Below are 144,179 nucleotides of genomic sequence, written 5' to 3' on the forward strand. Positions count from 1 at the left end.
ATGACGTAAGTTTTTTTTTCAAATGTGACCGTACACTTTGTGTGGGGAGGGGAAGTTTTGTCTGAGGTTTTTGTACTTTGTCTGGTTTTATGGTCGTCACCTACATGTAATATCCAATTTACTTCTACATTTTCAAGAACTGGATCTCATCATTCTCTTGCCACTCCTTACCCTTCCCCCATACCAATGAAATCAGGTTGAGTACAATGAGTCAGTGACGCACTAGGGCGGCGCAGTGGTTAGCACCGCAGCCTCACAGCTCCAGCGACCCGGGTTCAATTCCGGGTACTGCCTGTGTGGAGTTTGCAAGTTCTCCCTGTGTCTGCGTGGGTTTCCTCCGGGTGCTCCGGTTTCCTCCCACATGCCAAAGACTTGCAGGTTGATAGGTAAATTGGCCATTAGAAAGTGCCCCTAGTATAGGTAGGTGGTAGGGAAAATATAGGGACAGGTGGGGATGTGGTAGGAATATGGGATTAGTGTAGGATTAGTATAAATGGGTGGTTGATGGTCGGCACAGACTCGGTGGGCTGAAGGGCCTGTTTCAGTGCTGTATCACTAAACTAAACTATGCAAATTTATTCTTTAAGCCAGTAGGGCTGCTACCATCGATCATTTTTTTGGGTTGAAGTCACCATGCATAATCACAGCTGAGGTTCAGTAACTATATTTAAGGAGTTCCTAATAGGAGCTGTTTCAAAGCTGATGCCAAGGTGAATGGCCTTTAATCTAGATGTCCTGTAAAACATTTGATGCCTTACTGCTCCCTAACCTGTAGAGTCAACAAATTATTTGGATATGAAATTTGACCAATCTGAATGCTTTTACAAATTGATTTAAGATATTTATTTATTGATACAGCACTGAAACAGGCCCTTCGGCCCACCGAGTCTGTGCCGACTAAGAACCACCCATTTATACTAACCCTACAGTAATCCCATAGTCCCTACCACCTACCTACACCAGGGGCAATTTACAGCGGCCAATTTACCTATCACCTGCAAGTCTTTGGTGGTGGGAGGAAACCAGAGCACCTGGCGAAAACCCACACGGTCACAAGGAGAACTTGCAAACTCCGGACAGGCAGTACCCAGAATTGAACCCGGGTCCCTGGAGCCGTGAGGCTGCAGTGCTAACCACCGCACCACTGTACCACTGCCGCCCTAGAGTGAGATTGTGTCGGCCTGTGCCCATGGTACCAGTGGATGTTGAAGTTCCTATGGCGCTATTTGAAGAAGAGCGGGAACTCCCTCCCTCAGCACTGGGTGTACCTGGGTGTATCCTCTCAAGGATAATTGGGGATAGGCAATTGCCTGTAACACCCACAACCCATGAATGTTTTTATTATTTTCGTTCATGGGATGTGGGCGTCGCTGGCTAGGCCAGCATTTATTGCCCTTGAGAATGTGGTGGTGAGCTGCCTTCTTGAACTGCTGCAGTCCTTGGGGTGTAGGTACACCCACCGTGCTGTTAGGAAGGGAGTTCTAGGATTTTGATCCAATGAAAGCGGTTTGATACAACGGAGTGGTTTGCTAGGGCATTTAAGGGAGTGGCACAGTGGTTAGCACCACAGCCTCACAGCTCCAGGGACCCGGGTTTGATTCTGGGTACTGCCTGTGTGGAGTTTGCAAGTTCTCCCTGTGACTGCGTGGTTTTTCGCCGGGTGCTCCAGTTTCCTCCCACAGCCAAAGACTTGCAGGTTGATAGGTAAATTGGCCATTGTAAATTGCCCCTATTGTAGGTAGGTGGTAGGGAATATGGGATTATTGCAGGGTTAGTATAAACAGGTGGTTGTTGGTTGGCACAGACTCGGTGGGCTGAAGGGCCTGTTTCAGTGCTGTATCTCTTAAAAAAAAATAAAAACCACATTGCTTGTGGGTCTGGAGTCACATGGAGGCCAGACCAGATAAGGACAGCAGATTTCCTTTCCTAAAGGACATTAGTGAACCAGATGAGTTTTTACAACAATTGACAATGGTTTCATGGCCATCATTAGACTAGCTTTTAATTCAAGAGTTTTATTAATTGAATTCAAATTCCACCTTCTGTCATGGTGGGATTCGAACCCTAGTGACAATACCACTACGTTGTCTCGGCAAAAAGCACGGTTTCTCCTGGTCAACATTCCTTTCTCAACCAACACCAGAAGAAAACAAATTAACAGCATTCATTGCTACTTGCAAGTTGCTAACTTAGATTGGTTCCACATTTGCTTGCATAACTGTCACTGTACTTCAGCACGAAGTCATTGTGTAAAATGCAGTGTGTAAATTGACTGCATCCTACAAGCTTTCCTACATTACAACAGTGACAACACTTAAATATACTTCTTTGGCTTTAAAACACTTGGGATGTCCTCAGGATGTGATAGGTGCTTTATGAATGCACATCTTTCTTCATAGATGCAAGCTTATACTACCACACGATTTTCAAACATACTTTCCTTCGAAGACCTCTGGCCTATACTAAATGTCCATAGGTTATCTGCAACGAGCCTCATTATATTTGAGATACACTGGTATTCTTATAAATTGGCTTCTATTCCTTGACCATTCTTTCGCCTATTCCTAACTCTGTACACTCATCTTGTTATCGTTGCTCTGGGTCTCTTTCGCTTCCTCCTAGTGCTTGCTCTCTGTATACTGTCTCGGGTGAGCAGAGAGAAATAAAATGAAGTGGAAAGAGAAAGAAAAAATACAAAACATAGGAGGGATAGAACCCCAGAGGTGAGGGTGTGCTGCTGATTCAATGGTTTCAGTTGAATCATCATTGAGGTTTTATCAGGAATTGCAAACTCACCATTATGCTGGGTTTAAAGTGTGTGTTTAATTTTTCAACATTTAATTTCAAAAAGTATACTTAAAAACACTGCAGAATGTCCAGGCAAAAGCTGCAATTCAATCATTTGGAGTACCTTTTAAGTTTTAATATCGATCAGTTGATGGCCTGAAAGGAAAATCACTACCACCTTCTTGAAGTAGTTTCGACTGCTTGGAGCTGGCATGTTGCTGCTACAAGGAACCAATATCTAATGCAACTTTAATTTAATGTTGCACAAACAACACAGTATGAACCATATGACATTAATGGATATACAAGAAAATGCTGATAACTTTTAAAATGGAAACAATGCCTCTGCGTCCCTTCTGAAGCAGCGGTTTCTGTTTGACTGCATTCTCCAGTTATGCTCAAGTCCAAACTATGTCCCCCATCTGACGACTCAAGTCTCATCTAATGTTTGGTGAACGTTCTGACCACCTTCTATGGTGGCCCCTTACTGAATGTAAAACCACTGGCTGTAAAAAAAAAAAAATCAGCCATCTCTGTGCAGCAAAGGCTGATACATGAGATGTAAAAACCAAAGACAGGAACTGCGATTTTTTTATTTTTATTAATGGTCACAGGCGTTTCATGCTCCCTCTTTACTGCGCACAGAAAAATCTACTGATGTGCGAGCTCTCATTTGGCACTTTATGGACATAATTTTATTTGCCAATATTGTAAAATGCACATAAATCCAGAATGTAAATTAATAAGATACATTTCCCACATATAGTGAATGATTTGGAGGACTCTAATTCTTGTGACACATGAGAAACTTGGAGACAGAGTAAAATTACTTTGTGTTGTATTTATTTTAATATGTGGTAACATAATGAGTAAATCAAACTGGATGCCTTTATTGACCTTGTTTCCAAATAAATCCATGGTCTCCGTCCCTCCCTATCTCAGTTACCTCTTCCGAGCCGACAATCCTGTGCGATCTCTGCGCTCTTCCAGTCCTAGCCTCTTGAGAATCCCTGATTTTCATCACCCCACCATTGGCAGCAGTGCCTTCAGCTGCCTGGGCCTTTATGGCTGGAATTCCTTCCCTAAACCTCTCCACCTTTCTACCTCTATCTTCTTTAAAATTCTCCTTAAAACCTACCTCTATGACCAAGCTTTTGGCCACTTGTCCTAATATCTGCTTATGTGATCTGGTGTCAAATTCTATTTGATAATGCCTTGTAATGTAATGTTTCACTACATTAATGTCACTATCTAAATTCAAGTTGTTATTTATCATTTCTGTCTTCCTTTCTGTTAATTTACACTGTTCTGTTTAGCCCCTTGTTTTAGCATTCCAGAAGCAAATTACTGCAGAAATTAAACTGTATATTCAAAGATATAGAACAATGAAGCAAAGAACTAGGAAAATGGAAGTGAATGTCTTTACCGTCCGTACCTACTTAGATTTCTGTGCAATATTTACTCGGATTCAGTACTATGGGTATTGGACACAAGTGCGGACTTGTTCAGTTCTAATTGTCCCTTCCATTTCTCCTGTTTTTCTCATTAACTTCAATGGTGCAGTCATTCTGTCCCTACTTCACTGCGTCAACTCCTGACTGGACAATAACTGTTGTTCGTTCACAGCTGGCAGTGCCAGGCGTGGGGCCTGAACCTTTAACCAACCGTCCTGTGACAAACAGCAATTAAGAGCTTGAGCATCGACATCTTCTGGCAGCTGAAATTCTCTCCTGAATTCTTCATATTTGTAGCTGTAAGAGCCACTCCCATCGTCACTTTTCTTCTCGTATTTTCCTGTCACCAGCACTTTTCTTCCCAGTACTTTCACCTTCAGTTCTTCTGGGGAGAATCGCTGGACATTCAGGGACAGGGAAAAGCCATCTCCATCCTTGTCCTCTGATTGGATTTTCCTTCTTCATTATCATCTGGTCTGTTGTCCATATTTCCTGGTCTTTGCTCCAACAATTCTTTTAAGACCTGCTCATTCTCTTCCTTGTTTCTGCATCTATTTCTGCATGTTGTCCTAAAGCTTTTTAAGACTGTCTGTGGAAAAGGCCTCAGTGTGTACACAGACTGCTGGTGCAGACATCGAGTGTGGGAAATGTAAAAGCTCCACATTTGGCGGCACAGTGGCGCAGTGGTTAGCACCGCAGCCTCACAGCTCCAGCGACCCGGGTTCAATTCTGGGTACTGCCTGTGTGGAGTTTGCAAGTTCTCCCTGTGTTTGCGTGGGTTTCCTCTGGGTGCTCCGGTTTCCTCCCACATGCCAAAGACTTGCAGGTTGATAGGTAAATTGGCCATTAGCAATTGCCCCTAGTGTAGGTAGGTGGTAGGGAAATATAGGGACAGGTGGGGATGTGGTAGGAATATGGGATTAGTGTAGGATTAGTATAAATGGGTGGTTGATGGTCGGCACAGACTCGGTGGGCCGAAGGGCCTGTTTCAGTGCTGTATCTCCAAACTAAACTAAACATTTCCTTTGCCTCTCATTACTCATCAGTTCTCAGAAATTCTTGGCTGTTGGAAACTCCCTATCTTCAGTCTCTGAGCATTCAGAATGCATTCCTTATACATTCTACTCTGAGAAATCCATAACTTTGTAGAATTAACTGAAGTTTAGCATGTGTGACGTGTGAGTACTAATTTATTATAATACCTCAGTCTTGCCTGAAACAGGAATTACTGCAGCCAAAAACAAGCTGGCACAATTCTGGAATGTACTAACTTGATGACATCATAAATAGGAGGAGCTTGTCTGGAGCACTTTCTCTAATGATTCTTTTGCATTTTACAAATGTACCAGACGCTCAGATGACAAAAAAATTAGTTAATGTTAAAATGGCTCAGTTTCATTCCCACTGTCTGTGGCTTGCTGTGCAAAACTGGAGAGTGAGCCAAACAGGAAATGAGATCATTCATGGTTAATGGTTGCCTTCCACACCAGGATATTTCAGGGGTCCAGTGCAGTTTGAATATTTCTCTTTTCAAACATAAGCAGTTAAAATTCAGTTACTACTTTAGTACAGAAAATCAGGTGCCCAGCTTGGAAACCAGTCAAGACTTCCAGAAACTGAGGTCAGTTAAATCATTGATTTAAAAATGTAATTCTGTGCCCATGTTGTTTAAGAAAATGAGTGTTTGTGTCATTAACACTCTTGTGCAAAATTAAGACCTTTATATTGAAGAGGAAAGCTAAATATATTTGTAATTATTTTAAAGTTTTGGAGAAAAAGAGGGCATCAGGATTACAGATAAAACCAGGAACCCAACAAAGCATTACACTGAATAATGGTACTCCTTGCAAACAAAAACTTGGGTATTGGTAGGCCAATGACAATGCAGAATTAAAACTTTAAGCTATTCCAATAGATCAGAGGTTATTGTCATGAGTGGGACAGGAGTTGGAGCACCAGGAATGCTTACAAAACTCAAGGGTTAAGAAGGAAACGTCAGCAAGGTTTGTCCATCTTGATTACTATAGGGTACTCCCTGATGGAAGTGGACACTGGATGAGGATTCAATTGGTCTTCAATGCTACACAGTCTTCCAACACTCACTGTTTAGCTCTCATGTGAATAATGGTAACTTGAGCAGCATGAACTTGCTACCTCAGTGAGGAGATAGCTGGTATATATTGGCTGTATTTGAGGAGGTAGGGAATCTACAGGGTATGTACTTCCAAGACTATCCAGCTGTTATCAAAATCTGAACTTAATCATATACAGTAGGATGAACCTGTCTTTTAATTTTCTGTTAATAAAACAGTATTTAGTGTGAAACGTGAGATGAAGTTAAACATTTTCAAACTGTCTTATTGCTGCTAACACAATGGTGCAAAAAGTGCTATGGTAAGCCAACGAGCAGTGCTGTTCTGATGAAAGGTCGCTGACCCAAAACGTTAACTCTGCTTCTCTCTCCACAGATGCTGCCAGACCTGCTGAGTATTTTCAGCACTTTTTGGTTTTATTTCAAATTTCCAGCATCTGCAGTATTTTGCTTTTATTTATATGAGCAGTTCTCACTGTTACTTAGACATGGCCTGGTCTGTTTAATGTTGCTATTTTGCCCTGCAAGTTGCTGGAAGTGTGAGATGGAAATGGCATAATGCCCTCTACAAGGCATCTGGGACTACATTGAACAGGGCAAGAAACTGTGTATCTTCTTAACCAATCAGATTGAATAATTCTGAAATTATTAGCACATAAACTGACAAGGAAGTGCATTTTAGAGTGGATGAATTCAATGTCAGATCAGTTATAGGAGGAGAAATAAAGGGAAAGAAAGATTGGATTAAGAGAGAGAGCATTTTTTAAAAAACTGCTACCTCTAAAAAAATCTCCAACAACAATTAAATCCTGAAGGAATGAGACTTCAAATTTGTAAAAGTTAATTTTCAGTGCCCGAGCGATAGACTGGCAGTAATTAACACTTGACGAGTTGCTAAAAGGGTACTTATAACTGAAAAGGAATGACTTAACGTCTTGTGGCGAGTTTACTTCATATCTACTGTGCAAGTAGAGGAGCATCACACTGCTCAGTGCATTTGAATGGGGAGCCAGACAATGAGATGCTGTTTTCTTAAAGTTCATGGCGAAGCCGTGCATCTCAGGCAGTGACTTTTCATTTTCCCCATTTAATTGTGGATCTGCCCTCATCTGAAGTTAGAACATAGAACATTACAGCACAGTACAGGCCCTTCGGCCCATGATGTTGTGCCGACCCTTTAACCTACTCTAAGATCAAACTACCTACATACCCTTCATTCTACTATCATCCATGTACCTATCCAAGAGTCGCTTAAATGCCCCTAATGTATCTGCTTCTACTACCACTGCTGGCAGTGCATTCCACGCACCCACCACTCTCTGTGTAAAGAACCTACCTCTGACATCTCCCCTAAACCTTCCTCCAATCACCTTAAAATTATGCCCCCTGGTGATAGCCCTTTCCGCCCTGGGAAAAAGTCTCTGGCTATCCACTCTATCTATGCCTCTCATCATCTTGTACCCCTCTATCAAGTCACCTCTCATCCTTCTTCGCTCCAATGAGAAAAGCCTTAGCTCCCTCAACCTTTCTTCTTAAGACATGCCCTCCAGTCCAGGCAGCATCCTGGTAAATCTCCTCTGCACCCTCTCTAAAGCTTCCACATCCTTCCTATAATGAGGCGACCAGAACTGAACACAATATTCCAAGTGTGGTCTAACCAGGGCTTTATAGAGCTGCAGCATAACCTCGCGGCTCTTAAACTCAGTCCCCCTGTTAATGAAAGCCAACACACCATACGCCTTCTTAACAACCGTATCAACTTGGGTGGCAACTTTGAGGGATCTATGGACGTGGACCCCAAGATCCCTCTGTTCCTCCACACTGCCAAGAATCCTGTCTTTAAGCCTGTATTCTGCATTCAAATTCGACCTTCCAAAATGAATCACTTCACACTTTTCCAGGTTGAACTCCATCTGTCACTTCTCAGCCCAGCTCTGCATCCTGTCAATGTCCCGTTGCAACCTACAACAGCCCTCCACACTATGCACAACTCCAGCAACCTTTGTGTCATCGGCAAACTTACTAACCCAGCCTTCCACTTCCTCATCCAAGTCATTTATAAAAATCACAAAGAGCAGAGGTCCCAGAACAGATCCCTGTGGAACACCACTGGTCACCGAGCTCCAAGCTGAATACTTTCCATCTACTACCACCCTCTGACTTCTATGGGCCAGCCAATTCTGTATCCAGACAGCCAACTTTCCCTGTATCCCATGCCTCCTTACTTTCTGAATGAGCCTACCATGGGGAACCTTATCAAACGCCTTGCTAAAATCCATATACACCACATCCACTGCTCTTCCGTCATCAATGTGTTTTGTCACATCCTCAAATAATTCAATAAGGCTTGTGAGGCATGACCTGCCCCTCACAAAGCCATGCTGACTATCTCTAATCAAACTATGCTTTTCCAAATAATCATAAATCCTGTCTCTCAGAATCCTCTCCAATAATTTGCCCACCACTGACGTAAGACTGACTGGTCTGTAATTCCCAGGGTTATCCCTATTCCCTTTCTTGAACAAGGGAATAACATTTGCCACCCTCCAATCATCTGGTACTACTCCAGTGGACAGTGAGGACGCAAAGATCATCGCCAAAGGTGCGGCAATCTCTTCCCTCGCTTCCCGTAATAACCTTGGGTATATCCCGTCTGGCCCCGGGGACTTAACTATCCTCATGTGTTTCAAAATTTCCAGCACATCCTCCTTCTTAACATCAACCTGTTCGAGCAAATCAGCCTGTTTCACGCTGTCCTCACAAACGACACGGTCTCTCTCACTAGTGAATACTGAAGCAAAGTATTCATTAAGGACCTCCCCTACCTCCTCCGACTCCAGGCACAAGTTCCCTCCACTATCCCTGATCGGCCCTACCCTCACTCTGGCCATCCTCTTGTTCCTCACATAAGTGTAGAACGCCTTGGGATTTTCCTTAATCCTACCCGCCAAGACTTTTTCATGTCCCTTCTAGCTCTCCTAAGTCCATTCTTCAGTTCCTTCCTGGCTACCTTATAACCCTCCAGAGCCCTGTCTGATCCTTGCTTCCTCAACCTTAAGTAAGCTTCCTTCTTCCTATTGACTAGCTGTTCCACATCTTTTGTCATCCAAGGTTCCTTCACCCTATCATCCCTTCTTTGCCTCATCGGGACAAACCTATCCAGCAGTCGCAGCAAGTGCTCCCTAAACAACCTCCACATTTCTGTCGTGCATTTCCCTGAGAACATCTGTTCCCAATTTAAGCTCCCCAGTTCCTGCCTAATGGCATTGTAATTCCCCCTCCCCCAATTAAATATTTTCCCATCCCGTCTGCTGCTATCCCTCTCCATGACTATAGTAAAGGTCAGGGAGTTGTGATCACTATCACCGAAATGCTCTTCCACCGAGAGATCTGCCACCTGGCCTGGTTCGTTGCCAAGCACCAAATCCAACATAACCTCCCCTCTAGTCGGCCTATCTACATATTGAGTCAGGAAACCTTCCTGGACACACCTGACAAAATCTGCTCCATCCAAACTATTTGCACTAAGGAGGTTCCAATCAATATTAGGGAAGTTGAAGTCACCCATGACAACAACCCTGTTACTTCTGAACCTTTCCAAAATCTGCCTCCCAATCTGTTCGTCCGTGTCTCTGTTGCTACTGGGGGGGTCTATAGAAAACTCCCAATGAAGTGACTGCTCCTTTCCTGTTTCTGACTTCCACCCATACTGACTCAGTAGACAAACCCTCCTCGACGACCTCCCTTTCTGCAGCCGTGATACTATCCCTGATTAGCAATGCCACTCCCCCACCTCTTTTACCTCCCTCCCTATTCCTTTTGAAACATCTGAACCCCGGAACATCCAACTTCCATTCCTGCCCCTGTGATATCCAAGTCTCCGTAATGGCCACAACATCGTAGCTCCAAGTACTGATCCATGCTCTAAGTTCATCACCCTTATTCCTGACACTTCTTGCGTTAAAATAGACACACTTCAACCCATCATACTGGCTGCAACTTTGCCCTGTCAACTGTTTAACCTTCCTCACAGACTCTCAGCACTCTGTATCTGCCTGTTCAACAGCTATCTCATTCACTGATCCGTGGCTCCGGTTCCCACCCCCCTGCCAAACTAGTTTAAACCCTCCCGAAGAGCTCTAGCAAATCTCCCGCCCAGGATCTTGGTGCCCCTCCAGTTCAGATGTAACCCGCCCTTCTTGTACAGGTCCCACCTTCCCCAGAAAGTATCCCAATGATCCACATATCTGAATCCCTCCCTCCTACACCAGCTCTGTAGCCACGTGTTCAGCTGCACTCGCTCCCTGTTTCTATCCTCACTAGCACGTGGCACCGATATCAATCCTGAGATTACTACTCTGCTCGTCCTGCCTTTTAGCTTCCAACCTAACTCCCTATATTCGCTTTTCAGGTCCTCATCCCTTTTCCTAGCTATGTCATTGGTACCGATGTGTACCACGACTTCTGGCTGCTCCCCCTTCCCCTTAAGAATCCTGTAGACTCGATCCGAGACATCCCTGACCCTGGCACCCGGGAGGCAACATACCATCCGGGAGTCTCGTTCGCGACCACAGAATCTCCTGTCTGTTCCTCTAACCATTGAATCTCCTATCACTATCGCTCTCCTATTCTCCCTCCTTCCCTTCTGAGCCACAGAGCCAGGCTCAGTGCCAGAGACCTGGCCGCCGTGGCTTTCCCCTGGTAGGTCGTTCCCCCCCCCCAACAGTATCCAAAACAGTATACTTATTATTGAGGGGAACGGCCACAGGGGATCCCTGCACTGTGCGCCTATTCCCTTTCCCTCCCCTGACGGTCACCCAGCTACCTTTATCCTGTAACTTAGGTGTCATTACTTCCCTATAACTGCTCTCTATCATCCCCTCAGCCTCCCGAATGATCTGAAGTTCATCCAGCTCCTGCTCCAGTTCCCTAACGCGGTCTGTGAGGAGCTGGAGTTGGGTGCACTTCTTGCAGGTGAAGTCAGCAGGGACACAAGTGGTGACCCTTAAATCCCACATCCTGCAAGAGGAGCATGCAACTGCCCTAGCTTCCATCCCCTCTGCTCTAAATTGACAAAAGAGATTTTTAAAAAAAGTTGTTGTGGCATTTGAAAATAAATAATGGTGAGCGCTATTATCCTCACAGTTACTTAGACAGCAATATTTGATCCATTAGCACAGGAATGAATGCTTACTTTTTTACCAGGTGTCTGCTGCTCTTTCCACTAGGTGGCAATGTTCCACACATCAATGATTAATCAGCAAGTTAGCTTGAGTTGGTGATTTTTTAAGCTTGTAATGATACAATACTCTGATTCTGCACAGCAGAACTGTCCACATCCACCTGATTAATTCCCTGTATTTTAAATGCATTCATTTTTTACAGCTGAGGGATCTGAATGCTACAATTGTCTTTGTTGTTCTTTGCCAATACCTTTCCACAGTCTCTGCATCTCTAATGTATTTGAAAGTCTTGTGTACAGGGCAAAGTTCCTGTCGGTGCCAGTCTTCCGACAATCCCCGCCCCAAGACACTTAGCTGATAAATACAGTCTATCTGCCAACTCGGTGAGCAATGCCATGGGCGAGCTGCTGGTCTTTTCCTGCATGTAGTGACAACAAGTGAACATTAAGCTACTTGCATTGTACGAAACACCCTTTAAAGTTTTGTAAATTATATAAAAGTCACAGTTCAATGACTATGTGCACAGGGTAGGGAATTGAAGCAGGAAAGAAACCAAAGTTTTGATAGATGATTGCAGAACCAGAAAATAATGGGTCATGGGCGGCGCAGTGGTTAGCACCGCAGCCTCACAGCTCCAGTGACCCGGGTTCAATTCTGGGTACTGCCTGTGTGGAGTTTGCAAGTTCTCCCTGTGTCTGCGTGGGTTTCCTCCGGGTACTCTGGTTTCCTCCCACAGCCAAACGACTTGCAGGTTGATAGGTAAATTGGCCATTATAAATTGCCCCTAGTGTAGGTAAGTGGTAGGGGAATATAGGGACAGGTGAAGATGTGGTAGGAAAATGGGATTAGTGTAGGATTAGTATAAATGGGTGGTTAATGGTCGGCACAGACTCGGTGGGCCGAAGGGCCTGTTTCAGTGCTGTATCCCTAAATCTAAAATTTATAGCAACAGACTTCAGTGAACTACATAAATAAAACAAGGAACTAATGGCTCTGTATGCAATAGAATTATAAATTTATATGTTCACATTAAACTCGCCAGAACTTTACTTTTACATCAATGTCGTCTTCTGCTGCCCAATATTATATAAATCTCTTGAAAACTACTGCACAAAAAACATTTAGAAAATGACTGGCTGTTCTTAACCTGAAGAATATATATTTGAGATTGGTTCAGTTAAACACTTTAGCTTCTTTAAGAACAACCCACATTATCACACAATCGTCCCTTCCTGCGAGGCTGTCAATCATTAACATTGCCCCTCCCATCTGTGCTGTCACTGACTGAGTACATTCCAGAAGCCTCTGGAATTAGTCCAGTGGGTGTCACTGAACCGAGTCATTCTTGTTTAAGGCAAGGCTGAGATGAGACTTCAGTTATTTTCTGCTCACGTGTAATAAACCCAGCAATGTTTAGCTAATTCTGGAAGTGTCTGGATTTCTGGCAGTAGAATATATAAGGCATGGGCTCTGAGCGCTGCAGCAGATCAGAGACTGAAGACTGGGAGTTCACATCAGTCGGGTATGAGAGAAGTGAGAGAAGAGGCAGAGACAATGCTGAGTTGTCGGGTTTTCCACCCTTCACGTCTGTGCCAGCAGCCTGTGTGCACATTGTGGCCTGTTCCACACACAGTCTTTGAGCCGCTTGAATGCAACATGTGGAAACAGGTGGGAGAAGCGAGAAAGAGCATGAACTTCATCAGTCGAGTTTTTGAGGAGCTGGCAAAAGAATTTTGGGAGGAAAAACCAAGAAATCCGGACAACAGACCTGATGACAATGAAGAAGGTAAAAGGCAATCAGAGGACAAGGATGGAGATGGCTTTTCCCTGTCCCTGAATGTCCAGCGATTCTCCCCAGAAGAACTGAGGGTGAAAGTACTTGGAAGAAAAGTGCTGGTGACAGGAAAACACGAGACGAAAAGTGACGATGGGAGCGGCTCTTACAGCTACAAATATGAAGAATTCAGGAGAGAATTTCAGCTACCAGAAGATGTCGATTCTCAAGCGCTTAACTGCTGTTTGTCACAGGATGGTCAGTTAAAGGTTCAGGCCCCACGCCTGGCACTGCCAGCTGTGAATGAACAAACTATCCCCATCAACATCACCTCTGAGGCAATCACCACTCCCCAGCTAAATCCTGGCAAAGAGGCCCAGAAACAGGACAGTGGAAAGGATGAGGGGAACCGAAAGCAGAGGAAGGAAATATGGACATTTAAGACTCATTTACAATGACCTTTTGTAAGATGTAAGAATAGTTTATGTGCAGAAATGAGTTTCTGAGATAATGATATAAAGTCATAATACTGAAAATTAATTGTTTTTATCTTGTATGTCTGTATTGTGCTATTATTTCAATTCATGTGAATTATTTATTTATAAGTATTAATTAAACATTTTGGAAAAGTAATGACGAAGATTCAGCTTCTTAAATTGATTGAAAGAAACTGATATTACACAGTTGAAAAACTAGGCACTTGCTTCCTTCACTCTGAGTAAAGGCACTCATTTTAATTTAACTTAAAACCCTGAGAAAGGATTCTATATGTCAAGACCTGTCACAAACTGAACTCAGTCCAGTTCAAAAACAAACTATTGTACAGACCCAGTGCACCAATAGACAAGTACATCTCTGTACCCGGAGGTATTCCCTGAAGCCTCACAATGACCAGCAACAAGAGCTTCTCTTCCAACATAGGCACCAGACTGTAAAGCATTCTGTTACTAGATGGTGGGATCCTGTTTCATTGGGGTCATCAGTTCAATATAAATAACTGGGAGTAAATGCCAAATTACTTGCAACATAAGCAAGGTTTACAATGATTTAGCTAAATAATATCACGAATTCTATACCCTTGAAGCCTGTATCTTTCAGTTTCAGTAAGATGTATAATATTTCTCACAGTGTCAGTTAGCAGTTCCAATCCTTCAATAAATTAACTGTATAATAGTGATGGACAAACTGCTTGTGTGTTTAGGCTAATATAGGACAGTGGGAATCATCACCAGCTGTATCACAGGTCTCAGATTAAAGATGAGCAATGCCACAGGTGATCTAGTAGTGGCTACATAATGGAAACTCAGTATGAACTTCGAGTTAACCTGGAATGTAGTTAATTGCTAAAATGCATACTCCTTAGGAGTATTGACAGGCAGAGAGATCTGGGCGTACAGGTCCACAGGTCACTGAAAGTGGCAACACAGGTGGATAAGGTAGTCAAGAAGGCATACGGCATGCTTGCCTTCATCGGTCGGGGCACAGAGTATAAAAATTGGCAAGTCATGTTGCAGCTGTACAGAACCTTAGTTAGGCCACACTTAGAATATTGCGTGCAATTCTGGTCGCCACACTACCAGAAGGACGTGGAGGCTTCGGAGAGAGTACAGGGGAGGTTTACCAGGATGTTGCCTGGTCTGGAGGGCATTAGCTATGAGGAGAGGTTGGAAAAACTCGGATTGTTTTCACTGGAACGACGGAGGTGGAGGGGCGACATGATAGAGGTTTACAAAGTTATGAGCGGCATGGACAGAGTGGATAGTCAGAAGCTTTTTCCCAGGGTGGAAGAGTCAGTTACTAGGGGACATAGGTTTAAGGTGAGAGGGGCAAAGTTTAGAGGGGATGTGCGAGGCAAGTTCTTTGCACAGAGGGTGGTGAGTGCCTGGAACTTGCTGCCAGGGGAGGTGGTGGAAGCAGATACGATAGCGACGTTTAAGAGACATCTTGACAAATATATGAATAGGAAGGGAATAGAGGGATATGGGCCCCGGAAGTGCAGAAGATGTTAGTTTCGGCAGGCATCAAGATCGGCGCAGGCCTGGAGGGCCGAATGGCCTGTTCCTGTGCTGTACTGTTCTTTGTTCTTTGTTCTTTGAAACAAAGATGTTGCAGTTCACAGGAGAATCTTGTGTGTTATGGAAACTTTCATTTAGCCATTTAAGAAGATATGATGTTGGGAGCTTTACGTCAACATTAATTGTTAATCCATCATTGTTACTAGCCTACTATCATAATGGTGAAATCAGTAACCTAAAATATTGACAAGAGTTTATTGGTTGATAAATTAAAACTCTACATTCCTGCCATGTCCTGTCGTGAATGGTGGTGGACAATTAAACAACTAACTGGAGGATGAGGCTTCAAAAACATCCCCATCCTCAAGAATGTGGGAGGCCAGCACGTTAGGGTAAAAGACAAGGCTGAAGCATTTGCAACCATCTTCAGACAGAAATGCCAAGTGGATGATCCATCTCGGCCTCCTCCTGAGATCCCCACCATCATAGATGCCAGTCTTCAGACAATTTGATTTACTCCAGGTGATATCAAGAAACAGCTGAAGGCACTGGATACAGAAAAGGCTATGGGCCCTGACAACATCCCGGCTTTAGTACTGAAGACAGTGCTGCAGATCTAGCTAAGCTGTTCCAGTACAGCTGCAACACAGAAGGCATCTATCTGACAATGTGGAAAATTATCCAGGTATCTCCTGTCCACAAATAGCAGAACAAATCCAATGTGACAAATTACTGCACCCTTTACTCTCAATCATTAGCAAAGTGATGGAAGGTGACAGTGCTATGAAGAGGCACTTACCCAGCAATTACATGCTCACTGCTGTTCAGTTTGGGTTCTGCCAGGCCCACTCGGCTCCAGACCTCATTACTGCATTTGTCCATGCATAGACAAAAGTGCTGAATTCCAGAGGTGAGGTGAGAGTGATTGCCCTTGACATTAAGACAGCATTTGACATAGTCTGGCATCAAGAAGCTCTAGCAAAACTAAAGTTAATGGGAATCAGGAGGAAAACTCTCCACTGGTTGGAATCATACCTCGCACAAAGGAAGATGGTTGTGGTTGTTGGAGGCCAATCATATCAGCCCCAGGGCATCAATGCAGGAGATCCTCAGGGTAGTGTCCGAGGCCCAACCATCTTCAGCTCCTTCATCAATGACCTTCCTTCCATCCTAAGGTCAGGAGTGGGGATGTTCACTGATGATTGATAACAAAAAGTGTACATTCACCACTTCTCAGATACTGAAGCAGACTGTAACCACAACCATCTTCCTTTGTGCAGCAAAACCTGGACAAGATTAAGGCTTGGGCTGAAAAGTGGCAAATAACATTTGTGGCACACAAGTGTAAGGCAGTGACCATCTACAAGAGATAATCTACCATCTCTCCTTGGCATTCTACAACATTACTAATGCTGAATCCCCCACCATCAACACCAGAATCTTAACTGGACCAGTCATATAAATACTGTGGCAACAAGCGAAGGTCAGAGGCTGGGAATTCTAGAGTGAGTAACTCACCTCCTGACTCTGCAAAGCCAGTCCACCATATACAGGTCAGGAGTGTGATGGAATACTCTCCACTTGCCTGAATGAGGGCAGCTCCAACAACACTCAAAGCTTGATATCATCCAGGACACAGCAGCCTGCTTCATCAGTACCCCATCCACCACAACATTCACTCCCTCCAGTGTACAGTGGCAGCAATGTGTACTATCTCCAAGTTGCAGTGCAGCAACTCACCAAGGCTCCATCAACAGCACCTTCCATACCCATGGCATCTACCACTTAGAACGACAAGGGCAACAAACGCATGAGAACACCACCACCTGTAAGTTCCCCTCCAAGTCACACACCATCCTGAGTTGCAAATACATCATTGTTCCTTCACTGTTGCTGGGTCAAAAACTTGGAACTCCCTCTCTAACTACAATGTGAATGTGCCGACACCTCACGGACTGCAGAAGTTCAAGAAGCTGATTCACCATCACCTTCTCAAAGGCACAAAAATCTTGAAAATGAATTTTAAAAACTGAGAGGGACGAGGAGATTTTGTTTTTAAGCAGCTGTTAACTGGAATGGAACGTCTGAAAGAGTGGTGGAAGCAGATTCAATGGCAGCTTTCAAAAGTGAAATGTATATATATACCAACAAAGAAATAATTTGCAAAGCCTTGAGCAAAGAGCAGGGGAGTGGGAATAATTGGATAGGATTTTCAAAGAGGTGAGACCAGGGATGAGTTGCTCACCGCAGATTTCCCAGCCTCTGACCTGCTCTTATAGCCACAGTATTTATATGGCTGGTCCAGTTAAGTTTCTGGTCCAATGGTAACCCCCAGGATGTTGTTAGTGGAGGATTCAGCGATGGTGATGCTGTTGAATGTCAAGAGGTGATGGTAAGATTCTCTCTTATTGGAGATGGTCATGGCCTGGCTTTTGTGTGGCACAGATATTACTTGCCACAAATCAGTCCAAGCCTGAATGTTGTGCAGGTCTTGCTGCATGGAGACACGGACTGCTTCAGCATCTAAGGAGTTGTGAATGGTGCTGAACATCGTACAATCATCAGTTCAGAAGCACAAGTCATCAGTACTAAAGTTGTGATATTGTCAGGGCCCTTAGCCTTTGCTATTTCCAGTGCCTTCAGAGTTTCAATTGTCTGAAGATGGTTGAAAATGCTTCAGCCGTGTCTTTTGCACTGATGTACCAGACTCCGCCATCGTTGAGGATGGGAATGTTTTGCAGCTGCCTCCTCCAGTTAGTTGTTTAATTGTCAACCACGATTCATGATTGGATATGGCAGGACTGCAGAGCTTTGATGTATTAATATATTGACTGAGAACATCAACATTGACAACAGTTTATTGATGTCATGTAGCAATGTTTTACTTTACTTTTGTATTATGAGATTAAATCAGTAATCGTGATGGCCCTACAATTAATGTTGGTTAAAGCTCCCAATATTATAACTTCCCTGAAAGGTTAAATGACAATTTCTATAACACACAAGATTCTCCTACGAACTGCAACATGAATCTTTACTCCCTGCTGTGTTTTTGTGAGCGTAGCAATTAAATATATTCCAGGTTTATTAGAAGTTTATTTTGAGTTTATGTTTATACATCATTTAATACTTCACTACTGGATCACTTGTGGCATTTTTTGTGTGTAGTCTGGGACCTGTGGTACGATTCTTCATGTTTCCCGCTGTCCTGCATCAGAATGAACTCGGGCAGTTTGTCCGTCACTGTAATACCTTAAACTTACTGATGGAATAGAACTATTGAATGACACTGCGAAAAATATGACACATCTTACTGATACTGAAAGGTACAGACCTCAAGGGTAGAGGATTAGTCATACTGTTGAACAAAAACTTTATAAAACACCCTTATGATGCAAGTAACTTTGCTTTTTCCCCCAGTAATTTATATTGAACAGATATCCCAATGAAAGAGGCTTCCACCATCCAGTAAATGAATGGTGTACTGTCTGGCGCCTGTGTTGGAAGACAAGCTGTTCTTGCTTCTCATTGTGAGGCTGCAGGGAATACCTCTGGATAGAGAGATGTCCTCGTCTATTGGTGCACTGGGTCTGCACAATAAATCTTTTTTAATGGACCGAGTTCAGTTTAAAGCAGATCATGACATATAGAATCCTTTCTCTGGCTTTTGAGTTAAATTAAACTGACTGTCTTTACAGAGAGTGAAGGGAAGTAAGTGCCTCGGTTTTGAATTCAATCATATTATTTTCTGTTTTTCAAGTTAACAAGCGGACTCATTGTCATTACTTTTCCAAAACGTTTATTGTTTCAATAGATATGTATAAATAATTCACATGAAGGTAGATAACAGCACAGTAGACATACAAGATGAAAAAAATTAACTTTCAGTATTATGACTTTACATTAATATCTCAGAAACTCATTTCTGGTTCTTACATCTTACAAAAGATCATCGTAAATGAGTCTTAAATGTCCATTTTTCCTTCCTCTGCTTTTGCGTTCCCTTCATCCTTTCCACTGTCCTGTTTCTGGTCCTCTTTGCCAGGATTTAGCCGGGGAGTGGTTGTTATATCAGAGGTGATGTTGATGGGGATGGTTTGTTCGTTCACAGCTGGCAGTGCCAGGCGTGGGGCCTGAACCTTTAACCGACCGTCCTGTGACAAACAGCAGTTAAGAGCTTGAGAATCGACATCTTCTGGCAGCTGAAATTCTCTCCTGAATTCTTCATATTTGTAGCTGTAAGAGCCGCTACCATCGTCACTTTTCTTCTCGTGTTTTCCTGTCACCAGCACTTTTCTTCCAAGTACTTTCACCCTCAGTTCTTCTGGGGAGAATCGCTGGACATTCAGGGACAGGGAAAAGCCATCTCCATCCTTGTCCTCTGATTGACTTTTACCTTCTTCATTGTCATCAGGTCTGTTGTCCTGATTTCTTGGTCTTTCCTCCCAAAATTCTTTTGCCAGCTCCTCAAAAACTCGATTGATGAAGTTCTTGCTCTTTCTCGCTTCTTCCATCTGTTTCCACATGTTGCATTCAAGCGGCTCAAAGACTGTGTGTGGAACAGGCCACAATGTGCACACAGGCTGTTGGCACAGACGTGAAGGGTGGAAAGCCCGACAGCTCAGCATTGTCTCTGCCTCTTCTCTCACTTCTCTCAAAGCCGACTGATGTGAACTCCCAATCTTCAGTCTCTGATCTGCTGCAGCACTCAGAGCACACGCCTTATATATTCTACTGCCAGAAATCCAGACACTTCCAGAATGAAGGTTGCTGAGTTCATATCACGTGAGCAGAAAAGAATGTCTCCACATCAACCTTGTATTAAACAAGACTCACTTCACCAAATGACAGAGGGACAGTTCCAGAACTGTCTAGCATGTACTGAAAGAGTGACAACACAGGTGGGAGGAGCCTACATGGAGCACTGCTTCAGATGATTTTGTTTTGAATATAATAACTGGAATAGAGGATCTTAAATCTCCCTAAATTCTCCATTTGTTCCAATAACTCCCTTGAATTCTCAGTAATCTTTACTTCCCAATGAAAAATCAGAGTGTGACATAAACTGGACAGGATAGAGAATGGAGTTCTCTACTGCCTTTGTCACCAGATCGTTTCCTAAATTGTGTACGAAAATCGGTATTTATGTTCTTAAAGCATTGTAGGGAGCTGCGTAATGATATAGAATGAAGATATATTTTCATTTATGTAAGAAAAGCTAATTTCAAGAAGTTGTGTGAGGGAGGAGGCATGAAGAGAGATGTAACATCAACTTAAAAAATCAGCCACAACACAAAGAATATAAAGAAAATTACACTTGGAAAAAGATGATTTGAGAATTAGGTCGACTCAAAACTGTCTGAGACAAGGAACTCAGCCGGCTGGGGACACTCACTGAGTGGTACAGTCCCTAGAAAGTGAATACCATAATGGGCACAGCTGGTAAAAAAAAACATTCGTCAGTCTTGGAGTCAGTGTTTAGCTGATTTTTCTGTGATTATGAGGATGAGAGGCTTTTAAACAGGATCAGCCTGTATAATTGCTGATAACAAAATACTGTCTATGAAATATCTCCTCCAGACTGTAGGAATTTGAAGACCATCACTCCATCATCTCGGAATACTGGACAGCAACATATTACCATAGCAATGCATGGTGGCAGATTAAACAAAAGACAAGAGAACTGATGGCTCTCTGTGGGGTAGACTCAGAACTTCACTTCATTTAAACCAGACTGATTTGAATTTCACTCTATTTCACTCTGTTCTTCTGTTGCTAAATATCACTTTAACATCTTGACAGTGAATGAAAAGAGCAAAGCTCGAAAGCCATGGACCGACTTCATCATAATGTTACTTTATACTTCATTAAGGAGAACACTTCCAGTTCTTAGCAAACATCACTTTACTACAGGCTCTGCCTCCTGCGAGGCTGTCAATCATTAACATTGCCCCTCCCATCTGTGCTGTCACTGACTGAGTACATTCCAGAAGTCTCTGGAATTAGTCCAGTGGGTGTCACTGAGCCGAGTCATTCTTGTTTAAGGCAAGGCTGAGATGAAACGTCAGTTATTTTCTGCTCACGTGTAATAAACCCAGCAATGTTTAGCTAATTCTGGAAGTGTCTGGATTTCTGGCAGTAGAATATATAAGGCATGTGCTCTGAGTGCTGCAGCAGATCAGAGACTGAAGACTGGGAGTTCACATCAGTCGGGTTTGAGAGAAGTGAGAGAAGAGGCAGAGACAATGCTGAGCTGTCGGGCTCTCCACCCTTCACGTCTGTGCCAGCAGCCTGTGTGCACATTGTGGCCTGTTCCACACACAGTCTTTGAGCCGCTTGAATGCAACATGTGGAAACAGGTGGAAGAAGCGAGAAAGAGCAAGAACTTCATCAATCGAGCCTTTGAGGAGCTGGCAAAAGAATTTTGGGAGGAAAGACCAAGAAATCAAGACAACACACCTGATGACAATGAAGAAGGTAAAAGGCAATCAGAGGACAAGGATGGAGATGGCTTTTCCCTGTCCCTGAATGTCCAGCGATTCTCCCCAGAAGAACTGAAGGTGAAAGTACTTGGAAGAAAAGTGCTGGTGACAGGAAAACACGAGAAGAAAAGTGACGATGGTAGCGGCTCTTACAGCTACAAATATGAAGAATTCAGGAGAGAATTTCAGCTGCCAGAAGATGTCGATGCTCAAGCTCTTAACTGCTGTTTGTCACAGGACGGTCGGTTAAAGGTTCAGGCCCCACGCCTGGCACTGCCAGCTGTGAACGAACAAACCATCCCCATCAACATCACCTCTGATACAACAAGCACTCCCCGGCTAAATCCTGGCAAAGAGGACCAGAAACAGGACAGTGGAAAGGATGAGGGGAACAAGAAAGCGGAGGATTGAAAAATGGACATTTAAGACTCATTTACAATGATCTTTTGTAAGATGTAAGAACTGTTTATATGCAGAAATGAGTTCCTGAGATGATATGAAGTTAAAATACTGAAAATTAATTCTTTTCCTCTTGTATGTCTGCTCTGATGTTATTTGAATTCATGTGAATTATTTATATTCATGTGAACTATATATATATATATGTATTGAAAGAATAAATATTTTGGAAAAGTAATAGTGATGATTCAGTTGCTAATTTTAGAAAATGATAGTGACTTTATCCAATTCAAAGGTTAGGCACTTAATTCCCTTCACTCTCAGTAAAGGCACTTATTTTAATTTAAATTAAAATCCAGAGAACGGATTCTATACGTCAAAATCTGTCTCAAATGGAACTCAATCCAGCACAAAATATCAAAACATTGCACAGACCCAGTGCACCAATAGGTGAGTACATCTGTGTACGCAGAGGTATTCTCTGCAGCCTCACAATGATCAGTAACAACAGCTTGTCTTCCAACACAGGCACCAGACGGTACGCCAAATCCACTCGGGCAAATTACCACCCCATCAGTCTACTCTCAATCATCAGCAAAGTGAAGGAAGGTGTCATCGACAGAGCTATTAAACGACACTTACTCAGTGACAACCTGCTCACTGATGCTCAATTTGGTTTCGCCAGAGCCACTCAGCTCCAGACCTCATTTCAGCATTGGTCCAAACATGGACCAAAGAGCTGCATTCCAGAGGTGAAGTGAGAGTCATTGGCCCTCGATATCAAGGCAGCATTTGACTTACTGTAGCAATAAAGATCTCTAACAAAACTAAAGATAATGGGAATCAGGGGGAAATCTCTCCACTGGTTGGAGTCATACCTAGCACCGAGGAAGATAGTTGTGGTTTTTGGAGGTCAGTCATATCACCCCAAGGCATTGCTGCAGGAGTTCCTCAGGGATGTGTCCTAGGCCCAACCATCTTCAGCTGCTTCATCAATGATCTTCCCTGTAACATAAGGTCAGAAGTGGGGATGTTTGCTGATGATTCTACGGTTTTTATTATAATTCACCGCTCCTCAGATACTGAAACAGATTGTGCTCGTAGGCAGCAAAACCTGGACAAGATTAAGGCTGGGGCTGATAAGTGGCAAATAACATTCGCGGCACACAAGTGCAATGCAGTGACCATCTCCAAGAGATGGTCTAACCATCTTTCCATATCATTCTACAGCATTACTATCGCTGAATCCCCCACCATCAACATCCTCGGGGGTGTTAGCATTAACCAGAATCTTAACTGGACCAGCCATATAAATACTGTGGCTACAAGAGCAGGTCAGAGGCTGGGAATTCTGCAGCGCGTAACTCACCTCCTGACTCTGCAAAGCCTGTCCACCATGCACAAGTCAGGAGTGTGATGGAATACTCTCCACTTGCCTGAATGGGGGCAGCTCCGAAAACACTCGAAGTGACACCATCCAGGACATAGCAGCCTGCTTCATCAGTACCCCATCCACAACAATGTTCACTTCCTCCACCACCAGTGCACAGTGGCAGCAATGTGTATTATCTACAAGATGCAGTGCAGCAACTCACCAAGGCTCCGTCGACAGCACCTTCCATACCCATGGCGTCTACCACCTAGCTGGACAAGGGCAGCAAACACATGGGAACACCACCACCTGTAAGTTCCCCTCCAAGTCACACACCATCCTGAGTTGCAAATACATCATTGTTCCTTCACTGTCGCTGGGTCAAAAACTTGGAACTCCCTCTCTAACTACAATGTGAATGTGCCGACACCTCACAGACTGCAGAAGTTCAAGAAGCTGATTCACCATCACCTTCTCAAAGGCACATAATCTTGAAAATGAATTTTAAAAACTGAGAAGGACGAGGAGATTTTGTTTTTAAGCAGCTGTTAACTGGAATGGAATGTCTGAAAGAGTGGTGGAAGCAGATTCAATGGCAGCTTTCAAAAGTGAAATGTATATATATACCAACAAATAAATAATTTGCAAAGCTTTGAGCAAAGAGCAGGGGAGTGGGAATAATTGGATAGGATTTTCAAAGAGGTGAGACCAGGGATGAGTTGCTCACCGCAGATTTCCCAGCCTCTGACCTCCTCTTATAGCCACAGTATTTATATGGCTGGTCCAGTTAAGTTTCTGGTCCAATGGTAACCCCCAGGATGTTGTTAGTGGAGGATTCAGCGATGGTGATGCTGTTGAATGTCAAGAGGTGATGGTAAGATTCTCTCTTATTGGAGATGGTCATGGCCTGGCTTTTGTGTGGCACAGATATTACTTGCCACAAATCAGTCCAAGCCTGAACGTTGTGCAGGTCTTGCTGCATGGAGACACGGACTGCTTCAGCATCTAAGGAGTTGTGAATGGTGCTGCACATCGTACAATCATCAGTTCAGAAGCACAAGTCATCAGTACTAAAGTTGTGATATTGTCAGGGCCCTTAGCCTTTGCTATTTCCAGTGCCTTCAGAGTTTCAATTGTCTGAAGATGGTTGAAAATGCTTCAGCCGTGTCTTTTGCACTGATGTACCAGACTCCGCCATCGTTGAGGATGGGAATGTTTTGCAGCTGCCTCCTCCAGTTAGTTGTTTAATTGTCAACCACGATTCATGACTGGATATGGCAGGACTGCAGAGCTTTGATGTATTAATATATTGACTGAGAACATCAACATTGACAACAGTTTATTGATGTCATGTAGCAATGTTTTACTTTACTTTTGTATTATGAGATTAAATCAGTAATCGTGATGGCCCTACAATTAATGTTGGTTAAAGCTCCCAATATTATAACTTCCCTGAAAGGTTAAATGACAATTTCTATAACACACAAGATTCTCCTACGAACTGCAACATGAATCTTTACTCCCTGCTGTGTTTTTGTGAGGGTAGCAATTAAATATATTCCAGGTTTATTAGAAGTTCATTTTGAGTTTATGTTTATACATCATTTAATACTTCACTACTGGATCACTTGTGGCATTTCTTGTGTGTAGTCTGGGACCTGTGGTACGATTCTTCATGTTTCCCGCTGTCCTGCATCATAATGAACTCGGGCAGTTTGTCCGTCACTGTAATACCTTAAACTTACTGATGGAATAGAACTATTGAATGACACTGCGAAAAATATGACACATCTTACTGATACTGAAAGGTACAGACCTCAAGGGTAGAGGATTAGTCATACTGTTGAACAAAAACTTTATAAAACACCCTTATGATGCAAGTAACTTTGCTTTTTCCCCCAGTAATTTATATTGAACAGATATCCCAATGAAAGAGGCTTCCACCATCCAGTAAATGAATGGTGTACTGTCTGGCGCCTGTGTTGAAAGACAAGCTGTTCTTGCTTCTCATTGTGAGGCTGCAGGGAATACCTCTGGATAGAGAGATGTCCTCGTCTATTGGTGCACTGGGTCTGCACAATAAATCTTTTTTAATGGATCGAGTTCAGTTTAAAGCAGATCATGACATATAGAATCCTTTCTCTGGCTTTTGAGTTAAATTAAACTGACTGTCTTTACAGAGAGTGAAGGGAAGTAAGTGCCTCGGTTTTGAATTCAATCATATTATTTTCTGTTTTTCAAGTTAACAAGCGGACTCATTGTCATTACTTTTCCAAAAGGTTTATTGTTTCAATAGATATGTATAAATAATTCACATGAAGGTAGATAACAGCACAGTAGACATACAAGATGAAAAAAATTAACTTTCAGTATTATGACTTTATATTAATATCTCAGAAACTCATTTCTGGTTCTTACATCTTACAAAAGATCATCGTAAATGAGTCTTAAATGTCAATTTTTCCTTCCTCTGCTTTTGTGTTCCCTTCATCCTTTCCACTGTCCTGTTTCTGGTCCTCTTTGCCAGGATTTAGCCGGGGAGTGCTTGTTGTATCACTGGTGATGTTGATGGGGATGGTTTGTTCGTTCACAGCTGGCAGTGCCAGGCGTGGGGCCTGAACCTTTAACCGACCGTCCTGTGACAAACAGCAGTTAAGAGCTTGAGCATCGACATCTTCTGGCAGCTGAAATTCTCTCCTGAATTCTTCATATTTGTAGCTGTAAGAGCCGCTACCATCGTCACTTTTCTTCTCGTGTTTTCCTGTCACCAGCACTTTTCTTCCAAGTACTTTCACCCTCAGTTCTTCTGGGGAGAATCGCTGGACATTCAGGGACAGGGCAAAGCCATCTCCATCCTTGTCCTCTGATTGACTTTTACATTCTTCATTGTCATCAGGTCTGTTGTCCTGATTTCTTGGTCTTTCCTCCCAAAATTCTTTTGCCAACTCCTCAAAAACTCGATTGATGAAGTTCATGCTCTTTCTCGCTTCTTCCATCTGTTTCCACATGTTGCATTCAAGCGGCTCAAAGACCGTGTGTGGAACAGGCCACAATGTGCACACAGGCTGCTGGCACAGACGTGAAGGGTGGAGAGCCCGACAGCTCAGCATTGTCTCTGCCTCTTCTCTCACTTCTCTCAAACCCAACTGATGTGAACTCCCAGTCTTCAGTCTCTGATCTGCTGCAGCACTCAGAGCACACGCCTTATATATTCTACTGCCAGAAATCCAGACACTTCCAGAATTAGCTAAACATTGCTGGGTTTATTACACGTGAGCAGAAAATAACTGACGTTTCATCTCAGCCTTGCCTTAAACAAGAATGACTCGGCTCAGTGACACCCACTGGACTAATTCCAGAGACTTCTGGAATGTACTCAGTCAGTGACAGCACAGATGGGAGCTGCAGTGTTAATGATTGACAGCCTGGCAGGAGGCAGAGCCTGTAGTAAAGTGATGTTTGCTAAGAACTGGAAGTGTTCTCCTTAATGAAGTATAAAGTAACATTATGATGAAGTCGGTCAGTGGCTTCGAGCTTTGCTCTTTTCACTCACTTTCAAGATGTTAAAGTGATATTTAGCAACAGAAGAACAGAGTGAAATAGAGTGAAATTCAAATCAGTCTGGTTTAAATGAAGTGCAGTTCTGAGTCTACCCCACAGAGAGCCATCAGTTCTCTTGTCTTTTGTTTAATCTGCCACCATGCATTGCTATGGTAATATGTTGCTGTCCAGTATTCCGAGATGATGGAGTGATGGTCTTTAAATTCCTACAGTCTGGAGGAGATATTTCATTGACAGTATTTTGTTATCAGCAATTATACAGGCTGATCCTGTTTAAAAGCCTCTCATCCTCATAGTCACAGAAAAATCAGCTAAACACTGACTCCAAGACTGACCAATATGTTTTTTTTTACCTGCTGTGCCCATTATGGTATTCACTTTCTAGAGTCTGTACCACTCAGTGAGTGTCCCCAGCCGGCTGAGTTCCTTGTCTCAGACAGTTTTGAGTCGACCTAATTCTCAAATCATCTTTTTCCAAGTGTAATTTTCTTTATATTCTTTGTGTTGTGGCTGATTTTTTAAGTTGATGTTACATCTCTCTTCATGCCTCCTCCCTCACACAACTTCTTGAAATTAGCTTTTCTTACATAAATGAAAATATATCTTCATTCTATATCATTACGCAGCTCCCTACAATGCTTTAAGAACATAAATACCGATTTTCGTACACAATTTAGGAAACGATCTGGTGACAAAGGCAGTAGAGAACTCCATTCTCTATCCTGTCCAGTTTATGTCACACTCTGATTTTTCATTGGGAAGTAAAGATTACTGAGAATTCAAGGGAGTTATTGGAACAAATGGAGAATTTAGGGAGATTTAAGATCCTCTATTCCAATTATTATATTCAAAACAAAATCATCTGAAGCAGTGCTCCATGTAGGCTCCTCCCACCTGTGTTGTCACTCTTTCAGTACATGCTAGACAGTTCTGGAACTGTCCCTCTGTCATTTGTTGAAGTCATTCTTGTTTAATACAATGTTGATGGGGAGACATTCTTTTCTGCTCACGTGATATGAAGTCAGCAATCTTCATTCTGGAAGTGTCTGGATTTCTGGCAGTAGAATATATAAGGCGTGTGCTCTGAGTGCTTCAGCAGATCAGAGTCTGAAGACTGGGAGTTCACATCAGTCAGGTTTAGAGAAGTGAGAGAAGAGGCAGAGACAATGCTGAGCTGTTGGGTTTTCCACCCTTCACGTCTGTGCCAGCAGCCTGTGTGCACATTGTGGCCTGTTCCACACACAGTCTTTGAGTCGCTTGAATGCAACATGTGGAAACAGGTGGAAGAAGTGAGAAAGAGCATGAACATCATCAATCGAGTCTTTGAGGAGCTGGCAAAAGAATTTTGGGAGGAAAGACCAAGAAATCAGGACAACAGACCTGATGACAATGAAGAAGGTAAAAGGCAATCAAAGGACAAGGATGGAGATAGCTTTTCCCTGTCCCTGAATGTCCAATGATTCTCCCCAGAAGAACTGAAGGTGAAAATACTTGGAAGAAAAGTGCTGGTGACAGGAAAACACGAGATGAAAACTGACGATGGGAGCAGCTCTTACAGCTACAAATATGAAGAATTCAGGACAGAATGTCAGCTGCCAGAAGATGTCGATGCTCAAGCTCTTAACTGCTGTTTGTCACAGGACGGTCGGTTAAAGGTTCAGGCCCCACGCCTGGCACTGCCAGCTGTGAATGGACAAACCGTCCCCCTCAATATCACCAGTGATACAACAACCACTCCCCGGCTAAATCCTAGCAAAGAGGCCCAGAAACAGGATAGTGGAAAGGATTAAGGGAATTGCCAAGAAGCTGAAAAGAAAGTGGATGTTTTGGGCTCGTTTACAATCAACTTGAGCTTAAATGACAGAGTAATTTAATGCTAGCAGAAATAGATTCATGTGAATCTGAAGAATGTGAATTATTTCTTTGCTGTATGTCTGAAACATTCCTTCTGTTCCACATATTTGTTTTTGATGAGTATTGTATTTAAAATGTTATATTTTGGCAATAAATTAAAAACTTCTCACTTTATGTTTGTTCATTTCAAAATAGACAATTGTGCAATTTTATCATTTATATCGAACTTCAAATTCTGTTGCAGGTTCATGTCTGAAGACAGTGTGATTTAAAGGAATTGTAGGTTTACATTAACATTCTGCAAAGCCGCTTTGAGTGGAAATGAATCTCGGTAAACTGTTGTTTTGGCAGTCCTCTGCATTAAGAAAAACCCTAATCCTCAAAAACCCACCCTGGACCTGTCTGTCTTCTCCTGCTACTGCTCGTCTTTAGCCTCTACTGACACTCTTGGGCCTTCAAATGTGTCATCACATCGCAGCGCTTTGCCCATCTCTGCCCATTAAAATCACTTCAGTCTGATTTCCACCCCTCTCACAGCATCAAGTCTGCCCTTACCAAAGACTCAAAGGATGTCCTCCGTGACTCTGATAAACTATCCTTCCTTGTCCTGAAATGATTGACTACGTATTTGTCCACCTTCACTTTTCAACCATTCTTCAACTCTGTGTGATGGTCTTCATTTAGCTGTACTCCTGTATGTTCAGATGGAGCCAGTGCACCTTCTGCAATTTATTCTCTTCCTGTTTCTGCAGTATAACTTTAGGAGACAGCACCCACCACCACCACACCCACCCCTCCAAGACTTCATCATGGTCTCCCTTTTCGTGTTGATCTACATGTTGGCCTTCAGTCCTGTAACTCAGAGATACAGGGTCAGCTTCCGTATCTATGCTGACGGCACCCTTAACCCCACATCTTTCTCTATGCTGTTGCATTGCTTGTATGACCATCGTAAATGAGTTAAAGCTTTCTCCAAATGAACATTGGGAAGGCTGAAGCCATTGTTTTCAGCCTCCGCCATAACCTGTATTCTTTGTCAAAGACTCCATTCACCAGCTGTTCGCAGGGTGAACTGAACCACGTGAATGAAACCTTGGCATTTTGTACAAGAGTTAGAATCATTGAATCAAAGGGCTCGATTTTTCAGCTCCATCCTGCTTCTGGGCCATTTATGCGGAGGCGGGATTGGGGCCGGCAGGGCCACCCGCCTGCATGTGGTGGGTAGCCGATCAGGCTCATTAAGGGCCTAATTGAGGCCAATTAAAGGAGGCCAACTGAAATTTTCCAGTCAGCCTCCAGATTCCTGCAGGTGAAGGCGGACAGTTTAGGTGCCTGGAGGCGGACATCTGGCAGCAAGCTGTGGGGGAGACCAGCACTCCAGGCAGGCCTAGAGGCCCTTCCTGCAGAAGTAGCCACAGGCCGCCAATTAGAGAAATTCCACACCACCCCACCCCCACCCAATCATTCTTTAAGGTAGGGAATTACACATTTTTTCTAATTTTTCATGTACCATGAGTCCTTGTTTCCAGCTTTATCTTTAATTAATATTTTAGGTGTGCTAGAGTCAGAGTCGTACAGCATAGAAACAGGCCCTTCAGCTCACCGGGTCCATGCCGACCATAATGCCTATCTATACTAATCCCACCTGCCTGCATTAATTCCATATCCTTCTATGCCTTGCTCATTCAAGTACCTGTCCAGATGCCTCTTAAATGTCGCTAGTGTTCCTGCCTCCCCCACCTCCTCTGGCAGCTCATTCCAGATACCCACTATTCTTTGGGAAACAGACTCTGGCTATCTACCCTAGCTATGCCTCTCATAATTTTATATACCTCTATCATGTCCCCTCTCAGCTGCCTTCGCTCCAGGGAAAACAGGCCCAGCCTATCCAATCTCTCTTTATAACTCAAGCCCTCCAAACCAGGCAACATCCTTGTGAATCTTTTCTGCGCCTCTCTAGCTTAATCACATCTTTCCTGTAGTGCGGCGACCAGAACTGCACACAGTACTCCAAATGCGGCCTAACCAACGTTATGTACAACTGTAACAAGACGTCCCAACTCTTGTACTCAATGCCTCGGCCGCTGAAGGCAAGCATGCCATACGCCTTCTTCACAACCCTGTCTACCTGTGTTGCCACTTTCAGGGAACTATGCACTTGCACCCCAAGGTCTCTGCTCAACAACAGTCCCCAACTATCTACATAGTCTAATATTTTATATTTAATTGATTAATGTTGATAGAGTTTTCGTTTTGACAATTTAACGTGGTCACCTTGCAGATTCCTGACCCGAGTTGTTTCAACTCTAGATTAAACGTATAACCCAAGCCAGAAAGATCACAATCATTTACAGCAGGAAGGAATTTTATAAACAAGTTCCAGTTGCTGGCCATTGTGAGATGGGCTGAATGGTCTCCTTGTGTTGTAAAATTCAATGAAATACCTGTAGCCTGAGGTATGTACAGTAATTTTATTGCAAGTTGACAAATTTAATCAAATACCAATACATTTCTCCTGTTTCACTGTTTTAACGTACAGAAAAAGTTATCCAGAGTGACAGGATATTGAACAATATCAGATTTTCAACATTAAAACCAATTTCTCAGGTGCTCACTTCTGGCAGTATTTTTATTGTTCATTATAACCACAAGAATTTGTTGTAAATAAGTTGACTTCCATTTTGTTTCAGCCTTTCTTGTTCCCCTCATCCCTTCCACTGGTCTCGTGGACAGGAGTTAGCCGGGGAGTGGTTGTTGTATCACTGGTGATGTTGATGGGGATGGTTCGTTCATTCACAGCTGGCAGTGCCAGGCGTGGGGCCTGAACCTTTAACCAACCGTCCTGTGACAAACAGCAGTTAAGAGCTTGAGCATCCACATCTTCTGGCAGCTGAAATTCTCTCCTGAATTCTTCGTATTTGTAGCTGTAAGAACCACTCCCATCATCACTTTTCTTCTCGTGCGTTCCTGTCACCAGCACTTTCCTTCCAAGTACTTTCACCTTCAGTTCCTCTGGGGAGAATCGCTGGACATTCAGGGACAGAGAAAAGCCATCTCCATCCTTGTCCTCTGATTGTCTTTTACCTTCTTTGTTATCACCAGGTCTTTTGTCCTGATTTCTTGGTCTTTCCTGCCAAAATTCTTTTGCCAGCTCCTCAAAAACCCAATTCATGAAGTTCATGCTCTTTCTTGCTGCTTCCACCCGCTGCTTCCACATGTTGCATTCAAGCGGCTCAGAGACTGTGTGTGGAACAGACCACACTGTGCACACAGGCTGCTGCCACAGACGTGAAGGGTGGAAATCCCGACAGCTCAGCATTGTCTCTGCCTCTTCTCTCACTTCTCTAAACCTGACTGATGTGATCTCCCACTCTTCAGTCTCTGATCTGCTGCAGCACTCAGAGCATATGCCTTATATATTCTACTCCCAGAAATCCAGACACTTCCAGAATTAGCTAAATATTGCTGGGTTTATTACACTTGAGCAGAAAATAACTGATGTCTCAGCCTTGTTTTAAACAAGAATGACTCAACTCAGTGACACCAATGTATTTTAGAAACTTCTGGAATTATCCTGTCCTCGTGGCATGTCTTGGATGAGAGCCAACAATTCCGTGCCAATATTGTATTACATGTTATGAAACAGTAAATAGTCTTAATTTCTAGTGGTTTGTTGGAGGGTAAATCATAGAAATAAAGTACTAAAACAGTGATCTGGAAATGTGCCTAGTGAAGTTGAAGTATTTAACAAGCAGGTGACAGATATGTGAAGGTCTGAAGGAGTGACCATGGTCTCTCTAGAGTTCTGAGACAGCTAAGACAAACATCTCTTACACTCTCCCACCTCATATCCAGATACTTGGCAATTTTTCTAACTGCATCAACATGCCACACATGGACAATTATTCGCCTCAGTACTCAACAGTCAATTCTAGTCACTTACAAATTTACCCTAACATTTTTGTTCTACTTAGTGCCTGACTATTTATTCCGCTGTAGAGGAACAGCAGTAAGTCAGAAATAGGCCAGCATTAGTCACATCAAAATAAATGTAGACAATGACACCCTATCTCACCTTGTCGAGGGCAGCAGAACCAGTGATGTGGCCTGCGCTTGGTGGGGCGGGGGGCAGTAAATCTAAAACTAATCTGCAGAAATAATATTTCAGTGAGTGTTCAATCTGTTGAATAGACTCCCTGGGGAAATGGTGGAAGTAGTTAGTATTGATTTATTCAAATGCAAATGAGTATACGAGTAATTCGACATATCACAATGTGGTCAAGGGGGATAACGGTGACTTTGAATGTATGGTTCCCAATGCTCTCCACCACTGGGGTTTTCCTTGTGTCTTGTTGTAAACTAATTGATAGACACAGATTGCTGTGATTAGTCAACAACTCCATTATCATTGTACATGTGATTATCAGGGTGGTAACAGGCAAACTAAAATCGACTCTGGCCTTTTATGTCCAGCAATTCCCATATTCTAATAGATTTGAGTACAATCCTGAGCCTGTGCTGATATTTGTAAACTTTTGTCATTTTGCTTTGACCTGATCAGAATAATTTGATTAAGTTCCAGGTGCATTGCCAGCTATTGTTAGTACAAAAGGAACAAAGCTGAATAACTTTAATTCCACTGGACAAAGGAACGGCATTGATAGGTACCCACTGTGTTTATCAGTCTGAATTTGATATTTCTTGTATAAAAAAAAGCATGAGAAAAATCAGCACTGCAGAGGAATAGAAAGGTTCAAAAAGGGGAGGGTGTGACTGTTAGGAAGCCAAGTAGCGAGGCCTTAGGAGAGGTCATGAAGGAGGTCCCCCAGCCACTGGTCCTGTCCAACAGATACAGTGTACTCTCTACCTGTGAGGTAAAGGCAAACGACTGTCGGCATGACTGTCACAATACAGACCAAAGCACCATAGCTCAGAAGGCTGTCCAAAGGGGGTTGGGGGGAGAACAGAACAGAAATGTGGTAGTGGTGGAGGATTGTACATTTAGGGGGAATAGATAGCATTCTCTGAAGCCACAAACAAGAGTCCCGAAGGTTGTGTTGCCTAACCAGTACCAGGGCAACATAAAAGCAAAATACTGCGGATGCTGGAAATCTGAAATAAAAACAAGTAACGCTGGAAATACTCAGCAGGTCTGGCAGAATCTGTTGAGATAAAAGCAGAGTTAACGTTGCAGGTCAGTGACCCTTCTTCAGAACCAGGGTAACATATCTCGAAGCAGCTGGAGAGGAATTTGGAAAAGGAGGGAGAAAATCCAGATGTTGTGGTCCATGTCAAAACAAACATAGATAGCAACGGGGAGGAAGTATCAGGAGTTAGGAGCAATATACCCTCTACTTTTTTTTTGTCGTGTGCAGCCAATTTGTTTAAGTGCGTGGGTCCTTTAAATATTTTTGCACGACCGCTTAAAGGGGCTGATGAGTGCAGGAACTTTAGAGATGCTGCGGGACTTAGAGGAAACGTTGGTTAGGAGCTACATTAAATAGCAGAACCGTGGGTAATAATCTTTGGATTATTGCCAGTCATTTGCAAATTGGTATAGAGACTGATCAGGAGAATTAACATATGACTAAAGGGCTGGTGTAAGAAAGAGGGGTTTCTTTTAATGGGATACGGGTATGTACTGAACAGTGATGTATTCTTACACTCAGTGCTGCCTGCAACAAATTATGCTTAGGACAATAGAGGAAAGAAGGAGTTTTATAAATCAGATGCCCCACAAATGATGCTGCAGCTATTTTAGTGCAAACTCTAGTTGTTCAAAAAACATCCTATGGCAAAGCTCATAGCAGCACTGTAAAGGGAGCAAATATGGGTCATCACCAGACATGAAGCAAGTTGCTGATAGTGATTAAGCACACGACAGCCTGCCAGACTGAAATTGAGTTCAATAATTTCAGAGTATGACGGGCCCCCCTTTTTATTTTCAGTTTTTTAAAATTTTAGTTTGTTTCAGCATTCATTTTTCTTACCATGTGCCTGCCCACTTTTTTCATATTAGCGCTTTGGGCCAGGGCTGTTCATTTTTCTGTCCGTTAACACCCTCTCTGCACTAATGCTTTGTCTTTCAACACACCATTATCATACCATTTGCCTTTGCTCCATGACCTTCTGGTCAGTTATTCTCTGTGACCCTGTCCTTCAACACCTTCACTTTTGTTATCTCTTGCCTCACCCCTGCTTTACTTGCTTAAAACCTATGACATTTCTAACCTTTGCCAGTTCTGAAGAAGGGTTACTGACCTGAAATGCCATCTCTGCTTCCCTCTCCACAGATGCTGCCAGACCTGGCGTATTTCCAGCATTTCTTGTTTTTATTTAACATTTCCAGCATCTGCAGTATTTTGCTTTTATTATTATGCTGACAGTAGAAGGGGAGGGCACAGCCAAGAGAAAAAAAGGAATTTTTAGTTACAGGAATACACAATGATTATGGTTACAAACATGAAAAGTAGGAAAGAATCAGATTGTCAAAATATGTCTCTAATTAGCCAGGACAATCTGTTACACGTGCAAGTACTGTGCTGGTACTGACAGCAATATAATTCTATCAATTTTGTTGCCATACATTGTCATTTTTATACTTTCATCAAATTCCTACACCCACATTTGTGTTGTATAATTGCCTAAGTAAACTTGTCACATTAATTACACCCTCCTGCCTCAGAGCTTCAGTAAGACAAATTTACACAGACAATATCCATTATAAATATGGAAATAGGAATTTATAATGCAAAATAGTTGACAGAATAAGATTTTTATTTATAAATTATAGGACAAAAATGATTCAGGAAATTAGTAAACACTGTAAAGTGGAACCTCTGTACTCATTCATAATGACAAAGAACCATTCGGTAACTTTCAACAGGGAACTGAATATGCAAAAAGGGAAAAAATTGCAAGGCTCTGGGGAAAAGAGTAGTCAAAGAGCCAGCAAAGACACGATGGGCTGGATTTTACAGCCCCTCCGCCATCAGGAATGGTGGTGATGGGGGTGGGGGTGCAACGAGGATCGGTACTGCAGAGACCCGCCACCGATCCCAGCCGCAAGGTCTTGTTGCGGCCGCTCCGCCACTTGGTGACGGGATCCGCATTAAAATATTCATCCCGCAGCGATTCTGCCACCTTCATTATTGCTGCCGACAATGCCACACTTTTGAATCCCTGTTAGGGGAAACGTGTCGAGACACCTGCTGGGGGCGGGCGAGAGAAGGTTTTTTCTTTGTGCGGAGGGGTGGGGGGTGGGAGGGAGGGAAGCAGTGTTACAAGCCCTCAGATTGGTTGGAGGGGTAAAAGGACAAAGGTGCCAGACTTTGGGGGGCAGTGGGAAGAAAGGAGGTGGTCAAGGTTTCAATATTGAAATTCCGGGGGGAAAAGGGCAGGAATATTGTACAATGGGGAGAGAATGCCTGGAAAGCTCACTATTTATTTGAGCAAAACTTTCACTTAACTTGCCTGTTAAATTTTAAACGTTCATTCAGGACTGTCAGCCCTTTAAAAATGGTGCCTATGCATTGGCACCGGACGCTGTTGCTGGCAACGACTCGCCCGCCCCCTCCACATCAGAAATGAGCCTCCGCGTTTGAAATAATGGTGGCTCCGTGACGTGGTGCTCGTGTGTACGGGCTGCATTTTTTTTATGTCGGCGGAGTCTTAAAATGCAGCCCATGATGGGCTGAATGGCCTTGCTGTGCTGCATCATTCTCACTCTTTTGGTGTGTATATTGGCAGTTTCTCATCTTTTAACCTTGCACATAGGATATTAGAATACAAAAGCAAAATAGTGTGGGTGCTAGAAATCTGAAATAAAAACAGAAAATGCTGGAAATATTCAGATCTGGCAGCATCTATGGAAAGAGTTAATGTTTCAGGTCGATGACCTTTCATCAGAACTGGTCATTGACCTGAAATGTTAAAGATTTCTTTCTCCCTACAGATGCTGCCAGACTTGCTGAGTATCTCTAGCATTTTCTGTTTATATTTGGTATAACAATACCCTTGGCACCAGGCAAGAAACTAAATTAAATCTTTCTTGGGCTTTGAGGGTGATTTAGGCTAGACAGACATGTATCAATGGGCTGTGCAACGTGGCGTTGTGCTATCACAAACTCTGATGGATAATCTGGATATCAAATAATACAAGTTCAACAGATTCTATATCAGAAATAGCTTCAGTATTTCGTTTGGAGAATAAATGGTAAAATTAAATTAATTTTAGAATCACTAGAAATGAGGAAAAAATAAATTTGTCATAGTAAAACAATCATTCTATTTACTTGCCTTTCAAATCCACTCATCTAAATGTTTTTAAAAGTTTTCAAAACAAATAAATTTTATTTATTAAACTGCACAAAAAACAGATTCCACAATAAAGTTCAGTAACTGATAAACGAACAGTTATTCCCTGAAACATGAAAGCTTAAATCTTCCGATCATCTCCAATGAAGCAGAACCCTAAAACAGCCACCAGGTGCCGTGGCCTTCCGCTCTTTAAGAGCTCACTTTGACCTGGCCCTCATCTTCCTCCGCTTGCGCTTCAATCTATACAGGAACAGAAACAACTGAGTTTGAAATGAACCATGAACTGCTAATTGCATTTGCTGAAATTAATGCAGCTAACACAAAGAGTGAAAATAGTTAAAATTTCTTTTATAGTATAGCACTGGTATGAGTGGAAGAGTTTTCCTCTTCTCACCTGTATTTGCATGTTACATTCTTTCTACACAATGCACTGTTCAAAAAAGAGAAAAAATGTTGTGTGTGTGTTTGAGCTGGCCTACTATGAAATGCTGGGGTACAACCAGAGGTCTGTAGGTATAACAATAGGGTTTTCCCTGTTTTTCAGTCACAGAAGTCTTTTTTTTTTTAAATTCATTCACGGGATGTGGGCGTCGCTGGCCAGGCCAGCATTTATGGCCCATCAGAAGGTGGTGGTGAGCTGCCTTCTTGAACCGCTGCAGTCCATGAGGGGTAGGTACACCCACAGTGCTGTTAGGAAGGGAGTTACAGGATTTTGACCCAGAGACAGTGAAGGAACGGCGATATAGTTCCAAGTCAGGATGGTGTGTGACTTGGAGGGGAACTTGCAGGTGGTGGTGTTCCCATGTATTTGCTGCCCTTGTCCTTCTAGTTGGTAGAGGTCGCGGGTTTGGAAGGTGCTGTCGAAGGAGCCTTGGTGCATTGCTGCAGTGCATTTTGTAGATGGTACACACTGCTGCCACTGTGCTAGTGGTGGAGGGAGTGAATGTTTGTAGATGGGGTGCCAATCAAGCGGGCTGCTTTGTCCTGGATGGTGTCGAGCTTCTTGAGTGTTGTTGGAGCTGCACCCATCCAGGCAAGTGGAGAGTATTCCATCACACTCCTGACTTGTAGATTGTGGGGAGTCAGGTGGTGAGTTACTCGCCTCAAGATTCCTAGCCTCTGACCTGTTCTTGTGGCCACGGTATTTATATGGCTACTCCAGTTCAGTTTTCGGTCAATGGTAGCCCCTAGGATGTTGATAGTGGGGGAATTCAGCAATTCTGGGATTCTGTGAAGCTTGGTTTGAGCCACAGTTCCAAACTTCAGTCACTGGGGAGCACTGTGGAGCAGCTGTCAAACCCCTGACAAATTTATCTGCATTTTTCTCACTAACAATCTTCTCAATCCAAAAGGAATAGATGTGTGTATCCTCTCATCCTGTGAGGGTGAGATTCTTAAAAGTAAAGAAGAAATTCTCAAAGCTTTTTTTCTCCATTATTGTGCTGTGTTGTAACCACCAGAGTACAGCAACAGTACTTGGGAAACCAAACAGTAACTGAATATTGGGAAGATCAAAGCCATTGTTTTCGGTCCCACCACAAACTCGTTCCCTAGCTGATGCCATCCCTCTCCCTGGCAACTGTGAGGCTGAACCAGACTGTTCTCAAGCTTGGTGTCATATCTGACCAAGTTGAGCTCCTGACCACATATCCGTGCCATCACTAAGACCACCTGTTTTCACCTCAATCATACCACCCAACCTCCCCTGCCTCAGCTCATCTGCTACTAAAGTTCTCATCTAAACCTCTAGATTTGGATCATTCCAATGCACTTCCACATTCTACCCTCCGTAAGCTAGAAGCCATCTAAAACTCAGGTGCAAGTTAGGGGATGAGTAGCAAAGTCCTGTTCGCCCATCATCCAGTTTGCTGACCTCCATTTAAAACAAAAGTTATTGCTTAACAGAGAGTCAAAGTTCTCATCCATGTTTTCAAATCCCTCCCCATTTCTAATCTCCTGCAGCCCCACAATCCTCAGATACCAGCACTCTTCCAATTCTGACCTCACTCATATCCCTGATTTTAATTGCTCCATCATTGGTGGCCGTGCCTTCAGCTGCCAAGGGCCGAAGCACTGGAATTCTCTTGCTAAACCTCTCTCCCCTCGTTGCTCCTTTAAGACGCTCCTTAAAACCTAACTTTTTGACCAAGCTTTTAGTCATCTGCCTGAATATCTCTTTACGTGGCTCTGTGTCAAATTTGTTTTGATAATGCTCCAGTGAAGGGCCAGGTTTTTTTTTTTTTAAAGTTAAGGGTGCTATATAAATATAACTTGTTTTCATTCCAAATTGATGCTTATTATGGTACTGCTAGTAAACAGCTGATATTCCATTGTGGAAAGATTAAGTAAACTGTTCAATTTTAACTTTGTAGTGGTCACTTTATGTCAAGTTATAAGTTGTTTAAAAGTTGCCATCATTTATGTTCCAATTCTTATTTGATTTAAATGCTGCAAAGTTTTGTCATTGCCTCCAAAGCTGGAAGGAGGAGGCAACCAAACACATAACTGAACTTACACTATGTATTTGAACTTACACAGAAGTTTTTGGTTCATCGTTCCAGGCTTGCAGTCAGAAACATATTGGGGTGAGTGATGATACTCTTGTAATCATAGGCTGCCTAGATTCAGTTATGAGAGTAATCTAGGACACAGAGGCCTGAAGTATCGGAAGGAGGGCAAAAAAGTCTCAAAACGAAAACCCAGCCTACTGCACAAATTTGACTCCCTCCTGTCTGGAAGTCAAATAAACTCCAAAGGGAATCAAAAAGGGTGCAGAAAGCAAAATAGGACAGGTAGCCAGGAAATAAGGCAAGAAAAAGCAACAGAACAAGGCTTCACTTTAAATTTGATTTCCCAAAAAGGAATTGAATTAGGGAGACAACAGCTAGTCAGGAATGTGTTTGGGATTGAAGTAAAAAAAAAAAGGCCATCCCTCAATTCACCAATTGAAATTAATGAAATAAAAAACCTGGAAAATTGAAGGTTTATACAGACCTGCGCATCCTTTTCTTCCTCCACTGGAGATTAAAGAGAGAAAAAAAATAGACCATTAGAATTTTTGTCTTTTTCTTTCTAGAATGACATTTGTTCTTACATGTATTATTTATATTTGTCAGAAATTAAAGTGCACAGTTTACTACAACTCACTAATATAGAGCAGCTCCAGACAAAGATTATGCTCAATAAAATGCAAGCTAATTTGGTTTGCAATCACTTCTCCTTTATATTAACAATCCACATTGTGTAGAGGATAGCCATCAGTCAGTTGTCCTGAACCCATATACCTGCTCTGTTCCCATTAACTATTCATCAAATTTCAAACATTAACATGGCCTCTGCTTCAATCACTAACTCTGCAGTGATGGAATACACAGTCTTGCATAAAGGATGCTTCTCTTACTTCCCATTCCAAATCTTTAGCATTTAAGCTAATATCTATAGCCCCTCAAATCACCAGAAAGTGTTTTCATTTGTCACAGTTTTAAAGGACTCTCATCAAATCACCCCAGTCACTCTTGTTCGGGCAAAAACAGTTCTGATAAAAAGGTCCACACCTGAAACACCATTTCCTATATATATATATATATATATATATATATATAAAAAAAATTCGGAGTTTTAATGACAGCAGTTTGTTTTTTGGCTCACATCCAGTGTTTGGATGGTAATTAGAACGGTATCCAACTAGTAAACCCCACAATCAGCATGAGGGAAAAAGGCGAAAGGCCAACCACGTGTTACATAAACCCAGTCGAATATATTTTTTCTAACTGAAATTAGTTCTGTCGGAATTAGAAACTTGAGTTTGTGCCCCCTTTTTTTTAATAAAATGGCACCAATAGTTTAAAATTCTCCCCATCTGAAGATTTAATCACCCTCATCGATTAAATAAAAATTAGAGGGGTGAGGCCCCAAATCCCCTCAACATGGCTGTAGCCTTCACCGGAAACACAATGGGGTTGAGGGGAGAATACCTTCCACACAACATTTAGCACTTGTTACTTTCTTTAAATTATATTGGGTTTATTCTTTTCCTCACCTTGGCTCTCATGGTTTATGAGCTGAGCAACTGTTGCTATCCCGCTCACTTCAAGGCTTCAGTCCTGGACTCTAGTGCGCATGCTCCAAATATACCAGCTAAAGAAACCACAACTCCCATGATGCCACATTCCTGCTATAAATTAAAAATGTTATTTTTCATCAAGCACCGGGAGATGAGTCTTATTTAACTATTTCAATCTTAAATTACTTGTTGAATTTTATTTTTATGGTGACTGGTGGAGGGGAGGGGGGGGTGTTGTGAAAGAGTTAGACTACATTTCCCAGAATGCTCCTGGCCCCGTGCCTGCGCATTGGCGGCTCCGGCTGGTTGTTATGGCAGTGGATGGGGGAGGGGCGGTCACGGTGATGGCGGAGGCATCGCAAGCCTCGCAGGCCCGAACTCAGCCGCCTTATCAATCCCAATGCCAGGCCGCGGCCTCGCCCTCTCCTGCCGCCCCGAGCCCGGCCGACCCTGCTCGCCCCGGTGCTAGCAGCAGCCAGCAGCGCTCGATCCAGCGCAAGGCCCAGGTCCGGGCTTTCCCCCGGGCCAAGAAGCTGGAGAAACTCGGCGTCTTCTCAGCTTGCAAGGTAGGAATAGAGCCACGGTGTTGGAGTAAAGGGGCTGCCGAGCGGTCCAGAATCTCAGTCTGTGTCTCTCAGGCTGAGATTAAGATGTTTTCAGAATATTATTTCCTTAAACTAGGCGACACAGTATTTATTTTAGAATTGAAATATGGAGAATGGAAAGTTACCCTCTGCCTCACCTACAATAAAAACATTCTTAGCTCTGTACACTTATTGTCTGGGACCATGCATGAAGAATTGACACGGGTTTAGAAAGCTGAGGGTGTTTGATACCTGTGGCACTGCATTCAGAAGATCGGCAGAAATGAATTGTTTTTAAAATAGTGATATGTTGGAGAGGCTTTCAGTGGCCCTTTGAACAGACAAAGCACTTGGGTAATACCTTGCCTCTCAATTTGTAAGCTTAGCGATTAAAGAACACCTTTTTAAATATCGTCATATATTCCAAAGTGTCACCTTCAAAGGTGAAGACATACTGAGCAGAAGTTTTGGGAGGTGACAAAAGCATTAACTGGAGGTAGATTTTTATAGAGAAGGCTGTAGAAAGTGGGGGAGAAACAAGAAGAAAGGGAAATTTAGGGAGTTTGAGCATGCAGTCAGAAAGCAGGCTGATGTACCATGCCACTAAAGGTGGAACACAGATGGGTGTGGATGCAGTGAGAGTTGGAAGACCTGTGGGTACTTAATGGTACAGGGTTAGATGAAACTGGTGGTGCTGGCGATGTAAATGATATTGGATTTCAAGCTCTACCGAAGGTCAAATATGCCACTGTGAAATTCAGCCTGAGTGAGTAGCCAGGGAGAGAGATAATTCTGGGAGTTTAAATGTGCCATTTCAAGCAGGAGATGAATAGAATGACTTTGGTCTTGTTGATACGTAAAAGAATAATTTAGTTTATTCATCTGGGACTAGCACTCTGGATCAAAATTTGAATATGAGCAACAACTGGTAAAAATCAGTTGCTTTATTTTGGTAGGTGTAGTGTCATGAATTTTTCTTTTACAAATAGGTATTTTGAATGCACTTTCAAAAATGCCAATTTATACAGTGCTTAGGAGAAGTCTACTGATAGCAGTCAGGCAAGGGAGAAAGAAAAGATGAATGGCTCCACAGACAGCATGAGAGATGTAAAGGAGGGCATGTGGTGAAAAGAAATTATGGTACAAGAGAGTAAAAGATAATTTACTTCTGAGACAGAAAAGACAATACCACCATTTTAAAAAAAGAAATCAATTTTCTGCTGTTATGGGATTACTTATGGATTTTCATTTTTTTAAACATGTGTAAATTGCAGTTGACTATATGGTTAAAAATAATAGAATAGTAAATAAAATTTCATTTGATATCGCACTAAACCTTGTGCTCATTTGGATGCAGGATTTTAATTGACAGCAGTAAATAATCTAAAAGAAAAATTTGCATTTATATGGCATGTTTCATGAATTCAGGACATCCCAGAGTACTTCACAATCATTGAAGTACTTTTGAAGTACAGTCACTGTTGTAATGTGGGGAAATATGGCAGCCAATTTGTGCACAGCAAGATCCCATAAACAACAGTGAGATAAATCTGCTTTTTGTGGTGTTGGTTGAGGTATTAAATGTTGGTCAGGACACCTGGTGAACGTCCCTGCTCTTCCAAGATTTTTTACATTCGCCTAAGAAGCCTCAATTTTTTAATGGTTTGTGTAGAAGTCTGAGAATAGGGGGGAAGTAGCTTAATCTTAGAAAATGTAATTTTTAAAAAATTTAAAAATGCCTGAATAGGGAACTCATCATTGATATCAATGGGTATTGAAAGAAACCAAATTATATGTTTAAAGAAGGGGAAAGAGTGACTTCATGAGAGAGGGACAGTGCTGGATGGCTAGAGAGATTAATGGGAAATGGGGACCACTAAAGACTCTTTGGAAGAGGAATGGTAATGGAAGTGTCCGACAGAATTCTATGGCAGCAGCCACAGAATCTCCTCAGAGTAAAGCAGAATGCGAGCAGCCACAGTTGTCTTGGGAAAGGAGTGGTCAGAGAGATTCCTTCGGAGGAGTGAGGAACGGAGTGGGAGTAACCAGAGAGATTCCCTGGGAAAGGAAAGGTAGCAGGAGTTGGTGGAATGAAGTAATGTGCTGACAAACCTGGAAGATAATTTTTTTGGTTGGGGGGTGTTGGAAGACGGAGGAGCAGAAATTTAGAACAGGCAAGTTTCAGAAGTTGTAATCGGACAAGATTGAAATTGATCTAAATTAGGACAGTTGAGTTATTGGCAATGCACAAAATAAATACATGCATGATAATATGGCGAGTAGTGAATTGCAAGAGCAGTTATTGAATTTATAACTGGTAGAAAAGCCCCTTATTGAAATAACTATATTATACACTATAGTCCTGATATATTACAAATTTGTTTCAACTCAATTTCCTAAAGTGGAAAACACAAATCACTGCTTTTTTTTCTTGCAGTTTAAAAACAAAACACATGTTTAGAATGGATGTGCTCTGCTCAGCACTGAAGTGTGATAAATATGTTCACTAGGCTGAAGATAACTCCTTTTCATCTTTGTAAACTATTCAATCAAGACGCCTCAGCGATATTTATCATGTTATATACAGTTGGTTACAACACTTCTATTTAAGTTGCTGCTGAAATCTGTGTCTCTTGTGTCGAATAAACCTGCACAAAAGTAGTGCTTTTATATTGAATTATTACCTTAAGTTCCCTCCCAGACATTTATTGTGTGTAATATATATAGTTTGATCAGACAATTCCAAGAGTTACTGCAGGGTGATATTTGCCCATCTGAGCTTATAGATAATGAGCAGTGTGTTTTCATAACATCAGTCATCTGAACCCAGAGTCAAATATAGAATAAATAGCTATTTGTTTAAGAAGACATGGAGGAATTCTGATGACATTAGAAATTACAAGAGCTTTGCTCTCATATTTTTCATTTTCAGTCCTGAGAAATGTTGCGCCTTTGAAATGTACTCTTACTGGTTATTAATGTATAAATACTATTGGGAATCTATTGCTAATATTGTCAGCTTTTGTTTAGCAGTTGGCTTTGGAAGAAACTAGTAAGTTCCTCTAATTGAATTACACGATTTGAACTGAAGTATTATTGTACTGTGATTTGAACTACAGTTTTTTGTTGTATGCCTGGTACTGAGAAACACACAAACGCCTTGCATATTTTTGTAACAATTCTCATATCAATCCCTGCTTGATTAGGCTGATCCCAAGCATTATATAATATTCATTCATGAATAGAAATATGCAACATTAGATGAACAAATATACAGATAGGTTGCCTTTATTTGATCAAATATTTGGAAATCTGTTTGTTCATCTGAACTTGGGACAATAATTAACTGGAGTTTCGCTGAAAAATAGAAACCACTGTTTACCAGAGAATCTATGAATACTTCACTTGACTGCTGTAAATAACACCCATAAATTGGTTACTTTATACCAGTTGATCTTCAATGACATTGGTCAGTAACAAAAGCAAAAAATTTATGCTTTTATATATTGTACTGTATATTTCCTACAATTCCATTGCTCACCTTCCTGTACCCTCTATATATTGATATGTATGTTAACTTTGATCTATAATGCACACTTTCTTCAAGTATCTCACTTCATTTAACACTTTCCTGGTCTCGCATACCTCCTCACACTCTTCGGCAATGCCGTGGGAGATCTCAGAGCATGCATGTAGAAAACAATAAATGGTAAGGAAACGATTAACCTTCCCTTTCTAATTTATAATTTATTTCTAATGCTGGTAACATATTTTTGAGATTTTTTTTAACCAGCCCAAAAGAATCAATTAAAATTGCTCCATGATGTCACTTGGTTATTTTCATTCCTTGTTTTAGTTACATTTTTCCCTAAAAACCAAGAATCATAGAATTGTTACAGCACAGAAGTTGGCCATTCAGCCCGTGGTGTCTGTGCTGGCTTTCTGCAAGAGCAATTCTGCTGGTCCCTCTTCCCCACCCTTTCCCCATAGCACAGCATTTAATTTCTCTTCAGGTGTTTATCCAATTCCCTTTTGAAAGCCGCAATTAAATCTGCCTCCACCCCACTTTCAGGCAGTGCATTCCAGATTCTAAATACTCGCTGTGTTAAAGAAGATATTCCTTGAGTCGCCGTTGGTTCTTTTGCCAATCATAAATCGGTGTCCTCTGGTTCTCGACCCTTCAACCAATGGGAACAGTTTCTCCTTATCCACTCTGTCTAGACCCCTCATGATTTTGAACACCCCTATTAAATCTCCTCTCAACCTTCTCTAAGGAGACCAACCCCAGCTTCTCCAATCTGACCTCTTAACTGAAGTCTTTCATCCCTGGAACCATTCTCGTAAACCTTTTCTGCACCCTCTCTAAAGCCTTTGCATCCTTCCTAAAATGCGATGCCCAGAGTTGTACACAATACTCTAGTTGAGGCCAAACCAGTGTTTTATAAAGGTTCATCGTAGCTTCCTTGCTTTTGTACTCTATGCCTCTATTTATAAAGCCCAGGAATACATATGCCTTTTTAATCACTTTCTCAATCTGTCCTGCCACCTTCAATGATTTGTGCACATATACCCCAGGTCTCTTTTCCTGCACTCCCTTTAGAATTGTACCCTTCAGGTTATGTTTCCTTTTCTCATTGTTCTTCCAAAATGTATCACTTCAACTTTATTATTACATTGTGCAAAACCAGGGGCAATGTTTACCGTGGGAATTATCCCCTGGTTACCAGGGAACTAATAAAAAATTAATAAATTGAAATTGAATAATTGAATAAAACAGCTTTCCTCACCCCAACTCTTACCCCTCCCCCACCCCAAACACTGCTCTGCCCAGCTCAGACCCCTCCACATCAAAATGTACAGAGGTAATAAATATTAGCTTAAAATTAAATATATAAAACTGGCCTTCATTTATTTTTATTAAAAAACCCTACTGAACAAGATCTATGTGATTAGTGCAGCTATATTTGGCTGTTATTTTAAGTATTCATTCATATATTTTCTCTCTAGGCTAATGATACTTGTAAATGCAATGGCTGGAAAAATCCAAACCCTCCGACAGCCCCAAGAATGGATATTCAGCAGCCAGCTGCCAGTCTGTGTGAGCAGTGTCGCAGTTGTGGACACACACTAGGTAACTATTTTTGTAGAATGAGATTTTACTGTGATGCCCAAGACTTGCGGAAACTAGATGGTTTAGCAACTTGGCATGCATCCTACTTATTTCTGGTACCAGGGTTTGACTCCAGTCCAATATAATGGAATAAAAGCCTTCTCTCTTTCAGATATAAGTGCAATGAGTTTGCATCAACTAAATCTATTTCATAGTGTGCACAGGGTCCACAGTGCATAACTATTCCGTATTCAGCATAATTAACACTACATTTTGGCCTCTTTCATTGAGACACACATGGGTGGCTGGTGTGAAAAGTGGAAATTGGGGGAGGGGAGTCATCTTTCAAGGCTGACGTTTGTTATGGAATGAGGTTCATGCAGTGATTTTCCCAATGTGGCAAAGTTACCTACCTTGCTTGTGCCAAAAAAGGCATGCAAGCTGGGTCTTGGGGTCTTTCTCATAGGGAGAGTGGGTACGATGGAAGACCTGCTTGTAGGCATACTTTTGGCCAGTTGTAGATTAGCATTGTGAAGGTTTTGAGGAGTTTATCTGCTTTGTTTATTCAAATAAGGAGTGAAGTTGGATGTAGTTGCACAAGATTCCATAGCCTGACTTGCTGTAAGGAATTGAATTGAAATGAGCAACGCCTCAATTTTTAAAACTTTCATCCTTGTTTTCTAATCCTTCCATAGCCTCGCTGCTCCCTACTTCTGGAACCTCCTATAACATCTGCGCTATCTGTGCTCCTCCAATTCAGGTCTCTTGCACGTCCCTGATTTTAATTTCTCCACCATTGGCAGCCATATCTTTAGCTGACGAGGACCTAAGCTCAGAAATTTCCTCCCTAAAACTCTTGGCCTCTATACTTCTCTTTTCTGCTTTAAGATGCCCCAAAAAAACCTACCTCTTTGACCAAGATTATCTCCTTTTATGTGTTAAATTTTGTTGGGTAATGCTCATGTGGGCTGTTTTGCTATGTTAAATGTGCTATATAAATGCACATTGTTTTAGAAATAAAAACTTGTTTTAAAATAATTCAAGTAGAAAACTAAACAAATAATTCTCATTTATAATGTTTTTATGTTTGGCCATTAGCGGACCATGTTTCTCACTTGGATAATGTCTCAGAAGATGAGATTAACAGGCTGCTTGGGATGGTGGTGGATGTGGAGAATCTATTCATGTCAGTTCACAAAGAGGAGGACACTGACACAAAACAAGTCTATTTCTATCTTTTCAAGGTAAGTCTAATTGGGATAGGTACTCTCTGGCTGCTGTAACTTGTGCCATCTAGGAAATTGGAACAATAGTTTTATATTTTTTTTGTTATTTGGAGAAAATATTTGCTAAGCATTGGTTAAGTCTAAGAACTTTCTTTTTGACTGCAAATGCAAGCTACATGTGTAAGGGATGTTGCAGTGGCAACGGTGCATTCTGTGGCTACTTTACGAATGTGAGAAGCGATTAATTGATGAGCTGAGTCGCATGTAAATTGAGAGATCTAGTGAGTAAAATAAACTATGAATATGAAATATTTGTAAACCGTTTTGAAACTTTTAAATTGTGAATAATTGAATTATTTTGTGTGAGCATACATACACATACCATTGCTATTTGTAACTCTTTCAGTTGTAAGATTTCAGGAAAAAGGAAGGGAAGAACTAGCATTTATATACGTGCCCAACATCAGGTTGTCCTAAATTGCTTCCAAGTTCTTTTTGAAGCGTAGTCAACATTATAATGTAGGGAAAACAGTGCAGCCTATTTAGACAGTGCAAGTTCCCACAAACAGCTATAAGATTAGATAGATGAGCAGTTTAGTGATGTTGGTTCAGGAGTAAAAAGTGGTCAGGACATGAGGTGAACTGCTATGCTGTTCTTCTAATAGTAGCATAGGATTTTTTCATGTACACCTGAGAGGAGATGGGGCCTTGGTTTAATGTCTTGTTCGAAAGACGGTGCCTCTGACAATGCTTCACTTCCTCAATACTACATTGACATATCAGCCTAGATAATGTGCTCAAGTTTTGGGAGCAGGGCTTCAACCCCCAACCTTCTAACTCAGATGAGAGTGCTATTACTGAACTATGGCATCAGATAAGGGTAAAGTAAGATTAAATAGAAGAATTGAAAATGTGTTAAGTGCATAATAAATGTTGATGTATTTGAGTTAACAGCAGATCTAGCAGTTGGTGGATAGCTTGTTAAAACTCAGTTCAGTGTTCACAGGTAGCCTAGAAAGCAAATAATGTCTAGGTGGCGGTGATGTAAGACAAAGGAGGTGATGTTGAAGTTATATCCGGATTGGTGAGAGTATGTTCCGTGTACAGTGGAATTACTGGTAGGAGTTCAGAGGAGAGTTCGTCAGCTAGCTCCTGGAGTTAGAGGGGTGAGCCAGACTTTACTCTCTAGAGAAGGACGGGGAGGGTTTGGTCAAGTTCTTCAAGATTTTCACAACAATGACAAATTTTGGACTCAAGTTCTGTCAGGCACAGGATTTGAGGACTGGGAATATATTTTAAAGTCATGAGTACCAGGATAAAATAATGGTATAAAACTTACTTTGGAAGAGGCTTATAGATTTGTGGAATGGATTATCAGTCAGGGTGATGATGTATAAAATCTGGTCAAGTATTAAAACATATCTGGATGAATTCCTCTTCGTAAGTGGGATATAGAATTATTAGTTCCAGAATCACAGAAAGGACCCTAATGAAATGTTTGGAAGGGTAATCTGGATGGATCAATGATCAGTTCAAAGCATGACTCAGTTAGTAATTGTTTTTTCTGTTACTGTGCTTTGAGAAATGTGCAATTTGTATGTTGACTTTGGGATCAATTGGAACAGACTTGAAAGCAACGTGTTATAACATTAAAGCTGTCCAGACAAACTGGATTAATAGAAGAGAACAAGCATTTTTATAAGCTTGTGCAGCAAATCAAACCAAAAATTTTAATGCAAATACACTTTGAAGTTACACGTACCTAAATTGCATCCATTGGTACTGTATTTGCACGCATTGTAACGAGGCAAGGAGCTGACTTTATTTCTTTCCTGTTAGCTTTTACGGAAATGTATCTTGCAAATGGCACGTCCTGTGGTGGAAGGAAAGTTGGGAAGCCCTCCATTTGAAAAACCAAGCATTGAGCAGGTGAGATTTTAGCACAGCAAGTTAGAGTGCAATTGTCGTTTTGTCTGGATTATGAGTGACCGAGAAGTATATTCCACTCATCGTCTAAATTTTAAACATTCCTGACTAATTTGTAAGTCTAGTGGGGAGGAAAGTAGTTCTTTTATCAAAAAAAAAGCAACACAAACCACATAGTTGCCTTGCTGCTGTTAAAGTACTCTCAGAGCCATCCAAAATTGCACCAGCCTGAACTAGGAGGTCTGTTTGAGGCGGGCAGCTCAGTAGTTTTATTTAAATGAACCCTGAGCCTCAAAATGGTAGCCAACTCATTTAACCAGTTGGCAATCCAAAAGTTAAAATCGATCACGATGAGGCCAAGAGTGAAATCATCAAAGGGAATAAAAGTAAAGCATCTTTGGGGAAGATAACGGCAATAAATCTTGGATGTAAATTTGTGAAGATTCGTTGGATTTAAATCTTTGATATTGTGTTTCTACCAGGGAATTTTTAATTTTGTTCAGTACAAGTTCAGCCACATTCCTGCCAAGGAAAAGCAAACTATGTATGAACTGTCCAAAATGTTCCTGCTCTGTTTGAACTACTGGAAACTAGAAACTCCATCTCAGTTCCGGCAGAGATCCCAGAACGAAGATGTTGATGCATACAAAGTTAATTATACAAGGTATTGGGAAGCATTACAAGTACGTCTATGAATGTTCAGTTTTTTTTTAGTTTTTGCTCATTAAGGTGAAGAATGTTGATATGAAAGAAACTGTTGGTGAGAGCATCAAGTTCTGACAGGCCCGAGGTGAAATAAAATTCCCTTTACTTTGCTCAGAAATATGTCGCTGTCCCACTTTTGGAAGAACCTTCTATTGAACCATTGTGACACTTCCAGTTTCTGCTGTACTTATCATAATAGCCTTTGAGTTGGTTTGCCAAATAGTGAACATTCTTGTGTGTTGGCCTCACATGCTGTTAAGAAATTTATTGAGACTTCCACAACTCATTTCATAAAGGACTGTTAGAACAGGATGGTCTAAACCCCAAAGGGGAATGGATAGTGTTCAAATTGACTGCATGACTTTGCCACCTGAGGCATAGTATTTTAATTATCTTTGATTCAAAGGCTTCTTTGTGGAGTCTAGAGTGTCTTAGTTTGGTAAGCAGGTTTAATATGAACACCAACTGAGGTCCGTCAGAGGAGAGGGAGGGAGGGAGGAAGGAAGGAAACTGATGGTGTGTTCTGGGATAGTATTAAGTACTTGTTCCCACATGCTAATTGGGAGCTTCTGTTTTATTTTCTAATCTTTCCTGCTGAATATTGTCTCCACTTAAAACTGTAAAACCTCACACGGACTGGGAGGATGTAGTTTCATTCTTGTGTATAAACGCAAATGATAGCTATCAACAGTGCTCTTCTGATCTGTGTGAAATCAGCTACTCTGCGAGATGGAGGCTCTTGCTCCTTTGAATAAGTATGGTTTTCGTTTTTAACACATTTTCTTAATTTGTTTTGTGAATTTTAAGCTGATTCAGATAAGCACTAATAGAAGGAAATGGACGGCGGTCCATTATGAGCATTCCCAAGTCATGTGTACCAGTTGGAAGCAAATGTAAAGCCCTTTCTATTCTGCTCGAGTAATACACCTTCGCACCAGTCTTAGGAGAACCTCCCCTTCTATGCAGTAAGGTTTTTTTCATCTCTCACTTCACTATTTTCATGTTCAGTTACAAAATTCCTAATTTGTGTTGGCAGTTTAAGTACCAAAGAAAGGAAGACAATCTGGCTGATGATTATCAGTGGTACAATAGGTCTAAATTTTCCTTGATTTGTCACTCAATAAGAAAAATATGCTAATTTTTGGAAGTAAGTATAACAAAGTTTGTGCATTGGTTTTCCAAGGCTCAATCTTCCCACAGTCTCAGTCTTGCATTTTTGAATGTTTATTTGCAAGAATACAAGGGTAGTAGTTTTTTAAATTTTCATTTTCTTTGCATTCCAGGTGGCTCTGCTACTGTCATGTCCCTCAAAGCTGTGACAGTCTTCCTCGATATGAAACCACACAGGTCTTTGGGAGGACGCTGCTTCGGTCCATCTTCACGGTTACTCGACGACAGCTACTTGAGAAGTTCAGGGTGGAGAAAGATAAGCTGATGCCAGAAAAACGAACACTCATCCTCACTCATTTCCCAAAGTAAGGGGTTAATACTTTCAATTCAATTGTTGTATTTTCTTTGAGGATGTAAAAGAAGCGCAGTTGTAAAGCCAGCTACCATAGAAAACAGGTTTGCCTCAGAAACCGTGTCCCCTCCACCCACCCCAGCCTATTCCAAATCTCCAAAATATGTTGGTAAAACAAGTTTGCAAAGTGCTGACATGTAGAGCCATTGTGTGGGAAATATGTTGTACAAGGCTAGCTGTACACACTACAGGTTTGCTTCTACCATAGAAAAAAAACAATATGGCAGAACCAAGGAGACTCAGTATTGCTGATTAAATGCTATTTTCTTCCAGTTGTAAGTGAAAATCCACTCCAGTAGAGAACCCCCACAACCTGATCCACCCTGCAAGGTTGAACTCAATTCAAAGAGCAATTTATAATACAATTTCTGGAAAATGTAACAGTTCATCACTTAACTGCCCAGCTAACATAACCTTTATCTTAAGGTATTTGAAATTTTAGTTGCTTTATCCTGAAATGCAACTGTTTGAAGTAAATCAGCTCTTGTAAAAGAGGTTAGAAAGTTAACCCTGTGGTTCCTCTAATAGCTCTGTAATGTAACTGGCAGTCATAAATTTAGTTGGAGTTTTTGTGTTAAGCCAAATTTTAAGACATTTTAACAGCTATTATGATTTTTAGATGAGTGACCATTTTTCCAATATTGTAATTTTATTTTGCAGTATTTGTAATGTTAGCTCTGTTTTATTTATCTTCTTGCAGATTCTTGTCTATGCTGGATGAAGAGATTTATGGCCCGAGTTCTCCAATCTGGGATTCTGATTTCACTTTATCTGCTGCAGAAGGAGTACAACTGGGACAACAGTCAGGTAGCTGTCTCTGGAATCACTGGTCGTTGCATGTCTGCTTTCTCACAGGCATCAGAGGATTCTGTCAAGAGCCCAGACAATGAAAGTTTGTCTGCTAGCTCCATGTCTTCTATGTGAAATAATTATAAAAAGTTTGTGGGCTGGGTACAAAACTGTCCCTAATTCAGCACTAACTGGCAATCTCATTCAGTGATGTCATGAGATAACTAGTGTTTGAAATGCAAAAATGTCTCTCTGGTGTGAGAGGGTGCTATTCCAAGTGAGATTCTGAGTAATGAGGCTTGATGCTGACCCTGCATGCTTGATAAGAAGTGTTCTGTTCCCCAGCACTGATATTCCTTGACTTGAGTGCAAAAATAATTAACAATCTCTACAACTGCCTGTGCATTTATTCATGTATTTCTGTTGTACTTGCCCTTTTTTCTGCCTATTTTTTTTCCTTTCCTTCTTGTCGTGACCGTATTGATATTTGCTGAGACACAGTTCTAAGGGTACTGGTCACCTTCTGCTGTCTCATCTAAATGCTTCTTATTGATGCAGCAGCTTTCGTAGGCTATTTGACAGTGGGCAGCATCGCAACTGAGCCTGATGCTGTCTTCACTGACTATGGACTTCCAACACAGAAAGTGCATGCACTCATCATTAACCTTTTGCCAGTACACTCCTGCTTTAACTGAGACAGCTGCACAAAGGGGCTTGCAGGAAGTTACAGCAGTCCAGCAATCTGTCTTCTAGGATTGCTGAGGCATCACCCTGGGGGAATGGCAGTGGCTTCATGGAGCACGAACCTGCAGTCTTCCAGAGAGAAGATAGAATACTTCCTTCCACCCCTGCCACTCAAGCCAGTGCCTTTGCTGCTTTCTGTCAGCCAACCAGCTCAGACAGCTGCGGTCCATGCTGAGATCGCGCAGTCTGACCCAGAGCTGCTCAAGATTGTCTTCCAAGGACATCTGCAGTCTCCCCCAGTGAAAGTCAGCAGCCATCCACCAGCCATGCTGCAGCCACTGGGGTAGCATTGAGTAGGAGCACTAGGAAAGGCAAAGACACATGGAAGACAGTAAGGAAATGCACAAGGGTGATTGCTTAACTTTTGTATGCATTTTTAAATTTGGTTTGAAATGTTTATTTGTGGTGGCTTTTTTTGCATTGTTGTCAAGTGAATGCTGTGATGGTTAGTGACTGAGGTAAGGTTCCTGGATGGTGAATTGGGCTTGTGGTTTCTGGTATCACATTTGGATGCGTTCTTTACAGATAACCTAGGCAGCAAGGGGCTGTCCAGATTGCCTGCTCCGCCATATAGCTTTTGGCAAGGACTGTCCCCTCATGATGACAAGGTTGTGCAGTATTCAAGAGGCTGCAGTGAATCTTAATACCTTCCCTCTCTATTAGTACAAGGCTCTTCAAGGGGGTTCCAGGCAGCTGAAGTGGTGTTTCAGCATGTCAGTGATCTGCTATATCACATTTCGAATGGCAGCATGGTTTTCATTGCGTGCATTCTGTACATGTACACGTGGGTGGCCCACCAGTGTCATCAGCAGATAGCCCTTGTCACCCAGTTGCCACCCTTTGGTTTTCTGTGATGGTTCATGCAGCTGGCACAGCAAAGTGCCGCTAATGAAGGCACCATGACTGCTGCCAGGAGACTGGGTAATGATCTGCATGATTTGCTGTTTATGGTCACACACTAGCTGAACTTTGAGGGAGTGGAATCCTTTTCGGTTCTTGTATAGGGCAGAGTTGAAATGCAGTACCTGCAATGCGATTTGTGTGCAGTCAATGACCCGACACCATGGGCAATTCTAGTGAGTCACATGCTCGCTCCACTTGCTTGTCTCTGGCACAAGAAAATAAAATGTAGTTTGCTCTCTTTCAGTCGAGTCTCAGTGACTTGTCTTACTCGACAGTGTGCAAAAAACTGCAAGATGTTGCAAATATCTCCAACTCCAGCCTGGAAGGAGCTTAATGTATAAGAGTTCATCACTATGATCACCTTCACTAGTAATGAGGTTCTTGCCCTACTATGAGGTTACAGTTGTGGCTGCAGCAGATGTCAGATTTCAGTGAGGACATCCTGACTGAAGCGCAGATGCCTCGCACGTGTACCTTATTGAGGTTCTGATAGGAGACTTACTCCTTGAACACCCTGGGTAGATGGATGAGGCCTCTTGCTGAGAGCACTTCTTCCCCTCCTGCTCCTCCCTCTTCCCTTGGCTTGTCCTGCATTGTGTGGCCTCTGTTCATTCTCCAAGTCATGCTGTATTCCAAAGCGAATGCCTAATCGTGCATCCATACTTAGGAGCATCTGGTTTGTGCAGAAACTCTAACGTCATCAAAAAGTCTTTCACGTCTCCCACCACTCCTTGTAGATTTTTGCAACTTGAAACAACTATAGAACGATCCATAATAATAGCAAGATACTGCAGATGCTGGAAATCTGAAATAAAAATAAGAAATACTGGAAATACTCAGCAGGTCTGGCAGCATCTGTGGAGAGAGAAGTAGAGTTAATGTTTCAAGTCAGTGACCCTTCATCAGAACTTATCCAAATGCTTATAGAATCATAGCAACAGCCAGAAGAAATCAACCAACAACTAGCCTGTTAAGTAGTTGATCCCTATAAATGGCACTGATGGAGGGTCCTTACTGCTGCTGAACGCAAGTTCAGCTGAACGGGGTCGGCTGGAGCGTTGAGCTCCAAAATAGCACCGCTGGCATCAAATCAGTGTGGCACACTGATGTCATGATCCGTCTGCTCTGCATACTTCCAGTAGACATTCACAATGCGTGTGTTAACGCCTGCAATAATATGTTGTCTGGTGTGATTCATCCCATAAGTGTGTGCGCGTGATTTTGGGGCTCTGAGGGCATTCGTGCCCCCGAAAAAGCAGCAGTAAGGACCCTCCATCAGCTAATGAGTCCAATTTCTCACTTAGGAAGCCTTCATCGTGTTTGGGCTAAATAAGGATAGAATGAGTGAGATCTAGTTACTGTACAGTACCATATAGTATTTTCGAACAAACTGATCTTTGAAAAACAAAGGGCACAAAGCAGAAAAAAATACGCTTTTTTACTAATCATTTCTTGCATTCTGTAACTTAGCTACAAACCTAGGAACATGATTTGGGTTTCCCTAATTTGTTAGTTTGAAATACCAGAGAGAAATCTGAACCTGAAGAGTACTGATGGCTGTTCACATCTTTCAACTTTACATGCTTACTATCTTATAAAATGGATCCTTTTGAACTGGTAATGCTAAATATTATAAAGTAGAATGTGAGAGACATATGTAGTACAGTAGCGTGTTTATTAATTCCTAACCTTCATTTGGTATATAAGATTTTTGTGTTTTAATACTGCTTTGGTCCTCAAAGGATTAATGCACTTTGCCCATACTAATTTGAAGCTGGAACTGCACTGCAGATATCCAATAGTGCTCAAGGTCTGTCTTTTCTGACTGGGTTGAATGTGCATCACTTAATGTAGCTTGGACAGCAGGTCATCTTCCACGGTTATATATGTTTGTTTTGTCACGTGATGTGTGTTTGTTCATAGCAACTTTGTGTTTTTAAAAAACAATGTTTTACCACTGACATTTTATTTTTCAGCTGTTAGTCCGTCCCCAGTGCCTAGTATCCCTACATCAAGCAGAAACATCAATTGTAGCTCAAGTCCAGCATCCATTAGTGTTGACATGGGGGTTTCTGAGCCAGAACCAGGTATTTACTACGTTACCGTGAGCTGTAAGATTCTTTTTTAATCTGATATTCGTGTTAGAAAAATCAGAAATATTGTAATGCAGTTATATAACTAATGCATGTTTTGCATGTAAAGTGATGGGATGCTAGAATCCTTTCTGCAGAGCAGCTTGTAATCATGCAAGTTGTAGTATTAGGATTTTTTTGAAGTCTCTTGATTTTAAAAAAAAGTTTGTCTATTCAAGTTAAGATGCGTAAGACATTCAATTGAAATCAGACCACACTCTCATATAGCAGTCAATTTAATTGGGGATTTGAGCCAGCTTTGTAGTGCTTGGTACTTGTCGAGTAAGCACCTGCCATTTAGTATAACAAAGGGAAAGGAGCAAATATGAAGTGCTAGATAATAAACAATATGTTGTGGCATTAGTTAGATATTCAAGGTTTGACTTAGCAGTTCTTGCCAAGATCAGTCACTGCTGTTCACATCACGTTTGCTGCTTTTCTTAAAATGTAGTTATACATCTTGGACACATGGTGGCATGAGCCCTCTATTTATCTATATATTTTAAATTAGCAACTTTATGTACCATCGTAATGCTTGTATGTGTGTGTATATATATATATATATATATATTGCAAAAATACAGTGCTTGGGAAATTTGCCTTTTAAATGTCGTGACCTGATGGTCTAATATAAAAGCAAAATACTGCAGGTGCTGGAGATCTGAAATAAAAACAGAAAGTGCTGGAAATACTCAGAAGGTCTGGCGGCATCTGTGGAACGAGAAACAGAGTTAATGTTTCAGGTTTGTGGCCTTTCATCAGAACTGGCAAAGGTTAGAAATGTAATGGGTTTTGAGCAAGTGAAAGGAAAGTGGGGGAAAGAAGAACAAAAAGGAAGGTGTGTGATAGGGCAGAAGGCAGGAGAGATTAAATGACAAAGATGTCATAGAATGAAGGCAAAGGTAGTGCTAATAGTTGTAGTAAAAAAAACAAAGCAATTAGTCCAGAGAGAGCGTTAATGACAATAATGAACAGTTCTATCCATTAGCATTAGCATGAAAAACCAGTTTAAGACAGGCACATGGTTCTAAAGTAAAATTTTAAAAAAAGGCAATCATGCTGTGAAGTTGTTGAACTCAATGTTGAGTCCAGAAGGTTGTAGAGTGCCGAATCGGAAGATGAGGTGCTGTGCCTCAAGCTTGCGTTGAGGATCACTGGAACACTGCAGCAGTCCAAGGACAGGAATGTGGGCATGAAAGCAGGGTGGTGAATTAACATGGCAAGCAGCTGGAAGCTCGGGGTCATGCATGTGGACTGAGCAGAGGCGTTCTGCAAAGCAGTCACATTGGGGGAAACCAATGGACCTGATGGTCCATTTTTGTATGGTGATGAAAAAGAGGAAACTGTTAATCCCCAACAAGTGAACTTTTGAGATCCCTGTAAATGTGTTACATCATGTCTGATTTAATATCTAGCACAGCTACAGAACTGTTTGTTTCAACTTTTCGCAGTATATACATATTCTTTTCTCCTCCCCCTCAAAGTCTCAAAATCCTTTCCATATGACCCATGTCAGTCAAGGAAGGTTGGCCAGCTTTTCTTCCCATTACCTCCTTTCACTTTTCCTACATTGTGCACCATTCCCTGACCAAAGAATAAGAGTTGATTTATTTCAAAGTCTTTCCCAGTGCCACTCTGTGTTATGAGAATAAACTGGGATGATTTGCCCCTGGATTCCTTCCCTTCCCTTACATAGAACTTTGTCTTTTCTTGTTTCATTTTCCCAAGTAACCTAGCATAGATTGGGAGCTTGGTATGCAGACTAATGTAAGAACAGACAAAGAGTCCTACTCCCAAAAGGTGGAGGATGATGAATGTAGATTTTGACTGGGATGTTGCTTGTTTTCTTCAATTATACCTCCAGTTTTCTCCCATCATCTTTCTTCTCCTGAACATGGTGACTTCCGCTGGAATATGATTTCATGGGTGTCAATAGCTACTTTTTGAGAGAGATTTTGGGCAGCTTGGGTCAGTAGACTATTCAGCAGCAGGGGTCATCACAGCCTTGTTGTGATCCAGTGGCTAATAGAAATGAATTTACTGGAATTCAATCAGGAGGAAATCACAACGGATATAGATCAAGCTATTATTTCTGCAAAAAACTTGAATTGTGAATGTGGGAGATTGCTCGATCTTGGTGGCATCCCAATCCAGTATTCATTCAATATCCTTGCACATGCACATGTGCTTCCTGGACTGGAAACATTTTGGCTAATGTTCCCTTCCTTGGCCAGAAGCAATGAGGCTAATTGTAGAACTCCGATCACCGACCCTGGGTGAGAGCAGCTAACTTGAGTGCAGACGAGTTTGAATCTGGGACTTGTCTAGAGCTGTGCATTGGATAAATCAGCTGGTTTACTGAGTGTTTGAATACTTTAAGACAATTGTTTCTCCATTACAGGAGAGAAAAGGAAACTGTCTGACACCATGACCCTAGAAGATGCAAAAAGGATGCGTGTGATGGGTGACATTCCTATGGAGTTGGTCAATGAAGTAATGCTGACTATCACAGATCCAGCAGCTATGTTGGGTCCAGAGGTAGATTACTGTTTGAGATAATGAAATGCATGCAAAAACTCAATTATCTATGTACTAGTCTCATCACTTCAGAACAAGGAAGGGAATATCAGTCAGAATTCCCAGTCCTGATAGCCAATATCCATGCATATGTGCTAACATCTGGACTGGAATCAGTTATGCCACTACTTATCTTGATTTTATTTTTTCATCCCACCCACATTCATGCCTCTTCCGACGCTCTCCACCACTTTAACAGTTTTCTCTTTCCTGGCCCTAAATGTCTCTTTTTCACCATGGGCATCCAATCCTTCTACGCCTACATCTCCCAGGACAGCCTGCTATTTCCTTGAACAGAGGCTCAACCGGTTCCCATTCATCACTGCCCTTGTTGAACTTGTTCTCACGTTGAAAATGTTCTCCTTGGACTCCACTCACTTCCTCCAAATGAAAAGAAATTTGCTTTGGGAACATGTATGGGTCCTGGCTATGCCTGTCTATTTTGTAGGATTTGTGGAGAATTCTTTGTTCCAGTCCTACTCAGGTTCCCTCCCTCACCTCTTTTTCCAGTGCATTGATGACTTTCGGTTCCATTTAGGAACATGGGAGCAGGATTGGTTTTCTGCTCTCCCTTCGAACTGGAAAATTTCATCAACTTTGCTTTCAACTTCTATTCCTTCGCTTTCACATGGCCCATCTCCAACTCATCCCTTCCCCAGCATCTCTATCTACATTTTTGGAGATGGCGGTTGACCAATATCTATTATACACTCTGATTCCCATGTCTGCCTTGCTTTGGCTTCCTTCCATCCCGTTTTTGGTCAGGACTCTGTTGCATTCTCAGTTCCTCTGTCTGTGTTGCATCTGTTCTGATGATGCTACCTTCCATATCAGTGCTTCCAATCCTTTTTCCTCAACCAAGAATTCCCCGACACTGTGTCCAATCCATTTCTTGCACTTCAGCTCTGACCCCTTTCCGTCCCTTCCGCAACTACAGTAGGTTTCCCCTTGACCTCAGCTTCCACCCCACCAGTCTCGACATTTAGCGGACCATTCTCTGCCATTTCTGCCAGCAAGATTCCACTACCTTCATCTTCCCCCTCCCCACCACTTTCAGCATTCAGAAGAGATCATTCCCTGCACGACATCCTGGTCTTCTGTTCAATCACCCCAAGCACCTCCTGCCCCCCCCCCCCCCCCCACCCCAACCATGGCACCTTCCCATGCAAGATGCACTCTTGCCTTTTTACCTCCTCCCTTCCCACCATCCAGAGCCCCAAACACTACTACCAGATGAAATTGCGATTTACTTGTACTGCTTTCAATTTAATATACTATATTTACTGCTCATGATGCGATCTCCTCTACATTTGGGGAAATCAAATGCAGATTGGGTGATAGCTTTGCGGAACAACATGGCTGAGTCTGCAAATGTGACCCTGAGCTTGCAGTCACTTGTCATTTTAATTCTCTCCCCCACTTCCATTGACTTCTCTGTTCCTGGCCACCTGCACTGTTTTAATGAAGCTCAACAAAAGCTTGAGGAACAGCATCTCATTTTTCGGTTAGGCACTTTACAGCCCTCTGGACTCAACATTGAGAGCGTAACCATTGCTCTCCCTCTTTTGGACAGCAGCTGTTAGTAATGATTCTGCTGTTGCCATTTACACCTCCGCTAGACCCATCTTTTGTTTCTTTACTTGTCCCATTGCCATCTCTTTTTGCTGTGCATCATCATCCCTTTTGTCATTTAATCTCTCCTGCCTTCCACCCAATCAAAGACCTTGCCTTTTGTTTTTTCCTCCTCTTCCCCTGCCTCTACCTGCTTAAAAGCAGTTACATCTCTTAACGTTTTCCGGTTCTGTTGAAAGGCCATTGACCTGCAACATCAACTCTGTTTCTCTGTCCATAGATGCTGCCTGGCCTGCTGCATACTTCCAGCACTTTTTGGCTGCGTTTGCTGACAATGCAGCCACTAGGTGGCGCAGTACTGGCACATGCGCAAATGTAGCCTCATCGACTGAAGCGTCACTGTCTGTGACGTCTCAGGCAGCTGCCAGAAATAAAGATGGCGCTGCTCAATTTGTCAGAAAAAACGAATTAAAGCCAATCCCCCCTCAATGGCTGTGGTCGCTGCTTCCATCCCACCCCCAACAGTATCCTGCCATCGTACTTCGCTTTCCCATTCCCTCCCACGCCTATCTGTTCACCGATCACTCCCGGCCTCGCTGCTCCCCCCCCCCCCCCCCCACCCCAGCCCCCTGCTGCTCACTCCCCACATTGCCCTGTCACCCCTCGGCCACTCGTTTCCCAACACTTCTCCAGACGGTGTGGCAGGGAGTGATCGGACAGTGGGAAGTGGTGAGCAAGTGGCTGAGTTGGGGGAAGAGGCGAGGCCAGGAACGTTTGGCCGAGGTGGGGAAGCAGCGTGGCATGGGCCGGGAGCAATTGAGCAAGGGGGGGAAGCAGCCAAGGGTCGTTGGGGGGGGTGGGGGGGGCAGCCAAGGCAGGGAGCGGTTGGCGGAGGGTTGGGGGCGAAGGCGGCGAGGCAGAGAGCGATTGGCCGAGGGGGGAAGCAGCAAGGCCGGGAGTAGTGGCCGAGGTTTGGGTGGGAGGTGGGGGGGGGGGCGTTGGGGAAAGAGGCGAGGCGGGGAGCGATTGGCCAAGGGGGAGGGGAAGCAGCTGAGGGTTGGGAGGGGGTGGGGGAAGCGGGAAGCGATTGGCCGAAGGTTGGAGGGGAAGCGGCGAGGCGGGGAGTGATTTGGTCGAAGGGGAGAGGAAGCAGCAAGGCTGGGAGCAAACGGCCGAAGTGGGGTACTGTTGGGGGAATGGAGGCGACAATTGCAGCCATTGAGTGAGGCAACCATCTGACGTCAGTGCATGGTGACTTTGCTGCGTGCGCGTGCAGATTCAAGCTGACAAACGTTTGAACACACTGATGTTAGCAATCTCTGTGCGCATACTGTGCGTTGTCAGGAGACACTCCGTTTCTGTTTTTATTTCAGATTTCTGGCATCTGCAGGATTTTGCTTTTAACTGAGTATTAGAATTCGATCGTGTCAACAACCCAAAACAGTTTTTTAAACTTTGCAATTTTTGTTCCTCCCCATCAAAACTTACTTACGTTTCTTTGGCAATGCTGCTCAGTAATGGGGCAATTCACAGAATCGTTACAGCACAGAAGGAGGCCATTCGGCCTATCGTGTCTGCACCGGCTCTCTGAAAGAGCAACTCCCTCTGTTCCATTCCCCTGCCTTCTCCCCATAACCCTGCACAGTCTTCCTTTTCATATAACTGTCTAATTCCCTTTTGAATGCTTCAATTGAACATTCTCAGGCAGTGCATTCCAGACTTTAACCACTCTCTACGTGAAAAAGTTTTCCCTCATGTCACTTTTGCTTCTCTTACCAAATCCTTTAAGTCTGTGCCCTCTCGTTCTCAATCCTTTTGCGAGTGGGAACAATTTCTCTCTATCTACTCTGTCCAGACCCCTCATGATTTTGAATATCTCTATCAATCACCTTTCGGCCTTCTCTTCTCCAAGGAAAACAATCCTAACTTCTTCAATCTATCTTCATAACTGAAATTCCTCATCCCTGGAACCATTCTTGTGAATCTTTTCTGTTCTGTACTCCAATGCCCTCACGTCTTTCCTCAAGTGCGGTGCCCAGAATTGGATGCAATACTCCAGCTGAGGGTGAACAAGTCTTATACAAGTTCAACATAACTTCCTTGTTCTTGTACTCTATGTCCCTAGCAATAAAGCCCAGGATACTGTATGCTTTATTAACCGCACTCTCAACCTGTCCTGCCACCTTCAATGACTTATGCACATATACACCCAGGTCCCTCTTCTCCTGAACCCCATTTAGAATTGTACCCTTTATTCTATATTGTTTCTCCATGTTCTTCCTACCAAAATGAATCACTTCACATTTCTCTGCATTGAACTTCATTTGCTACCTGTCTGCCCAGTCCACCAACTTGTCTATGTTCTTTTGAAGTTCTACACCATCCTCTTCACAGTTTACAATGCTTCCAAGTTTCATATCATCTGCAAACTTTGAAATTGTGCCCTGTACACCAAGGTCTAGGTCATTAATATATATCAGGAAAAGCAGGGGTCCCAACACTGATCCCTGGGGAACTCCCCTACAAACCTTCCTCCAGCCTGAAAAACATCCAATAATCATTACTCTTTGTTTCCTGCCCCTCAGTCAATTTCGTATCCATGTTACTACCGTCCCTTTTATTCCATGAGCTACAAGTTTGCTTACAAGTCTATTGTGTGGCACTATCACACGCCTTTTGAAAGTCCATGTACACCACATCAACAGCATTGCCCTCATTGAAAGTGTTCAGGTGGCACAGCCATAGATTTTTCTCTCCAAGTGTGTTTAGCTTCCTCTGAATAAGAAAGTTGATTTGTGGAAAATTATAAACAGGATGTAGTGCTTTAATTTACAAACCAACTGTGCACAAGAAATAGGTAAGTTGAAGCTACAACATCTTGTTTCCCCAAGTCTTTGATTAATTGTTCAGATAAGACTACAGTAATATTTGTGTACCAGTTCATCAGTTTCTCTGTTTTTGTTCCAAAACAGATTTCTCCCTGAAAGTTTTGGCAGATGAGAAGGTATTGAGCTGACTCAGAGTTGAAACCATGACAGTTGGCGTTGAGAATTTCAATATGTCTTTTTATTTTTGGTTTTTTTTAGACAAATTTGTTGTCCGCGAATGCAGCTCGTGATGAAGCCGCACGTCTGGAAGAGCGGAGAGGTGTCATTGAATTTCATGTCATAGGAAACTCGCTTTCTCAGAGATCAAATAAGAAAATAATGATGTGGTTGGTTGGCTTACAAAATGTTTTCTCACATCAGTTACCACGAATGCCAAAAGAGTACATTACACGGCTTGTCTTTGATCCGTGAGTACATTTGGAGTACTTCATGATGTTGCTCTGTTTCACAAATACAGTTGTCAAGTTATAAAGAGAAATTAACTTTTCTAATGTGTGTTGTATTGAAAGTATTGAGAAAATCTAAGACATTATGCTTTAGAAGTTCTATGTGCTATAAGGTCAACAGATGTATGTAATTTTGTTTATGGTCTCAAAATTATTCAATGACCTTATGTGTGAGCCACTTTGAAATGTATTCACACCTGGAAGTAGGAATAATTGATTTATTTAAATTAAATTTTAAAATGTGTTTGTTTGGACCACATGTACTATCTTACTAGACACGAGGTAGTCTTCACAACTGTAGTTACGATGTTACTACACATCGTGAGCAAAGGAATTTTACCCAATATTTGTGTTCACTTAAGTGAAATGGCCTGAAATGTGGCCCATTGAAATGAATATTTGAAATCGACAGTGAATGTAATCATTTAGGGGGCTGTGTATCTTAATTACCGATTCAATTTGAATTGTGATTTGCGGTGACATTTTAGATTGTGTTCCGTCAAACCGGAACCAGTGAGTGTTTCACTGTTATTTGTGTAAGCATCACAAGTAAACTCATAAATCTGAACTTATTAAACAAAAATTATACCGTCTTGATGTTTAAATAAACTTACCAAACTTAGTTTCAAACAAAGTGTGATATGTGACACATCCTGTTACTACAGAAAGCACAAGACCCTGGCCCTGATTAAGGATGGTCGAGTCATTGGAGGGATATGTTTCAGGATGTTCCCCACCCAAGGATTCACAGAGATTGTATTTTGTGCTGTAACATCCAATGAGCAGGTGAAGGTAAGGGAAAATTCCCTGGAGTGTAAGCCAGTGATTCCTAATAATGTTGATGCAAAAGGCTATAGTACATAGAAGTAAGATTGTTTGTTTCTGTAGCACGTTGTATGGAAATGAACCTTCAGGTTTAAAATAAGAACTTGAGACAGACTTGTTACTAACTGTGTAACCATTACTTCTGAAGTTATTTATTAACGAGCTAATGTTGCCTTAAATCTCGCTAATACTGCAATTACATTCATTCATTACCATTTGCCAATATATAGTCAAAAACGAGGTTTTGAAAGTTATTTTAAGAGTTCCAGAATTTTGTGTTTTCTCTTCTGTTTATATCCAAAAATAAAGTTCTTGTACATATTGTCTTTACCACCATTAGCACTCACTACAGCTCTATGCATTAACTTCTGCAATAGCTCTGTCTCTCTCTCTCTCTCTCTCGCTCTCTCTCTCTCTCTCTTTTTCTCTCTCCCTCCCTCTTCCCCCAGCCGTCCTCTCCTCCTGCAAGTAAACCATCTATAAAGGGTACTAATAGAGCTGGGAGAGTGCGTGAAGGTTTTGCATCTTTATGCTATGTACCTTTTTATAACAGTAGTTACAATCTGCATCACTCTGAAAAATGAGTAGTGAAATGTAACTAAGGTGACAGTCAATGTAAGGGGTTGGAGTGAACATATGATTCGTGATAGTCAGGCTTAATAGTTCCTGCTAATTGTTTTTATCTTATCCCATTTCCATTAGTGGCGCTTGATCAGTGTTTGATTCAAAGGAAAAAGCTTATTCTAAACTTTACATAGTACACAGTATATCTCACATAAAACAATAAACAGTGCCAATGGGCCAGTATTAATATGCGGACAGTAAAAGAAAACAATGCAAACGACTGTCAGCAGCTAAAACAAATTGTATCTCCACTTTAGAGATGTTGTGCATTTTAAAACCTCATACATTTTAAACATTGGTTATCTTCCCTCTAAGGAGATGCGCACACTACAAGGTTTGACAGATCATTTAATATCCTTATCAGTTTCACATCTGTTATGGAAGTGCTTCTGTTTTTTGTTCTAAATATTTTTTTTTGAGGAATTCATAGTCAAACTGAAGAAATGTTGGACCAGTTTTTTTTCTTCGAGGGTCATCAAGAGGGCACTGAGAACTAGTTTGGCAACAAGGGTTACTGGTTGTCATATGACTCAAGTTAAAAATAGAACCGAAACCCCGGTAACTGAAGAAGATGCGTGCAGAGAAGTGACAGTCACGAGACAGGACAAGCCTGGTAGTAGCAGAGCACACCTGAGAGAGCAGCAAACTCGCAAACTTTTAGTTGTAGTGTTAGTGTTTACCTTCTGGAATGAGATCAAGTTAGCACCTGCTGCTAAAGAAGTGTCACGGAGGAAAAGACCAGATTCTTGTTGAATGTTTAAAGAGTCAAACCTGTAGCGGGAGGAGAGAAAACCACAACCCAGCTCAGCTTTCCAGCACTTTTCTAAAAGACACTGAGAAGTTCACTGTCAACTCATCTCGTCCCCTGTCTTTGAAGAAAAGCCTGCTAAATTAATTTTCAACGTCGCCTGAAAAGAACTGTTCTAAAAGATCCCAGTGACACATCTACGTTTACTCGGGGGCTATACTGTATGCTAGTTTTGGAACACAACATATCTCATCTGCTGTTTTCTTCAAGAATGTGAGAGTATTCAGCCCAAGTGTTGTTTTTGTCTGTAACAGAGCTCTGAACAAAAATCCCTTTAATTTTCCCAGTTAACCGGCATATGTGTGAGGGGCTAAGGCAAAAAGGAACTTTAACATTTCAATCTGTGTGTTTATGCTTTACTTCATTACTGGTTAAAACTTGTTTTATAATGAACTGATAATTTTGTTGTTCATTAAAGAAACCTGATTAGTGTGTATTATTCTGGGAAAAAGAGTAAATGATTGACCATATTGGTGAGTGGGAAAATGTAAATATATTTTGTGACCTGTGGAGAAGTGGATCTATAATAAACGGTGCACTCCTCCCACCTCGGTCATAACACAACTATGGATGTTTTAGGCCTTTAGTATTCAATATTGAAATGACAGAGTGTACACATTGTATCTTAGAGGGAACAGGGGAAGAAATCATTAACCTTTTCTCAGATTTTCAAAGGAATGCTCACACGGCTGAGAATTCTGTACAAGGAATGTTGATGCAAATTTACAGTTGATGTTTATCTAGACATTCAATGTTTGAATCAAGCGATAAGTTTAGAATAAGCTTTATCACAATGCACAACATCTCCTATAAAGCAGTTAGTGAACTGTTATGGTCAAGTGAGGAGGAATCGAAGGGCCTTTCCCTTTTCTCTCTCCTTGTTTGACCACAACAGGTTTAATTCTTTCTTTAAACTGAATGTACTGGCCAATTCAGTTGATGTTTGGTTCTTGTTAGCAAGTAAGTAATCGGACAGGTTTTCTTGAGTTAACAAAAAAAAGGCTAATTTTATTCTAGCTAAACTGAACTATTAAAATAATAAACAATGTGCCAGCTTGCACATGCACAGTAGAGGTTTATACACACACAAATAAGTTAGAGTGGGGAAAGGTAGATTGGTTGAGTTAGAGTCCATAAAAAAAAATATACAGTCTGTGGAGTTTGGTGATTCAGCTGGTTTCTTGCTGAATTTGGTGGTGCTGTGGCTTATAGTTCGAAGAGGCAGATGACTGGTTCGGTGAGTCTCTTGGAGATAGCGATGCGGATGATTTCCTCCAACCTGGTTTCTGATTGTAACTGGGGTATGCAAAGGCGGTCAGTCAAAAGGCAGGATTTGAAAGCTTTCAAGCTGGAATGGAGAGAGCGAGACACCCCCACTTAGGGTCTGCACATGTCAGAGTCCAGTTGCTTCACCTTTACCACAGAGAAAAACACCAGTTTAAAATCAGATGGAGAGGAGCTTGTCACATGACAGTCACTGAGTCATTCAAACATAGGTAACAGTATTTCTTTGCATACTGAAAGAATAGGTAGTTCCTTTAAATTTCCTAGGTCTTGGTTCTTGCTGGGAAATGCAGCCATTTTGTCTCCTTCCTCACAATTTGCAATGCAGGGATCCAGTGTTGCAAACTAGGTGATCATCTTAAGCTTCTCTTTATTTTAAATGTCTTTAAAAAATAAATAAATTCAAATCTCCAGTCAGTGGATTAAAGAAAATTATCATTCAACAAAATGCATTGGTGTAACAGAACATAATGCCAACAGGCAATTATTAATAGGCAAACAGTAAAAGAAAACAATTTAGAACAAATGGTGGCTCCAAATGTAAAGCTTTATGCACATTAAAACTTCATACATTTTACACAATGGCTTTCTCCCCTCTAAAGTAATAAACACTGGACAAAATTTGACGGACACCACAATAATGTAGCAAGCCATTTGTACAAGTTTTACCAAAAGCAAGAAATTGATATGGTTGTCTTATTCTTAGATCCATGCCCCTCTCCTCATCCCGCAGGAACAAAACATCCCTAACAGAAGTCATAACTGATATTAGCAAAATACTGCAGATGCTGGAAATCTGAAATAAAAACAAAGTGCTGGAAAATGCTCAGCAGGTCTGGCAGAACTGCAGAGAGAATCAAAGTTAATGTTTGGTCACTGACCTGAAACGTTAACTTTGCTGCTCTCTCTACAGATGCTGCCAGACCTGCTGAGTATTTTCCGACACTTTTTGTTTTTATTTCATAACTGATATTCTCTGACTGTGGTGCATTATCCCTTCTCGACTTCTGTGCAGCTTTTGACAGTTGACCGCAACATCCTTTTGCAACACTGCTGCTCACTTATTCACCTCAGTGAGACTATCCTTGCTTGATTCTATGCCTGCTCCTGCCATCCAGTCATGGACAACGCATCCCTAACATTGTACCTTCTGATCTATCCTAGCCCCTCATCTTCCTCATCAACATGCTGCTCCTTGGCAAGACTATCTGCAGGTTTGGGATCACTTCCATGTGTATGTTGTTGATACCCAGCACTGCCTGTCTTGACCTTTCCACTGCCGCTGTCCTGTCAGATTGCTTGTACAACATAGAGTCCTGGATCAGCTGCAGTTTCTTCAGAATAAACTGTGGGGAGGCTGAAGTCATCATTTTAACCCTATCCCTGGTCATCTTCTCAAATGAATCAGACTCTTGGCATCCTATTCAACACAGAGCTGAGGTCCAACCCTGTATCCCCTCCATCCTAGAACTGCTTACTTCAACCTCTGCCAGTGCCTGGTTCTGCTCCTGCATCAGTCAGTTTGCTGCTGCTGAAATCCTCAGAGATACCTTCTCACCTCCAGACTAAACCATTCCAATGACATACAGGCCAGCCTTTATCATTCTCCGCTCTGTAAATTCGGCTCATCCAATGCTCTGCTGTGCCCTATGGCTTGCCCATCAGCCCTGTTCTCACTTAACAACACTTTCTGCTGGTTCCCCAATGTAATACATTAAAATTCTTATCGTTGTGTTTAAGTCCCTCCATGGCTTTTTCCCTCCCTAGTTCTCTAACCGCATCCAGCATATAATCTCTTGAAGACCTAATCTCTCTTTGTCTGATGCCTCTTGCATCCCTGCCTCACCCAACCGTGCCTTCAGCCATTTAGGCTCATGCTCTGTAATTGCCTCCTTAAGACCCTCTGCCTCTCCGCCTCCTTTCCTCCTTCTAAAAACCTTAAGCCCACCTTCTTGACCTAGCTTTTTGCTTGCCTTCCTGTTAGCTCTTCTTTGAGCTCAGCGTCATCTTTGCTTTACATGAAATGCCTTGGGACCATTTATTTATAAATGGTGCAGTATAAAATCAAGTTATTGTTTTTTGTTGATCATGTGAGGAAATTAGATGGTGTGGATTTTATAGGCTTTGTCTATCATCCAACCAATGTACTAATATTTTTTAGATAATTACCATAACTGTTGGGCAGAAGTTTCATCTTGAATCTGATTTTCACACTCCTGGTTCTGTTGTTTTTAACACAGTAGTTGAAACTTCAATCCATCTATTTTCACCAGTTTGACTGTGGAAGTTGGGATGAGGAGCACCAGTAAATGCACTGGATTATATATTAATAAATAATATTTCCGTATGGTAGGGTTATGGGACACATTTGATGAATCACCTGAAAGAATACCACATCAAGCACAACATTCTACATTTCCTGACGTATGCTGATGAATATGCCATTGGCTACTTCAAAAAGCAGGTACTGCTCTTCTTCGGCTCAATTATTTCTCTCTCTCACAGAATAAACAGTAAAATCTAATTATTGACGTCAAGACATAAGACTCATTAAAAAAAAAAGTATTGAATAAAACTGTGTCTCTCCAGGGATTTTCAAAGGATATAAAAGTTCCCAAAAGCCGGTATGTGGGCTACATCAAGGATTATGAAGGAGCAACATTGATGGAATGTGAGCTTAATCCCAGAATCCCTTACACAGAATTATCCCACATTATCAAGAAGCAGAAGGAGGTAAGGCCATCAGACCTACTTGAGAAGCATTACTTATGTATTGTTAGACACCTGCATTTTGGTATGTTTGATTTAGATGCGCAGTATTATAGGATAATTGATGTCTGCAATGAATACAGGGCATTAATTGAAGCAAGGAGTTCTGAAGGCAGACAAGGTCTCAATGCCAGTCTTAATACTTTCTATAAATTTAACCATTCATTACAATATATATTAGGTAGACTAGACTCTATATATATCTTCAAATTTTAAATATGCATGAACTTCTTGTTGATTGTTTTGCTTATAAACTCTTACGCTCACATTTGTAACCAAAACTGGCTATGTAAGCTTGTCACTTTGTAATGACACCCTCCTCCCAATGGAGGAGCTGCAATGCCACCACTGGCAGGAGGGGGTCATTACAGTGATAAGTTCATAGACAGTTTCAATTATAAATATGAATTAGTTTATATTAGAAATATAGCAAAATAAGGAGAGGAATGTGTGACTTAAAATGGCAGACTGAAATAATATCTGTGCTACTTGGTCCAATTATTATCCAGTCTCTAATGCCATCACTGCAGGTTCTGGTAATGACTCTGCTGTTACCATTTACGGCTCCTCTAGATTCCTGTTTTGTTTATTTGTCCCTTTATCATGCCCTTTTGCCTTGCATCGTCACCCCTTTTGTTATATAATCACTTCTACCTTCCACAGAGCTACCCCTTTGTTCTTTCCTCTCCTCCCTCAACTTTCCCTGCCCCTCCACTTGCCTAAAAGCTGTTACATCTAACATTATCCACTTCTGAAGATCACTGACCTGAAACCTTAACTCTGTTTCTCTCTCCACAGATGCCTGACTTGATTATTTTCAGCATTTTCTGTAGTTATTTCAGTTACAGTATCTACAGTATTTTGCCTTCAGTTTCTGTTGACATTTCAGCAGCTTATAGTTGCCTGCCAATATTTGTTTTATTGGTCAGGGATTCATGCATGAAATAAGGAATGGGTACTATGCATATGAAAGTTTCAGGTATACCAGATCATAGGACAGTACTATAATACCAACATGGTTTTATAGCAGCAGAATGCTGGATAATGTCTGATTCACTTTGTTCGAAAACAGGCATTGGAATATGTAATCATAGTTTATGAACTTCAGTAAAACAGCTGATAGCTAATGAAATTAGGAAAATTGTATAAATTTAAACCCCACCTCCAGTGAATCATGGGGCTAAATTTTCAGTGGCCCATGGAGGTGGGTCTGGAGGCAGGAGAGGTCTTGAGGGCTTAACTAAAGGCACTCTCCTGACGCCAACTGGATTTTCAAGCTGGTGTGTGGGGTACCCATCGTGTCAGGAGGCAGTCTGTGAAATGGTGGCGGCTTCGCAGCATCTGGATGGGTAGACATTGGAGCCAAAGGCTCCATTTGATGTAGAAGGTGCCACTACAAAACTTAGCTGCGACTGTAATAGCATCCATTACTGTGGGGAGCTTACCCCCCTCGTGTCCGACGGTCCCAACCCTTCTGACACTCTTATTTACCTCATTTGTCGCCAGCAACCAGGAATGGAGGCACGTTCACACTGCCCTGCGTAATTCAGCAGCGCCCGCCTCTGATGGCGGGACTGCCAATTTGTGACTGCTGGACAGCCTCCTATTAGCCCTCCAGACTTGGGAGCCCACCTGTCGTCTTTAAATGGACAGGGCTGACAGAGACAGCCACTTAATTGGCCGCTGTCTCCAAAATTGCCCTTTGAGTCCTGTCGCCCGGATTTTTGAGTTCCCACCTGTGGGATCAGGACCCAGGAATGTGAGACATAAGAGGAGATAGCGGGAGCTCTGACACAAATGTTCAGATTCTCTCTGGCCACAGGAGAGGTACCAGAGGATTGAAGGACAGCGAATGTGGTAACATTATTCAAGAAAGTTAACGGGGATAAACCAGGTAATTACAGGCTGGTGAGTCTAACATCAGTGGTAGGGCCATTATTGGAAAAAGTTCTGAGAGACAGGATTAATCTCCACTTGGAGAGACAGGGATAGTCAGCATGGCTTTGTCAAGGGGAGATCGTGTCTAACAAATTTGATTGAATTTTTCGAGGAGGTGACTAGATGTATAGATGAGGGTAGTGCAGTTGATGTGGTCTATATGGACTTCAGTAAGGCTTTTGATAAGGTCCCGCATGGGATATTGGTTAAGAAAGTAAAAGTCCATAGAATCAAGGGTAATTTGGCAAATTGGATTCAAAATTGGCTTAGTGGAAAGAGGCAGAGGGTGATGATAGAGGGTTGTTTTTGTGAATGGAGGCCTGTGACCAGTGGTGTACCACAGGGATCGGTGCTGGGACTCTCACTGTTTGTAGTGTACATTAATGATTTAGACATGAATATAGGAGGTATGATCAGTAAGTTTGCAGACAACACGAAAATTGGTGGTGTTGTGAATAGTCATGAGGAAAGCCTTAGACTACAGGACGATATAGATGGGCTGGTGAGATGGGCGGAGCAGTGGCAAATGGAGTTTAATCCTGAGAAGTGTGAGGTGATACACTTTGGGAGGAATAACAAGGCAAGGGAATATACAATGGATGGTAGGACCATAGGGAGTATAGAGGGACCTTGGGATGCTTGTCCATAGATCACCGAAGGCAGCAGCACAGGTAGATAAGGTGGTTAGGAAGGCATACGGGATACTTGCCTTATTGGCTGAGGCATAGAGTATAAGAGCCAGGAGGTTATGATGGAGCTGTATAAAATGCTAGTTAGGCCACAGCTGGAGTACTGTGTACAGTTCTGGTCGCCACACTATAAGAAGGATGTGATTGCAGTGGCGAGGGTGCAGAGGAGATTCACCAGGATGTTGCCTGGGCTGGAGCATTTCAGTTATGAAGACAGACTGGATGGGCTGGTGTTATTTTCCTTGGAGCGGAGAAGGCTGAGGGGGGGGGACCCGATTGAGGTATACAAAATTATGAGGGGCATTGATGGGATAGATAGGAAGAAACTTTTTCCCTCAGCAGAGGGGTCAATAACTAGGGGACATAGATTTAAGGTAATGGGCAGGAGGTTTAGAGGGGAGTCGAGGAAGAATTTTTTCACCCAGAGGGTGGTTGGAATCTGGAACGCACTGCCTGAAGGGATGGTAGAGGCAGGAACACTCACGACATTTAAGAAGTATTTGGATGAGCACTTGAAACGCCATAACATACAAGGCTTTGGGCCAAGTGCGGGGAAATGGGATTAGTTAGGACGGGTGTTTGATGGTCGGCGCAGGCGCATTGGGCCGACGGGCCTGTTTCTGTGCTGTATAACTCTGACTCTTTGAATGAAAATCCTGCCCATAGTCTGTAAAGCATAATGTACTGTGTGTAAGTGAATATTTATTATAAATATATATTTAATATTTTATCTAAAGTTGGTGTTGGGAACCAAAGGGAAACCTCATGGATTCTTTCATTAGCTGTACTTCCACTTTTTTTTTGCTGCAACTGTCAGCATCATTTATAAGAAACATTGTTCAACAACTATGGCATTCTTTGTTTTAGTTTAGAGATACAGCACTGAAACAGGCCCTTCAGCCCACCGAGTCTGTGCCGACCATCAACCACCCATTTATACTAATCCTACACTAATCCCATATTCCTACCACATCCCCACCTGTCCCTATATATTTCCCTACCACCTACCTATACTAGGGGCAATTTATAATGGCCAATTAACCTATCAACCTGCAAGTCTTTGGCATGTGGGAGGAAACCGGAGCACCCGGAGGAAACCCACGCAGACACAGGGAGAACTTGCAAACTCCACACAGGCAGTACCCAGAATCGAACCCGGGTCCCTGGAGCTGTGAGGCTGCGGTGCTAACCACTGCGCCTCTGTGCCGCCACTCTGTACTGCACAATTGCATATCCAGCAGAATTCAAGCATAAGGAAGGAAAAGTACAGTTGAATTACAGGAGATACTGAAGCCATGAAAATGATCTTGTCAACTGTTGAACATCCATTGAATAAGGCAATAATACATAAATAATATAGATCATTTAAAAATGATTCATGTCCCAGTCTAGTGACACATACACAGCAAACAGAATACAGTCCATGCTCAGCAGTCGCAGAATATGGAAGCACTTTTTTGGCCCCAGGCAAATCAATCACAGTTCCAGAAAAATAAACTAATACATAATATTTACAGCCTATTCTAATTGAAGTCATAATAAATTTCTACCTTCCATACAGATCATAAAGAAGCTGATTGAGAGAAAGCAAGCACAGATCCGGAAGGTTTACCCAGGCCTCACCTGTTTCAAGGAAGGAGTTCGGCAGATACCCATTGAAAGTATACCTGGAATTCGTAAGTGTTCCATTTCAGAAGAGTGAATGCAGAATACATAGAAATGCTGAAGGTACATTGATCATGCGAATGCCATAGATACAGTAAATATTGTAACGCAGGAAGTGTGCGGTAAACACAATACAAGAATATATGTGGCCTGCTCATATGTAGACATGACCTTTGACCAATAGTATAAATAAGTCGTTGTTAACTACGCTGATGGTGTTAAATGAATTCAGTGAACTGTTAGCTCGGCCCCATTGGCTCCATTATCAACAATTTTGAAATGTAATCAATGAAGTACCTGGCAAAATACTTGGAGAGGTAATGAGGCTAAAATATTTTCTTAAGTGAACTAATGTCCCCTAATTAGCGAGTTTCTCTTTTTTATTTGTTCGGGGGATGTGGGTGTTGCTGGCGACACCAACATTTATTGCCCATCCCTAATTGACCTTGAGAAGGTGGTGGTGAGCTGCCTTGGGGTGTAGGTACACCAACAGTGCTGTTAGGAAGGGTGTTCCAGGATTTTGACCCAGCGACAGTGAAGGAACAGCGATATAGTTCCGAGACAGGATAGTGTGTGGCTTGGAGGGGAACTTGCAGGTGGTAGGGTTCCCATGCATTTGCTGCCCTTTTCCTTCTAGGTGGTAGAGGTTGTGGGTTTGGAAGGTGCTGTCTAAGGAGGCTTAGTGTGTTGCTGCAGTGCATCTTGTAAATGGTACACACTGCTGCCACTGTGTGTCGGCGGTGGAGCGAGTGACTGTTGAAGGTGGTGGATGGGGTGCCAATCAAGCGGGCTGGATTGTGTCGAGCTTCTTGAGTATTGTTGGAGCTGCACCTATCAAGGCAAGTGGAGAGTATTCCATCACACTCCTGACTTGTGCCTTGTAGATGTTGGACAGGCATGGATGGTGGGAGTCAGAAGATGAGTTACACACCCCAGAGTTCCCAGCCTCTGATCTGCTCTTAAATCCACAACATTTATGTGGCTGGTCCAGTTCAGTTTCTGGTCAATGGTGATCCCCCCAGGATGTTGATAGTGGGGGATTCAGTGATGGTAATGCCATTGATCGTCATGGGGAGATGGTTAAGATCCTCTCTTGTTTGAGATGGTCATTGCCTGGCACATGTTTGGCCACTTAGCTCAAGACTAGACGTTGCCCAGGTCTTGCTACCTATGGACACAGACTGCTTCAGTATCTGAGAGGTCACGAATGGTGTTGAACATTGTGCAATCATCAGCAAACATCCCCACTTCTGGCCTTATGATGGAGGGAAGGTCATTGATGAAGCAACTGAAGATGATTGGGCCTAGGATTGAGGAACTCCTGCAGTGATGTCCTGGGACTGAGATGATTGACTTCCAACAACCACAGCCATCTTCCTTTGTGCTATGTAGAACTCTAACCAGCAGAGAGTTTTCCCCAATTTCCGTTGACTGCAGTTTTGCTAAGGCTCCTTGATGCCATACTCAGTCAAACGCTACCTTAATGTCAAGGGCAGTCACTCTCATCTCACCTCTGAAGTTCAGCTCATTTGTTCATGTTTGAACCAAGGCTGTAATGAGGTCAGGAGCTAGGTGGCCCTGGTGGAACCCAAACTGAGCTTCAGTGGGCAGGTTTTTGTTGAGTGAGTGCCGCTTGATAGCACTGCCAACGACCCCTTCCATCGCTTTGCTGATGATTGGGAGTGGACTGTAGGACGGTAATTGGCCAGATCAGATTTGCTCTGCTTTTTATGCACAGAACGTGCATGGGCAATTTTCCACTGAGTAGATGCCAGTGTTGTAGCTGTACAGGAACAGCTTGGCTAGGGCCGCGGCTAGTTCTGGAGCACAAGTCTTCAGTACTATTGCCGGAATATCCATTGGTGAGGCTAGGTTTATTGAAATTTTCAAAACTCAGATTGATTGATCTTTGTTAGGCAAGGATGTTAAGAATTACAGAACTAAGGCAGGTAGATGGAGTCGCGATACAGATCAGCCATGGTCTTAAGTCAATGGCTGAATCGGCTCATGGAGCTGAACGGCCTATTCCTGTTCCTGTAAATGAGATTTCCTAGATTGCTGGGATCATGTAAGTAGTGATAAAGACTGATAAGGACAATGTGGGAGATAACAGGATTATTAAAAAATTCCCAAACAATCCAACTGTAAAGAAATAGTAAAATTATAAATGTTATATCCTAATTGGGTTCATGGAGAAAGCAATGCAGAATGTGCATTGTATACGGTTTGACATATCTCAAACAAAACTAACCTGTAAACCTACCTGCTTTATCTCAGATATTCCTGTAAAAACTTTCTTTAGCTACGGCCTCTCCTATCTTTACAAAAGCAAAATACTGTGGATACTGGAAAACAGAAATGAAAAGAGAAAATACTAATAATACTCAGCAGGCCTGGCAGTATCTGTGGCACGAGAAAGTGTTAACATTTCAGGTTGGTGACCTTTCATCAGAACTGAAAGGTCACAGACCTGAAACATTAACTCTGTTTCTCTCCTACCTGTGGCCTAAAGCTGAAAAGCTGTCAGGTTCCCAATGCTTGCAGTGTGCCTGTTTTATATCAGGCTCTGTATATTTGTGACCTGCGGCAATTAGAAGGCTACCAATTTTTACTGCTGGCAAAATCATCTTCCCTGCTGCTGTAATTAATAAAGTCAGAAGTTTATGCAAATATACGTCTGCAATCTCCACTGGCAAAAGAAAAACTAGACTGCAGTATAACAAAGTGGACTAGGAGGAAGCATTTAGTACTGTTATAATCGCAGTGAGACTTTTCATGTTAAAAATAGGAGATATGAACCCCCAGACCATTTTTTAAAAAATACACAAGATTTCATGTATTAAGACTTTTATTGTAGCAGCTAAACTAAAAGAAATCTCCATTAACTAAATAGTACTTTGTTAGTAGCTGATACCCCAAATTACAAAAAAAGGTGATTACTTAACAAAATACTTTTTTAAAAAAAAACCTCACACCAAACTTGCACATTACACAATTCTTTCTAATGGCGAAGTCTTTGCAATTAGAAGTCCCAAGCTCCTCCCAGTTGCCATGTGTTGGATCTCCCAGACCTTCCTCAAAGTCAGAGTCGTCTTCGTTCACATGTCCGAGCACTTTCGACCTGGATGTCTGTGAATAAAGCAATTCCTGGTGATCTTGTTGGGCTTTTACTTCACTGCAAACTTTAACTTTTAAAACAGGTTCAAGTCTTTGCAGTCTTTCGCTGTATCAGTGTTCCCTGAGAACAGATGTTCGTTCGCTCTTGCTCTCTCACTCTCGGCTGCCACTGCTGGTTGTCTTCCTTTCTTACAGCCTGCTTTGGGACTGCTGCTGCTGGTCTTCTGTACAACCTGTCTGCCTTCAGAAAATCTGTTAAATTTATCAGGAATCAAACGTCAGTATCTTATTATCCTTTTCCTATATGCAAAGTCCAGAAGTCTGATTTCACACAGCCAACTGGGCCTTCCAGTGTTAACAGCAGCCTGATACATTTGCATCCTCAAAATCATTGACTGCTTGTTTACGATCTGAAAGTCTGGGAAAGTGAAAGCCATTGTTCTTCAGGTGTTACCCCTGCAGTCTCCGTTTTCAAAAAAATGTATTTGATCTGTGTTCTCTGTTGTCCTGGTAACCAAGATTTGTGTCTTGTCCTTAAGCAGAGTGGACATGAGGTCACCTGACTTCTCAGACTCCATCTTAAACTTTTAAAAATCTTAGTTTTTAAAAGGTAATCGTGTTTCAAAGACCAGTGTTCATAACAGTACACTAGCAGGCAGTGTTTAACCTACTAATATGGGATATACTGGGGCAGGTGGAGTTTGAGACATTCTGATGGACCTTGTTTGATCTGGCCATGTGACTGCACTGAATTAATGGCAGTGTTTCGTACTGCTTTGGTGAGTTATCCCAGTTTGCTTCAAAGCTAGTGGTGAGAAGGAGCATTATAACATGAAATAACTTTTTTAGTAGCACTGCCTCACAGCATCTAGTTCCCCACTCCTTCCAGCTTTCCTGCTCATGGACACACCTCAAGTCTAAAGATCTATTAAACAATGTACAACTACTTACTGTAAGCACCAATCAAGATTGGCTAGCTTTTTCACTTTCATCACATTGCCTAACACTTCAGTCAATGTCCCACCTGTTCAATATCTGTTTCATGTAACGTTAAAAAAAAACTGCAATACATAGGGCAACTGGAAGTAATGTTGCTGGAATTTTATGTATTGTATTTTGGAATGGAGTAAATCAGATTTTTCTTTTTGATTTTGCATTCTCAAATCTTGAGATGTTTACCTTCGGTATCTTCAGTATTCTGAAGTGACATTTCGGGCAATTTGATGTATAACTATGTACTGGTGCCGAGAATAGTGTTTTTTCTTTACCTTTAATCCAAATTGTAAAATATTCATCTTTTTCCCTCCAACAGAGGAAACTGGATGGAAACCTAGTAGCAAAGAGAAAGGGTAAGAACAGTTTGTCAGAGGCTTTTTGTATAAATATAAACTGAGAAAGGCGGGATAATAAAGATAGATTGAACACAAAGTATTCTAAAATTTGATTTAAACACAAATGTTCTCCAGATGTGGGCAATTCCAAAAAAACTGCATTTATTGCCTTACCCAAGTTGTCCTTGGAAGATGAAAGTGGACGTCCTTCTCCCTGAGTTGCTGCAGTCCAAGTACTGATGGTGCTCTCTCAATGGTGTTCGGTTTTAAATTCCAGGATATTGAGTCAGCAACAATGATATATGTCCAAGTCAGCATGTTGTGTGAGTTGAAGGTCATGCTGTTCACACAATATTGATTGTATTCATGGGAGGGAGATGCTCTACTGCATCCTATTGAAAATACAAATTGCAGCTACAGTGCTCTAGTGATAGAGGGGGTGGGTAGTGAGTGAGGTGGTGAGAGCATCAATCAGGTGAACTGGTCTGTCCTGCGGTGCTGAGTTTCGAGTGTTGCAACTACACCCATCTAGGTGAGTAATGAGTGTTACATCGCACTCCTCTTTTGAAGCTTGTAGATGCTGGATGGGTTTTGTCAGGTCAAAAATAAGCCACTCATTGCAAAGTTGTACCCAGTCTCTTCCTTGCTCTTGTGGCCATGATGTTGATGTGGTTGGGCCAGTTTAGCTTCTGGTTAATGAAGATGTTGATGGTTGGGGGTTTGGTGATGTTGGTGCTGTTGAAGGTTGGGGAACATGGCAGAGCTTTCTTTCATTAGAGGTGGTTATTACCTGGCATTTACGTGGCTCAAATTGTACTTGGTTGTTGCTACTTGTCAGCACAAGTCCATATGTTATCCAGGCCCTGCTATAAGTTGGCATGGGCCACTTCACAATCGCAAGAGTTGTGAATGGAAATGAACATCTTGCAGTTGTCAGTGAACAGCCCCACTCTTGATGGAGAAAAGGTCATTGATGAAGTGTTTGACTTTTCTGGTACATCTTTTTGCTAGAAGAATACTGGCTAATTTTAATGCATTTTTTTTTGACTTTTTAAGTTGGCTTATTTAACTAACAATTCTTGATGACTTCAAAGAACTTGGTTAAGAAGATGCTCCATTTATAACAACAGTTAGACATATCAATTCCAAAGAATAATTAATCTACTCTGTACATGCAGCCGCAGTTGCTTTGCAACATAGTAACTCAGTTTGTTTTCCCATGATATCATGAGCATTTGTGCTTAAAGCAAAACACATTAGTTAACGTCTGTCAAAGGTAAAAGAGTTACTGACCACTTCCTCTTTTAAATGCAGTTTCAAAAAGTTATTGGAGCATAAGCATTTAATGGTTACCTCCCGGAATGGAGAGTTGGGTCCTAAACATTAACCCTTTATCATAAGGTTTTACTACAATCTAAATACTTGTATTTGGGTTATTGATATGAGTGCAGGAACCGTACAAATTTATTGCTATTTCTTATTTCCTTTGTTAAAGAAATTGTAAGTTTTATTTTTGTACTCATCCTAATTGGATGATCTATAGCATAAAATAGGGAGTTATTGATTTCTCCCTTGGTCAATCATCCTGTTGTTTTAAAGTTGATAAAATATATGTACCCTAAGAATTTTTAACACTGAAATGCAACTTGTTTTTCATTTTTGGTACTAATACACTTGAGACAAACAACTTTTCATGCTTGAATTGTGAACCTGCCAGTCAAACAATGAAATATTTTTCCGACCATAACTACTAAAATTACATTATTCTTCAATCCATTGTATGTTTGTAAGGATTGTCGTCAATTTCTACTTTATTTGTGTTCCAGGAAAGAACTGAAGGATCCAGATCAGCTGCACAACTCTTTGAAAAATCTACTGGCACAAATAAAGGTTGTAAGAATAGGGTGCATGGGATATGGTTTAAGGACTATTTTTAACTGTGTGAACACATCAGCTATGCTATTGATCTCTAGCCCTCTGATACTGAATACTCTTATAATTGAGTCATTTTTTGCACTAAAAGATTCAAGTTATCCAAGATGATATTGAATTATAAGGATTAAAATGTATGTCATGAAACCTTCACCTAATCTATTTTCTGAATCCATTGAATAAATATTTTCTATGCTAAACTGGTAGCAATAGTATCAAGCAGTTAAATGGCACAGCTGTAGTGATTGAACTTTTCTGCAATAAATCAGTTAAAATATTTTGACTGTCAACAGGATTCAATTAACCTTTTGGTTGTGACTTTTTTTTTGTAGCCAAGTAAATTGAGCATACCACTACTAGCTGCAAGCCAATCTATTTTTAAATTATGTTTTTTGAAGTCAAGGCTTTAAAGTTCCCCCCTACCCTTTTGTTTGGCTTTTTATTCAACACACATTCTAGCTGAGATAACCTCTCCGAGGTAACCTCTCGGGCCACCACCAATGCTGCTCTACATCCAGAATGCGGTACTGGATACAAGCCAGGTTGTGCTTGAGTGAGGCCCACAGTAACTCTGGTTTTCTTTCCTGAGAGCAAATAACCAGCTCCTACTGAGCACCTCCCAATGATAGCACTACTAAGGTGGTGAACCTACAGTGTAGGGAATTGCAGAGTCTGATCCATCTAATGCTTCACAATATTGAAGCCAAAACCTGCTGTATTACTTATTATGGTTTAGTTTTATTTATTTATTTTACATACTTTCCTCAAATAAACTCTAACTCAATTTTTCAGTGTCCACGATCTCCTGTAAATCAGTTTGTTTCTTAAACAGAGCCATCCTAGCGCTTGGCCTTTCATGGAACCAGTGAAGAAGTCTGAGGCTCCAGATTATTATGAAATTATTCGGTTTCCAATCGGTACGTTTCAGTAATTGCGCAAGTTTTTTATTTTAACTCTTTCATCTTTCTGTTGTAGAGGAGATATATGAAGTATTTAAATAATTGACTCTCCGTACAGTGTGATTTAATCTTTAATTAGCTATTTGCATTTGATCAGATTACTCTTGGGTGGCGTTTGAGCATTAATGCAGTTAGTTTCTATAATTATGATTGTGATGACCTGTAGCAGGTTCTATTTGATCTGACAGTAATCAGCTGGACCATACTGTCTTTTTTTTTCAAGCTATTAATGAGAGTCTACTGAGGAGAGTTTCAAAACCAATAGCCGTTTTATGAGCTAGCTTATCATAAGCTTTTGTTTTCAATCCACACCAATTCATTTGAATTTGAGCCAATATATGTTCTAGTGGTCAATTTTCCTTTTGATGAGCTTCATTCATTGGCTTTCTTTTTGAAAAGAGAGGATGATACTTAAACTTCATTTTCATACTTGCTTCAGGTCAGTTTATACACGACCACAGCAACAGCTCTCTGGAAACCCTTCCTAAATTATAGCAGTTAATCAAAAATGGGGCAATTCGACTAACTGCCTACAAGAGTGTAAATTTGGGGCTCTCATTGATTGGTGAATTCAGCGCATGTTAATTCATGTATCTTATTTTACATTGTGGAAACTGTTAGCTTGCACAAGCTGCAAACTTGATAAGTATTTACCACTCTTTGATTTTCTTATTCCCTATATTTTATTTTTGTATAAATTACAAAAGAAACTCATCCTACATGGTATGATGGCTATATTGATTCTTGTTTTTGCCTCAGACCTAAAGAGTATGAGTGACCGGCTGAAGAATCGTTATTATGTTTCCAAGAAATTATTTATCGCTGACGTTCAACGTATCATCACAAATTGCCGTGAGTATAACCCTCCGGAGAGCGAGTACTGCAAATGTGCCAACATGCTGGAGAAGTTTTTCTACTTCAAAATTAAAGAAATGGGGCTTTTGGACAAGTGAAAACACTTTCAAAAGGGATAGGTGAAAGCTTGGACATGCAGATCTGACAGACTGTGAACACAGCAGAATAAACTATTAAAATGTAACTTGGGTCTGATCCGTGCATTTTGGAAAGTGGCATTACTGAAATTTATTTGAATGCTATTATTGTATGCTGTAATTGCATGAGCTGGTCATTGGTACCTATAATGCATTATTTCTTTACAAACATCCAGTCTGTTCCAGTGGTTTAACTGTTGAAGTATCCATCTCACTGCATGCAATTTCTACAGTCAAAAATGTACACAAATCAAGATATTGGATACTCCATTTGGTTATCTAGTGATCTGTAATATTCACAAGTATGCAAAGATGATGCACATCACAGCAGTAATCACGAAGCATTTATGTTGCATATTGAAATCGATGATGGAACCTACACAAAGCAGTTCATTTCAGCAGAACATGTACTACTGTGAGCTTCTCACGTTTCACTCTGTGGAGTCTGTGACTTCAGCGTTGCCTGTCAATAAACGATAATAAGGCATGTTGTGATAATGCCTGACTACCTTCAGATTTTGTAATTTTTTTTTAAACTGAGTTGCATTTTGTATGTTTGCTGTAATGTCTTGCTGATGTAAATAAATTCAGCAGTAATATCACTCAAATTGTAGATACAGTTTTTATTTCTTGCTCTTTGTAAAACAATTACTGTGCTTGTCTACGTAAGTCACTATGAAAAACATTAAATACCAGTTTGGGATACTCTGGTATGGTATTGTATAAATGCAAATCTTTTTCATTTTACTGTTGCTGATCTATTACTAGTGTAATTTTAAGATGTATGTTAAATTAGATTACGCCGCTAAGCATAACCATTTTGCACAAATGATCACTTCTACATTCATTACACAATTCATTACATTGGAAGGTTACATTGTTAATAGGAGCATTTGCAGGAATGTTTATGAAGCTGTTGTATTAATTTTTAAGTTTGCTAAAGAGAAGAATGGAAGCTTTGCTCCAATGCAGTGCAGTTTTGTCAGGTAAACATCCAAATTTAACCATCAAATTGCCTTTTGTCATGACTTTCTGCAGTGCATGGAAATTTTGATTTTCTATTTGGATCAACTAGGATTGTATGTGACTGGATTAGCTCCAAGTGAGCCCAACAAAATACATAGCTGCAAACTGTAAATAGCAACCTGTGTGTTGCTGGTTTTCATTCGGAGGGCGTCTTTAATTCTTGAACCTTGCAGTTCTCATAGCAATCCATGAAGTATTGACAAAAACCCATTGTTCGGGGACTAAAAAGTCAAATTAAATTATTGTGTGCCTGTAACTAAGCTAGGTAACAAAAGAATAATGAAGGTTATTATGAAATCAAATTTTTTATTTTATTTAATTTAGAGACCACCGAGTCTGTGTCGACCATCAGCCACCCATTTATACTAATCCTACATTAATCCCATATTCCTACCACAATCCTATACTAGGGGCAATTTATATAATAGCCAATTTACCCTTCAACCTGCAAGTCTTTGGCTGTGGGAGGAAACCGGAGCACCCGGCAAAAACCCACACGGTCACAGGGAGAACTTGCAAACTCCGCACAGGCAGTGCCCAGAATCGAACACGGGTCACTGGAGCTGTGAGGCTGTGGTGCTAACCACTGCGCCACTGTGTTGATTTATCTCTAGGCTTGCCTAATTCAAATTAATCCACCAGAATGAAGCTCGAAACCAGTTTGAGTCAAATTAATTTGCAGTATTGCCATCAAGTTCCAGGAACAGCATCTTTTGGGCATTTTGCAGCCTTCTGGACTCATCATTGAGTTCAATAACGTTAGATCATAACCTCTGCCCCATTTTTTTCTTTTTTTGTGTTTTTTGCTGATTTGTTCCCTACCCTTTCTTAAATCCTTTAATTTGTGTTTGGACAGCTGCTATCCTGCTTTTACACCTCATCCAGACACATTTTTTTCTTTGTGTGTCCCATTACCACTCCTGTTGGCTTTGTACCATGAAACCTTTTGTCATTTAATTTCTCCTGCCCTCCACCCTGTCACAGACCTTCCCTTTTGTTGTTCTTCCCCTCCTCCTCACTTGCTCAAAACCTATTGGGTTTCTAACTTTGCCAGTTCTGATGAAAGGTCACAGACCTGAAATGTTAACTTTTTTTCTTCACAGATGCTGCCTGACCTACTGAGTATTTCCAGCATTTTCTGTTTTTGTTTCAGATCAATGTGTTGGCTGTTTCTGGTTCACACACACCTACTCTTTTACAGAAAGTCCAGGAACCTGTGCTAATTATATTTAAATAGAAAGTAACTGTAGTCTTTTATAATCTCTTTGGATTGTCCAGCTGTTCGAAGCTAACTCCATATTGGTAACTGTTATGATTTTATTTAAGCGTAAGTAAGACTTAATACACACAGTATTTGAGCAGCAATTTAAAAGAGCAATTGACAGTTATGTTACTCCGTTGGTCCTTGGGTAGGGATGTGACTTTTTCTTGTTAGTCCCTGTAATTTATCCTTGTCCACCCTCTTACTGCCCCATATTAAATCTTCTACCCTGAGAGTGACCCCAGCCCCTATGGTTCTGCACCAAAAACTGAATTGCAGCAACATTCATCCAATCATATATCTTAAATACTTTCCATTCTACCCAATCAAGGGGATTGGCATGTACATTTGCAGACCCAGACAATGCCTCATAACCCTTTATCTTTGTTTATAACTTTTGTACAAGCTTCCCATGTTTGTGCAGTTGCTGGCTCCTACTCTAAACATTGAAACCACGGCCATTATATCTGTAAAGAAATCCTAACCTAAACATCATAATTTTATTTATTCATTAGAATTAATTTTTTTAAAAACTGGCAAACCTATTAAGTTACAATTTAGCAAAGCTTTATACTGAAAGAATAAAAGGGATTACAATTTCATCAAATAACAAGAGTTGTCCAGTACGCATGACCGCTCGGGAGGTATAAGAAATAACACTGTAGATGGCTTCATGTCTCAAACTAATCCACTCGCCCTTAACTTCCAATAATCATCTGTCATCCTGAACCTGCAATCTAACAGTCCAGAAAATCATGTTTCCGACTTAAGCAGTTCAAAGCCCTTCCATCCCATAATGCCCCAAAATCTGCCATGCTAATTTCCCAAAAAAGTTCTTTTTAATCTTTATTTTCTTAAGCAGCCCCTTAACATACATTTCAAGCAACAGATGATACAGATGAAGAAAATCGTATTGCATTGTACAGACAGATGTGGTGTGTCAATTAATCAAGTAATCATGGACTTAGAGGATTTTGCAGCTCTCCACCCACATCCATCTTGTGGATAATTCTTGCTCAGTATTATTTCCTCCTATTTCATTGTTAACTCAAGAATCCAGCACTGAATTTTGGAAATCCAAATTCTATCATCCTCTTTAATTTCAATCCCACTGATACTTACCAATGTGTTTACCTCTATCCTGATCGTTTCATTAAAAAATTATTGATTAATTAAAAAAGTTATCCTGCTCTTATGAGCCCTATTAATCATTTCATGTCAGAGATCCATGCTTCAGTGCATCTCCACCATGCATTTCACATACTGGTTGCCTTACATTTGTGCACGCACAGGTATCCCAATATCATGTGGAACGAGGCATGCTATTTTATTTAGAGATACAGCACTGAAACAGGCCCTTCGGCCCACTGAGTCTGTGCCGACCATCAACCACTATTTATACTAATAGTGTTGTATAATTTATGCTAATCCTACATTCCTACCACATCATCACAATTCTCCTACCACCTACCTACACTAGGGGCAATTTATAATGGCTAATTTACCCATCAACCTGCAAGTCTTTGGCTGTGGGAGGAAACCAGAGCACCCAGCGAAAACCCACGCAGTCACAGGGAGAACTTGCAAACTCCACACAGGCTTTACCCAGAATTGAACCCAGGTCACTGGAGCTGTGAGGCTGCGGTGCTAACCACTGCGCCACTGTGCTGCCCTATTGTTGGGCTTTCAGGTGATCTTATCAAAAGATTGGGGAGTGTCTGGAGGTCTTTGCTCATCTTCCCCTGCATGGTCCTGACGGTAGTGGCCAGGCTGTCAAGTGCAGTTTTTTTTATTGTTCAGTAAGGCAAGGACACAAACAGTTCCAACAGAAAGTTATCAATTTACTAGTCTTACCTACACTTTCCTTACTTTCACTAAATGCGCATTGTGCCTAGATTGATACGTTTTAATGAATTATACCCAGGTGATGTATTCCAATTCACTTAAGAAAATGATTTCAGAAAATTTTCCTGTTTCTATCTTGCATCCGAAGTGGGGCATCCTATTAATTAGCATTTCATCTCATTCATGAACCCTGGTGGAATTTTTCTGTAATACAATATTCTCAATATCTTTAAAACATAAATTAAAAATGCCCATTTGGTCCAAGTTTTAAAATGTTTATTTTACTTAACTGAACCTCCTCTTGGACACTTTGTTTCCCAAAATAATCCGCTACATTGTGAATGAGTCCATTTTATCATTTCAAAACTGTCCCAAATCCAAAAAGCAGTGTTCAATTTTATTTCCCCAAACCACCTCTCTTGATACACAGGAACTGCCTAGATGCACTCTCTTTTTAAATGAAACTTTGATCCCCCTTAAACCTTTTCCCACTCTAGTCTTTGAAACAATAGCTTATCAATTTATCTTATCAATTACAGTTCCAGAAGCAAATGATACCCAGACTTGGTGATTTTGCAGTGTTTTTACATTGGAGACAGAAGCACCATGTGGTGGATTCGTTCTTGATTAATGGAAAGATTCTTGGCGAATGCTTTTGCTTTTGTTCATCTTACTCTGATCCAAGAATTTCACGTCTAGGAGCACACCATGAATGTCCCTGGCTGCCCCTCTTAACTATAGCCCCACTTCCAAAAAAAACCCAGAATAGAACCTGTGTCCTGTTTACAGATACGGTTTTAACTTCTTTAAACTACTGGATCTCTAAGCCATCAAAATTCATATGGTCCAGAAAACCATGGCCTCCTGTTTAAAAAAAGATGAACAAAGTTCATTGTGGCTCTGCTTGAGAGCCCAAAGGATTAATTGGTGAATTTATAATTTTCTTGTTACTGAAATTTGAAAAAGCAATTTGAATTTTAAAAATTCATGTATGCAATATGTAAATTTACATTCAGCAATACAAAAGCTGGATGGTGAATTTAAAAAAAACAGATGTCAGTAGAAAGGGTTAACTTCTTTTCACATTTATAAGCTGACAGCGAAATATCGTCCAATGCGTGTAATTATCATTTTATGTTAAAAAAAAATTTAAACTTCCCTTTTTGAAAAAGAACCAAACACCATGTTACTTTTTTTTTGTGTCAAGTCTGTGAAGCTTTTGAGGGTACATTATCATAGTGGTTATAACTGGACTAGTAATCCAGAAGGCTGGCCAAATGATCAAGGAATATGGGTTCAAATGCTGCCATTGCAGTTGGAGAATTTCAATTCAGTTTATTAAATAAAACTTGTGTTGACCAGGGGCTGTAAGAAACACAGAATCAGTTACAAACTGCTGGGATTGTTTGACCTGTAGTAACCTGGAGCTCGGACACTGGCCTGTGCTGGTAAAAACCAGTTTGAACTAATTACTTTATGGGACAAGACTGTTGTAGGGTATTCCCAAGCGCAGAGGCATCTGCAGTAAATATCATACTGTTTAAATGTTATTTGAGTAACCAGTAACGTATAATCTTAGTGAACAATGAAGAGGTTGCAAGGCATCATGGGGCTTAGCCAACTTGACCACATTCCACACAGGAGCTGAGTAACATAAATTCAAACAAAGACTCATTAAATGGAAAGCAGATGTCCTTGTGGAATGCTGACAAAGGTACCAGCCTGTAACGAAGTCAAGATAAGATGATATGCGTACATGAGAACCAAGGATAATGGATAAGAGGGAATGGAGAACATCATGAGTAATCCCCTATCTGTCTATGGGCCAGTTGTGCAGTCCCTCCATGCCTAGCAACCACTTCTATTGGCTCTAATAATCAATGTATATGATCTATAATCGTTGTGATTGGACCATGTCCAGCCAGGATGGGCTGAGTAACTGTTTGAAACTGTATAAGTATTGATGATTTTCCTTTGTTCAGTGGAGAGGCATCTGGACAGCCCATTGACCTGTTCCCCGCTGGCGTAACTAAATAAACTGTTTGACATTGGAGCAGACCTGAGTGTCAAGTGATTCTTCTAGATTCATTCCCGCTAACAAGACAAAGAACAGGACACAGGAAAAGGGCCTTATTTGGACACGGTGTGATACCGGGGTCTTTGGGCCTGGGCCAATTAAGAGAAGTTGTGAATGAGGTGAGCAAGCTTAAGCCAACCAGAAAGACACAGCTCAGATTTGGAGAGATAAGTGTGAAGATAAGAATAGAGCTTTTTGGGCATATAGCCAGCGAAAACTCCGGAGATCAACCATCGTGGAAGCGGAAGACCCTGCGTGAGCAATGCAGCGACGACGTAGAAGAGAGAGAGTACGGAACGCCTGGCCAGCGTTAACTCTCCCTTTTTCGGGTATTATACTTTGTATTCTGTGACTAGGTCAGGGAAAGGTCAGAGGAACCTAGTGGGTGTGCTTATGAATTCTAGCTAGTTTTGTTATTAACTGTATAATTCAGGGGAGTTGTATGTTTTTGTCTAATTAAGTGTATAAGCCTTATTCTTACATTGTACAACAACGTGAATAAAGTAAATTGATAGTTAAAGAAAGGACTGAGTTCCTCCTCTTTGTACTAAGCCATTAACTGTAGCTGTGGATTAAGCTGGAGGGTGGCTTTCTTGAAACCTGATATCCCAAACACTCAGCCTGAGCCTGAATTAAGAGAACTTCAGTCCCACGCGACGGCCAGGATCAACTGGGTATAGGGAATAAAGGGGACAAGGGGGAGTTGACTCCGTGCCATGGTTTACACTTGAATAAAAAGCAAATATCAGTAATGGTGACCATAAATCTCACCTTGGGGCATTTTATTACATTAAAGGTGCTATATAAATATAAGTTGTTGTTTCTGATTGAAGAGTGCCACCCACTGAGCCATGGCTAATACCTAAAGTCAGGGACCGTGTGAGGTCTGGGCACAGTCGGGGGACGTGAGCAGATGCCGTACCCAAACTGACCCTTTAGCATGGAAACACTCCATTCCCTCACCCCCCCCCCCCAGTCAAAAAGCGTGCCTGAGGGCCATTGAGTCCCTCCCTTTGGTGAAATCAACGAAATCACCACAGACCTGGAAGCTTTTCTTTGCTCTGAATCTCTCAGTTACTCACTTGATGGGCTTGCTGACCAATAGGAGATGTCCAAACTGATTTTGCTTGACCATGGTGAATGAAGTGAACTACAGGAATCTCCACTTACACAGAGGTGTTTGGAAAGCTGGTACCCGAAAGCAGAGGAATAGCTGGATTTGCAAACATTGGATATTTTGATTGGGGAATTTAGGGAATGTATAATCATGAAACTTTTGTCACATTTTTACACAGCAAGTGGTTAGGACCTGGAATGCACTACCTGAGAGTGTGGTGAAGACGGATGCAATTGGGGCATCCAGTAGGGAATTGGATTTGCACCTAAAGGGAAAGGGTGGGAGTGTGGGACTAGCTGAGTTGCTCTCGCAGGAAGCTGGCACAGAATGTCTGTACTGTAACCATTCTATGATTTATTCTATAGGCTGCATCTACTCATTTATAATATCAATGATTTAAAAAGTTCTGTTTGAGAAATAATTATTATAAATAATATAGGACCATAGGAATATGAGTAGGCCATTTTGCTCCTTGAGCCTGTTGCACCATTCAATGAGATCATGGCTGATCTGCAATCTATTTATTACCTAAAAATAAAGACTTGCATCTCTGTAGTGCCTTTCATAGCTTCAGGACATCTCAAACGCTTTGTAGCCAATGGAGTACTTTTTGAAGTGCAGTCACTGTTCTAATGTAGGAAACACGGCAGCCAATTTGCACAGCAGGCTCCCATGGATAGTAATGTGATAGTGACTAGATAGTCTCTTTTTATGATGCTGGTTGAGGGATCAATATTGGCCAGGACATTGGGGATAACTGCCCTGCTATCCATCGAAATAATGCCATGGGATCTTTTTACGTCCACCTGAGAGAGTAGACAGGCCTCAGTTTAATGTCACATTGAAAGACAGCATCTTTGACCGTGTAGCATTCTGTCAGCAGAGAGTGTCAGCCGAGAGTTTTGTGCACAAGTCCTGGAGGGGGACTTGAACCCACAACCTTCTGACTCAGAAGCAAGAGTGCTACCATAAACCTTCCTCAATGTAGTTACTTTAAACCTTTAAAACATTATTTACAATTGTTTCTTGCAAGTTAATAAAGTAAAATTCATTTCAGCTGATTTGAAGTATTATTTCCTTTGCCCTTCTAATTCCTCCTGAAGATGTTGGCTGTTGCAAAGATATGGTTTCCAGGCATTCTCATTCTTCCAATGCTTGGCCCAAGTGGTCATCCTTCGTGTGTGAGATTGCACACTTGATGGGCGACTTGACAATGGCGGGCATCTCGGCTGAAGCTGATCATGTCCTCTGCATGATATTCTCACGCCTGTGGTTTCCTGCAGGGATTGTGGTGGAGGAGTCAGGGGTGGGAAGTTGTCAATTGCTCTCCCTCACCTCAGAGGCACTAATATCAATTTTAGCGTCTCTATCACTGCCCTGACTTTGGGTTATTCAGCTTGGACTGTCAATTAAATGTATGACCACCGTAATCTATGCCATCAGAGCTTGAATCGTAATGAGTCCACATTCACCCATCACCCCTGTGCTCGCTGACCTTGAATTTAAAGTTTTCATCCTTGTGTTCAAATTCTCACGGTCCCATCCCTTCCTATCTCTGTCACCACCTCCAGCTCTAAAACCCTCCGAAATAGAACATAGAACAGTACAGCACAGTACAGGCCCTTCGGCCCACGATGTTGTGGCGAACCTTTAACCTACTCTAAGATCAAACTAACTACCTACCCTTCATTCTACTATCATCCATGTACCTATCCAAGAGTCGCTTAAATGCCCCTAATGTATCTGCTTCTACTACCACCGCTGGCAGCGCATTCCACGCACCCACCACTCTCTGTGTAAAGAACCTACCTCTGACATCTCCCCGAAGCCTTCCTCCAATCACCTTAAAATTATGCCCCCTGGTGATAGCCCTTTCCATCCTGGGAAAAAGTCTCTGACTATCCACTCTATCTATGCCTCTCATCATCTTGTACCCCTCTATCAAGTCACCTCTCATCCTTCTTCGCTCCAATGAGAAAAGCCCGAGCTCCCTCAATCTTTCTTCGTAGGACATGCCCTCCAGTCCAGGCAGCATCCTGGTAAATCTCCTCTGCACCCTCTCTAAAGCTTCCACATCCTTCCTATAATGAGGCGACCAGAACTGAACACAATATTCCAAGTGTGGTCGAACCAGGGCCTTATAGAGCTGCAGCATAACCTCGCAGCTCTTAAACTCAATCCTGTTAATGAAAGCCAACTCACCATACGCCTTCTTAACAACCCTATCAACTTGGGTGGCAACTTTGAGCGATCTATGGACATGGACCCCAAGATCCCTCTGTTCCTCCACACTACCCAGAATCCTGTCTTTAAGCCTGTATTCTGCATTCAAATTCGACCTTCCAAAATGAATCACTTCACACTTTTCCAGGTTGAACTCCATCTGCCACTTCTCAGCCCAGCTCTGCATCCTGTCAATGTCCCGTTGCAACCTACAACAGCCTTCCACACTATCCACAACTCCAGCAACCTTCGTGTCATCGGCAAACTTGCTAACCCAGCCTTCCACTTCCTCATCCAAGTCATTTATAAAAATCACAAAGAGCAGAGGTCCCAGAACAGATCCTTGTGGAACACCACTGGTCACCGAGCTCCATGCTGAATGCTTTCCATCTACTACCACCCTCTGTCTTCCATGGGCCAGCCAATTTTGTATCCAGACAGCCAACTTTCCCTGAATCCCATGACTCCTTACTTTCTGAATGAGCCTACCATGGGGAACCTTATCAAACGCCTTGCTAAAATCCATATACACCACATCCACTGCTCTTCCTTCATCAATGTGTTTTGTCACATCTTCAAAGAATTCAATAAGGCTTGTGAGGCATGACCTGCCCCTCACAAAGCCATGCTGACTGTCTCTAATAAAACCATGCTTTTCCAAATAATCATAAATCCTGTCTCTCAGAATACTCTCCAATAATTTGCCCACTACCGACGTAAGACTGACTGGTCTATAATTCCTAGGGTTATCCCTATTCCCTTTCTTGAACAAGGGAATAACATTTGCCACCCTCCAATCATCCGGTACTACTCCAGTGGACAGTGAAGACGCAAAGATCATCGCCAAAGGCGCAGCAATCTCTTCCCTCGCTTCCCGTAATATCCTTGGGTATATCCCGTCTGGCCCCGGGGACTTATCTGTCCTCATATCATTCAGAATTTCCAGCACATCCTCCCTCTTAACCTCAACCTGTTCGAGCACATCAGCCTGTCCCTCACTGTCCTCACAAACGACCAGGTCCCTCTCACTAGTGAATACTGAAGCAAAGTATTCATTTAGGACCTCCCCTACCTCCTCCGACTCCAGGCACAAGTTCCCTCCACTATCCCTGATCGGCCCTACCCTCATTCTGGCCATCCTCTTGTTCCTCACATAAGTGTAGAACGCCTTGGGATTTTCCTTAATCCTACCCGCCAAGACTCTGCTCTCCTCCAATTTTGGCCTCTTCTGCATCCCCCACTTTTATCGCCCACCACTGACGGCCGTGCCTTCCGCAGCCTAGGTCCTAAGCTCTGCAATTCCCACCCCCTCCCTTCAGCTACTTGGATCATTGGGATCTCTTCTGGTGCAGAGGTGACCTGTAGAAGAATGACAGGTTGCATCTAAACTGGAGGGGGACCAATATCCTTGCGGGGAAGTTTGCTAGTACTACTCGGGAGGGTTTAAACTAGTCTTGCAGGGGGGGGTGGGACCCAAAGTAGTAGTAGTCTCTCAGATGAGATAGTTGAGACAAATGTAGAGGTTAAAGCAAGCAAGTCCAGTAGGCAGGCCGGGCAGGGGCAGGACAGGGAGCGTGGAAGGTCTGGTAGGCTAAACTACATTTACTTTAATGCAAGAAGCCTTACAGGTAAGGCAGACGAACTCAGAGCATGGATCAGTACATGGGATTGTGATATTATTGCTATTACGGGGACGTGGTTGAGGGTTGGGCAGGACTGGCAGCTCAATGTTCCAGGGTACCGATGCTTCCGGCGTGACAGAGGTGGAGGTAAGAGAGGAGGGGGAGTTGCACTATTGATTAGGGAGGACATCACCACAGTATTTAGAGATGATATCCTGGGGGGAATGTCCAGCGAGGCCATATGGATAGAACTTAGAAATAAGAAAGGGTGATCATTTTGATGGGATTATACTGTAGGCCCCCCAATAGTCAGAGGGAAGTGGAGGAGCATATATGTAGGGAAATCACAGATAGGTGTAGAAATTATAGGGTTGTAATAGTAGGTGATTTTAACTTCCCTAATATTGACTGGGACTGCCTTATTGCTAAGGGATCAGATGGGGAAGAATTTGTCCAGTGTGTCCAGGATAGTTTTCTGAAGCAGTATGTGGATAGCCCTACTAGAGAAGGGGCTACACCTGACCTCCTCTTAGGAAATGAGGTTGGGCAGGTGGTTGATGTGTCAGTGGGGGAGCACTTTGGGACCAGTGACCATAACTCTATTAGCTTCAAGATAGTTATGGAAAAGGATAGGACTGGTCCTCAGGTTGAAGTCCTAAATTGGGGAAAGGCTAATTTCGATGGCATCAGACAGGAACTCTCAAAAGTTGAATGGGAGAGGTTGTTTACAGATAAAGGAACGTCTGGCAAGTGGGAGGCTTTTAAAAGTGAGATAGGAAGAGTTCAGGGCCGGAATGTTCCTGTTAGATGGAAGGGCAAGGCTGGCAAGTTTAGGGAACCTTGGTTGACGAGGGATATTGAGGGTCTGGTCAGGACAAAGAAGGAGGCATATGTCAGGTATAGGCAGCTGGGATCGAGCGAGTCCCTTGAGGAGTATAGGGGATGTAGGACTACGCTTAAGAAGGAAATTAGGAGGGCAGAAAGGGGCCATGAGATTTCCCTGGCAGATAAGATAAAGGAGAATCCTAAAAGATTCTATAAGTATATTAAGAGTAAAACAGTAGCTAGGGAGAGAGTAGGTCCCCTTAAGGATCAGTGTGGCAATCTATGTGTGGAGCCACAGGAAATGGGTGAGGTCTTAAATGAATATTTCTAGTCCGTATTTACTGTGCAGAAGGTCGTGGAAGCTAGTGAGTTCAAGGGAGGGAACACCAATATCCTGGAGCATATCAACATTACAAAGGAGGAGGTGTTGGAGGTTTTGAAGCGCATTAAGGTGGATACATCCCCAGGGCCAGACCAGGTGTATCCTAGGATGCTATGGGAAGCAAAGGAGGAGATTGCTGGGGCCCTGGCAGAGATTTTTGTATCATCGTTAGCCACGGGTGAGGTACCGGAAGACTGGAGGATAGCTAATGTTGTGCCTTTATTTAAGAAGGGCAGCAGGGAAAAGCCAGGGAACTACAGGCCGGTGAGCCTTACATCAGTGGTGGGAAGGTTATTGAAAGGGATTCTGAGAGACAGGATTTATATGCATCTGGAAAGGCATGGTCTAATTAGGGGTAGTCAGCATGGCTTTGTGCGTGGGAAATCATGTCTTATGAATTTGATTGAGTTTTTTGAGGAGGTGACCAAGAGGATTGACGAGGGCAGGGTGATGGGCGTTGTCTACGTGGACGTTAGCAAGGCCTTTGACAGGGTCCCGCATGGTAGGCTGGTCCAGAAGGTTCAAACACATGGGATCTAGGGTGAACTAGCAAATTGGATACAAAATTGGCTTGGTGATTGGAGGCAGAGGGTGGTCGTGGAGGGTTATTTTTCAGATTGGAGGCTGGTGACCAGTGGTGTGCAGCAGGGATCGGTGCTGGGCCCTCTGTTGTTTGTTATATATATTAATGACTTGGATGTGAATGTAAGGGGCATGATTAGTAAGTTTGCAGATGACACCAAAATTGGTGGTAATAGAGGACAGTGAAGAAGGTTGTCTAAGGTTACAACAGGCTATAGATCAACTGGGAAAGTGAGCAAGGGATTGGCAAATGGAATTTAACGCAGACAAGTGTGAAGTGATGCATTTTGGGAAGTTAAACGAGGGCAGGACATATACAGTGAATGTCAGGGCCCTGGGGAATGTTGTTGAGCGGAGAGACCTTGGGGTGCAAGTACATAGTTCCCTGAAAGTGGCAACACAGGTAGACAGGGTGATGAAGAAGGCATATGGCATGCTTGCCTTCATTGGCCGAGGCATTGAGTACAAGAGTTGGGATGTCTTGTTACAGTTGTACATAACGTTGGTTAGGCCGCATTTGGAGGACTGTGTGCAGTTCTGGTCGCCGCACTACAGGAAAGATGTGATTAAGCTAGAGAGGGTGCAGAAAATGATGTTGCCTGGTTTGGAGGGCTTGAGTTGCAAAGAGACATTGGATAGGCTGGGTCTGTTTTTCCTGGAGTGAAGGAGGCGGAGAGGGGACATGATAGAGGTATATAAAATTATGAGAGGCATTGATAGGGTAGATAGCCAGAGTCTGTTTCCCATGGTAGGGGTGACTAAAACTAGAGGGCATAGATTTAAGGTGACAGGGAGGAGGTTTAAAGGGGATCAAAGGGGTAAATTTTTCACAAAGAATAGTGGGTATGTGGAATGAGCTGCCTGAGGAGGTGGTGGAGGCAGGAACAGTAGCAACATTTAAGAGGCATCTGGACAGGTACTTGAATGAGCAAGGCATCGAGGGATATGGAATTAATGCAGGCAGATGGGATTTGTATAGATAGGCATTATGGTCGGCATGGACGCGGTGGGCCGAAGGGCCTGTTTCTATGCTGTGCGACTCTATGACTCTATAAATCTACTGGGTTGTTGTAAAAAACCCATTTGTTTCTCTCATGTTCTTTAGGGAAGGAAATGTGCCATCTTTACCTGCTTTGGCCTATATGTGACTCCAGACCCACAGCAATATGGTTGACTCTTAACTGCCCTCAGAAATGGCTTAGCAAGCCATTCAGTTGTTGGGGATGGATAATAGGGCAGTGCAGTGGTTAGCACCACAGCCTCACAGCTCCAGCGACCCGGGTTCGGTTCTGGGTAGTGCCTTGTGCCAAGTTCTCCCTGTGACCGCATGGGTTTCCTCCGGGTGCTCCAGTTTCCTCCCACGTGCCAAAGGCTTGCAAGTTGATAGGTAAATTGGCTATTGTAAAAATTGCCCCCAGTGTAGGTAGGTGGTAGGAGAATTGAGGGAAAGTGGGGATGTGAGAGGGAAAATGGGATTAATGTAGGATTAGTATAAATGGAGGCCTGGACAACGTATGCCAGCCAAGAGCGACGTCTCAATTCATTCCATCTTCGCTGCCTCCGGAGAATACTTGGCATCAGGTGGCAGGACTATATCTCCAACACAGAAGTCCTTGAAGCGGCCAACACCCCCAGCTTATACACACTACTGAGTCAGCGGCGCTTGAGATGGCTTGGCCATGTGAGCCGCATGGAAGATGGCAGGATCCCCAAAGACACATTGTACAGCGAGCTCGCCACTGGTATCAGACCCACCGGCCGTCCATGTCTCCGTTATAAAGACGTCTGCAAACGTGACATGAAATCGTGTGACATTGATCACAAGTCGTGGGAGTCAGTTGCCAGCATTCGCCAGAGCTGGCGGGCAGCCATAAAGACAGGGCTAAATTGTGGCGAGTCGAAGAGACTTAGTAGTTGGCAGGAAAAAAGACAGAGGCGCAAGGGGAGAGCCAACTGTGCAACAGCCCCAACAAACAAATTTCTCTGCAGCACCTGTGGAAGAGCCTGTCACTCCAGAATTGGCCTTTATAGCCACTCCAGGCGCTGCTTCACAAACCACTGACCACCTCCAGGCGCGTATCCATTGTCTCTCGAGATAAGGAGGCCCAAAAGAAAGAAGAAAAAAGAAGTATAAATGGGTGGTTGATGGTCAGCATAGACTCGTTGGGCCAAAGGGCCTGTCTCGGTGCTGTATCTCTCTATGACTCTAATAAATGCTGGCCTTGCCAGCAACACCACATCCCATGAATAAATAAAAATAAGAGTAGAAACAGAAGTCTCGATGAGGCAAGCGCTGAGCAAACCAATAGCAAAACCCAAACTGCAATGTGAAGCATTGCCACCTGCTTGCACTTTATCTCCTTTCCCTTTAAAGATCTCAACTCTTTATTTTACCCCTCAACATTTTTGACCTTCAACTTAAAAACTGTTCTCCACCAGCAGAAATTTTTTTTAAAATTGGTCATTGTGGACTTCAAAGTAGAAATAACGTTTAAACCGACAGTAAAACTCGGTGAATGCCAGCAAATGGTAAATGTAACTTTCAGTAAAGACCTGGTTGATTTCAGGCATAAATTGAAATGAAGCTACTGGTTCACGCAGCTTTGTCGGATTGCAATGTGCTTGTGCTGCTTCTTTTTTTTCTTTTGGGCCTCCTTATCTCGAGAGACAATGGATACGCGCCTGGAGGTGGTCAGTGGTTTGTGAAGCAGCGCCTGGAGTGGCTATAAAGGCCAATTCTAGAGTGACAGGCTCTTCCACAGGTGCTGCAGAGAAATTTGTTTGTCGGGGCTGTTGCACAGTTGGCTCTCCCCTTGTGCCTCTGTCTTTTTTCCTGCCAACTACTAAGTCTCTTCGACTCGCCACAATTTCGCCCTGTCTTTATGGCTGCCCGCCAGCTCTGGCGAACGCTGGCAACTGACTCCCACGACTTGTGATCAATGTCACAGGATTTCATGTCGCGTTTGCAGACATCTTTATAGCGGAGACATGGACGGCCGGTGGGTCTGATACCAGTGGCGAGCTCGCTGTACAATGTATCTTTGGGGATCCTGCCATCTTCCATGCGGCTCACATGGCCAAGTCATCTCAAGCGCCGCTGACTCAGTAGTGTGTACAAGCTGGGGATGTTAGCCACTTCGAGGACTTCTGTGTTGGAGATACGATCCTGCCACCTAATGCCAAGTATTCTCCGGAGGCAGCGAAGATGGAATGAATTGAGACGTCGCTCTTGGCTGGCATACGTTGTCCAGGCCTTGCTGCCATAGAGCAAGGTACTGAGCAGAATTTCTCACCCACAGCTGTTACAAAAATTTCTAAATTCACTTGTTACAGCCCTTCAAAACACTCCCACAGGGGATGTTGAGACCAAGTGGGCCCACATCAGAGACGCCATCTATGAGTCAGCTTTGACCACCTACGGCAAAAGTGCGAAGAGAAATGCAGACTGGTTTCAATCTCATAATGAAGAGCTGGAACCTGTCATAGCCGCTAAGCGCATTGCACTGTTGAACTACAAGAAAGCCCCCAGTGATTTAACATCCGCAGCACTTAAAGCAGCCAGAAGCACTGCACAAAGAACAGCCAGGCGCTGCGCAAACGACTACTGGCAACACCTATGCAGTCATATTCAGCTGGCCTCAGACACCGGAAACATCAGAGGAATGTATGATGGCATGAAGAGAGCTCTTGGGCCAACCATCAAGAAGATCGCCCCCCTCAAATCTAAATCAGGGGACATAATCACTGACCAACGCAAACAGATGGACCGCTGGGTTGAGCACTACCTAGAACTGTACTCCAGGGAGAATGCTGTCACTGAGACTGTCCTCAATGCAGCCCAGCCTCTACCAGTCATGGATGAGCTGGACATACAGCCAACCAAATCGGAACTCAGTGATGCCATTGATTCCCTAGCCAGCGGAAAAGCCCCTCGGAAGGACAGCATGACCCTTGAAATAATCAAGAGTGCCAAGTCTGCTATACTCTCAGCACTACATGAACTGCTATGCCTGTGCTGGGACGAGGGAGCAGTACCCCAGGACATGCGCGATGCCAATATCATTACCCTCTATAAAAACAAAGGTGACCGCTGTGACTGTAACAACTACCGTGGAATCTCCCTGCTCAGCATAGTGGGGAAAGTCTTTGCTCGAGTCGCTCTGAACAGGCTCCAGAAGCTGGCCGAGCGCGTCTACCCTGAGGCACAGTGTGGCTTTCGTGCAGAGAGATCGACCGTTGACATGCTGTTCTCCCTTTGTCAGATACAGGAAAAATGCCGTGAACAACAGATGCCCCTCTACATTGCTTTCATTGATCTCACCAAAGCCTTTGACCTCGTCAGCAGACGTGGTCTCTTCAGAATACTAGAAAAGATTGGATGCCCACCAAAGCTACTAAGTATCATCACCTCATTCCATGACAATATGAAAGGCACAATTCAACATGGTGGCTCCTCATCAGAGCCCTTTCCTATCCTGAGTGGTGTGTAACAGGGCTGTGTTCTCGCACCCACACTTTTTGGGATTTTCTTCTCCCTGCTGCTTTCACATGCGTTCAAGTCCTCTGAAGAAGGAATTTTCCTCCACACAAGATCAGGGGGCAGGTTGTTCAACCTTGCCCGTCTAAGAGCGAAGTCCAAAGTACGGAAAGTCCTCATCAGGGAACTCCTCTTTGCTGACGATGCTGCTTTAACATCTCACACTGAAGAGTGCCTGCAGAGTCTCATCGACAGGTTTGCGGCTGCCTGCAATGAATTTGGCCTAACCATCAGCCTCAAGAAAACGAACATCATGGGGCAGGACGTCAGAAATGCTCCATCCATCAATATTGGCGACCACGCTCTGGAAGTGGTTCAAGAGTTCACCTACCTTGGCTCAACTGTCACCAGTAACCGGTCTCTAGATGCAGAAATCAACAAGCGCATGGGAAAGGCTTCCACTGCTATGTCCAGACTGGCCAAGAGAGTGTGGGAAAATGGCGCTTGTGCTGCACTGACTAAATTAAACAAGTTGGTATTCAATCACATCTGATAGACCTCCCTATTTTCAATCCACTGGTACACAACAAACCACTGTCCATTTATTATTTGTACATACGTTCAACAGTGGCAAATGTGTGGATTTAATCCAAATGTCACTGACATCAGATTATAAAACAAGTTTGAGCATTTAATGTTTGTTGGATGTCGCTGTACCCCTTCAATGGGCCCTTGATGCAGTTTCAAAGGAACATTCAGTTTCACTTTCCATTCCTGTTTCAGAATAATTGACCGAAACTGATGTACTCTATTTAAAAGCCCTGTCAGATGCAAGCATTTCCTTAGCTGCTCCTTCTGAGAAGAACAATAAGAGCCTCTCGGTGAGTTGGGTGTTTGATTTGTAAAATTGTGTTAGCACCTTAGTTGCAACTTCCTTTTTCTTGCATATCCTTTTTATATGTCTCATTGAATTTGTATTCATGATCCATTTCTTAGAAGTGTGTTACTACCTTTTCTTAAGGCCTGTTTCCCCTCTCAATTTTGTTACAATTCCATAGGTGCCAGCAGCCCCAGTATCTCACCCAAGTGGTTATTTTCTGAACTTAGTGGGTGCATGGCAGCAGACTTAGATGGATGTGCAAGCGTTGAGGATTTGTGTATCACAGCAGAGCCCGATTGTGTCGTACCTAAACTTCCCAGTTATTTAACAGACAGGATCACTGAATAGAGATCAGGAGCATGAAGCTGGCCTTTCTCTTTCTCAAACCCAATAAATGTGATTAATTTAGTATTGCTGTCACTGAGCTAGTCGGAATGAGATAGCTTGGCACAGACTGGAAAACTGAAATTTACCTGATCTGTAAAATGTATTGAACCAGTGTTCTGCATTTTCCTCAATAAGCCATCGGTGAATCTCAACAAGTTGCTTTTTTAAAGCTATCGCATAGCTTAATAAAGGAAAGCTGGAGACAATTGTAATGAAGGCAAGTGTCTCTTCAGCTTGACCCTGATGGTTGCTGGGGCCACAAATCAACACGGAGCATTTGCATTATGATGCCAAAAGATACACCCATTACTTTTCATGCCCTGGTTCATATCAGAAGCCAGCTTCAGCAAATTTTGCATCATTACATGAAATGCATGGAGTTCCAGGTTACAAAATAGCCACAGAGAGGGTTCCGCAGGTAGGAGAAGTGAAGCTTTGCTAGTGCAGATATGCTGTGTTATGCTGTGCAGATATTTTGCTTTGATACAGAATTGTGAGATGCAGCTCCAGCATCTGTTGTGCTCCAGGCATATGCCACATTTTCCTATTTAAGTTCATGGAATATTGCTTGAGTCATGATCTTGTACGAAGACAGACAACCCAGCCAGTCGTCTTGATAAATTAGACTGTGGAGTCTCGCATGGGGTAGGCCAATTCTTGCTATTTATATTTGGGCTACACTGAGTTCAGGAGCACAAGTTTTTTTTTCTTGTTTCATCTGCCAAACAGGACCTAAGTGTTCCTCTGGGTAGATCTAGGACTTGCCAAGCACTAAAGATTTCTATTGAGCTGAACTGAGACATCTTAAAGATTACATTTACAATTAGCAAGAGAAGTAGCTGAATGCTTGCAGTTAAATTCAATTCTTATTGAATAGACATGCATGGTAACATCATGTTGCAACTTGCTCAGAACAGTTACTGACTGACTGAATACCTGAAGGTTACTTGATTTTTCTGCTCACGGCCCAATTCCAGTCGATGCTGCTCTGCCAGATGTGCAGTTAACCATTTTGTAGAGGTAAGTCTCATCAGCCAATAACGTGCTAATGTTCTTTTATAATTTCTATGATGCATTGTGGATGTTTTCACCTTGGTAGTTTAACTTTGTTTTGGTCCTTTTCTGAGGACAGGCTTCACGATGACCCTTTACCTAGAAACTCATTCAGTTTATGTAGGATGATGATCAGTCTCTTAAGTAATACAAGTTTGTCATTCAAGAAAATAAACATATAAACATACAATATATTTTCTTTATATATAATATATATATATATATATGTGTGTGTGTGTATGTATGTGTATATATATATATATATATTTAAAATAGCATAGGCTGGCCTCTGTGGGACAGGTAATGTCACAAGCTATAGAAGCTTGATTTACGTCACTGTGCTTATAATACATTTATTTTTACAATTTCTTTTAATGACAGTGACATGTGACGTGACAACCAGTGATGATTGGTGGCATTCTACATTTGAATTGTGATATTTGAATTGTAATAATATTGAATTTAATTTTACTGCATGTCATGGGGAATATGGTATATTAAAATCATTGAGTTGATAAATTTATAATGCCCCCAGGGTATTGAAATCAATGAGTAATGCGAGAAGCAGTTTTTTTCACTTACTCCGTAGGTGGCGTTGTACCTTCTTTAAAGCAAAAGGAACAATTAGATTGATTTTCATCTTGCCACCTGGGTATAAAAGTTAAATTGTGAATCAACTGTTACAGAAACCATCTAATTTTCTGTTCCATTTATTGCAAGTGGCAAGTTTAAAATCTACTTCAATACTACAAGAACACAGACATGTTGATAATACCAACACCGTGGAAAGACCTACCATTTCCTGTGACCTAAATATGAAGAATGCCACTGGAGATTCATAGTTATTTATTTTATTATTTAGAGATACAGCACTGAAACAGGCCCTTCAGCCCACCTAGTCTGTGCTGACCATCAAGCACCCATTTCTACTAATCCTACATTAATCCCATATTCCTACCACATCCCCACCTTCCCTCAATTCCCCTACCTATACTAGGGTCAATTTATAACAGCCAATTTACTTATCAACCTACAAGTCTTTGGCTGTGGGAGGAAACCGGAGCACCCAGCGAAAACCCACGCGGTCACAGGGAGAACTTGCAAACTCCGCACAGGCAGTGCCCAGAATTGAACCTGGGTTGCTTGAGCTGTGAGGCTGCGGTGCTAACCACTTCGCCGCTGTGCTGCCTGCAAGTGGCCTTCAGATGCAGCTCCAGCATCTCTCGTGCTCTAATATGTCTGTCACTGAAACATCTCTCTCCAATTGCTTCCTTTTCCTCTTTCTTGCTTGTGCACCCTACCTACCATGACCTTCCACCTCTGGTAAAACTACCCCCAACTCTCTCTCTCTCTCTCTCTCTCTCACATCATCTCACACTTAAATTCTGCTAACTCTGGCTTTCCACTTGGCATGACAGTGATGCCTCTGTTGATCTTGACAACTGCTTTACATCCATGTCCCCACTCGATTCCAAACAATTTTACTAATAGCACAAACCACACCTTTAAGCCACAGGGAAATGACAGTAAAAGCTACCCTCTTTTCATGGTAGACTGTTGAAAAATGGTATGATTTAATCCTAATTTAAATCCACAGACTTCTCCATTTGTATTCAAGTGAGTGTTGGTGAAGGGTTCATTTCTTTCAGTCTTGTTGCAGATATACAATGCAAATTGATTTGCGAGATTACCAGTGGGAAGTTGTACAGCCTGCTCTTCAAGGCAAGAACATCATCATATGGCTTCCGACAGGTGGAGGCAAGACTCGTGCAGCTGTGTTTGTTACCAGATACCACCTGGAAACAAGGGAAGGTGAAGGCAAAGTAGCGGTTCTTGTAAATAAGGTAAAAATACAGTCACCATTTTATGTTATAAACGAGGGGCCAATAAGCAAATACTATTTAAAAGAACATCATGGCCTGGTAAAGTAGCTTGTTGTTTTGGAAGCAGGGATGAGCAATGATACAGATGAGATTTGAGATTTACTGGAATGGTTCCAGGGATGAGGGATTAGTTATGTGGATAGACGGGAGAAACTGGTTTTGTGTTTAGAGCAGAGAAGGCCGAGAGGAGATTTGATAGAGGTGTTTAAAATCAGAAAGGGTTTAGATAGAGTAAATAAAGAGGCTCTGTTTCCAGTGACTGAAGGGTCGATAATTCAAGAGCATGGATTTTAGGTGATTGGCAACCAAACCAGAGGTGACATGAGGGAAAATGTTTTTATGGAATGAATGGTTAGGATTTGAAATGCACTGCCAGATAGAACGGTGGATGCAGATTCAAAAGGATCCTCCAAAAGGGAATTGGATAAATACTTGAAGGAGAAAACTATTGCAGGGATATGAGCAAAGAGCAGAGGGAGTGGGATTAACTGGATTGCTCTTTGAAAGACCTAAATGGCCTCCTTCTGTGTTGTGCTATTCTATGATTCTAATTGGTGATAGTGGTATTAACAAGCATATCTACATTTGAATTTTTATGTTTTGTTTTGCAAATATTGTACAGTGTGCTAAGGTACATTAAACATATATACATCACATTGCATTTAATATGTTAATATATAATTGGTATACAGTAATGGTACCTGCTCTTATGGCTGCTTGGAAGAGCATCTGGGAAAGCACATTTCAGGGTTTATTTAGGCCTACCTGCTGAGTTCCTCTTTCCATTTTGATTGTGGGGTTGCTGCATCTTTCTGTTTTCCTGTCAGTATCTATGTATACTGTGTCAGCGTGACTCAGTTGGTAGCAGTCCTGCCTCTGAGTCAGAAGGTTGTGGGTTCAAGTTCCACTCCAGGAACTTAAGTACAAAAATCTAGGCTGACACTCCAGTGTAGTACTGAGGAAGTGCTACTCTGTCATAAGTACCATCTTTCGGATGAGACATTAAACAGGTGGACATAAAAGATCCTATGGTGCTATCACAAAGAAGAGCAGGGGAGTTGACCCTGGTGTCCTGACCAATATTTATCCCTCAATCAACATTGCAAAAAACATATTATCTGGTCATTATCACATTGCTGTTTGTGGCAGCTTGCTGTGTGCGTGGCTACTGCGTTTGCTACATTACAACAGTGAGCACACTTCGATAGGTCTTCATTGGCTGTAGAATGCTTTGAGATGTCCCAAGATTGTGAAAGACACTATATAAATGCAAGTTTTTCTTCATTTCCTTTACTGTGATACTGAGATAGCTACCTGTTGGCAGAAATGGAGACCAGACCTTGAAAAACATCTTTTGATTCATTCTCGGTGAACAATGTCACCAGGTTGACTCAACACATTGATGCCTACATACCACATGCAAAATATGCTTTAATTCTGTGAGGTACTCCAAATTCATCACCTCAAATTAAGATGGTACTGCGCCTGGGTAATTTTTCTGATTTTCATAGTGCACTTTGTCAGTGGAGTTGAATTTTTGCCATTATTTCCAAATGTGTGCAGGACTGAAGCATTTCATTATAACCAAAAAAATGATGTCTGCCTCACATGATTCAGAAAGCAGCAGCCATCACAGCTCCTGCATTACAGCATCCATTAAGGCTACTGTAAAGTGAAGTATTCAGATTAAGCTGTTCAGAACAAACCTGCTCCCAAAATCTCCCAAAGGGAATGATGATTCTCTTTTAGTGTCATCTGTCCATGGTTTTGGCTGAGAGAAGCATTACCCTGAAAGCAGGGGAGAAGATTAACCAAGTGTGTCTCCACTGCTTGGAGCTCATATCACCAGCAGGGAAGTTGCTTTGGAAATTTAGTTTTGAGCACTGAAATAAAGTGATCTCAATGCATCCAGTACAGGTTGCTTACAAAAATTCCCCAATTTTATACATCCATGCTGTTAATGCTGCAGCAATATTAGTGAAATTCTTTGAAACTCTGAAACTCAATAAGTTTGGATAAATAATTGCATGCAAATAAAATGGGGCTGTTGCACATGGCTTTGAATAGCCAGCTTTTTGAATGTGTTGCTTTCAACTGCTCGTTTAGTTTGATGACAATTGGGCTATCTGTCTGGAATACTTGCCACATCTGCCCACAGTAATCAATATTTATACTGTATTGTAAATGAAATGATACCCCTGTATTCCACCCTTAAAACTGTTGTCTGTGTAGGTTGCTCTGGTGAATCAGCATTACGAAAACGAGTTTAAGCCATTCCTGAAGTCTACATATAAGGTGGTGCCAATAAGCGGTGACAGTGAGCTTAAGGAGCACTTTGCACATGTTGTACGGAAGAATCAAGTCATCATCTGCACTGCGCAGATCCTGCAAAATGCACTGAATAGCACTGAAGAAGAAAAGCATGTGGACCTAACAGGTAGGGAAGCTTAATCCACTGGGCTATGCATCTTTCAAAATAGAAGCCACTGGATTTAGAATTCTTTCAACTGAAGGGTAAAATGAACCACACAGTTGTTCCAGTAAGCAATACCCAGATCAGATAGATAGGATATCGGGTTTGTCTGGGTTAGTTTGGTACCAGTGATCTTTAATCATTTCTTTCTTAATAGTAAGGATTTTGGAATTGACTTCTGTTTGGAGTATTGTGTTTGAAACAATAACTTTGTTAGGGTTTATAAAGGAAGGCTACAGGCATTGACAATATGTATTAAAGCCAAATGAGCCACAATGCAGAATGTCACAACTTTCAGTCTATTTCAAACAGATACAACAGTCTCATCCCAAGCCATTTAGCCAGGATGACTGGGAGCGTTAAACAGTTAATCATCTTGTCCCAGATGGCCAACTAATATTCACATCCATATTCCTGGGAAACAGAGTATTCAACATGCTTGACAGGCCTGTTACCAAATCCTTACATGGGAAAGGGGCCCTTCTGCTCTCTTGGGTCAGAATTAACAGAAAAAAGAAAGGGACAAAGAGATGTATGTGCAGTCGGGTATTGAACAAGGGATTGTGAGTCACAGCCTTGTGCCTGGAGTAGGAGATCAGGTTTTGCAGTTAAAGAAAGAACTACTTAGAAAGAAAAGCAATGCCAAAAACAAGTAAGCCAGCCCACAAAAAAGACAATTAGCTTTGTTTATAAATATTCCCATTTTTTTGAGAAGAGAAGTGATATTGAGTTAAATTTGCTTTCACTGCTGTTTATGTGTTCATTGTGAAATAAAGATTAACAATTTGTATCTGGTTTCATCTAACTGTGATTTTCAGTCAGCCTTCAAAAATGTTGAAGCACATGTGTGGGCAAGTGAGAAGAACATGGCATCAAATTCAGATTGCAAGGTTCTTATTGTTCTTCGAGTTATGTTATGGGATAAATAGATATGAGGCAATGCGAGCACATTCCTGAATGTAAGATGCCCAGACCGCTAATGGGAATGACCACTGTTGTATCCAAAAGTGTATTTAAGGTGGACGTGAAGCGTGCAACAGTACCTATATCTTATCCCCAGCACCACAAAAGAGTTCCACTGCTGAGATCACCCATTCATCAGTGCCAGATGAGAGCGACTGTCTAGGTTGTGTGTAAATATCTGGATTTCATCCTGAAAAATACAGACATTCTTTAGAAATATCTTTTATAAACAGTATTTCACAGAATCACAATCACAGAATTGTTTCAGCACATATTTCCCCAGTTAAAAAAGTAAACTGCATTCTACTTTGAAAACATGTGTAAAGCAGCCCTGATACTATGGGAGAGGAGGTCACTTTTGATTTTCTTTCTCATGAATTCTATTTCCTATATGAGCAAATTCACCTTAGATTCAGGATCATCTCTTTGATTTGGCAGAAGGAAAATTCTATCAGGACTAAATATCTCTGAATGCAAAACATTACTTTCTTCTCTGTCAGTCAATGGAAAGGGCAAAAATTTAAGACAAAGCACTAGAAAAGGCTGATAAAATCTTAGCCACAGCCTTATTCCATTTATTATTGGCTTTTGCTTTCAATTCTGGAGTCAGCTTTGAATATAATTAGCTTATCTGCCAATAGTTCCATGAGCTTTAATCTGCTTTGTAAATTTCACCTGTGGAACATTATCAAATATCTTCTGGAAATCCAAATATATTATACTCAATGAATGGCCCTTATCAACCAATTTATTTATGTTCTTACAGAATTCCAACAAATTTGTAAGGCAGAATCTGTTGCTTCTAAATCCACACCATCAATTACAGGCTCTGTACTCTTCAGAGGAAGACTAAAAGCATTATATACGCTCTTGGAATATTCTCCCACTGTAGATGTTAGTCGAGGTATCCTATGAATTTCTGGACTCATGATTGTGTACAATGGATTCATATTTGCCATTCCCCAATCTTCAGGTGCAAGTCCTTTAATTACAGAACTCAGAAGAAATATTAATGGGAGCCTTAACTATTTTCTTGAGAATTCTAGAACGTATTCCATCTAGACCAGGTTCCCTGTACACAGTTCTTTGACTTTAATCATGTAACACAGTCATTACTGATATCTACCTACGTAATCTACCTATGTAATTGACTTCTGAGCACTAATAACGGATCTGACATTTGTGCAGTTTTTGGTTTCTGACTGATGTGAAAGAATTCATGAAAAATAAATTCAGAAATTAAAAATATCTCAGATACTTTCAGTGAAATCTGGAATTGTGGCTGTTTGACATGGTAGAGGCTTTCTTTACGAAAAAGCGTTGCTTTTTTTAATACAGATTTCTCTCTGCTGATAATCGATGAATGTCACCACACCCAGAAAGATGGAGTATATAATAAAATCATGGGCCTGTACATTAAGGAAAAGCAACATCACACAAGGGGCTTACCTCAAATTCTTGGACTGACAGCATCACCTGGAACAGATGGAGCCAATACTTTTGAGCATGCAAAGAAGCATATCTTACAGGTTTGTCCAACTTTTGAGTCCCAATGAATACTCTCACTCAAAACATTTTTCAGATGTTGACTGGCTGTCACATTACTCCAGCATTTCTGTTTGGGAAACTTCTGTTCTTGGCCTGAATCACCTCTGTCCTCTAAGCCATAGGTGTCGAGCCAGTTGCCTCAGTGAAGCATGCAACTGCTTAGCCCTTGAGGGCCTAGCCAGTAAATCCTCTTTGCCCCTATTTTACTTACTTGATGGTTTGTCCAGGTTGAATTTTATGGACCTGGAGGTTTGGAAAGGGCTGTTTTTTTTTCTACTGTTCTCTCACTCAATAAATCCTAAACCAGCGCAAACAGATCTATTCATATTGGCAACTTGAAATGGAAGCAAATTAAGCGGAGCATTCTTTTAAACTTTATATATGGCTTCCCTGATGGCCCATTGTATGCATCTCTGCTGCCCACAATAATGAAACCTTGGACATCTCTGCTGTAAGCCAAAGCAGTTCTGTTAGTTGTTCTCAATTAGAAGCTAGAAGCAATAATATAATTACAAAATGTTGACTTCATAAATGTATTAGCTTCAATACATTATATTAAATTCTAAGTTGAATAATAATTATTGTAAATTCTAATGTAAAAATCACTGCTATCCATTTGTTCATCTATCACTTTGATATTATGCATGAAGTGTGCCTGCACAGCTCAAAAATGGAAGCAAACCAAGTTAATAAGGATTTTCTCTTCATTAACCAAGTAGCAGAGAGTAATTTCAAAGGCCGCAATCTAATCTCACAGTTCAAACTGAACAAACCTTTTAATAAATTCTGTCTCACTTGAGTTATTGTTATAATTAGCAAAGGCCCATCAGGGCAGAGTTTTTAAAAAATAAGTCTGCTTTCAAATAGAGGTCAATGAGACTAAATGTGGAGTGAGTATGCACTGTGGGGTAATATCACTGGTTGAAAGCTGCACTTGACTTCTCAATAATTTAAATTGGCCTCTTCTGAGTTTTTGAAATGCAGGTTCAAAGTAAATCCACAATGGAAATAAAACTTAGATTATTTGGGTGTTGGCACTTTTACATTCCTCTGAGTACTTGAATGCACTAGGCCTAGACTCAGCCTATTTGGAATTCCAAGCACTGCTGAGTTCATACGTTGGCTTCTGCTGGATTGACCGGGGCAGGCCCAACTTGCCAAGCACTGAGACAATAGAGGGAAGCAATTTTCACATACAGTGAAAGAAAAATATAATTAATTCGGAGCTCAGCACAGTCATTTTTAACATTAATTACAATGTTAATGTACTGTATTAATCTATTGATGCACAGTATGCTTGTATTTTCTATTTATCGCAGATCTGTGCTAATATGGATGCCGCTATGATAACATCCTCCAAGGACTGCACAAAACAGCTAGAAGATATTGTCCCTCAGCCTGTAAAAAGATATGACATTACAGAAGAAAGAAAACAGGTACAAAAGTTTAAATCTTGCATGTAATGTGAAAAATGAAGTCCACCAAGTATATGTTATAATATTCAAAGCACATTATCCAGTGTGTACTTTTAACAATATAACACAGTGGCACAGTGTGCTGGATTGCACTATTTATGATCTACATGTGCTGAATTCCCAATCTTGGGCATACTGCTGTGGAGAAACGTTGACTGAAATCTTCTTTAACAAACTATCCTGAAATAAGTTTCTGAATAAATTTAGATTCAAATTTAGATATATACTCAGAAACTCAGGCAATAACACCCACCCCTGGACATACTGATTATCCTGGACTCTCAAAGCTTTGTACATGTGCCATCTACTGACATGGTTAGGAGACTTGGCTCAAATCCACCAACTACTCTCCATGCTCTACATTCCTGAAGTTATAGAGTGCTATGCATCAAGAAACTGAGTAGAGGGTCTGCAGTTCTGCTCTATGACTGTTTTCTAGGAAGGATCATAATGGTGGCTACGTTTAACATACCTTTGGACAAGTCTTTCTGTCCCACTAGGAAAGATCCTTTTGTCTGCTCGCCTTAGCTGGTCTGATCAAGCTACTCAATGAACTGAAAACACAACAGTTCTTCATATTTGACCATACAACTCCACATAAACCAAAACTGATTAAGCACAAAATTCCAGTACTCACACATTATGTAAAATTTCAATTTTACCAAACCTCTTCTTATTAACTCACAGATTTCCAGTTCTGGGACTTAGTATTCACCATCGAGTATACTGCGTCCAGCTGCTTGTTACAGCCCCCTCTACTCTGCCCTTATTATGTATCCTAGTTCTAACATCAGAAGACTACCCCACCCACACCACAGTGATTATATTTTTCCATTTTCCAGCTATCTGTATGATCTCTGCAATCGCTCAATCATTTCTGAGTTCTTTAGACTATTTCTTTCTTTAGAGATACAGCACTGAAACAGGCCCTTCGGCCCACCGAGTCTGTACCGACCATCAACCACCCATTTATACTAATCCTACACTAATTCCATATTCCTACCACATCCCCACCTGTCCCTATATTTCCCTACCACCTACCTATACTAGGGGCAATTTATAATGGCCAATTTACCTATCAACCTGCAAGTCTTTGGCATGTGGGAGGAAACCGGAGCACCCGGAGGAAACCCACGCAGACACAGGGAGAACTTGCAAACTCCACACAGGCAGCACCCAGAATTGAACCCAGGTTGCTGGAGCTGTGAGGCTGCTGTAGGCAGTTGTAGGCAGTTATTTGTTCTGAGGTCCTACCCTACTAGCATATTGTTGACACTGCCCAAATGTATTTCCCACACAATTCTTAAAGACAACAGAGAAGACACATTCTTCATCCAACGATTCCAAGCAGGATTTAACCCCATGTCATAATGATGAACTCATACCACTCCATGGTGTACTCACCTCACTATTGGACTTGCTGCCTACTGAGGATGCAACCCTTCCTGAAATCTACCAGTCTTAAAGCAGTCAACTCAGATAAACACAAACAATCTGAGCCTGGAAATTTAAGGGACAAACCCTTTCCCACTCACTCCCATTGCATAGAATTCTACTGCACCAAACTCTTTTCTATTCACTCAATTTACATAGCATATCAATAGACTAATTACCATCTTACATCCTATGAATGAAAGGACATCCTGGTGGTTACCATTGAACTGAACTGGACCAGTCATATAAATAATGTGGCTACAAGAGCAGGTCAGAGGCTGGGAATTCTGTGGGAATAACTCACTTCTTGATTCCCCAAAGCCGGTCCTCCATCTATAAGGCACAAGTCAGGAGTGTGAAGGAATACTCTCCACTTGCCTGGATGGGTGCAGCTCCAACAACACTTAAATAGCTCGACACCATCCAGGACACATCAGCCTGCTTGATTGGCACCCCATTCATCACCTTCAAAAATCACTTCCTCCACCACTAGCACACAGTGGTGGCAGTGTGTACCATCTACAAGATGCATTGCAGTAATTCACCAAGGCTCCTCAGACAACACCTTCCAAACTTGCAGCCTCTACCACCTAGAATGACAAAGGTAGCAGGTGCATGGGAACACCACCACCTGCAAGTTCCCCTCCAAGCCACACACCATCCTGACTTGGAACTATATCGCTGTTCCTTCACTGTCACTGGGTCAAAATCCTGGAACTCCCTTCCTAACAACACTGTGGGTGTACCTACCCCACATGGACTGCAGCAGTTCAAGCAGACAGCTCACCATCACCTTCTCGAGGGCAATTAGGGATGTGCAATAAATGCTGGTGAGCCAGTGATGCCCACATCCCATGAAAGAATAACAAAAAAACTATGTACTAGCTTACTCCGCCAAAATGTCTCTTTAACTATAGTTCATGAAATCATAGCCAAGTATATAATTCAGCCCTAAACTAGCTACTTTACAGTGCAGCATGCTATTTTTGCATCACTGAATCTGAATTGAGCCCATACTATGTATTACTTTCCTCTTAATTAAGAGGATATTGAAAACCTGAAAATTTCAAAGAAGGAATAAATAAAGCAAGTCCAGTAGGCAGGCCGGGCAGGGGCAGGACAGGGAGCGTGGAAGGTCTGATAGGCTAAACTGAACGGACAGGGGGCATTCTGAAGGGGGAGGGTGAACAGCCAGAGGTTGTGGTACACATCGGTACCAACGACATAGGCAGGAAGAGTGACGTGGTCCTGCAGGGGAGTTTAGGGAGTTTAGTGAGTTAGGTAGAAAGTTAAAAGACAGGACCTCGAGGGTTGTAATCTCGGGATTACTCCCTGTGCCACGTGCCAGTGAGGCTAGAAATAGGAAGATAGTGCAGCTAAACACATGGCTGAACAGCTGGTGTAGGAGGGAGGATTTCAGATATCTGGATCATTGGGATCTCTTCAGGGACAGGTGGGACCTGTACAAGAAGGACGGGTTGCATCTAAATTGGAAGGGCACAAATATCCTGGCTGCGAGGTTTGCTCGCGTCACTCAGAAGGATTTAAACTAGTGTGGCAGGGGGGTGGGAACCAGAGCAGTATGACAGCAGGTGAAATAAATGCGGGGGAACTAGTAAATAAGGCCAGTAAGACTAAGAGGAAGAGCAGGCAGCGGGATGTTGCGGAGCACAGCGGGACTGGTGGTCTGAAGTGCATTTGTTTCAATGCAAGAAGTATAACAGGTAAGGCAGATGAATTTAGAGCTTGGATTAGTACTTGGAACTATGATGTTGTTGCTATTACAGAGACTTGGTTGAGGGAAGGACAGGATTGGCAGCTAAATGTTCCGGGATTTAGAAGCTTCAGGCGGGATAGAGGGGGATATAAAAGGGGTGGGGGAGTTGCATTACTGGTTAAGGAGAAGATCGCAGCTGTACTGCGGAAGGACACCTCGGAGGGGTCATGCAGCGAGGCAATATGGGTGGAGCTCAGGAATAGGAAGGGTGCAGTCACAATGTTGGGGGTTTACTACAGGCCTCCCAACAGCCAGCAGGAGGTAGAGGAGCAGATATGTAGACAGATTTTGGAAAGATGTAAAGGTAACAGGGTTGTAATGGTGGGTGATTTTAACTTCCCCTATATTGACTGGGACTCACTTAGTTCTAGGGGCTTGGATGGGGCAGAATTTGTAAGGAGCATCCAGGAGGGGTTCTTGAAACAATATGTAGATAGTCCAACTAGGGAAGGGGCCTTCCTGGACCTGGTATTGGGGAATGAGCCCGGCCAGGTGGTCGAAGTTTCAGTAGGGGAGCATTTTGGGAACAGTTACCACAATTCCATAAATTTTAAGGTACTTGTGGATAAGGATAAGAGTAGTCCTCGGGTGAAGGTGCTAAATTGGGGGAAGGATAATTATAATAATATTAGGCAGGAACTGAAGAATTTAGATTGGGGGTGGCTGTTTGAGGGTAAATCAACATCTGACATGTGGGAGTCTTTCAAACGTCAGTTGATTAGAATCCAGGACCACCATGTTCCTGTGAGGAAGAAGGATAAGTTTGGCAAGTTTCGGGAACCTTGGATAACGAGGGATATTGTGAGCCTAGTCAAAATGAAAAAGGAAGCATTCGTAAGGGCTGGAAGGCTGGGAACAGAGGAAGCCCTTGAGGAATATAAAGACAGTAGGAAGGAACTTAAGCAAGGAGTCAGGAGGGCTAAAAGGGGTCATGAAAAGTCATTGGCAAACAGGATTAAGGATAGTCCCAAGGCTTTTTATACGTATATAAAGAGCAAGAGGGTAACCAGGGAAAGAGTTAGCCCACTCAAGGACAGAGGAGGGAATCTATGTGTGGAGCCAGAGGAAATAGACGAGGTACTAAATGAGTACTTTGTGTCAGTATTCACCAAAGAGAAGGACTTGGTGGATGATGAGTCTAGGGAAGGGAGTGTAGATAGTCTCGGTCATGTCGTTATCAAAAAGGAGGAGGTGTTGGGCGTCTTGCAAAGCATTAAGGTAGGTAAGTCCCCAGGGCCTGATGGGATCTACCCTAGAATACTGATGGAGGCAAGGGAAGAAATTGCTGGGGCCTTGACAGAAATCTTTGTATCCTCATTGGCTACAGGTGAGGTCCCAGAGGACTGGAGAATAGCCAATGTTGTTCCTTTGTTTAAGAAGGGTAGCAAGGATAATCCAGGAAATTATAGGCCGGTGAGCCTTACGTCAATGATAGGGAAATTATTAGAGAGGATTCTTCGGGACAGGATTTACTCCCATTTGGAAACAAACAAACTTATTAGCGAGAGGCAGCATGGTTTTATGAAGGGGAGGTCGTGTCTCACTAACTTGATTGAGTTTTTTGAGGAAGTGACGAAGATGATTGATGAAGGAAGGGCAGTGGATGTTATCTATATGGACTTTAGTAAAGCCTTTGACAAGGTCCCTCATGGCAGACTGGTACAAAAGGTGAAGTCACACGGGATCAGAGGTGAGCTGGCAAGATGGATACAGAACTGGCTCTGTCATAGAAGACAGAGGGTAGCAGTGGAAGGGTGCTTTTCTGAATGGAGGGCTGTGACTAGTGGTGTTCCGCAGGGATCAGTGCAGGGACTTTTGCTGTTTGTAGTATATATAAATGATTTGGAGGAAAATGTAGCTGGTCTGATTAGAAAGTTTGCGGACGACACATAGGTTGGTGGAGTTGCGGATAGTAATGAGGATTGTCAGAGGATATAGCAGGATATAGATCGGTTGGAGACTTGGGCGGAGAAATGGCAGATGGAGTTTAATCCGGCAAATGTGAGGTAATGCATTTTCGAAGGTCTAATGCAAGTGGGAAGTATACAGTAAATGGCAGAACCCTTAGGAGTATTGACAGGCAGAGAGATCTGGGCGTACAGGTCCACAGGTCACTGAAAGTGGCAACGCAGGTGGATAAGGTAGTCAAGAAGGCATACGGCATGCTTGCCTTCGTTGGTCGGGGCATAGAGTATAAAAATTGGCAAGTCACGCTGCAGCTGTACAGAACTTTAGTTAGGCCACACTTAGAATATTGCGTGCAATTCTGGTCGCCACACTACCAGAAGGACGTGGAGGCTTTGGAGAGGGTACAGAAGAGGTTTACTAGGACGTTGCCTGGTCTGGAGGGCATTAGCTATGAGGAGAGGTTGGATAAACTCGGATTGTTTTCACTGGAACGATGGAGGTGGAGGGGCGACAAGATAGAGGTTTACAAAGTTATGAGCGGCATGGACAGAGTGGATAGTCAGAAGCTTTTTCCCAGGGTGGAAGAGTCAGTTACTAGGGGACATAGGTTTAAGGTGCGAGGGGCAAAGTTTAGAGGGGATGTGCGAGGCAAGTTCTTTACACAGAGGGTGGTGAGTGCCTGGAACTTGCTGCCGGGGGAGGTGGTAAAAGCAGGTACAATAGCGATGTTTAAGAGGCATCTTCACAAATACATGAATAGGATTGGAATAGAGGGATACAGTCCCCAGAAGTGCAGAAGGTTTTAGTTTAGGCAGGCATCAAGATCGGCGCAGGCCTGGAGGGCCGAATGGCCTGTTCCTGTGCTGTACTGTTCTTTGTTCTTTGTTTTGCATTTACTTTAATGCAAGAAACCTTACAGGTAAGGCAGACGAACTCAGAGCATGGATCGGTACATGGGATTGTGATATTATAGCTATTACAGAAACGTGGTTGAGTGATGGGCAGGACTGGCAGATCAATGTTCTGGGATACCGATGCTTCCAGCGTGACAGAGGTGGAGGTAAGAGAGGAGGGGGAGTTGCACTATTGATTAGATTAGATTAGATTAGAGATACAGCACTGAAACAGGCCATTCGGCCCACCGAGTCTGTGCCGAACACCCATTTATACTAATCCTACACTAATCCCATATTCCCAACAAACATCCCCACCTGTCCCTATATTTCCCTACCACCTACCTATACTGGTGACAATTTATAATGGCCAATTTACCTGTCAACCTGCAAGTCTTTTGGCTTGTGGGAGGAAACCGGAGCACCCGGAGAAAACCCACGCAGACACAGGGAGAACTTGCAAACTCCACACAGGCAGTACCCAGAATCGAACCCGGGTCCCTGGAGCTGTGAGGCTGCGGTGCTAACCACTGCGCCACTGTGCCGCCCCAGGGAGGACATCACCACAGTACTTATAGAGGATATCCCGGGGGGAACGTCCAGCAAGGCCATATGGGTAGAACATAGAAATAAGAAAGGGGTGATCACTTTGATGGGATTTTACTATAGGCCCCCCCAATAGTCAGAGGGAATTGGAGGAACATACTTGTAGGGAAATCACAGATAGGTGTAGGAATTATAGGGTTGTAATAGTAGGTGATCTTAACTTCCCTAGTATTGACTGGGACTGCCTTAGTGCTAAGGGATCAGATGGGGAAGAATTTGTTAAGAGTGTCCAGAATAGTTTTCTGAAGCAGTATGTGCATGGTCCTACTAGAGAAGGGGCTACACTCGACCTCCTCCTAGGAAATGAGGCTGGGCAGGTGGTTGATGTGTCAGTGGGGGAGCACTTTGGGACCAGTGACCATAACTCTATTAGCTTCAAGATATTTATGGAAAAGGATAGGACTGGTCCTCAGGTTGAAGTCCTAAATTGGGGAAAGGCTAATTTCGATGTCATCAGACAGGAACTCTCAAAAGTTGAATGAGAGAGGCTGTTTACAGGTAATGGGACGTCTGCAAGTGGGAGGCTTTTAAAAGTGAGATAGGAAGAGTTCAGGGCTGGCATGTTCCTGTTAGATGGAAGGGCAAGGCTGGCAAGTTTAGGGAACCTTGGTTGATAAGGGATATTGAGGGTCTGGTTGGGACAAAGAAGGAGGCATATGTCAGGTATAGGCAGCTGGGATCAAGCGAGTTCCTCGAGGAGTATAGGGGATGTAGGAGTACACTTAAGAAGGAAATTAGGAGTGCGAAAAGGGGCCATGAGATTTCCCTGGAAGATAAGATAAAGGAGAATCCTAAAAGATTCTATAAGTATATTAAGAGTGAAAGGGTAGCTAGGGAAAGAGTAGGTTCCCTTAAGGATCAGTGTGGGAATCTATGTGTGGAGTCTCGGGAAATGGGCGAGGTCTTAAATGAATATTTCTCGTCTGTATTTACTGTGGAGAAGGTCATGGAAGCTAGTGAGTTTAAGGGAGGGAACAGCGATATCCTGGAGCATATCAACATTACAAAGGAGGAGATGTTGGAGGTTTTGAAGCGCATTAAGGTGGATGAATCTCCAGGACCTGATCAGGTGTATCCTAGGATGCTATGGGAAGCAAGGGAGGAGATTGCTGGGGCCCTGGCAGAGATTTTTGTATCATCGTTAGCCACGGGTGAGGTACCGGAAGACTGGAGGATAGCTAATGTTATGCCTTTATTTAAGAAGGGCAGCAGGGATAAGCCAGGGAACTACAGGGCAGTGAGCCTTACATCAATGGTTGGAAAGTTATTGGAAGGGATTCTGAGAGACAGGATTTATATGCATTTGGAAAGGCAAGGTCTGATTAGGGATAGTCAGCATGGCTTTGTGCATGGGAAATCATGTCTCACGAATTTGACTGAGTTTTTTGAGGAGGTGACCAAGAGGATTGACGAGGGCAGGGTGGTGGACATTGTCTATATGGACTTTAGCAAGGCCTTTGACAAGGTCTCGCGTGGTAGGCTGGTCAGGAAGTTTCGAACACATGGGATCCAGGGTGAGCTAGCCAATTGGATACAAAATTGGCTTGGTGATAGGAGGCAGAGGGTGGTTGTGGAAGGTTGTTTTTCAGATTGGAGGCCGGTGACCAGTGTTGTGCCGCAGGGATCAGTGCTGGGCCCTCTGTTGTTTGTCATATCTATTAATGACTTGGATGTGAATGTAGGGGGCATTATTAGTAAGTTTGCAGATGACACCAAAATTGGTGGTATAGTGGACAGTGAAGAAGGTTGGCTAAGGTTACAACAGGATATAGATAAACTGGGAAAATGGACAAGGGATTGGCAAATGGAATTTAATGCAGACAAGTGCAAAGTGTTGCATTTTGGGAAGTTAAACCAGGGCAGGACATATACAGTGAATGTCAGGGCCCTGGGGAATGTTGTTGAGCAGAGAGACCTTGGGGTGCCAGTACATAGTTCCCTGAAAGTGGCAACACAGGTAGACAGGGTGGTGAAGAAGGCGTATGGCATGCTTGCCTTCATTGGCCGTGGCATTGAGTACAAGAGTTGGGACGTCATGTTACAGTTGTACATAACGTTGGTTAGGATGCACTTGGAGTACTGTGTGCAGTTCTGGTCGCTGCACTACAGGAAAGATGTGATTAAGCTAGAGAGGGTGCAGAAAAGATTCACAAGGATGTTGCCTGGTTTGGAGGGCTTGAGTTATAAAGAGAGATTGGATAGGCTGGGCTTGTTTTCCCTGGAGTGAAGGAGGCTGAGAGGGGACATGATAGAGGTATATAAAATTATGAGAGGCATAGATAGGATAGATAGCCAGAGTCTGTTTCCCATGGTAGGGATGACTAAAACTAGAGGGCATAGATTTAAGGTGAGAGGGAGGAGGTTTAAAGGGGATTAAAGGGGTAAATTTTTCACACAAAGAATAGTGGGTATCTGGAATGAGCTGCCAGAGGAGGTGGTGGAGGCAGGAACAGAAGCGACATTTAAGAGGCATCTGGACAGGTACTCGAATGAGCAAGGCATAGAGGGATATGGAATTAATGCAGGCAGGTGGGATTAGTATAGATAGGCATTACGGTCGGCATGGACGCGGTGGGCCGAAGGGCCTGTTTCTGTGCTGTACGACTCTATGACTCTAAAGGAGAAATATTTCGATTTAAGAGGATGCTTTTGTCCTCGTAAACTCAGAATTTTGATTTAACAGTTCTTTGCTGTTTTTCCTAATCTCACTTTCGTTTTTCTCCAATCTCTCACGTAGGACCCCTTTGGGGACAGAATTAAAAAGATGATGAGAACCATTCACTGCCATTTAGATGAGCCTTCAATCACGGGGGGTTTGGGTTCACAGATTTATGAACAAACAGTTGTCGAGATGGAAAAAGAAGGTGAGGGGATGACTTTTACTGGTCCGTTCCTTCTTGTGTAACAAATAATTTTCACCTATTTAGAAGATAAGCAAAGCAGCAAATGTAAAACTCTGCGTGGAAATGTGCCATGCCTTTCATTTATGTAGATTTACTCGGGGAAATTAAAACACTAAACACAGCCCCACTGAGAAAAGGAGGGAGTAATATGTGGTGCTCCAATAATACAAAATCAGCTGCTGGCTTCATAAAGGTTCCCTTATTTTGGGCTAAGCCTACCCCACACGGACTGCAATGGTTCAAGAAGGTGGCTCACCGCCACCTTCTCAAGGGCAATTAGGGATGGGCAATAAATGCTGGCCTAGCCAGCGATGCCCACATCCCATGAACAAATGAAAAAAAACAATGGCCCAGAAATTGCTAGAAAAGTAACGGTTCATGATAATGAGTGGGCAGCACTGATTTCACAAAGTCTCTGCAACATCACAGTTAGGCGTGTGCAGCATTTGTCCTGCACGTCTGTTTTTGGTCTCGATTGAATTTCCAGGCCCGTGTATGTATCCTGCATGCCTGATATTTATCTTGTGTTTGGATGTTGCTAGGTGCCATTAATGCCGACAGGAAAAAACGTGTCTGTGCACTCCACCTCCGGAAATACAATGATTCCCTTCTGATCAATGACACAGTGCGCATGATTGACGCGTTTGAATACCTGGCGGAATTCTACAGCAATGAAGAGAAAAGTAAAGTTGTTCTTGATCAAACAGATCAATTCCTATTCAGGGTGTTTAATGGTAAGGATGCATTCGGGCTTGTTTAAAGAGAAGTTTAGGTTCTAGAACATAAGAAATAGGAGCAGGGGTAGGCCATTCGGCCCCTCAAGCCAGCCCCACCATTCAATAAGATCATGGCTGATCTGTCCCAGTCCTCAACTCCTCTTTCATGCCAGCTCCTCATAGCCCTCAACTCCCCGATATTTCAAAACTCTATTTGCCTTCTCTTTAAACACTTTCAGTGATCTAGCCTCCACAACTCTCTGGGGTAGAGAATTCCAGACATTCACTACCCTCTGAGAGAAGAAATTCCTTAGCATCTCAGTTTTAAATGAGTGTCCCCTTATTCTGTAACTATGTTCCCTAGTTCGAGATTCCCCCACCAGTGGAAGCAGCTTCTAAACATCTACCCTGTCAAACCCCCTCAGAATCTTGTACGTTTCAATAAGGTCACCCCTCATTCTTCTAAACTCCAATGAATAAAGGCCTAACCTGTTTAGCTGTTCTTGATAAGTCAACCCCTTCATCCCAGGAATCAGCCTAGTGAACCTTTTCTGAACTGCCTCCAATGCCAGTATATCCTTTCTTAAATATGGGGACCAAACCTGTACACCGTAGTCCAGGTGCAGCCTCAGCAACACCCTATATAGTTGTAACAAGACTTCCCTATTTTTAAACTCCAACCCCCTAGCAATAAAGGCCAAAATTCCATTTGCCGCCTTAATTACTTGCTGCACCTACATGCTAACTTTTTGTGTTTCATGCACAAGAACACCCCGATCCCTCTGTGCTGCACGTTTTTGGAGTCTCTCTCCATTTAAATAATAGTCTGCCTTTTGGTCCTTCCTACCAAGGTGCATAACCTCACACTTTCCTACATTAAACTCCATCTGCCAGGTTTTTGCCCACTCACTGAACCTTTCTATATCCCCTTATGGCCTCATCACAACATGTCCTCCCACCTATTTTTGTATCATCAGCAAATTTAGATATAATACACTCTGCCCCCTCCTCCAAGTCATTAATATAGACAGTAAATAACTGAGGCCCTAGGACTGATCCTTGTGGCACTCCACTGGTTATGTCTTTCCACTCTGAAAAAGATCCATTAATCCAGACTCTCTGTCTTCTTTGTGTTAACCAATCCTCAATCCATGCTAATACATTACCCACAATACCGTGAGCACCTATCTTGTGCAATGATCTTTTATGTGGCACCTTCTCGAATGCCTTCTGGAAATCCAAATGCACTACATCTACCAGTTCCCCTTTATCTACTCTGCTTATTATATCCTCAAAAAACTCTAGCCAATTTGTCAAACATGATTTCCCTTTCACAAAACCATGTTGCCTCTGTTTGATTGCATTATGCTTTTCTAAAAGGTTCTGGTCTATTTACAGATATGCACCTATACTCACCGGATCTATAACTTAATCTGGGCATGGGTTGAAGCTAGTGGAGAGTTATTGCAGGGAGATCAGATATTGACAATATTATACAATACTCACCCCCCACCCCCGCCGCCACCCCCACATCCTTAACAGAGTGTTAGAAAAGTGATGAAGTTATAGACTGTGGTTTTGACAGTTTATTGCATGAATAAATACAAATGGAGGGGGGTTGGAAATTGAGAGGATGGTTTGTGTTCAAGGAGTGCAAGGTACAATCAGGGACAAAGGAAGGTGAAGCAAAGGCCTGTCGCAATATGAAAACAAAGGGAAGAATATTGAACTCAAAGCAACCATGGCACGTGGACCCAATGGAGCTTGGACAGCACAGCGGTGATGGGAATTTGGGACTTAGTGCAGGTAATAATGCTGACCACAGCGTCTCGGATAAGTTGGATTGTAAAATACTGATTCAGGAAAACCTCAGCTACTCTGGGTTGGGCAAGGATGGAGGGAGAATAGGCCGAGGTTCCGGTTCCTGATCACTATCCAGTGAGACCTGCTAGAAGCGTATGTATATCTAGTGAACAGTTAGGTTCAGCTGTGATACTTCCACAGTCAAATAGCTTGGCTACACTAACTGTCAAGGCTTGCATGTTAAAGAATAGCAAACAGAGTGGAACAATAACTCAGGAACTGCACCTTCAGGAGAGGCGAAGAAGAGAAGGAAAGCAAAATTAAAAGTTTATAACAGAATGACCATAATTTTATTATACATCTGCATATTGTGATTTCATAAAAATGATAGAAGAATGATTGTAATTTAACTTTTAATTAATAGTTATTTATGCTCTTCCTATCCATACACTGTGTGCTTCTCTCATTAGATAACAAACCCAATTTGCGTACACTTGCCTTAAATAAAGAGTATGAAAATCCGAAACTGAACACATTGGAGAAAATACTCCTGGAACGTTTTAAGCTCTCAAACTCCCGAGGGATTATCTTCACGAAAACACGGCAGAGCACGCATGCCATGCTGGGCTGGATTCGGAGCAGGGTCCAGTTACTGGAAGCTAAAATCAAAGCAGAATGTCTAACAGGGGCTGGTGTCAGTAGCCAGACGAAACATATGACTCAGGTGAGCTGGAACAAGGCAGTACACTGAAAATACCACTCCCAACTGCTATTACCATTTTTGCAGAGCAGCTGGTTGGGATTGCTACTCCAGCTAAGCATGACAAAACAATGGGGTGGGCAGATCAGTTTGACAAGACAACCAATATGGTGGCAGTCAGTAATTTTAATGATCCGAGTACAACTGGTTACAAACAGTAACGAAGCAATAAGTACAAAAGATGACTATACTCCAATCCTTTAGAGAACGGGTGACCATGTGTTGAAACTGTTTCTTTGCTCCATTTCTGCCCTTCCCCCTTAAGGCGGTTCTTTATATGCCCCCAACTCCAGACGGCATCCTCATGACCATAACCTCATCCACCCTCAACCAGTGTCACTGTAGCCCATTTAACCCACATGTGAACATGCTTCTATTTTGTTTCTCCCTGACTCTTTTCATCAGTTATCCAGCACGCACAACTTAAAACAAACTGCAATGAGAGAGTTTAGTGTTCCAGGTGTGGGGCTAATGTCCCACTGTGGTAAGTTCTGTTCTTTTTCTGCCTACCTTTCCTGAAGGCACTGATTCACACTGTGATACCATTGCATTGTTGGTGGTGACACTTCTGTGCCTTGCCCAAGTGGCCATTTGCACACAAGAGTTGAAATGATGATCATTGACAGACTAATTGCTCATGGATTGGATGCTTTAGACCAACCTGATCCTTTGTCATGGATATTCACATACATGTACTTTCATGCAGGAGATAGTCATAAGGAGCGATTACTGATTTCCCTTTCCCAGACCAGGTGTACTGAGACTAGCAACTCTGTAATTATCTAACTCTATCCAAGCTGCAGAACCAAACTGAGTCTGTTCCTGGTCTTTACAGCTAACTAACATATTATACATCCCTTTGTCCATTTGGCTTTTCAGATTTACTGAGTTCTGTTGAACTTTTCTTGTATCTGCTAGCTTGAGCCACAATGAGGACCATTTTTCCTCATCATAGGAAAGTCACAGGATATATCAAAGGGGAAGTAACAGACCCTGTGCACAGGATGCTAGCGTTCTTTGGATTAATCATCAGCTGCTGCTATTAAACCCTTAGGTGACATTATTACTTCACTGCAATCAACATCCTCCTGTGTATTTATGGAACGAATTCTAAACTGTTAACAATGTGAGACAAAATTTAAAGAAAAGCACACAGTAAATGATACATTGCACAAAATAGGTGCTGGAGCAACCAGGCAGTAATTGCCTCAAAGGGTCTTGATGAGAAATGAAAGGTTAATGGAAATAGTAAAAAGGGTCAGCCTGGCAGATTTTTCACCACTGGTGTCACCTTTTCTGCATAATCCAGTTTTATAAATACTTTTTTTTTTACAAAGAAACACAGCAAATACCAACACAATAGTAAAAATAACATCTTCAGCCTGATAGTTTTGAAGGGAGGAAAAACAGAGTCTGAGGGAAGGTCACCATTTCTGATGTCAGTGAATGTTGGACTGAGGACAGGCTATAGTGTGTTGAAGAGCTGGGTCAGGAGGGGTTCAAGGGTGCAGGAGATGGGTCTCACAGAGACATCAGAGAAAATACGGAGGGATGTGATTTGGGACAGAGGTATAGTGGGCCTGGCAACATATAAGGGAGAAGAAGGAGGCTGAGGTAGCTAAGGGTTGGTTTCGGGTGGCATCCAGCCAGGTTTGTAAACTGAATTTACCACTCCTGTTTACTTTGACTGATCGCATTTAAGAAGCATTGTAAGGTTCAGACTTCCTGGCTTTGCTCCCAAATTTGTTGCCAAGTATGAATAGATAGGGTGAAAACACATCAAGAACAATTCAAGAATGTGGAACAGGAGGTGGAGGAACCACAATCCATGCCAAAAAAATCATGTTCTCTCCACTCCTGTGGTTGTGTTTGTGCCCTTATTGCAGGAGCCAGAAACTCCACCTTTACAGAACTTTCCAAACCTGAAGTAGAATAGAGAGGTGGGCAGTGGCAGGAAACCAGACAGCCACAGATTTCACAGGAACAGAGGGAACTGGAATGTTAAACCAATCAATTGTAATAAAGCACATCACCCAAACTACATGGAACAACATAAATGATCAAACCAGGCAATGTTTTGCATTTGCCATCACCTCATGTGACCCTTGAATGATTTCACAGAATTTGATATGTCAATGATGCTGCAAAATGAATCCTAGCATTGACAAAATTAAAAGAAACATGCTAATTAAAACGATTCCATTAGCTCAGTCTGACACTAAATACAACTGAGAAATCCTGTTCATTACAGGACATGGAAATACATCAACACGTGGTTCACTTGTTGAAATGCGTTTTAAGAAAAAAGACATCTATACTTGTAATACAAGGTATTCCTACTTGACCAATGTACAATGATGTTTAAACAGTTTTACAATGCACAATGTAAAGGAATATGATTGAGTTGGCATAGGACAAGGCAACCCCTTTGAGGACATCTGTCTCTTTCCAATGTAATTGCTCTGAATATACAGTTGATAATGAATTTCAAGGCAATTGGCTGCAGGCTGAGAAAAGAGCTGCTCATTGAGTCAAGTCTCTGATGAGTATTTGCTAAGTATTATGAACGATTCGATCAAAGGATTCTGGCATGAAGATTCACTGCTGTATTCAGGAACTATTTACACATCATCAAATGCACTGATGCATTAGGAAACTCTCCAGGATAATTCTTTATAAAGGCTCTAATCTACTATATTCTTTCTAAGCATACATACATGTTTCAGTTATAAGGTGTGTTTTTTTTTACATAAAAGTAACTTTTGATCTTGCCGGTATCCTGAATGAAGCTACCAAGTCTGAGGCAAGGGACTGATACCCAACCTTTCAATCCCTACTGACTTTCTTTTCTTCATTGTTGTATGGAATTCATTAGATCTCTTCTCTGCCATTAAGCAACATAATCTCTTTCAAAACTACTTTGTAAAAACTGCAAGCATCAGAATTTGAGTGTATCTCAAATTACCTCTGGAATTGATAAAATTTTTAAACAAGCTGAGTAAATGATTATTTACAGTTCAATGTCAGAGAAGTAGAGTTAGTTGGAGCTTCTCTGCTGTACAGTTCTAATTTTCTGACCTTTAGCATGATTTGTTTTTGACCTTGTTATGAAGTCTATAGACAAGTTAACAGGTGCACAGAATATTCAATGTGTTTGTAATGTTACAGCAAGAACAGCAGGATGTAATTCTGAAATTCCGAGAAGGTATCATCAACCTCCTTGTTGCCACCAGTGTTGCAGAAGAAGGCCTGGACATAAGAGAGTGCAATGTAATCATTCGCTATGGACTTATCACCAATGAGATTGCTATGGTTCAGGTAAATCGATTGTTGATATGCAGAATGTTGTGTTTAATCAGAGTCCAATTTCTTCTTTGTGCCTGCCATACTCATAAATAATAAATAATCATACAGAATTAACGGGCAGGAAAAGACCAGCTGGCCCATCAAGACTGCATGGAAAACCAGAGGAAAAATTGCAGGGCCACTAAGGGGAAAGATACTTTGGAAAACTCCTCTCCAATGCCATCAGGTGATTGAAACCAACCTGGGAGATCATGTGGACCAAGTGTTATTAATAAAAACACTTACCTTCTCTATGATATGATCTCTATCTGTATTCTCTAGAGTTTAGAAGAATGAGAAGTGATCTCAGGATGCAGGAAGGATGTTTCCCCTGGCTGGAGGTGTCTAGAACCAGGGGACACAATCTCAGAATAAGAGGTAGACTATTTAGGACTGAGATGAGGAGGAATTTCTTTACTTGGAGGGTGGTGAATCTTTGTAATTCTCTGCCCCAGAGGCCTGTGGAAGTTCAGTCATTGAATATATTCAAGACAGAGATGGATAGATTTCTAGATATTTAAGATATCAAGGGATACGGGGATAGTGCAGGAAAATGGCGTTGAAGTAGAAGATCAGCCATGATCCAGTTGAAAATGGCGGAGCAGGCTCGAGGGACCAAAAGGCCTACTCCTGCTCCTATTTCCTATGTTCCTGTGCCTCAGTCAAGAACAGTATGGGATCAATCGCCACAAGTGCAAACTCTATGCTGGATGTTGACTGAGAACCACTTGTAAGTCACTAAGCAATGAAGAAAAAGCATGAGAGTTAAATATATTTTCACTGAAAACATAAGACAGGTCAGGGTTCAAGTACTTAAAACCATCGGGTTATGGCGAGAAGGCAGGGGAATGGAACTGAGGGAGTTGCTCTTTCAGAGAGCCAGTGCGGACACGATGGGCCAAATGGCCTCCTTCTGCGCTGTAACGATTCTGTGATTTGTTGGGAAACAGTGGGATTTTTTTATACACAACTAGGAGAGAAGAACTAGAGGAATGACTAAAATCTAAAGAGGCCATTGATCTAGTAATAGCAGCATGTTGACTAGACTGCCACCTAGTGTAGTGGACGTCAAATTGAAGTATTTTAAATGGAACAATCAAATTCTGATTTAGCAAAGAGCAGACGTGTACAGGTATGAGTTAAGGAAAGATGAAAAATAGTTTAGGTTCCAGAACAGAATAGAGAACAGACAGGTTAATCTTTAGGGTGTAGACCCTTCTTCAAAAGTACATCCGCACCTGGCACATTAACTGGCCTGTTTTCTGCACAGATGCTGCCTGACCTGCTGAGTGTTTCCAGCATTTTCCTTTCATTTCAGTTTTATGGAGCAGAATTCTGTAAGATGTCAAGGAATATAGGGGAAAAAATGGCGGCCGGGCCGCACGCCAAAGAACTGCCACGATTCCAAGTGTGGCGACTCGTTTAAATAGCCTGGGCGGGCTGCCCCTCTGATCGAGTGGAGGGGGTGGGCTGTCCAGCCCCGGGAATGGCATCAGCTGCCCGTGTGCAGGCGCTGATGCTATTTTTAAAGGACAGTCAGCCCTACCGGGAAATTTAAATATTTAAAGATAATTGTACTGAAATAAAATAAATGCATTTCTTTTGCCCCTCCCCCATCCCCCCGTAACAACTAAATTAATTATTTGCCCTATACCCCAGAAACAGTTACATTTACCATCTGACCTTCACCGCCGCCCCCCACCACCCCTCACAACTGCACAAACTTTAACCTATAACCCTTTCCCCCATGCCCTACATCCATTTGACCCTGTCCCCCACCCCCGCACTGAGAAACGTAACTCCTCCCCACTCCCCATCAGTGTTGCGCCTCGTTTTCCTCAGACGGGGATCTGAAGGTGCGGCAGTGCCGGCCACCGAGGTGAAGATTGCAGCGGGACATTATGAGGTGACCGGAGAGGAATTAAATCAGGTATTTTAATTTATTTAAATATTTAAATTGCAGTCCTGTCGTTGGGGGTGGGGGGGAAATATCGGGCCTGGTCCTGCTGGTGTCGAGGTCCGTGGTGGGGCCTCATCCGGGGCCATCTTCAGCAGCAAACCCCCCACCACGGATCCTGATTTCGAGGGCTCAATAGAATCCAGCCCATATAATCTGCAGTTGCTTGCTTTTTGGGGATGATAGATATACTAAATGAGCTCAATGACCTTGTTTTCATAATTATACTCTTAATATTCAAACATGGCAGCACTGTGTTAGACAAGTGAGGAAAAGATCAGAATGCAGATTCCGTTTTGCTTGATTTTTGCACGCTGTTGTACTCCCAGAGGGCATCTATTGTTGGTTTTAGTCTGGTTGCTCGAGTATACTTCCTGATGGGTCTGCTAAGAGACAACATTGGTAGGATCCATGGACTCGTCTGTAGGTTTCAATCGCTTCCTTAACTCATTCCCACAAAACTTCTGACTAGCCCATTTCTCTTTGTGGTTCTGCATGCTAGCCATTATTGTAAATGGTTCCCTCTCCTCGTGTATTGTCCTTCTCACTTTCACAGCCATTGTCACCACCTCTTCCTCAAGAAGCCCACCCTCAACCACTCTGTCCTTGCTAACCGCCGCCCATCTCCAGCCTTCCTTTCCTCTCAAGTACTTGGATGTGCAGTTGCTGCACCTCCATGTTTAAATCTCTCCAATCGGGTTTCCGTCACAGCACTGAAATAGCTCAAACCAAAATCACAAATTACATTTTCCCTGAACGCTATCTTCCTGTAATGCCTTTCCTCACATGTCCAGTTCAGAGGGATAGTTCTCACTTGGTTCCACTCTTGACTATCTTCCAGCCACATCATTTCCAGCAATGTCTTCTCTTCCTGCCCAGGAATCTGTCCTTGGCCCCCTTCTGCACCTTGGTGACATCATCTACAGCCATGTGATCAGCTTCCACATCTATGCTGATTACCAATATTCCCTCTAAGCTACATGGGTGCACATCAGCACAGCACTTTTAAAGGGACCGCGCAGTGCAACAAACAGGCCAGGCAGAGCAAGGGAAATTAGAGGGAATATTGCTGATGACACCCAGTTCTACCTCCCCAGCACCTCTCTTGATCCCTCCAGTGCCTCTCTATTGTCAGGTATGCATGGATGAGCTATATTTTCTACACTTTAACATTGTGAAGGCTGATGCATTATCTTTGGTTCCCAAGACAAACTCTGACACCTTGCCAGTAATTCCATCCCTCTCACTGGCCATGGTCTTAGGCTGAACCGCATTGTTTGCAATCTCAACATCCTAGTTGACCCCGAGCTGAGCTTCCCACCAAGTACACTCTCCGTCACAAAGGCCGACTATTTCCACCTCCGTAACATTACCCACCTCTACACCTACCTCAATCCATGTGCCGCTGAAAACCTCACCTCTGCCTTTGTCACCTCCAGATTCATCCATTCCAATTCTCTCCTGACCTGCCTTCCATTTTCCACCCTCTGTAAATTCAGCCCATTCAAAGCTCTGTTGCCCATATTTTATCCCACACCAAGTCATACTAACCTACCACCCATGTCTGTTCCTGCTGACTTATCCCTGTAACCTCCATCCCTACAACACCTCTCCAGACACTGCATTCCTCTGCCTTTGGCATTTTGTGCATCCTTACTCCCTTTGCCCGCCATTGGTGCCGTGGCTAAGACATCTAGGCCAGATGCTCTTTCTTTTCCTCGCTATTTCTGCCTCTCCTCTTCCCACTCTTTCTTTAAGGCCCTCCTTAAAAACCAATTCTTAGATCAAGCTTTTGGTTACACCTCCTAGTATCTCCTTACTCGTCTCGGCATCCATTTTGCCTGATCACACCTCTCTGAAGTGCCTTGGGATGTCTTTCTATAAAAGGCGCTATATACATGCAGCTTGTTGTTGGATGCAGTTAACTTATGAAGGGATATTATCCCCTTGTTCCTTATCAAAAAGACTGATGAAAGGTAAACATCTTGAACCTTGCAGTACTTTCCCATTATATAGTTGTTCCACTTTTCCTTCTTCGCTCAGGCCAGAGGACGAGCCAGAGCAGCCGACAGCACTTACTCAGTAGTTGCTGAACAAGGAGGAAGAGAGATACAACGGGAATATACAAACGAGTACCGTGAGAAACTTATGAAACGTGCAATAGAGGCCGTGCAAGATATGCCACAAACGGATTACCTTAAAGCAGTAAGATACTTGAATAATTTTGTACTATTTTGGAACAGCAATGTAACTGGGTGAATGTTCTTGTTACAATTTCGGACTCTTGTGTATATGACAATTCTGTAGAATCCGACAGTGCAATTTAAATAAGGTCAGAGAATTTTACAGAGGAGAGGTGGACCCTGAGCAGGGAATAAATGATTTTGGTGTTTGATGATGGGGGAGGGGGAGAGAAACTGATGATGTGATCAAGAAATTGATTTTTTGGAGATTTTGAAACTGGGAAAGAGAAGAACGGTGAAGTGATTTTGGAAGCTAATTAATTTGAACCAGTAGATCTCCCATTGCTCAAGAGTAGCCTGGAATCTAGAGTGTGATCAGCCCGCTGACCAGAACCTATTCCTCCTCACCTGTGTACTCTTCGTCTCCCAGTGCTGCTTCCTCATGCTCACTAACGCCATCGTGCAGGATGTGTTTGGCTGTGCTGGTGTCCTGGTTCACGGGCAGTGTGTGCAGGTTGCTCTCCTAGGCCTACAGGGACAGTTAAAGGTTGGCCATCTGGGTGGAAAATCAAATTGCTGCCACTTTAACCCAAAGTGATTTCTCTGCTTAGATTCAAGAGCTCCAAATGGAAGGTATAGTCAGACGGAAAATGAAAGAACAGAACCATAATGCTGCAAGGATGGAAAATGTTCCTGAAGCCGTGAGGTTTTTCTGCCGGAATTGCAATGAGGCAGTATGCCATGCCAGTGACATTCGAACCATTGAGGGCATGCACCATGTTAATGTGAATCCTATCTTCCAGTAAGTGTTCAGAAGCATCTTTCCGCTGCTTAACTTTTGTCTTGACATTCTAATCACATTTAGCATGCCTTCACATTGAATGAAATGCCATGCTGCTGATTTTGCTTTTGTCTTTTTTCCCCCTCTTTTTCCAACCATTTTCATCACCCGCACCCCTTCACCCTCTTTTAAAGGCCTGATTTCTTGCTAAGGTACAGTGCCAGCATGGCATGCATCCTCCAGTACCTTGTTCAAATGACTTTTCCTCATGCGTTCCTCATTCCCAGGATGGTGGGACTGTCCTATGCAGAGAGATTGGGGAAACTGGGCCTGTATTCTTTAGAGTTTCGAAGAATGAGAGGTGATCTCATTGAAACCTACAAAATACATAAAGGGATAGACAGGGTAGATGCAGGTAAGATGTTTCCCCTGGTTGGGGAGTCTAGAACCAGGGAACACAATTTCAAAATAAGGGGGAAGCCACTTAGGACTGAGATGAGAAGAAATTTCTTTACTCACGGGGTTGTGAATCTTTGGAATTTGCTAGAGGGCTGTGGAAGCTCAGTCACTGAGTATGTTTAAGCAGATTTCTAAATACAAATGACGTAAGGGGATATGGGGATCTTTTGGGCCTCCTTATCTCGAGAGACAATGGATACGCGCCTGGAGGTGGTCAGTGGTTTGTGAAGCAGCGCCTGGAGTGGCTATAAAGGCCAATTCTGGAGTGACAGGCTCTTCCACAGGTGCTGCAGAGAAATTTGTTTGTTGGGGCTGTTGCACAGTTGGCTCTCCCCTTGCGCCTCTGTCTTTTTTCCTGCCAACTACTAAGTCTCTTCGACTCGCCACAATTTAGCCCTGTCTTTATGGCTGCCCGCCAGCTCTGGCGAATGCTGGCAACTGACTCCCACGACTTGTGATCAATGTCACACGATTTCATGTCGCGTTTGCAGACGTCTTTATAACGGAGACATGGACGGCCGGTGGGTCTGATACCAGTGGCGAGCTCGCTGTACAATGTGTCTTTGGGGATCCTGCCATCTTCCATGCGGCTCACATGGCCAAGCCATCTCAAGCGCCGCTGACTCAGTAGTGTGTATAAGCTGGGGATGTTGGCCGCTTCAAGGACTTCTGTGTTGGAGATATAGTCCTGCCACCTGATGCCAAGTATTCTCCGAAGGCAGCGAAGATGGAATGAATTGAGACGTCGCTCTTGGCTGGCATACGTTGTCCAGGCCTCGCTGCCGTAGAGCAAGGTACTGAGGACACAGGCCTGAGTGTGGGAAAAAGGCATTGAAGTGGATGATCAGCCATGATAGTATTGAATGGTGGAGCAGGCTCGATGGGCTGACTGGCCTACTCCTGTTCCTATGTGAGGCCAGAGTCCGATTGCCAATAAGCTATTCAACAATTCGTCCAGTCCTGACCGCACCACCCGCTTGTATCACTGTGTCACAACAGGAGTGGGTACCTTAGCCAGTTTACCTCATTCTTAACCAAGGAAAGCTGAGGCTAGTGGTAATACTACTAGTAATGGCCTGGCTGATATCAGTTAACTGAACACAGACCAAGAATTAAACCTAGGACCCTCCCGGTCTGTATGGCTCAGCGACTCACTGTTTTAACCCGTTGACTAATTGGAGAATATACAGCTCATTTCTTTTGCTAAAAGTAGGAATTATTGCAGCTGCATTTAGACTGACACACTGCGGTTGTCTAGTTGGTAACTACGTATTTGTAAAATGACATGAATATCATTTAAAGGACAGAAGGAAGAGAACTTCAAATGTACGCTCCATTCACTTTTAACTGCTGCAGAAGACCCTCCTATGCTTTGTAATTGATGTCCAGCAAAAAGATCATTTTTTAAAAAGCTACAGATACTGGAATTCTGAAACTAAAAGAATACTCAGCAGGTCAGTCAGTGTCTGTGGAAAGAACAGAGGAATGAAGATTTTGGGTGCAGCATACTGTCCTTTCACCTCTGTGAAATGATGTCTACCTCAGTATAACAGTCAGTAACACTTAAATTGGATTTATATATGATAGATAATTAATAATGGTACAGTAGCTTACTGATTATGGTACTGGACGATCAACACAGCACTCACAAGTTCTAATCCTGCCATGAATTCAAGAAATCTGGTAATGTGTGGGCTGGCCCCAGGAAAGGAAAATGACCGTGGAAGCTGCCAGATTATTGAAACAACCCGAACGGTTCAATAACACCCTTTCACCTGACACCCCTACCTGCTGTAGTCCATTTGTGACTGCAGTTCCACACTACGTGGTTAATTCTTAATGCCGTCAGTGTAACTAGAGAGAGGCAGTAAATACTGCCTTGCCAATTGCATCCCAAGAACAAATTAGTGGTAACTTAATCGGATATGTAAACACGTCAAAAGTGTTTTCAATTAACCTGATAGATTTGTCAGTGCAGCTCTTTTGAATAAACAATTAAGCATTCCATTTTAATATCAGAATTTATATGTTTTATTATTTTGAATAAGATAAAATAAATCTCATTCCTGTCATTACACGATTCACTTTTCCTGCGAATAATTTCTTTGTTCTTCCCAAAAAACGATTACAGATTTTCTCAGGTCTTTATTTGCCCCCTTGTCCTTGCAGGCAGAGCTCATTGCTCATTTCATTTGGGCTACTTGGCTTGTGTTGGCAATTATTAAAGCACTGGGTATTACGTAGTGCTCACAACACAGAAACAAGCCATTTCACCCAGTGGGTCCCTGCCAATTGCTTATGCTCCACATGAGTCTTCTCCCATCTGCCTTCATCTCACCCTATCAACATATCCTCCTATTCCTTTCTCCCTCATGTGTTTATCTAGCTTCCACTTAAAAGCACCTATGCTCGTCACCTTAAATAAAAAGGGCGGCACAGTGGCACAGTGGTTAGCACCGCAGCCTCACAGCTCCATGGACCAAGGTTCAATTCTGGGTACTGCCTGTGTGGAGTTTGCAAGTTCTCCCTGTGTCTGCGTGGGTTTCCTCCGGGTGCTCCGGTTTCCTCCCACATGCCAAAGACTTGCAGGTTGATAGGTTAATTGGCCATTATAAATTACCCCTAGTATAGGTAGGTGGTAGGGAAATATAGGGACAGGTGGGGATGTGGTAGGAATATGGGATTAGTGTAGGATTAGTATAAATGGGTGGTTAATGGTCAGCACAGACTCGGTGGGCCGAAGGGCCTGTTTCAGTGCTGTATCTCTAAATCAAAATCAGAAATATTCCTTGTGGTAGCAAGTTCCACATTTTAATCACGATCTGGGTAAAGAGGTTCCTTCCAATTTCCTTACTGGATTTATTAGTGACTATCTTATATTTATGGCTCGTAGTCCCCCCAAGTGGAAACACCTTCTCTACTTGTATCCTATCAAATCCTTTCATAACATTAAAGACCTCTATCAGACCCCAGCCTGTTAACTCTCTCCAGACAGATATAACCCCTTAGTTCTGGTGACAGCCAAGTAAATCTTTTTTCACCTTCTCCAGTGCCTCGCAATCCTTTTCGTAATATGGAGACCAGAACTGTTCACCGTGCTCCAAATGTAGTCTAACAAGGTTCTAGCTAGTTTAACATGTCTTCTCTGCTTTTCAATTCTATCTCTCTAGAAATTAACACCAGTGTTTTGGTTTGCTTTTTTATGACCTTGTTAACTTGTACCACTACTTTTAGTAATTTGTGTATATGTATCCCCAGGTCCCTTTGTTCTTCTGCCCCATTCAGACAATTATTTTCCAAGGACTATGCGGCCTCCTTATTCTTCTTACCAAAATGTACCACCTCACACTTGGCTATATTGAAATTAATTTGCCAAATACACCCTCATTCTGCACATTTATTAGTGTACTCCTGTATTTTCTCACTGCCCTCTTCTATATTAACTGTATTAACCAATTGCTGTCACCGGCAAATTTTGAATTTGTACTTCCGATTTCAGAGCGCAAATCATTTATGTAAATAGTGAACAACAGTGGTCCTAGCACTGATCCTTGTGGAACACCACTTCCCACCTTTTGTCAGTCTGATTGACTCCCTTTAACCCCTACTCTCTCTTTTCTGTTTTGTAGCCAGCTTGTTATGCATTCTGCTACTCGTCTCCTGACTCCACATGTCTTGATCTTACTCACGAGTCTACTGTGTGGTAAATCATGTTGCTGAGGAGACCCCGGTTCTCTCTAAATAAAACAACCCATGATATCATTTTCGTGCAAGTATTGGTATCAGAGTGGGGGGAGGTCACTCTTCGACTTGGAGAGTTTGGCTGCGGCCTTTTAAAATTCTTTGGTGAATTATTAAAAACATTTTAATAGGAACAGAAGAACAGGAATAGGCCATTCAGCCCCTTGAGTCATTCAATTAGATCATGTCTGATCTTTTAATTCCACCTATGCCCCTTGGTTCCGTAACCCTTGTAATATCTTTGCCTAATAACCTATCAATCTCAGGTTTGAAATTTCTAATTGACCCCCAGCCTCAACAGCTTTTTAGAGGAGAAATTTTACCAGATTCCCACTACCTTTGAGGAAGTGCTTCATGACATCACCTGTGAATGACTTAGCTCTAATTTTAATGTTACGCCCCCTTGTTCTGGACGCCCCCAGCAGAGAATAGAGTTTCTCTCTATCTACCCTATCAATTCCTTTAATCATCTTACGACCTCAATTAGGTCACCCTTACTCTTCTATACTCAAAGGAATACAAGCCTCGTCTATGCAACCTGAGTGCCTTATTTAACCCTTTTAATCTCAGTATCATTCTGATGAATCTGTGCTGCACCCCTTCAAGACCAGTATATCCTTCCTAAGGTGCTGTGTCCAGAATTGAATGCATTACTCTAAATAGGGTCTAATCAGAGCATTATATGACTGTAAAATAACTTCCACCCCTTTTTATTCCCATTACTCTACCCAAGACAATGATATTCCTTCTCAGGATCAGTTCTCTGACTAAATGAGCCATTGGCTCGTAGCAAATATTGGGTTGGATTTTGCTGGGCGGTTGGCGGCAAACTGTCAGCATTTGATGTCATTACCCCCCGAAACTGATTAGTTTGGAAATCCTGAAATTCCTGTCTGTCGCTCAGGGATCCGACACAGGCTGCGCTGTGGATTTTTAAAAAAGTTTTTCAGAATATTTTACTCCCATCCCATGTCCCAATCTTGAATTTGTTGTATGTAAAAAAAAAAAATGATTTTATTTCAGTGCTTTGTGTTTCGTGTTTGGGTGGCTGCGAAAAATCTTTTGATGTGATTGGCTGCTTGGACAGACTGAAGACATCACTCCAGTACCACACTGGGAATCCCCAGTAAGGAATGCTGCAATCAGTGGCAGTACCACTGCATGGCGCCAGAGATGAAATCCTTGCCAGAGAGATTGGTAGATATGTGAACAACATTGATGGAAAGCCAAAATGCTTTTCAAAATCAAATCTTGTGGAGATTGCAACAAGATGAGTTGCTGGGCTGCAACCGCTGCTTTAGATACTGACTCCAAGTGCAGAGCTGAGCTGAGTAATCACTGACATATGCACATCTAAAACACCAGCCATTGTGGGCTTGGCAGCAGTGAGTGAGCCAACAGTGATGTTATTCTGAATAAGAGTTGCTTGAGATGCAGTTTGCAACTTCTTTACATCCATTAAAGGGTCAGACTTATCCTGTCTTTTATCTCATGGAGATAGCTTGTAAAGTCCAGCTTTTGGAAACTGCATTTGAAAAACAAAGACTGAAAAAGTTTCATGAGGATGGTCCAGCGTTCTGTGATTATAGTTAAAGCTCAGTGTTTGTTTCTCTCACATTTGCCTCCTGTGTTTTTCCAGAATTTACTACAAGGTATCTGGACAAATACATCTTCCAAGAAAATTTGAGGACTGGAAACCAGGCGGGACAGTGAGCTGTCAGAAATGTGGTCAGGTACGTAAAATTCAGGGAACTCTGCTTAGAACCAATGATAGCATGGGGATAAAAGCAGATAACTGCATTAGCAAAATTAAAATCAGGCTTCATAGATCTCTGAACATTGTTATGATTTGGAATAAGTGCAATCTTTAACTGAACATCCTGGGTAACTTTACCAGAAGCTTTTTTTTTTGCAGTTTCTAAATAGAAACATGCTACTTAGAAAAAGCACTGAGGAATTCTGGTATTCTCCTATGATCATTATACAATCTAAGTCAAACAAGACTATTTGGAATCAAACTTGGGGGCATCGTATGCTGTGTGGCTCAGGGTCACACTAGGCATTGGGGTTCATCTTGCCAATACATACAGGCAACTAAAATGTTCTTGGTTTTTGAGCCCATGTTATATATAGATGACATTCCTGTCAGATACAATAGCCATCCAACCTGCAGACCTACTATCATAACATTATGCTTGATTTCCTCAATGGGATTTAAAAAAAAATTCTTTCACGGGATGGTAACCCAGGATTTGTTGCACATTCCTAATTGCTCTTGAGCTAAGTGGCATGCTAGGCCATTTCAGAGGGCATTTAAGAGGCAACATCAATGTTGTGGGTCTGCAATCAGTAGGTCAGACCAGGTAAGGACGGAAGATTTCCTTCCCTAAAGGATCTTCCCAAAAGACATTAGTGAACCAGGTGCGTTTTTAATGACAATCGATAGTTTCATGGCACTATTACTGGTACCAGCTTTCAATTCCAGATTTTAATTCATTCATTAATTGCATTTAAATTCCACCAGCTGCCGTGGTGGGATTTGAACCCGTGTCGCTAGGGCATTAGCCTGAGCCACTGGATTACCAGTACAGTGACATTACCACTACGCCACTGTCTCCCCGATGTTCTTTAGTTCGGTCCATTGATGTGCACATGGGCTTGAATCTTAATGCATGCCATGGCTCCAATATTGGGACCAAATGCGGCTCCCAAGCACACGTGGGCGGACAGCGGGACCAGAGGGGCAATTTTACCGGTGGCAACCGATTAAGAGGCCGCTGCCGGGACCACGGTCCAATTAAGGGCGGCAGCCTGAGTCTCTGAGCTGCTGACCCAATAGAAGCCAGTAGCTCTGCAGCCTCGGCAGCACCACTGATAAAGATGGCTGCTGCTGAGGTTGCAGGGAGAAGGAGAGGGTGCCTCCTTGTTGAGGTGCCCTCGAAAGACCAGTGAATGAGTCATGGATGTGCCCGAGCCAGGCAGGCAGGCAGGCAGGCCCCAGTGATCGGAGGGGTGAACCCTCCAGCAGTGGCGTTGGAGCCGCGAGGGCGGCCATTGTTGTTGTGGGGGGGTGGGGGGGGAGGGGTGCCCCCTCCTTGGGCCATGGATCGTCCAGAAAGGAAGGCCTCCAGTCGGCAGGCAGCCCAGCCACTACCTTTCCCATCTTTGGTCATTTCCCCTGGTGGCAGGAACATGTCAAGTTTCCCTCCCGAGGCCTTCCGCCACTATTTGAGCACTTTTCCCACCTCCCGACCTGTCTCCAAAGGGCCGATAAAATTCCAGCCCATGTTTTTTTCCCCTCATTTTCCAACTGTTGCATCTCCAAATCAAGTTTGATGTAGAGTCTATATTTAAAATGTGAGGTAGTTTCCTTTCTGAAATCAAATAAAATTCCAGGTTTGATTCTAGATGATTGACTTAAAAGGCATACATGAATATTTATCAGGTGCACACAAATCGCAGAGAGCGGGCGCGGGCACAATGGGCTGAATGGCCTCTTTCTGTGCAGCAACCGTTCTACGATTCTAAGATTGACTGCGAGGCCCCCATGACCAAAGAGCCTGCTGCCACTGCTCATGTGGGTGAATTGTTGCACCTTCGTGAAGTCTACTTTGAGATACTGTTTAGTTACCCCTGTACTACACTTCTCCACACAGGTCTGGGGAATGCAGATGATTTATAAGTCAGTGCCCATTCCCAGTTTATGTATCAAGAATTTTGTGGTGGAGTTGCCGAGTGGAAAAAGAACCTTCAAACAATGGAAAGGTGTTCCCTGCCAGATCGAAGAGTTTAAATTCGTTGAATTTTGTAATGCCAACTTTCCGGATCTCTGAATATGCACATTCCTCATAAACATAAAGCTGGCTTTTAATCGTCGATAACATCTCCATTCCTTCAGCCACATTCAAGGTATAATTAGAATGAATTTATATCCTACAATAATGAGAAAAATCCCACAGAACTGAAATGTATAATCATTTTAGGTAATAATATAAACATTGAATTTTTTAGTTCAAATGCTAGTTAAGCAGGGGAGAGACTTGGATTCTTTTGAATGAAGGTGTGCTGTCAATGCTATGTGGAGTTTGTAGCAATTTCTTGGTCTGTAACTAAATTCTCATGATTGAATTCTATAATTTCATGTAAAAATTAGATCGCTTCTCTTTTTTAAAAGGAATCATTCTTAGGTTGTGGGCACCGCTGGCAAGGTCCATCCCTCATTGTCCTGAGAAACTAGTGGTGAGATGCCACCAACTGTAGCTTGGTTTCAAATAAGTGGCTTGCTCGACCATTTCAAAGGGCAGTTAAGTCATCCATGCTGGTTGGGTTAATTCCACAGTTGTAGAGACATGATAATAAACTCCAGTGGTATTTAATATATGTTAAATGGTTATACACTCAATTATCACCCAATTGTCCACACAACACAACATGTTTGGGTTCTTAATGTTCAACACCATCAGTCAGTTTGAGTGATTTTTACATTTTTCAGATTATTGTTTCAGGGAATTGGGTTTCAGGTGGAAAACTTGTTGGATAACTGTGCTGCTATGGTTAACGGCATGCAACCTTCCAATTTTGATCTTGCAAATCATTTACCAAGTGTGCTGAAGCCATCTTGCTGTTGTATAAAGTCTACTGATATTAAAGTCACACTACATCAATGGTCAACGACAAAGTCAACAAATGTATGTTCTTGTTTGCGAGGAATGTTCAAATGATATTAATTTACCCTTTGATTCAATGTTGCTGTTATGTTTTGGGGAACCATATCAACATGATTGATTACACTGAGAAAACCAAATTGATGAGATATTGAAATCTCACTTGAGTTCCAGATGCAAATTTGGGAGAGATTATCTTTGTGCAGATTTCTCTTTTGTTGGCAAGACCAGCAACCTATTGGTTTGGCAAATCCGAAATGTTCAAGGACCCAGCAGGTTTTTTTAAAATATCAGATGGATCAATTCCTGATGCAAGTTTTGTTGTTCCACCAAGCTGTTGCCTACCATAGATTTTATCACATCTATCCACGTGATATATTTAAAAATCTTGTGTGTGTCTTATGTATTTGTCTTGAAATATAGAAATAAAAGTAATATTCATGATGGGAATTCCCTACTTATCTTTGTCAGCAATGGGCGAGCAGAGTTCAAACCTCTATCTAATAAATGGCACCATGGTAACTTCTCCACCCTGCCTCCCAGCAGCTTAGGTTTCAGTACCCAATACCTACAAACCTCCTCTGGTCCTGCTCTCTCCCTTTTGTGTAAGTTTGTGTAAGTTCTCAATTTTTGGAATCATTCTTTGAGCTTGTGTGATTGATTTTCAATATCACATCTACATTCATGTCCTTCAAGTTTGTGCCTTTTATTTTTTATCCGAAACTCTGAACTCCATCAGGCTCCTGCTTTTCCAATACTGTGGGCACTGCTACATGAGACTTATTAGTAATTTGACAAGTATATGATCTATTTAAATATGTTACCTTCTCTAAACTGTAAAAACACAAACTCTGCAGGTAATTTCTGACATCTGATAGCAGAAAATTGCATTCTCAGCAGCCTTAACGTCTATCTTTCTTCACCTAATCCTGCCACACTTCACCCCATCCTCCCCATAGTGACATCCCAAGTCCTGTGAGAGCAGGGCAGTGGGGTGTTGGCAGGTTTCTGCCGATGCTGCTCCACCAGACTCCACGTTTCTCGGTGAAGAAAAGTTTGGCCTCTGGCTTTTGCTCGGCAGTTACCTGAAAACCTGTTCTAGAATCACAGAAGTGTACAACGCAGAAGGAGGTCAGTTGATCCATTGGTCCCATTCCCTTGCTATTTGTCCTTACCACTTAATAGATTTTATTTCACAAATATTTATCCATTTGTAGGGCATTCTATGTCCTAACAATCCTCAGGATAATAAAAACTTTGAAAACGTGTAATTAATAGAGTATTGACAAACCTGAAGAGGATGCAATTATGTAATGCACAACCAAGGTGTTTCAAACTCACCAGTTTATTATTTAAAAGTCAATGTAACCCAGTAGCACAGTTCAGGTTATATGTACACCTCCACCCTCTGTGTAAGGCATTCAGTGGTTTCTTAATAAGCAGCTGAGCATTCTCTTGCTGTAGATCATTAATACAGACAGCTGGAACTGAGGTTGGAGTCTGCACTCTCAATGCAGCTGGTTGCACAAAGTGTTTCATTTTCAAACTGCCTAGGTGAACATTAATTACATCACACTTCCATTGGTTCTTTTTCATTTGGATTTAATGGTGATCACTCCACATGTCCTTGGGTCAGGTGCATCATCAGTATTTGCATCCTCAATATTACTCACTGCACTGCATGCAGAATGACACACTTCAGAGAGATGTGAAAATAATTGACTTGTGATGTCAAAACACAGTGGCGTTTGTTTCCCCAGTGTCATTTGGCTGAATATTTCCTGTCTTTATAAGCATTTTATTTTCAATCACTGAAAGCAATTGGGTCTCTTCTGAGGTCAGGTTTGTTTTTAACTTAGCTTCTGTCCTTTTCCAGTGCTCTTTAATCTATTGTCATACATATACGTGTGTGTATATATAAAGTATACTATCCTCACTGTAAGGGACTTACTGACAAACAAGTATTTTCATTCTGGAAGAAACTGAATGGGCAATGGGGAAAAGAGGTGCATCTTGTTCCATCTTTTACCATGCACTGGCTAGAGTCTAAAGGATGGGTTTGAGACCCACACCTGGGTCTCTATTTGTTTTGGGGGGGGAAACAAATAAGGACTAAGACCCAGAATGCTGGTCACAGCCAAAGTTGAAACAAATGGGATCATAGGAAATAGGAGCAGGAGTAGGCCATTCAGCCCGTCGAGCCTGCTCCGCCATTCAAACAGATCGTGGCTGATCATCTACCTCTATGCCATTTTTTCCCACTATCCCCATATCACTTGAGGTCATTAGTATCCAGAAATCTATTGATTTCTGTTTTCAAGAAAGGAGATAACATGAGGTATAAGACAAATCAAAGAGTAGTGATGGGTGAAATGTAGGGTCTTTCTGGATGGAAGAACGAAGATAGGCCGAATGACCACCTTCATCTGTAATTGTCTTGTTACTTTTATGAATTGCTTTGATAGGTGTAATCGTATAAAATGCTTTATTGTACCAGATTGAAGCTCAGTCTTGGTAAGCTTTAGAAGGTTGCAGGGTGAGTTGAACCTGTTCTCTGGGTCCGTTTGGGCGTTTTTCAGCTCTCAATCCCTCTTTGAGTTAAGTATCTGCATCTTCAACGTCTTCTTGTTGCTTTCTCCACTCTTTGTTTTGCCCAGTCCTGAACATGGAGCCTCCTGACTCTCCTGTTGAAGAAACATTTGAAACATTGATCTCTCTTTGTCTCCCAGACATTGACT

The 144,179-nt window shown here is 42.3% G+C and overlaps 7 protein-coding genes and 1 pseudogene across 12 annotated transcripts; 5 read left to right on the plus strand and 3 right to left on the minus strand.

Annotated features, from left to right (window-relative positions):
* The first annotated feature begins 12,851 nt into the window (after positions 1 to 12,851).
* On the plus strand, positions 12,852 to 13,894 carry LOC137347942 (heat shock protein 30C-like). The gene has a single exon (XM_068012996.1). The coding sequence runs from the start codon at positions 13,041 to 13,043 to the stop codon at positions 13,746 to 13,748; it is 708 nt and encodes a 235-aa protein (XP_067869097.1). The 5' UTR covers positions 12,852 to 13,040; the 3' UTR covers positions 13,749 to 13,894.
* A 5,247-nt stretch (positions 13,895 to 19,141) lies between these two features.
* On the minus strand, positions 19,142 to 20,048 carry LOC137347943 (heat shock protein 30C-like). Its single transcript, XM_068012997.1, has one exon. It carries the CDS (start codon positions 19,931 to 19,933, stop codon positions 19,271 to 19,273), a length of 663 nt encoding a protein of 220 aa, XP_067869098.1. The 5' UTR covers positions 19,934 to 20,048; the 3' UTR covers positions 19,142 to 19,270.
* A 1,285-nt stretch (positions 20,049 to 21,333) lies between these two features.
* LOC137347944 (heat shock protein 30C-like) lies at positions 21,334 to 22,424 on the plus strand. Its single transcript, XM_068012998.1, has one exon. It carries the CDS (start codon positions 21,551 to 21,553, stop codon positions 22,196 to 22,198), a length of 648 nt encoding a protein of 215 aa, XP_067869099.1. The 5' UTR covers positions 21,334 to 21,550; the 3' UTR covers positions 22,199 to 22,424.
* Positions 22,425 to 25,837: 3,413 nt separating this feature from the next.
* On the minus strand, positions 25,838 to 26,877 carry LOC137347945 (heat shock protein 30C-like). Its single transcript, XM_068012999.1, has one exon. It carries the CDS (start codon positions 26,666 to 26,668, stop codon positions 26,006 to 26,008), a length of 663 nt encoding a protein of 220 aa, XP_067869100.1. The 5' UTR covers positions 26,669 to 26,877; the 3' UTR covers positions 25,838 to 26,005.
* A 1,356-nt stretch (positions 26,878 to 28,233) lies between these two features.
* Positions 28,234 to 29,115, plus strand: LOC137347946 (heat shock protein 30C-like; annotated as a pseudogene).
* Positions 29,116 to 31,430: 2,315 nt separating this feature from the next.
* Positions 31,431 to 41,445, minus strand: LOC137348158 (heat shock protein 30C-like). The gene is made up of 3 exons (XM_068013437.1): positions 41,332 to 41,445; positions 40,287 to 40,309; positions 31,431 to 37,532 (listed from the first exon to the last, which is right to left on the minus strand). Exon 3 carries the CDS (start codon positions 32,290 to 32,292, stop codon positions 31,660 to 31,662), a length of 633 nt encoding a protein of 210 aa, XP_067869538.1. The 5' UTR covers positions 32,293 to 37,532; positions 40,287 to 40,309; positions 41,332 to 41,445; the 3' UTR covers positions 31,431 to 31,659.
* Positions 41,446 to 41,654: 209 nt separating this feature from the next.
* On the plus strand, positions 41,655 to 84,014 carry kat2a (K(lysine) acetyltransferase 2A). 2 transcript variants are annotated; one of them, XM_068013436.1, is made up of 18 exons: positions 41,655 to 41,921; positions 46,947 to 47,070; positions 48,148 to 48,293; positions 50,115 to 50,204; positions 50,684 to 50,865; positions 52,190 to 52,381; positions 53,129 to 53,235; positions 56,841 to 56,951; positions 59,398 to 59,534; positions 64,232 to 64,440; positions 65,145 to 65,271; positions 70,374 to 70,484; positions 70,610 to 70,753; positions 74,978 to 75,092; positions 79,511 to 79,547; positions 81,356 to 81,419; positions 82,294 to 82,378; positions 83,180 to 84,014. In XM_068013436.1, the coding sequence occupies exons 1-18, from the start codon at positions 41,667 to 41,669 to the stop codon at positions 83,371 to 83,373; spliced, it is 2,430 nt and encodes an 809-aa protein (XP_067869537.1). In that variant the 5' UTR covers positions 41,655 to 41,666; the 3' UTR covers positions 83,374 to 84,014. The 2 variants fall into 2 exon arrangements, 1 of the variants encoding a protein (XP_067869537.1); XR_010969080.1 differs by lacking the exons at positions 82,294 to 82,378; positions 83,180 to 84,014 and having other exon boundaries at positions 74,978 to 75,144; positions 81,356 to 81,384.
* Positions 84,015 to 101,620: 17,606 nt separating this feature from the next.
* Positions 101,621 to 141,891, plus strand: dhx58 (DEXH (Asp-Glu-X-His) box polypeptide 58). Of its 5 annotated transcripts, none has more exons than XM_068013439.1 (14): positions 101,621 to 101,730; positions 103,029 to 103,136; positions 104,819 to 105,013; positions 107,285 to 107,489; positions 109,827 to 110,017; positions 111,356 to 111,472; positions 120,867 to 120,993; positions 121,575 to 121,766; positions 124,022 to 124,275; positions 127,480 to 127,629; positions 131,657 to 131,818; positions 132,408 to 132,598; positions 138,417 to 138,510; positions 140,434 to 141,891. In XM_068013439.1, the coding sequence occupies exons 3-14, from the start codon at positions 104,837 to 104,839 to the stop codon at positions 140,608 to 140,610; spliced, it is 2,037 nt and encodes a 678-aa protein (XP_067869540.1). In that variant the 5' UTR covers positions 101,621 to 101,730; positions 103,029 to 103,136; positions 104,819 to 104,836; the 3' UTR covers positions 140,611 to 141,891. The 5 variants fall into 5 exon arrangements, with proteins under 5 accessions (XP_067869540.1, XP_067869539.1, XP_067869541.1 ...); XM_068013438.1 differs by having other exon boundaries at positions 104,830 to 105,013; XM_068013440.1 differs by having other exon boundaries at positions 103,034 to 103,136; positions 104,830 to 105,013.
* Positions 141,892 to 144,179: the final 2,288 nt, after the last annotated feature.

Source organism: Heterodontus francisci, chromosome 33 (assembly GCF_036365525.1).
Source record: "Heterodontus francisci isolate sHetFra1 chromosome 33, sHetFra1.hap1, whole genome shotgun sequence".
Classification (NCBI taxonomy): Eukaryota; Metazoa; Chordata; class Chondrichthyes; order Heterodontiformes; family Heterodontidae; genus Heterodontus; species Heterodontus francisci.

Excerpts from the sequence above, each read along its gene's own strand:
- LOC137347943 (XM_068012997.1), bottom strand. The coding sequence starts at position 19,933 with ATGCTGAGCTGTCGGGCTTTCCACCCTTCACGTCTGTGCCAACAGCCT.
- LOC137347945 (XM_068012999.1), bottom strand. The coding sequence starts at position 26,668 with ATGCTGAGCTGTCGGGCTCTCCACCCTTCACGTCTGTGCCAGCAGCCT.
- dhx58 (XM_068013439.1), top strand. The coding sequence starts at position 104,837 with ATGCAAATTGATTTGCGAGATTACCAGTGGGAAGTTGTACAGCCTGCT. Across the intron at positions 110,018-111,355 it reads CAAAGAAGCATATCTTACAG|ATCTGTGCTAATATGGATGC; the intron begins GTTTGTCCAACT and ends TATTTATCGCAG. Across the intron at positions 132,599-138,416 it reads AATGTGAATCCTATCTTCCA|AATTTACTACAAGGTATCTG; the intron begins GTAAGTGTTCAG and ends GTGTTTTTCCAG.
- LOC137348158 (XM_068013437.1), bottom strand. The coding sequence starts at position 32,292 with ATGCTGAGCTGTCGGGATTTCCACCCTTCACGTCTGTGGCAGCAGCCT.
- LOC137347944 (XM_068012998.1), top strand. The coding sequence starts at position 21,551 with ATGCTGAGCTGTCGGGCTCTCCACCCTTCACGTCTGTGCCAGCAGCCT.
- LOC137347942 (XM_068012996.1), top strand. The coding sequence starts at position 13,041 with ATGAGAGAAGTGAGAGAAGAGGCAGAGACAATGCTGAGTTGTCGGGTT.
- kat2a (XM_068013436.1), top strand. The coding sequence starts at position 41,667 with ATGGCAGTGGATGGGGGAGGGGCGGTCACGGTGATGGCGGAGGCATCG. Across the intron at positions 53,236-56,840 it reads ACAACTGGGACAACAGTCAG|CTGTTAGTCCGTCCCCAGTG; the intron begins GTAGCTGTCTCT and ends TTTATTTTTCAG. Across the intron at positions 65,272-70,373 it reads CATCCAATGAGCAGGTGAAG|GGTTATGGGACACATTTGAT; the intron begins GTAAGGGAAAAT and ends TCCGTATGGTAG.